Here is a 115,314-nt window from a genome sequence, read left to right on the forward strand (position 1 = left end):
TCTTATTTAAAATCATAAATTTACCTTCAAAGAGGACAAATTGTACAATTTTCAGGTATTTGAAAGCACTTATAGGTCAATTTTGCTGTAAATAGCATACCTAACCTTGGTTTAGAAGCTCTCAAGCAGGGTATAAATTTCTAGCAGTACTGGCATCATTAAATTTAATTAATGCCAAATTATAATCTAAAATCCTGCTAAAAATGTTTATTTGACTTATTCGCATTCAAAAATATATAGCGATACATTCTGAGGATATCATATAAAGCGCAATATTTGGTCACAATGGTGAAGCTAATTGAGTACAAATTTAGGACCGCAACATGTCTAAGTGTCATAATGTGTATATTTGGTTGCTAAGGACAGTAAACAATAAAATTAACATAAATTGCATTCCTAGCAGATTTTTTACCTTCAGAACTAAAACAAGAACATAAAAGACTAAAGATTTGTGGTAAATTTTATCTTAAAAAGTGCATTTCTGTGCTTTCTGATGTGCCATAAGGTAGCACTCCACAGTTAGAAAATAAAATTAAAAATGAGCCACAAAATGTTTTATCATCTCCTATTCCTGGATTTCTAATACATTAACCTAACTGTTTGTGTTGTACATGTGCATATGTATGTAATCAGTATATTTCATAGATTTGATTTTCAAAAGTTGAAAGAGTGAAAATTAATTCCTATTATGTGTATCCATGGCAACATTCTGCATTTATTTACCATAAAATATTGTAAAAAGGGGGGTGGACATGTCACATATCCCCCCAAAATTTTGATCAAACTAGAATTTCAATGCCTTTGAGTGATACCTTTTTAGAAACTGTTTTCATAAATCTTCCTAATGATCAAATAAAAAATGGGTGTCTTTCGCCTCATTTTTTCGTAAATTCCAATCACAAAGTTCGTGCGATAAAAAGTTGGAAAAAAACATTGCAATAAATGCCGGACCAATGTATGGTAGGGACATGCAAATACGGACTGTCATACAGAAAACAGCCTATATTACATACATTACATAATCATGATGTTCATATAAACCCAATACAAAGGCTATTTTAATACTCAGCTATCCAAAAATGAATTTTATTGCACACTAGCTCTCATATTTGAAAAATCCACAGGGGCCAAAATGCGAAACTACACACCTAACTGTGGAGTGCTACCTTAAGGTGAAATTTTTCCCCTCCTGCCTCAATTTTTATTATATTTTCTGTGTTCTACTAGCTGTTACGATGAAAATGGTACCTTAGTTTTTAAAATTGGTTCAGTAATAAAGATTTTATGAAGGTTAGCAGTTGATGTTGAAACGCGACAAAAAGTGATTTAAAAATAAATGCTGGATCATAGTGAAAAACTTCAAGTCTGTCTCATTTTTGGGGTAAATTTCTAAAACTTTTTCCATTATCTTATTTAAAATCATAAATTTACCTTCAAAGAGGACAAATTGTACAATTTTCAGGTATTTGAAAGCACTTATAGGTCAATTTTGCTGTAAATAGCATACCTAACCTTGGTTTAGAAGCTCTCAAGCAGGGTATAAATTTCTAGCAGTACTGGCATCATTAAATTTAATTAATGCCAAATTATAATCTAAAATCCTGCTAAAAATGTTTATTTGACTTATTCGCATTCAAAAATATATAGCGATACATTCTGAGGATATCATATAAAGCGCAATATTTGGTCACAATGGTGAAGCTAATTGAGTACAAATTTAGGACCGCAACATGTCTAAGTGTCATAATGTGTATATTTGGTTGCTAAGGACAGTAAACAATAAAATTAACATAAATTGCATTCCTAGCAGATTTTTTACCTTCAGAACTAAAACAAGAACATAAAAGACTAAAGATTTGTGGTAAATTTTATCTTAAAAAGTGCATTTCTGTGCTTTCTGATGTGCCATAAGGTAGCACTCCACAGTTAGAAAATAAAATTAAAAATGAGCCACAAAATGTTTTATCATCTCCTATTCCTGGATTTCTAATACATTAACCTAACTGTTTGTGTTGTACATGTGCATATGTATGTAATCAGTATATTTCATAGATTTGATTTTCAAAAGTTGAAAGAGTGAAAATTAATTCCTATTATGTGTATCCATGGCAACATTCTGCATTTATTTACCATAAAATATTGTAAAAAGGGGGGTGGACATGTCACATATCCCCCCAAAATTTTGATCAAACTAGAATTTCAATGCCTTTGAGTGATACCTTTTTAGAAACTGTTTTCATAAATCTTCCTAATGATCAAATAAAAAATGGGTGTCTTTCGCCTCATTTTTTCGTAAATTCCAATCACAAAGTTCGTGCGATAAAAAGTTGGAAAAAAACATTGCAATAAATGCCGGACCAATGTATGGTAGGGACATGCAAATACGGACTGTCATACAGAAAACAGCCTATATTACATACATTACATAATCATGATGTTCATATAAACCCAATACAAAGGCTATTTTAATACTCAGCTATCCAAAAATGAATTTTATTGCACACTAGCTCTCATATTTGAAAAATCCACAGGGGCCAAAATGCGAAACTACACACCTAACTGTGGAGTGCTACCTTAAGGTGAAATTTTTCCCCTCCTGCCTCAATTTTTATTATATTTTCTGTGTTCTACTAGCTGTTACGATGAAAATGGTACCTTAGTTTTTAAAATTGGTTCAGTAATAAAGATTTTATGAAGGTTAGCAGTTGATGTTGAAACGCGACAAAAAGTGATTTAAAAATAAATGCTGGATCATAGTGAAAAACTTCAAGTCTGTCTCATTTTTGGGGTAAATTTCTAAAACTTTTTCCATTATCTTATTTAAAATCATAAATTTACCTTCAAAGAGGACAAATTGTACAATTTTCAGGTATTTGAAAGCACTTATAGGTCAATTTTGCTGTAAATAGCATACCTAACCTTGGTTTAGAAGCTCTCAAGCAGGGTATAAATTTCTAGCAGTACTGGCATCATTAAATTTAATTAATGCCAAATTATAATCTAAAATCCTGCTAAAAATGTTTATTTGACTTATTCGCATTCAAAAATATATAGCGATACATTCTGAGGATATCATATAAAGCGCAATATTTGGTCACAATGGTGAAGCTAATTGAGTACAAATTTAGGACCGCAACATGTCTAAGTGTCATAATGTGTATATTTGGTTGCTAAGGACAGTAAACAATAAAATTAACATAAATTGCATTCCTAGCAGATTTTTTACCTTCAGAACTAAAACAAGAACATAAAAGACTAAAGATTTGTGGTAAATTTTATCTTAAAAAGTGCATTTCTGTGCTTTCTGATGTGCCATAAGGTAGCACTCCACAGTTAGAAAATAAAATTAAAAATGAGCCACAAAATGTTTTATCATCTCCTATTCCTGGATTTCTAATACATTAACCTAACTGTTTGTGTTGTACATGTGCATATGTATGTAATCAGTATATTTCATAGATTTGATTTTCAAAAGTTGAAAGAGTGAAAATTAATTCCTATTATGTGTATCCATGGCAACATTCTGCATTTATTTACCATAAAATATTGTAAAAAGGGGGGTGGACATGTCACATATCCCCCCAAAATTTTGATCAAACTAGAATTTCAATGCCTTTGAGTGATACCTTTTTAGAAACTGTTTTCATAAATCTTCCTAATGATCAAATAAAAAATGGGTGTCTTTCGCCTCATTTTTTCGTAAATTCCAATCACAAAGTTCGTGCGATAAAAAGTTGGAAAAAAACATTGCAATAAATGCCGGACCAATGTATGGTAGGGACATGCAAATACGGACTGTCATACAGAAAACAGCCTATATTACATACATTACATAATCATGATGTTCATATAAACCCAATACAAAGGCTATTTTAATACTCAGCTATCCAAAAATGAATTTTATTGCACACTAGCTCTCATATTTGAAAAATCCACAGGGGCCAAAATGCGAAACTACACACCTAACTGTGGAGTGCTACCTTAAGGTGAAATTTTTCCCCTCCTGCCTCAATTTTTATTATATTTTCTGTGTTCTACTAGCTGTTACGATGAAAATGGTACCTTAGTTTTTAAAATTGGTTCAGTAATAAAGATTTTATGAAGGTTAGCAGTTGATGTTGAAACGCGACAAAAAGTGATTTAAAAATAAATGCTGGATCATAGTGAAAAACTTCAAGTCTGTCTCATTTTTGGGGTAAATTTCTAAAACTTTTTCCATTATCTTATTTAAAATCATAAATTTACCTTCAAAGAGGACAAATTGTACAATTTTCAGGTATTTGAAAGCACTTATAGGTCAATTTTGCTGTAAATAGCATACCTAACCTTGGTTTAGAAGCTCTCAAGCAGGGTATAAATTTCTAGCAGTACTGGCATCATTAAATTTAATTAATGCCAAATTATAATCTAAAATCCTGCTAAAAATGTTTATTTGACTTATTCGCATTCAAAAATATATAGCGATACATTCTGAGGATATCATATAAAGCGCAATATTTGGTCACAATGGTGAAGCTAATTGAGTACAAATTTAGGACCGCAACATGTCTAAGTGTCATAATGTGTATATTTGGTTGCTAAGGACAGTAAACAATAAAATTAACATAAATTGCATTCCTAGCAGATTTTTTACCTTCAGAACTAAAACAAGAACATAAAAGACTAAAGATTTGTGGTAAATTTTATCTTAAAAAGTGCATTTCTGTGCTTTCTGATGTGCCATAAGGTAGCACTCCACAGTTAGAAAATAAAATTAAAAATGAGCCACAAAATGTTTTATCATCTCCTATTCCTGGATTTCTAATACATTAACCTAACTGTTTGTGTTGTACATGTGCATATGTATGTAATCAGTATATTTCATAGATTTGATTTTCAAAAGTTGAAAGAGTGAAAATTAATTCCTATTATGTGTATCCATGGCAACATTCTGCATTTATTTACCATAAAATATTGTAAAAAGGGGGGTGGACATGTCACATATCCCCCCAAAATTTTGATCAAACTAGAATTTCAATGCCTTTGAGTGATACCTTTTTAGAAACTGTTTTCATAAATCTTCCTAATGATCAAATAAAAAATGGGTGTCTTTCGCCTCATTTTTTCGTAAATTCCAATCACAAAGTTCGTGCGATAAAAAGTTGGAAAAAAACATTGCAATAAATGCCGGACCAATGTATGGTAGGGACATGCAAATACGGACTGTCATACAGAAAACAGCCTATATTACATACATTACATAATCATGATGTTCATATAAACCCAATACAAAGGCTATTTTAATACTCAGCTATCCAAAAATGAATTTTATTGCACACTAGCTCTCATATTTGAAAAATCCACAGGGGCCAAAATGCGAAACTACACACCTAACTGTGGAGTGCTACCTTAAGGTGAAATTTTTCCCCTCCTGCCTCAATTTTTATTATATTTTCGGTGTTCTACTAGCTGTTACGATGAAAATGGTACCTTAGTTTTTAAAATTGGTTCAGTAATAAAGATTTTATGAAGGTTAGCAGTTGATGTTGAAACGCGACAAAAAGTGATTTAAAAATAAATGCTGGATCATAGTGAAAAACTTCAAGTCTGTCTCATTTTTGGGGTAAATTTCTAAAACTTTTTCCATTATCTTATTTAAAATCATAAATTTACCTTCAAAGAGGACAAATTGTACAATTTTCAGGTATTTGAAAGCACTTATAGGTCAATTTTGCTGTAAATAGCATACCTAACCTTGGTTTAGAAGCTCTCAAGCAGGGTATAAATTTCTAGCAGTACTGGCATCATTAAATTTAATTAATGCCAAATTATAATCTAAAATCCTGCTAAAAATGTTTATTTGACTTATTCGCATTCAAAAATATATAGCGATACATTCTGAGGATATCATATAAAGCGCAATATTTGGTCACAATGGTGAAGCTAATTGAGTACAAATTTAGGACCGCAACATGTCTAAGTGTCATAATGTGTATATTTGGTTGCTAAGGACAGTAAACAATAAAATTAACATAAATTGCATTCCTAGCAGATTTTTTACCTTCAGAACTAAAACAAGAACATAAAAGACTAAAGATTTGTGGTAAATTTTATCTTAAAAAGTGCATTTCTGTGCTTTCTGATGTGCCATAAGGTAGCACTCCACAGTTAGAAAATAAAATTAAAAATGAGCCACAAAATGTTTTATCATCTCCTATTCCTGGATTTCTAATACATTAACCTAACTGTTTGTGTTGTACATGTGCATATGTATGTAATCAGTATATTTCATAGATTTGATTTTCAAAAGTTGAAAGAGTGAAAATTAATTCCTATTATGTGTATCCATGGCAACATTCTGCATTTATTTACCATAAAATATTGTAAAAAGGGGGGTGGACATGTCACATATCCCCCCAAAATTTTGATCAAACTAGAATTTCAATGCCTTTGAGTGATACCTTTTTAGAAACTGTTTTCATAAATCTTCCTAATGATCAAATAAAAAATGGGTGTCTTTCGCCTCATTTTTTCGTAAATTCCAATCACAAAGTTCGTGCGATAAAAAGTTGGAAAAAAACATTGCAATAAATGCCGGACCAATGTATGGTAGGGACATGCAAATACGGACTGTCATACAGAAAACAGCCTATATTACATACATTACATAATCATGATGTTCATATAAACCCAATACAAAGGCTATTTTAATACTCAGCTATCCAAAAATGAATTTTATTGCACACTAGCTCTCATATTTGAAAAATCCACAGGGGCCAAAATGCGAAACTACACACCTAACTGTGGAGTGCTACCTTAAGGTGAAATTTTTCCCCTCCTGCCTCAATTTTTATTATATTTTCTGTGTTCTACTAGCTGTTACGATGAAAATGGTACCTTAGTTTTTAAAATTGGTTCAGTAATAAAGATTTTATGAAGGTTAGCAGTTGATGTTGAAACGCGACAAAAAGTGATTTAAAAATAAATGCTGGATCATAGTGAAAAACTTCAAGTCTGTCTCATTTTTGGGGTAAATTTCTAAAACTTTTTCCATTATCTTATTTAAAATCATAAATTTACCTTCAAAGAGGACAAATTGTACAATTTTCAGGTATTTGAAAGCACTTATAGGTCAATTTTGCTGTAAATAGCATACCTAACCTTGGTTTAGAAGCTCTCAAGCAGGGTATAAATTTCTAGCAGTACTGGCATCATTAAATTTAATTAATGCCAAATTATAATCTAAAATCCTGCTAAAAATGTTTATTTGACTTATTCGCATTCAAAAATATATAGCGATACATTCTGAGGATATCATATAAAGCGCAATATTTGGTCACAATGGTGAAGCTAATTGAGTACAAATTTAGGACCGCAACATGTCTAAGTGTCATAATGTGTATATTTGGTTGCTAAGGACAGTAAACAATAAAATTAACATAAATTGCATTCCTAGCAGATTTTTTACCTTCAGAACTAAAACAAGAACATAAAAGACTAAAGATTTGTGGTAAATTTTATCTTAAAAAGTGCATTTCTGTGCTTTCTGATGTGCCATAAGGTAGCACTCCACAGTTAGAAAATAAAATTAAAAATGAGCCACAAAATGTTTTATCATCTCCTATTCCTGGATTTCTAATACATTAACCTAACTGTTTGTGTTGTACATGTGCATATGTATGTAATCAGTATATTTCATAGATTTGATTTTCAAAAGTTGAAAGAGTGAAAATTAATTCCTATTATGTGTATCCATGGCAACATTCTGCATTTATTTACCATAAAATATTGTAAAAAGGGGGGTGGACATGTCACATATCCCCCCAAAATTTTGATCAAACTAGAATTTCAATGCCTTTGAGTGATACCTTTTTAGAAACTGTTTTCATAAATCTTCCTAATGATCAAATAAAAAATGGGTGTCTTTCGCCTCATTTTTTCGTAAATTCCAATCACAAAGTTCGTGCGATAAAAAGTTGGAAAAAAACATTGCAATAAATGCCGGACCAATGTATGGTAGGGACATGCAAATACGGACTGTCATACAGAAAACAGCCTATATTACATACATTACATAATCATGATGTTCATATAAACCCAATACAAAGGCTATTTTAATACTCAGCTATCCAAAAATGAATTTTATTGCACACTAGCTCTCATATTTGAAAAATCCACAGGGGCCAAAATGCGAAACTACACACCTAACTGTGGAGTGCTACCTTAAGGTGAAATTTTTCCCCTCCTGCCTCAATTTTTATTATATTTTCTGTGTTCTACTAGCTGTTACGATGAAAATGGTACCTTAGTTTTTAAAATTGGTTCAGTAATAAAGATTTTATGAAGGTTAGCAGTTGATGTTGAAACGCGACAAAAAGTGATTTAAAAATAAATGCTGGATCATAGTGAAAAACTTCAAGTCTGTCTCATTTTTGGGGTAAATTTCTAAAACTTTTTCCATTATCTTATTTAAAATCATAAATTTACCTTCAAAGAGGACAAATTGTACAATTTTCAGGTATTTGAAAGCACTTATAGGTCAATTTTGCTGTAAATAGCATACCTAACCTTGGTTTAGAAGCTCTCAAGCAGGGTATAAATTTCTAGCAGTACTGGCATCATTAAATTTAATTAATGCCAAATTATAATCTAAAATCCTGCTAAAAATGTTTATTTGACTTATTCGCATTCAAAAATATATAGCGATACATTCTGAGGATATCATATAAAGCGCAATATTTGGTCACAATGGTGAAGCTAATTGAGTACAAATTTAGGACCGCAACATGTCTAAGTGTCATAATGTGTATATTTGGTTGCTAAGGACAGTAAACAATAAAATTAACATAAATTGCATTCCTAGCAGATTTTTTACCTTCAGAACTAAAACAAGAACATAAAAGACTAAAGATTTGTGGTAAATTTTATCTTAAAAAGTGCATTTCTGTGCTTTCTGATGTGCCATAAGGTAGCACTCCACAGTTAGAAAATAAAATTAAAAATGAGCCACAAAATGTTTTATCATCTCCTATTCCTGGATTTCTAATACATTAACCTAACTGTTTGTGTTGTACATGTGCATATGTATGTAATCAGTATATTTCATAGATTTGATTTTCAAAAGTTGAAAGAGTGAAAATTAATTCCTATTATGTGTATCCATGGCAACATTCTGCATTTATTTACCATAAAATATTGTAAAAAGGGGGGTGGACATGTCACATATCCCCCCAAAATTTTGATCAAACTAGAATTTCAATGCCTTTGAGTGATACCTTTTTAGAAACTGTTTTCATAAATCTTCCTAATGATCAAATAAAAAATGGGTGTCTTTCGCCTCATTTTTTCGTAAATTCCAATCACAAAGTTCGTGCGATAAAAAGTTGGAAAAAAACATTGCAATAAATGCCGGACCAATGTATGGTAGGGACATGCAAATACGGACTGTCATACAGAAAACAGCCTATATTACATACATTACATAATCATGATGTTCATATAAACCCAATACAAAGGCTATTTTAATACTCAGCTATCCAAAAATGAATTTTATTGCACACTAGCTCTCATATTTGAAAAATCCACAGGGGCCAAAATGCGAAACTACACACCTAACTGTGGAGTGCTACCTTAAGGTGAAATTTTTCCCCTCCTGCCTCAATTTTTATTATATTTTCTGTGTTCTACTAGCTGTTACGATGAAAATGGTACCTTAGTTTTTAAAATTGGTTCAGTAATAAAGATTTTATGAAGGTTAGCAGTTGATGTTGAAACGCGACAAAAAGTGATTTAAAAATAAATGCTGGATCATAGTGAAAAACTTCAAGTCTGTCTCATTTTTGGGGTAAATTTCTAAAACTTTTTCCATTATCTTATTTAAAATCATAAATTTACCTTCAAAGAGGACAAATTGTACAATTTTCAGGTATTTGAAAGCACTTATAGGTCAATTTTGCTGTAAATAGCATACCTAACCTTGGTTTAGAAGCTCTCAAGCAGGGTATAAATTTCTAGCAGTACTGGCATCATTAAATTTAATTAATGCCAAATTATAATCTAAAATCCTGCTAAAAATGTTTATTTGACTTATTCGCATTCAAAAATATATAGCGATACATTCTGAGGATATCATATAAAGCGCAATATTTGGTCACAATGGTGAAGCTAATTGAGTACAAATTTAGGACCGCAACATGTCTAAGTGTCATAATGTGTATATTTGGTTGCTAAGGACAGTAAACAATAAAATTAACATAAATTGCATTCCTAGCAGATTTTTTACCTTCAGAACTAAAACAAGAACATAAAAGACTAAAGATTTGTGGTAAATTTTATCTTAAAAAGTGCATTTCTGTGCTTTCTGATGTGCCATAAGGTAGCACTCCACAGTTAGAAAATAAAATTAAAAATGAGCCACAAAATGTTTTATCATCTCCTATTCCTGGATTTCTAATACATTAACCTAACTGTTTGTGTTGTACATGTGCATATGTATGTAATCAGTATATTTCATAGATTTGATTTTCAAAAGTTGAAAGAGTGAAAATTAATTCCTATTATGTGTATCCATGGCAACATTCTGCATTTATTTACCATAAAATATTGTAAAAAGGGGGGTGGACATGTCACATATCCCCCCAAAATTTTGATCAAACTAGAATTTCAATGCCTTTGAGTGATACCTTTTTAGAAACTGTTTTCATAAATCTTCCTAATGATCAAATAAAAAATGGGTGTCTTTCGCCTCATTTTTTCGTAAATTCCAATCACAAAGTTCGTGCGATAAAAAGTTGGAAAAAAACATTGCAATAAATGCCGGACCAATGTATGGTAGGGACATGCAAATACGGACTGTCATACAGAAAACAGCCTATATTACATACATTACATAATCATGATGTTCATATAAACCCAATACAAAGGCTATTTTAATACTCAGCTATCCAAAAATGAATTTTATTGCACACTAGCTCTCATATTTGAAAAATCCACAGGGGCCAAAATGCGAAACTACACACCTAACTGTGGAGTGCTACCTTAAGGTGAAATTTTTCCCCTCCTGCCTCAATTTTTATTATATTTTCTGTGTTCTACTAGCTGTTACGATGAAAATGGTACCTTAGTTTTTAAAATTGGTTCAGTAATAAAGATTTTATGAAGGTTAGCAGTTGATGTTGAAACGCGACAAAAAGTGATTTAAAAATAAATGCTGGATCATAGTGAAAAACTTCAAGTCTGTCTCATTTTTGGGGTAAATTTCTAAAACTTTTTCCATTATCTTATTTAAAATCATAAATTTACCTTCAAAGAGGACAAATTGTACAATTTTCAGGTATTTGAAAGCACTTATAGGTCAATTTTGCTGTAAATAGCATACCTAACCTTGGTTTAGAAGCTCTCAAGCAGGGTATAAATTTCTAGCAGTACTGGCATCATTAAATTTAATTAATGCCAAATTATAATCTAAAATCCTGCTAAAAATGTTTATTTGACTTATTCGCATTCAAAAATATATAGCGATACATTCTGAGGATATCATATAAAGCGCAATATTTGGTCACAATGGTGAAGCTAATTGAGTACAAATTTAGGACCGCAACATGTCTAAGTGTCATAATGTGTATATTTGGTTGCTAAGGACAGTAAACAATAAAATTAACATAAATTGCATTCCTAGCAGATTTTTTACCTTCAGAACTAAAACAAGAACATAAAAGACTAAAGATTTGTGGTAAATTTTATCTTAAAAAGTGCATTTCTGTGCTTTCTGATGTGCCATAAGGTAGCACTCCACAGTTAGAAAATAAAATTAAAAATGAGCCACAAAATGTTTTATCATCTCCTATTCCTGGATTTCTAATACATTAACCTAACTGTTTGTGTTGTACATGTGCATATGTATGTAATCAGTATATTTCATAGATTTGATTTTCAAAAGTTGAAAGAGTGAAAATTAATTCCTATTATGTGTATCCATGGCAACATTCTGCATTTATTTACCATAAAATATTGTAAAAAGGGGGGTGGACATGTCACATATCCCCCCAAAATTTTGATCAAACTAGAATTTCAATGCCTTTGAGTGATACCTTTTTAGAAACTGTTTTCATAAATCTTCCTAATGATCAAATAAAAAATGGGTGTCTTTCGCCTCATTTTTTCGTAAATTCCAATCACAAAGTTCGTGCGATAAAAAGTTGGAAAAAAACATTGCAATAAATGCCGGACCAATGTATGGTAGGGACATGCAAATACGGACTGTCATACAGAAAACAGCCTATATTACATACATTACATAATCATGATGTTCATATAAACCCAATACAAAGGCTATTTTAATACTCAGCTATCCAAAAATGAATTTTATTGCACACTAGCTCTCATATTTGAAAAATCCACAGGGGCCAAAATGCGAAACTACACACCTAACTGTGGAGTGCTACCTTAGCAACACGACGGGTTCCACATGTGGAGCGGGATCTGATTGCCCGTAGGACAAGATATAATTCCAGATATTGATATTGATTCACTAATAGCGTCTTTGCATCGGAAATAAACACATTTATTCTAAACAAGTTGTTATCATGATAAGTGTTACGTTCTTCGCATATATTTTATTATGGTATCATACTAAATCCTTAACGGGAGGGATTGTGTTTGATTTTCATATGATGAAGACATAATCTGTGAATCAGTTTACTTGAGGTCTGGAGCTGGCATGTTAGTAACTGCTAGTATTTTTTGTTGATTAATGTATCATTGCCATTTTACTTAGTTTCTTCTGTTACCTATTCTGACATCGAACTCGAACTTATTTTAAACAGAGTTTTTCTGTGGGTATTGCTGTGTGTTTGTTTATTCTACATTTGCTAGAGGTATTAGGTCAGGGTTAAGATCTAACAAAACCTGTTCAACTCCGCTGAAGTTTTTGCCTGTCTCAAGACAAGAGCTTCTGTCCTTTGTAAGTCTTATATGTTTTTTTTAATTTTAGTTCATTTTTATGTTTTGGAGTTGACTGTGACGTCCATTTTCACTGAACCTGCACACGTTAACACATGTTAAGGGGCCAGCTGAAGCGTCCGGGTGCGGGATTTTCTGGCTGTGAGGAAGACCCATTGGTGGCCTTTGGCTATTTTCTGCTCTTTGCTCGGGTTGTTGTCCCTTTGACACATTCCACATTCCATTCCCAATTTTATTTATAGAAATACAATCAGAAAAAAATATATATTGGAATTTCTTTTTATCAATATTTGGAATATATAGATGTACAGAACATAAGCATTCATTTAATTAATAGGCAGCAGTACTTTCTTTACATATGTTCAAATTTCATAAATTCATTTTATATATACACACAATTACAAAATATGTCAGAATTGCATGGACCCAAAACTTAAAATCCAACCATATGCGTCTATAATAGACATGCACATCACCTACCCATATAATTTTGAGTTGATCAACTTTATGCAGTAAGACAATGACGGTAATTTTGGAATCAGACAACAATAACAAGCTTATCTAAGTTCTACAATTTTCTTATTTACCTATTGTTCCACTACAATACCCTTAGCTATGATTTGTATTTAACTTTTTGTTTGTATCGTACTATTATAATAGTCAAAAATGGATTTTAAATTCATCACGTATAATAATGTGGATTGTGAAAGATTTGTTTATCAGATACAAAAAAAATTATATTCACATAAATAATGGACTCTGAGGAAAATTCAAAATGGAAAGTCCCTAATCAAATGGTGAAATAAAAAGCTCAAACACATCAAACTAATGGACAACAACTGTCATATTCATGACTTGGTACTGACTTTTCTTATGTAGTTCATATGTATGCATGTCTTAAACAGATCATATGTTTGCGTTTCTTAAACAAATCATATGTATGCGTTTCTTAAACAGATCATATGTATGCGTTTCTTAAACAGATCATATGTATGCTTTTCTTTAACAGATCATATGTATGTGTGTCTTTAACATATCATATGTTTGCGTGTCTTTAACATATCATATGTATGCGTGTCTTTAACATATCATATGTATGCGTGTCTTTAACATATCATATGTATGCGTGTATTATGCATTTAACTATCTAAATAATTGAACATAGATTTACACCTTTTCAAAATCAGTATTCAGTATGAATAGTATGTACTCTACCGATGTTCAAATCTTATAACTTTATATAAAATGGTCGTTTAAACTTTTGATGGAATAATTTGTAACCACATGAATTGCAAACCAAACAAAAACAGAGTAAGCATCTCCTTCAACATTTTCAATGCACCAAGCAAACGACCTTCAAATATCTGTCAAAATGTAATTGTGATATGCTTATGTGATAGGACACAAAAGGTAATTTATAGGGCACACCACTCGAACAAGCTTCTTACGTTTTTTTTAGAAGACTGATTTTACTTTTCAGTTCGTCTTATATTAATTCACTGCAAGAAAACAAATAATTGTTGAAACATAATTATGAATTGTATATGACTTTTTTCCTATTTTGTTTGATAACTATTATTATTATCATCGAAACTGTGTTTTAAGTCCTTATCATTTAATCATGGTGGATAATGAAAGGTTTGTTTATTAAGGAAGTAAACAGACCTTAGTTATTTTGTATAATTCATTTCACAATTTAAATAATTTTGACATTTAAACAGGGTACAGAGGTTTGTTTTGTAATTGAAAACGGATTTTGATGAAGAAAACATGATATATAAAATTACTACAAAGTAGATGAGAAGTTAATCTATGAAAGCAATAGATGGCATGTTCTAGACAAGACGAAAATCTAAAAAAAGTACTATACCAGACCATGCAGACAAAAGGTAAGCATTATGTGAAATAATTCTATTAATTCAATTATAATATTAAATAAAAAAAAAAACCAAAAAAAAAAAACCCAGTAAAATTTAATAAAAAACAGTAACCCAACAATTAGTCCTCGAAACAGATAGATCATGACTCATTTATCACTTCCGCTTTCATTATGCTTCTATTTTTTTCTCTAACTGCTGCAGTTTTTAAGATATAAGTCACAAAGTGCTTTTGTCCCCTATGTTCTATTTTCAGCCATGACGGCCATGTCTGTTGATGGATAAAAACTTCGGATACATATAAACTTCATAACCTAAGGAACATTCAGTTGTTAAAGTTTGGAAGTAGTTTCAGAGAAGAAGATTTTTGAAAAAGTAAATAAACTCATCACAGATACCAGGACGCACAAAAAAAAATGTAAAAAAAAACCCAAACGTTTCAAGTGTAATTCCTAAATGAGTCAATTGACTATTTTGATCATTTGACTTATTTGTAGATCTTACTTAGCTCATTTTTTTTTTTGCTAATTACACTAAGTATTTAAGATAATAGAACCAAAAACTGTAAATTTCATAATTTCATGTTTTTGCCAGTAACCCTACATTGGGTGGTTAGACTGAAATTCCTAAATGAGTCAATTGACTATTTTCATCATTTGACTTATTTGTAGATCCTACTTAGCTGATTTTTTTTTTTTTTTTTGCTAATTACACTAAGTATTTAAGATAATAGAACAAAAAACTGTAAATTTCATAATTTCATGTTTTTGCCAGTAACCCTACATTGGGTGGTTAGACTGAAAGTCTGAAAGTTTAATAGCAGATATATCTTGACTTATTTATCAATTTAATTACATCACTATTGCTCTTACTGCTATAGTTTTTGAGATAAACGTAAAAGGCTGCATTTGACCCATATGTTCTATTTTAAGTCATGACGGCCATCTTTATTAATGGATCAAAATTTCGGATATTTTTTATAAACCAGTTATCCTAAGCGACATTCAATTAAAGTTTAGAAGTATAAGGCCCAGTAGTTTCATAGGAAAAGATTTTTAAATATAAACAAACATGATGTTTAAAATGTTCTTTTTAGGACATATACTCCTAAAATGGTCAATTGACAATTTTGATCATATGAACTTTTTTGTAGATCTTAATTGCTGAACATTTTTGCTTTTTTTCAATATTCCCAAAACTGCAAGATTTCCTTGAAATTATCAATTCAGTGGCAGCAACCCAATAATGAATTGTTCGGTTCGTCTGACTTTAGGGCTCATAGAAATTGACCTATTAACATATTTACCACTTGTCAGATTTGCTTTAAATGTTTCAGTTTTTGAGACATAAGCTAAAAACTGCATTTGACCCTTATGTTCCATTTTTTGCCATGGCGACCATGTTTGTTGATGGATCACAACTTCGGATACAACATGAAAACTAGATACCTTCGGGCCCTGTGAGCTAACCAGTAAAAGTCCGAAATGGCCTATATCTGTACTCGACTGTACTGATTTTACGCGACCAGTCTGAATTGGTCTGAATTTTAATCGATATTTCTCGACCAAATCTTAACCAGACTCAATTGTACTGATTTGTACTTAGCCTTATCTCTGCCACTGAAAACTGTCTGAACTGTTTCTCGACAAGTCTGAAAAACAGTCTTAAATCATTTTCGACAATATTCGACAAGTTCTCTACCTCTTATCCATGTTTGAACCATTCGCGACCAAACATCTAAACCAAACTCAATCACAGTTAAAATATGGTACAGATATATTTATAGATTTTGTGCATTCTGACATGATTATCAAATTTATCAAATCGAGATAGTCAAATTATCTCATTTAAAAGTTTTAGTCTTGGTATAAACAAACTGATTATATTTTACCAGAAAAACACACCTGTACTGAGGTAATTAAATCTTATTAAGGTGCTTCCTGTATGACATGTCTTTGTTTGTGACAAAACTTAATAAATCGACTAAATTTTTACTGCAACATTGGAACACAATTCCTTTTTAAATCTTAAATATCAGTTTGACGACTATTTTGAGGCTTTGTTCCTATGACATGGTCCAGTGACTTTTAATTAAGTAGCAATTTTCAATGTTACGTTTTCGGCCTAAGTTAGATTAATAAGAACTACTTGTGATAGATCAATGATAGTTTGTATAAAGTTGCATTACTATCAGTACATATAAGTTTGGCGACCATTTTGAGGCTTTGCTCTTATGACATGGTCCAGTGACATTTAATTAATTAGCAATTTTCAATGTTACGTTTTCAGCCTAAGTTAGATTAATAAGAACTACTTGTGATAGATCAATGATAGTTTGAATAAAGTTGCATTACTATCAGTACATATCAGTTTGAAGACTATTTTGAGGTCTTGTCCCCTAGGTCATGGTCTGGTGACTTTGATTTAATTAGCAATTTTGCAGGTTAAGTTTTCTGCTTACGTTAGATTGCATGGATCTTTTTACAATAGACAACGATCATTTCTATGAGGTTAAATCACTGTTTGTATATCTCAGTTTGTCGATCAGTTTCAGGCCTTGCCCACCTGATCATAGTCTGAATTAATTAGCAATGTTGCTGTCTATCAGATTCTCTTTTTCAGTATTTTATGCTGAAGACTATAGATGAATATGGTCTTGATTATTATAGTATGTTCATTGTGAAATATTGGTTTCAATGCTACATTAAATTCATTCTGGATTTCAAATTGCTGTTCAAATTTCTAGTCAAGGGAAAGCAGTTGCTAACAATTGTTGCTTAATTGATGAAACAAAGTACATAGATACAGTAATAGGTCTAACTTGGTAAAGTATGGTTCTGAAATAGGTCTAGGTTGGTCAAGTATGGTTCCGACTAGGTTAAGTATGGTTCAGATTAGGTCGAATATGGTCCAGACTTGGTCCAGTTTGGTTCAGACAAGTATAGGCAATTTCAGTTTTGTACTGGTTTCTAGTGACAGAAAAGAAAACATGCCAATTAAAGACAACATCTCGTCTTTCTTTCAAAGTTCAAATGACTATCATGGTGCTTCTCTGGACTTGAATATAAAATTTATGAAGAACGAAATAAGCAACCAATTGTAATTTACACCCCACGTAAATCCACGTGTGTCTTAGCCTATTTGTGAACATTATGTTAATTTCGTTGTGTTCAAATTGAAATTGAAAAAGAAACTACAGAACCGTTATTCCTATTCTAATACATCGAAAAATGGATAGAATCAAAATAAAATAAATTTCCGCGAAACATTATCAGAAATAGGAGACCTGAATGTATAATTTGAAAAAATCAATTGTTAGATAATTGCATTTCATGAATGATATAGACTTGTTTCTAGAATACATGGAGTCATTTTCCTGATCAAATTCAGCCATGACAATTTCCCTTTACGTTCAAAAACATGTAGATAAATCTGATATATATCCTACAGTCATTCAGAAATGTTATTCCTTATACATATTTTTCACTTTCGTTTTTCCCTTTTACATTGTTTCCCTTTAATCGTTTTTTTGTTGTTGTTTACTTCAACATGTGCAATACTACAAACGAAAGAAGAGATGTCACGTCAGCACAAAAAAGACCACTACTGAGGTATTGATACATTCGAGAACGAGCAGAGGCTTCCACTAAAACTTTATTATAAACAATGTCATAATATCTGTTCCTGTTGGAACAAATATAATATACCATTAATTCCTATAGGAACATATACTGTAATACTTATTCCAGCGGAAATAATATTCCAGAATACATTTTTTTCCATTTGGATCTTATATTATGAAAACATCTCTATTTCATGAAACAACCAGGGTTTAAAATCACTACACAAATAGCGCGTCTCGTCTCATAAAGACTTATCAATAAGAATAGATTAAAAGCATAAACAGTTTGAATGTAGCAAATAAAATAATTCATCTTTTAAAGCGTAAAGATTATTTATGATTATTATGAGTTTACCAATGTTAGTTTGGATTTGTAAGCTGTAATAAATATGTCTCCTTCAGTATGACAGAAGCCACATAGTGATATATTCAACAGATCTGATTTTCGTATTAATTTCATTTCTAAAATGTCAACAATTTTCTTTATAATATCATTCGACATAGCAATTTGAATCTGATTAACTTGTGTTATGTCCGTTGGCTACACCTCCATAGCTAAAGCATTAACACATTGACCGTCCAGAATGTATTTTGAAACTTCACATATGCCGGAGTCTAATATGACATCGTAATCAGCACTTATTATTGCACTTGAGTGGCAACTGTTTCCAGTATTTATTTCGTGCTAAATTTTGATGTTGCTACTACGTATACGGAAATTAAAATTTTCTTTTAGAGAACTAGCAGACTTCAAACTAACCATACTGTGTTTAACCATTTCATTAATTGCCTTATTTCCTTTATCAATTTTAATAACTAGGCTGGTGGTTGGTTTGGATTGTTTTAGCCTGTTGTTGCCTTTTCGGCTGAGATCAAGTTTTAACATTTGCGAAAGTACATCATGACTTCGAATGATCCACACAATAAACCTCTACTATCTTCTCTTGATGTTCTTCGCAACTCAAGACTCCAGATATTTGCATATCGAACTTCCCGACTGAATTTCATTGATCGACATACGTTTCTGCTTTGCTGAGATTTTGGAAGATTTTCGACAATTTTCAAACTGCTCACAAAATGCCTTTTCACAAATAGCACACCAAGACATGGCCGTTTTTGTTTCATTGTTTATCTGATTGCTCGCTTGTCCAACATTAACATCACAAAATGGTTCGTCAGTAATGTGGAAGCCCATGTTTCTGATTTTTCTGCTGTTTTAATGTATGAAACTAATTTTCATACATTTTTATGACATTTTTCACACTGCTCACAAAATGGCCCTTCACAAATAGTACACTAAGACATAGCCGTTTTTGTTTCATTGTTTATCTGACACGAGTTGCAAACATTTTCTGACCTCTAGATTACTCACTTATCCAACATCGACATCGAAAAATGATTCATAGATAATTTGGAAGCCCAAGGTTCTGGTTTTTCTGCTGTTTTACTGTATGCAACAAATTTATCAACAAATGGATTTGAATCCGTCGGATTTCGTTTCTTTTTCCGTAGATGATACAATATAGATTTTTTTACACGAGTTTCAGAAAGACATGGCAAGTATTTTGGAACTTTAATCGTACAAGTCAATTAATTATCAAACTGATAAATGTCGTTTAGAGGTGTTGTCATTTTTAAAAATGAACTTGATCCTTCCTGGTTACCTGTTTTTCTTATCATTGATATTTGATTTAAACAAAGCGAGAAATCGCTTATACTGTTTCCGGCGGTGGCGTCGTCTACAATGTTTTCTTATGTGATTAGGTCTAGTTTATGGTGAACCACTCGTGTTAGGAAAATGATATCGGAGTGTCAGCATTGCCCAAAGAAAGATCTCCCTACGGTCTGTCTTTCATTTGATCAATCCTGACACCCCTCGTTGTGTTCTACGACCAAAAAAAACCTGAAAATGTGCATTATCTATAACAGAAACTTATGTTTGGTCACTCATGAAGGTTCTGTGCATTATGCATTTAAGTTTTGCGTTCATAGAAATACTGTAGTAAAATCACAAAAATACTGAACTCCGAGGGAATTCAAAAGTCAAATGTCAATATCAAAAGCTAAAACGAATTGAACGAATGAATAACGACTGTCATATTTTTGACTTGGTACAGGAATTTTCCTATGTAGAACAGATTCGTGCGATTTAAAAGTCGAATAATCCAACGATTGCCTGTTTGCCACGAAGCACAACTGATAAATGAGAAAGTCGCTATGAGCCAGAACAATGTTACAACTTTAGGAAGTATAGAAAACTATCAAAATTGAATTGTAGCGAATTAAACACTTAAATAACACCTTGAAAGGACAAGAAACAAAATTTAAATAAATCTTATATAACCTTAGACTTTAACAAAGAGGCCCGGCCAACCTATTCTTAATTTATTTCGCCTAATGCTTAAAACAAACCCATCTGCAATCTTTTCAAAATGTCACACCATTGCAAGATACACATGTACGTGTGCTTTGATATTCCAACAAAATTACGTATATATATAATATGTTACCAAATTCTATATTCCTGCAATGAATTTTCTATAGATCATAACAAAGTTTATGTTAAAAAAAAATAGACGCAAAAGTTCTTTTGACTTTTTAAAACTAATCAATTCATACTAGTTTGGAATGTCTTTCAACAAGTGGAAAGGGAGAAATAAAGTACGAACTACAAGAGGATTGAAGACACTTTACAGCTTAGATCATCTATTCCTAGAGTAGAAATATTTAGTTTTTCGAAAGATTAAGGCACTTTAATGTTAGAAAGGTTTCAATAATTTTTCGATTTTTAACCAGCAAGTGAAAAGTAAAATCACAAAAATACTGAACTCCGAGGAAAATTCAAAACAGAAAGTCCCTAATCATATGGCAAAAACAAAGGATAAAACACATCAAACGAATAGACAACAACTGTCATATTCCTGACTTGGTACAGGCATTTTCAAATGTAGAAAATGGTGTATTGAACCTGATTTTATAGCGCGAAACCTCTCACTTTTATGACAGTCGCATCAAATTCCGTTATTTTTACAACGATGCGTGAACAAAACAAACATAATCCTAAATATGATTAGGGGAGAGCAGTTCTAACTATTTTTCGTCTTTGAAATCCAAAAATTGTAATTCCAAAGTGAAATAAAACAAACTAAAGTGGGAAAACAACACATGCTAATTTCTAAAACTATTTGTATGATCGTTTACTTATGACGCTTTCAGTATAGCATTAAGAAAATGAAATAGACAGGACTTCAGTTAATAAAAAAAACCATTGAATATATATTAAGGCAAATATTGTCTAAAAAGTAACTATAATAGGTTGATTAGGGTACATATTACTATTTTCCTATCTGATCATTATCAATCTTGCGTCAACTGATTTCACACAGTACCACTTTTCCCGAAGAACTACATGTCACGACCAATTTATTACTATTAGGAGCAAAACGTATCGTCCATGGTCTTCTAATTCCAAAAGTGTCAATCGGAATTGTCCGTATTAAATTTCCGTCATCCGTTATTTGATGAATGTTCTTAGAACTCCATCCAGCAATATAGATATTTCCCTCAAAGTCTATTCCGATTCCCCGTGGGGAGGACAATTGTTCACTTGTATACGTAAATTTGGTTCTGTTCCCTACTACACATGACACAGAATTATCCCCATCTCCATATATACAATCTTTCATATCCGATGTTGAAACATAAAACGAATTACCACGTGTTGATTTTTGTTTAATTATCTCCCCTTTTGAACTTACCCATGTCAGTGTGGATCCATCGGATATAATGAATAAGTTTCCGTCGGCATAGCATAATCCATATACGGGTAAATCTGAAAAATCCAATTTTCGTATTAACTTCATTTCTGAAATGTCTACAAACAAATTTGTGTTACTCCTATACGTAGAAATAGCGACTTAGTTCTATAAACGTGTGTTATATCTAGTGGATACTTTTCTACAGCTAAAGCGTGCAGTAATTTACCATTGAGGCTGTATTTTTCAACATTTCTTTTGTAATAGCTTGTTATTATTAGGTTATCAGCAATGAATATTGCACTCATCAAACCACTTTCTGTAGCATTAATTCTATGCAAAATTTTAATATCACCGCTTCGAAAATTTAACCTTTCTCTATTTCCCCCAATAGATAGTGTACATGGAAACTTGTTTTCTATTATATCTACGGAACCCAACGACTGTACGATGCTTTTAAATTTCTCAATCAGGTCAGACGGGACAAACTTAATAGTCATTTCCTTCATTTTTTTTTATAGTTTCATCCATTTCCTTCTCAAGTATTGTCATTTTTGAACCAATCCTGTTGACTTCCATTAAACACTGTTGGTCTGATCCTTGTTCTATGGAAACATTGAGAACTGACTTCCAGTTAGCCGATACACTTTTATAACTCGAAAAAGTGTTAATTTCATCGGTAAATTTCATAACCACATGTATCTTTGAAGAGGCCAGATCGAACTTTATTTTCTCTTCTAGTTTGTTTAAATGATCTATAACTACCATTTTTAGTGTGGACACTTCTTGAATAATGTTTTCAGAGGTGTTTTCAAATATATTCATACTATCTTTCCGTTTCGCAATAATTTCATCAAGTTCCTTATTCCTTTCGTCAAGATTTTTAATCAAAGTAGTTGTAAGATTAAATTGTTTTATACCTTTGGCAGGATTTTCGATGGAGGTCACGTTTTCAAATTTGCGATGTGAAAGTTGTGCACATAGGGTGCAGCATGGTTGTGAATGATCCACGCAGTAAACCTCATTATTCTTTGAAGAATACTCTTCGCATTTCAACACTTCCGAAATTTTCAAATTGGAATTTCCTGACTGAATTTCCTGGATTGAAATAACTTTGTGTTTTGCTGTAAATTTGAAAGATTTGTGACATTTATCACACTGTTCACAAAATGCCTCTTCACAAATAGTACACCAAGAAATTGCCGTTATTGCCTCATTGTTTATTTGACATGAGTTACACAATTGTGCAGACATTTGAATTGCTCGCTTATCCAGCATCGACTTCACAATATGGTTCGTCGGTAGATTACATGCCATTGTTTCTTGTTTTCCTTGTGTTTTGTCGCTTGAAACACCTGTACAACATACCGGACATTTTAATCCCTCAGGCTGCTTTTCCGTTTGCGAAGATGATGCAATGTAAGATTTAATACACGATTCGCAGAAAGTATGGAGACATGGCAAATACTTCGGAAGTTTGTAAGTTTTAAGATAAATAGTACACGTTAATACATCGTTAAAATGATTCGTGTCCTTTGTGTGTGACGTCGCCATTTTAAATCTTAAATTTTAATCTTCCTGTTCACCTATTTATTAGTTACAGATGTACACAAGTTAATACAATGTTTCATTACAAAACATGGTAACATTATATTACACAACAAATAATACGTATTGTAAAAGCACTTTTTTAAATTTTTCATTGAATCGGGGTCTTGTTAAGGGGTATTGGCTGACATTATATATAGCAGATTTACTACAAACAAAATGTCGGCAATTTAAAGAAGATTTCAAAATTTGATGAACAGTTTGGCTGAACACGATTTAGCAAAATATAGTAGATACCTAAAAAAAAAAAGCGATGTCATATTCCATAATTCAAGCTTTCGGGATAGTATCAAAAAGCTAAAAATCTTTGATTTGTTTTTTTGTTTTTTTTTTTTTTTGTTAATTAAGGTCTTTCATCTACGCGAGGAAAGACCTTATTGTTTTTCGAATGTTTTTATTTTTCTTTTTTTTTTCCTTCCAGCATTTTTTTGGCACGCCCTAATACCGCCTCTATTGGAGTTATCAATACCAAGTTTGAACCATCGATAGACCTCATCATGAACTTTTGTAGGATCTCATCATCCCCTTAAGAATTTATCTCCCTTTTATTGATTTTTTTCAACATGCCCCCCCCCCTAAGTATTTTTAAAAATATCATGACCTTATTTGAACAATAGGTAGATATCATCATGATGTATTACCATATGAGGCTGCATAGGATTTCATCATCCCCTTTGAGAGTTATATCCCCTTGAAGCAATAGACCACTTTCGAGTTCATCCGTCACCGGAAAAAACTCGTCAATTAGGCGCGCCTTTGTGATGTCATTTTACCAGATAGAGGGGGTCGCCTGTATATATTCCTGCACTATCAATGTTCATCAAGCGTCTAAGTGATCGTCATTGTGCAGGATAAACTAGAAATAATTTTTGTTCTGTAGGTACTTAATCTCAATTCCCTAATGACAGCAGTGCTGATTGTCAATTATGAGAATTTAGTTTGCCGAATAAATCGTGCAATATAGTATTATAATTTTCCAACCACTCGCTCAACATTGGAATGGAAGTGACGATGCCCCTAACATGCCTAAACGCACGAATGATGTTCACTAAAACCAGAGTTTTTGACGGAAATGCATCGAACTCGAAATTTGTCTATTTATTTTAATTGCATTTTTCTTAACAAGTATTAGAGATAGAATCAAATTGAAAACGGCAACATGTACAGGAACAGATGGCAATGTTAATCAACATAAACAAATGTTTTGTTATCAACCCTTATAGGGAGTTATTTCTCTTGAAAGATTATACATAATTTTAAAAAAATTCTAATTCGGGGACCGGAAGTCGTAGAGACTTGGGATCTTCACCAATAATCTTTTAGTTCATGTGACCTTTAATATGCACCCAAGGTCAAAGGTCACAGAGTGCAAAATGAAATTACTTAGCAATTTCAAGCTTACATATTAGGAAAATGATAAGATTTTGCTGCATGCATACAGGGTATAAAATGTTCCTCTCGACGAGCTCAACATTTTATATTGTAAGCCCAAAAATGTCCGACCGTCTGTTCAAAAGTTACAACGGGATGATTCTTAAAAGTATAGTATTTTGTGTATATCTTTTTAAAGGTAACAGATATCAACCTACTATAAACTGCAGTAATTCAAGACCTTCAATTTGAGATGAATTTCACCTTGACCTTCACAGTATAATATGACCTTGACCTTGTAATTTTTAAAAGGTCAAGTGGTCCTGAGTTAAATGGTAGTAGTCCTATGTCTCTACGACTTCCGGTTCTCAAGTTTTGTATTGCATCACATATTTGATGATTCATTGTGACCTTAATGGACTTTGTAATTGTCCCAAATCTTTTTTTACACTGTTGTCCTTTGACTGAAGATCATTTATCATTTAACAGATTTGAGATATATGTTCTCCTTTTAGAGAAACACATGTGTGAACAAAATTATCAGTGGTAAAAACTTAAATTAAATAGGACGCATCGATGAAACAATCGGTTTGTGGGATTTTGAACTAAAACGATTGTTTATATTACTGTAATCAGAAATAAATATTGTTTGACATAGGTAACTTTGTAGGAAGTAAGAACCTCTTATCAAAATTATCAAAATGCAAATATCAGTCATTACACCTTCATGCCTGTAGATTGTGTCTAAAATATTTGTTTGGTTTGACTCGGACAACTTCAATTCATTTCGGTGTGTGTGTTTTTATTTGTTTTTTATTTGTCTGTTTTGTTTTTTCTTTATGATGGGGTTTTGTGACGAACATATGCAGACACAAAACTTATCTAAAGTAATTAGGATCAGAACGGGTTTACCGAAAAGAGGGAAATGGACCAAATTTAAAGAAAATCTAATAGGACAAAACTTGTTTTTCCTTTTCAAAAATGGAGTGTTAAAATAAAAAGAATAAAATTTAAGTCGCGGTCTAGCAGTGAGAAAATGCAGGCATCAGCAGACGTCCCGGCAACCAACGGGCGAGAATAATAGACACAAATTCTAGAATACAGATATGAATATCCTAATCAAGACCCTCATCAAAGTTTTTATTAAAATATAAAACAAATGATTCCCTTCGTCATGTGTGCAAGATGTTATGCACTTCTATTTTCATTTTTTGTGATATGTTATATTATTTTACTATTCCAAAAATGACTTGAAATCAATTTGATTTATACGTTTTGTCCTATTTTGTCCAGCTACTAACAAACACTGGAATTTCAAGTGCATTAGATCAATTTTAAGGGAGACAACGATTTATACTTTTCAGCCACTTCTAAGCCACCAAGAGTTATCTCCATTGAAATGTGGTTTGAAATCGATACACAAGTTTCTTTAAAGATTTTTCGACGTAATACTAGCATTCAAAGCACAACACAAAAACGTTTCTGTTAAGAGAAAATGTAATTCTTTCACAGGAAATTAGTTTCAAGATTGTGGAATGAGCAGTTTGTCCAAACTTCAGTTGTTAGTTAGAAATTTCGTAAGAAAATCATTAATTTTGTAAAAAAAAAACAAAATTCGACTTTAAAACTAAATTTTCTGCATATGTAAAAATGATTTTCGTATGTATTTCTTTTAGAAAGACTTCTTGGTGTCATGGTAAGACACGTCGAAATTTACGATTGATTGATTGATTGATTGTTGGTTGCTTTACGCCGCATTAGCACAAAAAGGCTATATCGCGGCGAGTCGAAATTTACGAAACAGCCGTTTAATCGTATATTACAAAGCTGTAATGTTACTATTTGTCGTAATATTACAAGTTTGAGGAATATTACGAATAACAATAATCGCCTGGACTGAGATAATGCAGTTTGAAATTTTGCGAGCGGAGGCATGTATTTCTGAATCAACAACAGGTTACCACTTAAATTGTTTTGGAAATTGAAGAGTTTAACATAGTTATATGTTTGACCAAATACCAAAACCATTCCATGGATTAAAACACCAAAAAATCTATTTGAAATTTCCATGTTTTGCATTGACTTTGTAAGTTGCATAAGTTCTTTTTATATAATTGGTATTGCGTCATTTTTTGCACTTTGCAAAGTGGGTCATTTGATATATCAAATTAAAGGTCTTAATGAGCTGTCAAAAATGAGAAAATTTTAAACCCCCCTTTCATCCCAGTTGGCAGGGTAGGGTCATTTAGTACAAAAATTCAAACTTCTCAGATGAACAGGTTGTTGCATATCAAATGAAAGTCCACAAAGCATACATTTCAAATGTCAAGTTGACGTCCCCAAAAAATGGACTAGGTTGGGTCATTGAGTGCAGAAAATAAATTGTATTTTAAGGTTAGGTTGTTGTATATCAAATGAAAGTTCATGATGTGTGCATTAAAAATATCAAATTCCTGACCTCCAAAAAATTAATTGGATGGGGTTATTAAGTGCAAAATCAAACTTTCTAGAACATGGCGTTGTCGCATATCAAATGAAAGATCATCGAGTCTACATTACATATATCATATTTCCGATCTTAAAAATTTAGGTAGATGGGGTCATAAGTGTAAAAAGTGAAAAGTTTCAGAATGTATGCTTGTCGTATATCACATGAAAGGTCGCAAAGAGTACGTGACAAAAACATCTCGTTTACAGGAAAGACCTTTCAATTGCTTTAGAAACAATTGAGATACTAGTTATCACTGCCTTTAGATTTAAAGAACTCGTTCGTTGTTCATTTGAAATCATCAAATCTTGCAATTATTGAAATGAATTGTTGGAATAAAATCAAGGCTTTGTAAGGATCATGAATTTCAAATAAAAATTAAAACATGGTCAGAAAAAAAAACCCACCAGCATGAATATGCTATTTTGAAGTTGCCATCATCCTGAATTACATATAGTATGTCTTTCGTTTCTGTATGTATGGTATTTCAAAATAATTTAAAGATAAGTTTTAGTTAGACTCAAAGCAAACTACGGAGTTATCTCCCCTTAAATGCATTTCAACAAAATTGCATCTTCTGTCACCAGAACAGGAAACTGAATAGAAAGTTATTCTCGTGCATTACTTCTTAATATGACCTTAAATCAATGTAAACATATCATCAGTGACTTTTTTTGTATTATTTGTCATGTTTATACCACTGTCTGAATCTTAGACAGACTTGTACTTAAAAAGTTCTATTAAAAATATTGAGCATGTTTAATAAAAAACGAAACACATCAACATGTGGTACAGTTACACAAGCAAAACAGTATATCTGGTTTTTCATATAATTTCATCTAATACGACAAATGTTCCAAGCAAGGAAAGAGACGGAACAATTTTCAAAGCATTACGTTTTCTTCTTTTTTTTCAGACATAAGTTCAACGGTTGTAAGTTATATTTCAATATAATGTTCAAACCAGCATGCATTATAGTGTGTCCTGAAAATTGTGATGATAATGATGGAAGGGAATAAACCTGTTAATGCACATATGGTCCGGAACAAGTGCCTTCTTGTGATCTTCATCATATTGAAGTTAAGAAGTATTATGTAGATGTAGATATGTATATGTACGATATGCACGATAAATAAGGTACATATATATACTCTAAGCGATAACCACAAAACCAAGGATAATGTTACCCAACACAGAATATTCACAATAACTATTCCAAAGTACTTAACTTGCTGCTCAATCTGTTCTCCGGTCGATTTACGATCACTATGTCTCGATCAGGTTAGATGTCAGAGAAGTTTAATAACAGAAAAACAGGATTCGTTACCATTCTTATGACTTGATAACGAAAAGGTTCTACATAGATCACTGTTAATGGTTTGACTGTCATAGACATAGTAGACATGGCAATTAATCTTATTGCTTACCATCACCCAAGCGATAATATTTTGAAAGTTAAAAGTCTTTCCGAAACCCGCAAAATTTGCTTTAAATGACACTAAAGTATCTATGATTGCATATGTTTTAATCATTATATTTTGCAAAAAAGTCTTAAACTGAAAATTAAAAATGATGGAAACCTATTGACCAATTAAAACGATGTACAGATAATTCACCATTGTTGTTTTTTTTAAATATTCAACATAATATATTTTTATTTATTAAAACAAAATAAAATAATTGAAACGTTGGTCATCAAAACAAAAATAAAAATAGAACTTTGAAAAAAGTCATCAAAAATTTTAAATGGCTGGAAAATGGTGTCTTAATTCTGAAAGCAACGTCTTTAGACATTAGAGTTTGTGATGTAGTCGTGGGTTGATAATAACTAGTATAATTTCCGTTCTTTGTAGAATAAGGGGGTGTGGTATGATATTCCATGAGACAACAAGGTAACAGATCCCAAATGAAGCATCTCCCTTAAATCATATTGATAATACTCATGTGATACATCGCCCCTCTCTTACATAACAGATAAAGTGGCTTTTAAAATGATTTCAAATTTTATTTGGATATTTAATAGTTTAAACCTGAAATATACATGTTTGGTTGGTAATTTGATTCGGTTGGTCAATTCATAATAGCTAAGAACCAAGTAGCATATCGGTTGGGTTTTTTTTCAGTTACTTCCGAAATATATCCATTGCTTGGCAGATCAGTGCACAATGTCAATTTTAAAGTCTTTGTCCCAATTCAGTCCAATACAAGACCTCTAGGTCTCCTGTCAAAAACATAGGTCAAAAACATAGGTGCTTGTGTTGTAGTCGGTTTGTTCTATCTTTTCGTGTATCCTCTAAAATGCTTATTCTGTGTGCCAAGCTATTAGAAAAATGAGAACGTCGCTTCTCGGAATTGATTTCGGGGGTGACTGATAACTCAAATAAAGGTCAGTGGATACAAAAATTGAATTCAATCTAGGAAGCCTATAAAAAGACAAAAAACTAACTCTACGATCCGGACAAAAAAAGAAGTCCTCTTGTATTCAATTTCATTCTGATATGACACATTAAGTAGTAGCATTCAACGGTAAATATTGTTATGATTGATACATCAATATAATAATATTTTACATAATATATACTTGAATGTGCCAAACAATAAGGTTTAGTTTATTTGTACATAAAAATCTGTGTAAGCCATGAAAAAAACCAATATATTCTTTTCATAATGTCAACCAAACCCATTTCCATTTTCAATTTTAAGTAACGCAAGCAAATCAAGCCATAGAATATGCATCTTTCACAGAATGACTAAAAACCGTCTTAACCAGCCTGTTTTGCAAGTCAAGAATAGCCAATAACGAATGTTCGGTTCAGCTAACAAAGAAGCAAACTTGAATTTGAAGCATGAAGTACGCATGAAATCGAACAGCTGTAAAAAGTAAAATCACAAAAGTACTGAACTCCGAGGAAAATTCAAAACGGAAAGTCCCTAATAAAATGGCAAAATCAAAAGCTAAAACACGTCAAACGAATGGATAACAACTGTCATATTCCTGACTTGGTACAGGCATTTTGTTATGTAGAAAAGGGTTGATTAATCCTTAATTATTATAGTTATCCGTAACGCCCCTCCGTATTTTGATAAGATTCATACTTACATATTGTATTTTACACTTACAATTTAGGGCTTCGTAAATATAAATTTTCATTATTCTGCAATTGCATTAGACAACTAATTATAAAATTGAAGTTCTTTAAACTGATACTTAGAGGTTAATATATGACACCGTGTGAATATTTTGTTAGAGAAAAAAATATATGTTGTAAGACCGAGAAGTGTGAAGTTTAAGTATGTAATGTGAAGTGATAAACGTTGATAAAGTATTGGCTAACTGCTTTATTTTAATATTCAGTTGGGACACGACGGGTTCCACATTTGGTGCAGGATCTGCTTACCCTTCCGGAGCACTAGAGATCACCCCCAGTTTGTGGTGGGGTTCTTGATGCTTAGTCTTTAGTTTTCTATGTTGTGTCTTGTGTACTATTATTTGTCTGCTTGTCTTTTACGTTTTTAGCCATGGCGTTGTCAGTTTATTTTCGATATATGAGTTTTATGCCAACTAATTCACAATAGAGATGACCTTCAAAATAATACCAAAGCCGTGTGACCAAATAACGATCTAAAGAGAACAACCAAAATAATTCAAGGTTATTTTTGATTACATATTTTATAAATGAACTCAAACCTGTTTTATTGTTAACTTTTTATACATTGATACTTGGATGGAGAGTTGTCTCCTTGTCACCCATACCACATCTTCTCATTTATATTTGCAAATTTAAACTCTAAAATATGTAGCTAATGCAAAGCTGTTTTAAAATTTACTCACTTATAAATTTAGATGTCCCTGTTTTATTTAGACACCGAGAAATTATTTAAACGAAACAAATTGAAAACTGAATCAATGGGTTAGTCCCTAATATACACAATTTAAGAACCAAAATAACAGCTCCAGAAATGAAGGGATTTTTTTTCAATTTCTGAGTTCAATGGACTGAAACGTAAATTCGATCTGTCAGTCATTCATCATTAATCACTCATGTAACACCAAACAATCAATTACTGCAGGCATAACAGTAAAAAGTAAAGATAACGACGACAAAAACATTTCATAAGTATACCGGGTCATTTAATTGCGAGGGCATAAGAACTTAAAGGCCAGGGCTGACCTAGATAGAAATCCGGTTGGAGAGCAATTAAGCCAATAAGGAAATGGGAGGGGCCTAACTATCTTATCAATTATTTATAGAAGTCAGCATGGTAAAAGAAAACAAACACATGTGGAATTTACCTTTGTGTAGAAATTTATAATCCAGACTAAAACTAATAACTAACAAATAACAAGATTATGATGATCAAAAATATTTGCATGATAATAGTTAACACTTGTAAATTCAATGCATTAGTGTAATTATTCTGTTTTTAATAGAAACTAGAAATGTAGCGGTTCCAAATGTTTATCCTGTAATTATATGTTAGTTTTTTGTAAATTTTCTTTCCTTTCTGTGAAGCTGGTGCATTGGGATTCCTTGATTTCCACACTGATGTAAAGCCTCTGTCCACATTCTCATTCCAATGGCATACTGCCAAATTTGATCTCAATTTATATTGATCATCACCAAAGCAAATTCTTTTGTCTTGAAATATGTTCACAACATTATTGAAACTTTCAACATAAAATGTGTCTTTAGCAAGAATGTAATCCTGAGGATATTTATAAATAGTTGAACTTTTTATAGCAATCTCTAACATTTTTCTGGCTTTTAAATTTGTAAGTACAGTCCTAGATGGTTCATAGTTTGAATCAAATCTGCACCTTGATGAATGATGACAATTTTCATGGTTATCACAATAATGGTTAACAATGTTATCCAAACTTTCCTTCAGTTTTAAAGAATTTTGCTCACAATTACGGACAGCCCAGTTAATGTGTGTTGCTATGGGTTCAACTTTATCTCCTAGCTGTACACTCCAACTTATACCCTCTGAACGTTTGGTACCTTTGGAAATCTTGGTGACAGCTTTTTTTACAGCCTTGACAGCATGCCATAAGTCATTCTGATTGACAGTAAATTGAGTGTCCCTCACAAATTTATTAACAGCCAAATTTCTATCATGTGCATGAATTTTTATGGACACATTTTTATTCTCCAAATTTTCATAAATTATTTGTGTTCCAAGTCTTTCATGTCGTTGGGCAACTTTATCCTGTGACTTTGTAATATGTTCACAGTCCATCACTTTGTGAGTTTTTTCTCCTAATGCTACAACTGTAGTATCTTTCGCATTTTTCCTCCAACCGTGCCTAGCATCTGTCATGATGTTGATGCCATCTAGGTCGTCATATGAAGAAATTTCATCATTTATGGCATTGTCAACTGATTGAACACTTTCATTTTCAGCATGTTCTTTATATTTTCTAAAGAATTTTGATCTTCTCTCTTTAGTGATGCAGCCAATTCCTGCCCCATTAACAAATCTAGTGTAATGTACTGGCAAAAGTCCACTGCTATAAAATGCATGACAAATCCGGTGATTGACCAAGAACTCATTATTTGGAAGGTAAGATGATGACGACCATAAATAGGAATGTGATTTCTCCTTGGTACACATGAGTCTAACAGATGCTACATGTCCTTTCATAGTTCTTTTCAATACTTTTAGCTTTCCATTACAAATACTGGTATGTGCCTCAAAGAGTTCTCCATATGTGTCCAAAGATTTTTCTGCAGTAACAAACAGTCCTTGGTCTACATCCTGGCTTCTTGTTTGGGAATAGGTGGATGGAAAAGGATGAAGTTCTTTCAAATTGTCACTTCCAAGTTGTTGTTTAATCCAAAAGTCTAAAAGTTCCTCTATAATTAAACTATTGTTAACTGGCTTATTCAAAGTTGAAGTCAAATAACCCTTTACTTTTTGAAGTTTTTCCAAAATTCTACTTTTGACAGTTTCGTCACCAGGAATTTCTATTCTAAAATTGGGTGGACGTTTTCGTGAAGAATCTTGTTTTTCAGTAGCCATGACTAACCACGAAAGAAACTGAAGGAATGAGCAGAAATTGGATATGAAATAATCAGGGGATTATGTTTCATGATATTCAGTTTCAACTTAGAAAAATGTGTCTCAAGGGTTCATGATAACTGATTTTTATATAAATAAAAGTGATCTATGCAAATTTCTTTGATCATTACATGGCTTTTTCAATAAATTATTATTATTTTTTTTTTTTAATTTCTGTGATTTGTTGTAAAAAAAATAGTATTTCATTTCTTGCTAAATGAATAACTACATGTAATCCCCTAATTGCCTCTGGAATTGACATGCAATCCCCTAATTGCCTCTGGACTTGTTTACATCTATTGAACAAATTTATGAGGTCACCTGCAGAGTCAGCAACTTTCTGTACACATAACCTGGTGATAAAATCCAGACCAGATTATCTTTGTAGTCAGTATAAATATTTTGTTTGTGTGCTTTCTAAATAATCCTAAAAATGAGTGATAAGAAAGTTACTATGGAATTAAGTGATCTTCAATTAGAAACTATAAAACATTTGTTTGGGCATAATGATTGGGAAATTAAAATTCTTGATGACTCTGCTGTTGCTATTGAAAATGGCGGGAATGCACAAAATCTACAGATGACCACAGAACAGAGTACTCAAACAGACAATAATGATGAGGATGAAGATGATGAAGACAATGACCAGCCTGGATTTGTTATACAGCAAGACCCGTCCAAAGAAGAATGCAGATATTGCTTTTGTAGGCCATGCATAACTGATGATCAAAACAGACAAATGTGGTGGCATGGTCAGTCAGAAGTAGCCCATCAAAGAAACTCAAGTTTGAGAAAGGAACACTACAAAAGATTTTGGACTATGCTTCTCCATCGTGGTGCCTGGAATGATGATAGATATGTGCTTATGAAAGCAGATGCCATGACCAGGGACCACAGAAGCCAAAGATTTGACTGGCACAAGAGAGACATTATGCCAAAATGTGTTGTGACACTTGTGCGTTGTTGGTTTCCTAATCCTGGTGGGTTTCCATATATGGGACACATGTGGGAATAGTTTTTTTTGTATTCTCCTGCAGGATTTTTTATTAATTATATCGAAATCCTTTGTTCTGTATATAACACAGTTTTGGAGGGAAAATGATTGTGACTGGATAAAATTCAATATTATGACTGTAATTACATTTTTGGGCAAATTAGCTGCATATTTATTTGGTTCTTTGGATTATGAAAGAAATATAAAATGGAAATGAGGATTAAATAGGAATGGAATGAATTTATCACAACAGGTAAGGTGTTTGTTGATATTTTGCATGGAAGCATGGCTGCATGCATGGCAACATCTACTTCCTGTGTAAACAAAAACAATGTATATATCCGCCCAGCTATCAATCAAAGTATATTTCAAATGAAAAGTACCTCTGCTTCATGATTTGTTTTAGGAATATAACAAAATAGAATTAGTTAATAATTTTTATTTTTTTTGCAACAGATAATATAGTTCAGTTCTAGGTTCTGTGACAATTTTTTTTCTAAAAATCACTCTTTGAACAAGGTTATTCTAAAAAATATGTCCCTGATATGAATGTGGCAAAGAAATTTGAATTTACCACTATTTCGTTCATTGGCTGCTATTTATACTCTTTCCCTGGCCTTTAAATACGCCATTTATAACAATTAAATCTAGCACAAAAGTTTCTAATATCAATTTTATTAAATTTATTTCAAATTATTAAGGTTTTTTTTTTCTTTTTCATATATTTTCGTAGTCTATGAATATACCATACAATTTACAATTTTATACTGCTTGTAAATGAGGCTTGTATAGGGTATATTGGGATACGGGATATTTGCCATTTTAATTTTAGGGATATGGGATATTTGTCCTTAAAGTAAATGGGATATGGGATATTGATGCATTTATAAGGATATTGAATTTTTAACATGAAAAGAAATAAGTGGAATTTAAAAGTTAAGTACAGAAATATTTACATCTCACTTGATAAAATTGCCCAAAAAAGTTTAATATTAAAGGTCATTTTAGTGCTTTGTTGATATGGTTGTTTTATTTAAAAGTGACTTTTAAGTCATCCTAACCCAAGCAAAAAGTATTGATCTATTTTCTATATTTATATGCTCATATGTACTGATAATATTAAAAGTATTTGTTTTGCTTTCCATACTTCGTTCCTTATTGTTAATTTTCCTTTTTTGGATGGTGATGTTCCTTTGGCACTATTTTATGGTGTTTGTATATCACAACTCCTCCGCTATGCCCTAGTATGTTGTAACATTTTGGATTTTAATGAACGAAATCTATGTATTCCTGGTAAATTATTAAGTCAGGGATTTCGTTACCACAAATCACTTAAAATATTTACTAAATTCTAGATTTGGTTTTGAAGTTTGGTTCTACCTGTAGAAAACTTATTTCAAACGGGATAGCACATCCTCATTTTTACGAAGATGTTGTTTACCGTGCCATTGGATGCTGGATGTGTAATGATTGATAATTTAGTCTCAGGTGCATTACTTTTTATTAGTTGTAATTGGCTTTGAACTAGCTGTCAGTAACTGCGAGTACTCTCAGATCTGTACTTAGTGTCTTTTTGTTGATGGGATGTACAAGTACTCGGTCACGTCCACTCTCTGTTTTTGTTAGATGTATTTCTATTTGTATCCATCTGATGAGTTAAGCCTTTTCAACTGATTTGTATAGTTGGTTCTTATGTTGTACTGTTACACCACTGTCCCAGGTTAAGGGGAGGGTTGGGATCCCGCTAACATGTTTAACCTCGCCACATTCTGTATGTATGTGCCTGTCCAAAGTCAGAAGTCTTTAATTCAGTGGTTGTCGTTTGTTGCTGTGTTACATATTTGTTTTTTGTTCATTTTTTTATACATAAATTAGGCCGTTAGTTTTCTCGTTTGAATTGTTCTACATTTGTCATTTCAGAACCTTTTATAGCTAACTATGCGGTATGAGCTTTACTTATTGTTGAAGGTCGTACGGTGACCTATAGTTGTTAATTTCTGTGTCACATGGTCTCTTGTGAAGAGCTGTCTCATTGGCAATCATACCACATCTTTTTTTATAGTATATGCTCATATGCATTGATAATTTTCTTGAAATAATCATAGATTTTTGTTAGATGTACAAAATGTATCCATCTGATGAGTTTAGCCTTATTATTGTCAATGTTTTTATTTGTTTTGATGCTTTATATGATTACAGGATATTTTCTAGTGTTTTACCTCTTATTTTTTACGTGGCGAGGATCTTCAGAGGTCTCCACGTTTCACAGATTGCTCTGATGTGCAACGGCTGTTTTGCCAGACAAGCTGGGGCCGAGGGACGCCAGAGCACGTCCCATATCAAAAAGTAGATATTTCGCCGTATAAACTATGTTAATAACGAATAATTACTAAATAATCAATGTAAATTAATGTATGTTCTTTCTATTACTGGTGTTGTGAGGAAGGAAATTAAAAAAAAAGTAACAAAAATATTGGGATCTATGTAATTCATAAAGTTCAAGATCACAGAGTCAAATGTTGTGTTATTTCTTTGCAAAACAAGGGCTGTGCAAATTTTGCCTGCTGTTAAAATATTGCAACAGTTAAGTGTAATGTAGGTACAGCTTTCTTGTGTTTATTTTGAGTTATTGAACTTGCATGCTAAATATCCACTTTTTGATATGGACGTGCTCTGACGTCCCACAGTCTCAGCTTGTCTGGCAAAACAGCCGTGGATGTCAGAGCAATCTCGGACAAGAGACAGGGTTGAATCCTTCTGTTCTTTCCAACATATGTTAACGTGTAGGATGAAGTTTCTTATCAATGAAAGAAGAATGCTATCAAAATGTAATTTTACAGTCATATGCATCACGGTTTGAACAATTAAAAAAAAAGGCTGAAATTAGACCCCTTACACTAAATTTGTCGTTTAAGATCACATAAAAAGATATTGTTATACAAGGCTCTAAGATGGAACACTTCATCTTTTGGACACATATATTCTTATTTAACACAGGAAGTATGCACTGTAAATTTCCTTTAACACCATGAACACAGTTTGTTTTCCCAGTCAAAATTGTTGACGTTGTGATGATGAGGAAAAAAATGGGCTTGGGAATGAATTCATAATGATTTTTTGGGATATTTCAAAATAGTTTTAGGGATATGGGATATTTGTAAAAATTATTTATTGGGATATTAGGGGTAAACTTTATAGGGATACGGGATATTGGGATAAAAACTTAATGGGATATGGGATATTGATACCCCCCCTAAACAAGCCTCGTAAATTAGCAAACGTATGCAAAATTTCGTATACTGATTTAAATTTGTTCACAATAAATCAATTTCGAATAATGAGTCTTAATATTTATTTGGTGTCTTGCGGGTAGTCAGCACTTCTGTGTTGACTTGAGTTATCATTGATATGTTCATAATGATAAATTAACTGTTTACAAAACTTTGAATTTTGAAATACTAAATCTTTTCTACCTCAGGAATAGATTACCTTAGATGTATTTGGCGAAACTTTTATGAATTTTTGGTCCTCAATGCTCTTCAACTTCGTACTTTGTATTGCCTTTTTAACAAATTTTAGATTCGAGCGTCACTGATGAGTCTTTTGTAGACGAAACGCGCGTCTGGTTTAAATATAAAGTTTCAATCCTGGTATCTATGATGAGTTTATTTACTCCATCTTGGATTTTGAAGTAGCAGATAAAAGTTGGTCTAGACTTGAATGAAATGTGCAAATTTTGAGAGTAGTATGTAATTAATGTGTAAGACTTTTATTGTAAATATAGAAAATTATGTGTTTTATCATATTTACGGTTGTAATTCCTAAACAAAAACCATATTTGTGATTGATTCATTTTTATTTTATTTTGCCAAATAAGGGGAGATAACTCAGATAAAGTAATTTTATAATAGAAAGTGTTGCGAATTTACCTATTTTAATATGGAGCAAGAAAACAATTTCGTTGACCTCATTTTTTCTTTTTCTTATCTGAAAGTATGTTATAAGAGCTACCGGGGTATCTTCTCACATTTTATCTCAAAATTATATGGTGAAGTTTTCTTTTTATCACACAAAATTGGATTTTCCATGGATAATCTATACAAAACTTACAATTTTGCACAACCTGTAGCGTGAAAAAAGTCCTGTGACCCATACTTTTTATTATATTTTTGAAAAAAGCATGATAAAAACTTCAATTTGACAAATTATTAAAACATTCTATGAATTTAATTAAGACGTCCCAGCCACCTTAATTAACGAATTCTGAAAGTGTCTTAACTGAAGTTCAATTAAAGGAAATGACATCATAAAAGGATGCAAAACATAGGTGACAAACCATCTTGTATATTTTGTGTACAAGTTATCATTTTGTACAAATTATAATTTGTACAAAAATATTGTACAAATTATAATTTGTATTTTGACTTTGTACAAATTATAATTTGTACAAAACGTGCCTGTACAAATTACAATTTGTACAAAATTTGACCAAAATTCACTTACAACTTGTACAACAGTTTTAAATATGAATTTTGGTGAAAAATGCATTTCTTCACACGATAGAATTGTAATTAACTGACCACACACTAAACTTAATTAACAAAATACACCGTTTTATCACAACTACAAAAGGCAGATTGATCTTCGAAATTTTTGAGAGAAAAAAAGTAAACAAATAGGATTTTTATACAAATTTTTAATACATAAACTACTTTTTCTTTAAAAAAAAAGAAGAGATCATTCAGTACTGCTTTATTAGTTCTTATCGTTATTTTGAGGATTTTTGTTTTATTTAGAAAGTTTGCAAAAACGATTATAGTTGTAAAATTTGATATTTTGTATCGTGAAAAAGTGTATAGCATTTTGATGATCGTGAAAAGGATCTCAAAAGATATGTTGCCACTTATTCGTTATTTCATAAAGTCCATGAAAACAATCAAATCTTTCTTTAAACAAGTTATAGGTTATATTTGTAATTGGTACATCAAGAGATTGGATTTATATGACTTATTCAGCTTCACTTTTGTTTGTGAAAAGATTGATGGTTCAATGCCATTGGGTCTGATGATTTTATAATACTACACCAACTATAAAATAAAAATCTGTCTGTCTGTTCTGCATACGTTTAATGTTGTTTTTTAAAGCTTAGATTGTCTCAACTGATTTGCGTTAAGTTTGATATTTATAAAACAAAGATCCTTGTTGAAAAAAAAAAACATTGATAAAAAAACGGCAGAAAAACAACTGACATATTCCTGACTTTAGCATAGTCATATTCCTTAAACAAATGGGGTGTTTAATCTCGCTTTCCTTCTTGGATATTTATTTGTCTAAAAGTCCAACTGAAGCAGTGAAATACACATGTTTATTCACAGCAACGGTTCTTGAGCTTCAACGTTCGCTATGTGAAGCAGTTAAAATGCCAGTAAAACAGGTCGTCATCGATTTGAGAGTCAAAAGATGGCTTGTAATACCTGATTTCATAAATCACTAGATCAACTGCTCAAACGAATGATAAAGAACTAATGTTTGATTTTGTAACTTAGGTGTACTCAGTGAGTGTGTGGTCATTTAATAGCATTTCAATAATGAGTATCGATGCTTTTTTCACCAAAATCCATATGATAAATAATTGTACAAGTTATAAGTGAATTTTTGTCCATTTTTGTACAAATTGTAATTTGTACAAGCACTTTTTGTACAAATTACAATTTGTACAAAGTCAAAATACAAATTATAATTTGTACAATATTTTTGTACAAATTATAATTTGTACAAAATGATAACAAATTTACATTTTTCATTTTACTAGAAGTTCTCCAAATATTAGTATCAACATGAAATCAAATGAAATAAAATTTAACGTGAAAACAACTCAGATGGATACCAGTTGAAATTAAACAAAAGAAATGAAATTCTTTGTTAGAGAAGGTACAAAAAAGCCAAGTTGGTATATTTGATTGTTTACAAGACAAATTTTCACAAAACAGTCGATTGTGGTAGGTGCAAATTCGTGTATGTCATTTTTTGTGCGTAATAAAATTTAGAATAAAAATGGGGAATATGTCAAAGAGACAACAACCCGACCAAAGAGCAGATAACAGACGAAGGCCCCAATGGGTCTTCAACGCAGCGAGACATCCTGCAACCAGAGATAGGCCTCAGCTGGCCCATAAATAAAAATGTGTACTAGTTCTGTGAAAATGGACGTCATAATCAACTCCAAAAATGACTAAGTTTAAAAGATGCCCGAGTCCGATGCCAAAATATGTAACAAAACAAAACTAATCAAAATGGCAAGGATACATTAATTAACAATAAACTACTTAGCAGATGCTGACATGCCAGCTCCAGACCTCAATTAAAGTTATTGAAAGATTATGTGTTCATCCTTTGAAAATCTAGTACAATCCCTCCCGTTTGGGGTTTAGTATCATACCATCCTAACATATATGAGAAGAACATAACCCGTATCATGCCAACAACTGGTTTCAGAATAAATGTGTTTATTTCCGATACAAAAACCCTATGAGTGAATCAATATTAATACCAAAATATGTCATGCTTAATGACTTGACAACAGTATCGAAACTATATTCCTTCTAAAAAAAATTTGTTTAAAGGTTTGGTTACCTTTTGAGGTGAATGTCACCAGTTTTGTGTTTTGTAAAGAATATACTGCCTTAAAAGATTGGTGTGAAATACCTGAACGTATTATTTGTCTGCATGTTGATTTATATTTACGATTGATGTCATTGTACATGTACAGATAATAAAATTTATTAAATGTTTTCGATTAGTTTGTGATATCGAAATCCCTGGTGTAATAATGTTTCGGTAATACAGAGACTTCTTTCGTTAAAATCAAATACGTTGTTACATACACTAGCAAATCGAACAAGTTGAGATATATAAACACCATAAGATGGTGACAAGGGAACGTCAACATCTTAAAATGGATAATTAACAATAGGAAATGAAAAATCATCTCTTTTATCATAAAATTTGGTTTTAAGCTTACCGTTAAAGATATAGATATCAAGAACCAGGAAAGGGCAGTGTTTATTGTTAGTATTAGCTTTATTTAAAGTCAGTTCGGCAGGATTAATCTCTTTAGTGTACATACTGAAGTCGTCAATATTGAGAGCAAATATATCATAAGCATAAATACCGCCTAGAAAATCCAAAGAATAATAATAGACTTATCTTTTGAAAGCATCAATTTGCATCCCTGTCCCTAATGACTGTTTTATAGAGAAAAATCCCCAAAATAGGCAATCATTTCTTCGAAAAGAGAAAGTTGAGGACACCTTTAAAGGTTCAGGTGTGTTTGAGTAGACCATTCTGTCTTGAAAACGTACAAAAAATCTCGCTTCAGATTATATCATTTATATAAACTTATGTTGTAGGTTGATACAATAACACTGAAACTTTACAAAAATAAATTTAAGATGCAATATCTGTGTCAAATGAAAAGCTTTCTAATGAGTCATAACAACAGAGTAGGTGTACTTTTGAATTGTTGAATTTTCGAAAATTCTCCCTGACAACCGATCAAACTATAGTTTTAAGTTGACCAAATGCATTAAAGTATGCTAAATGGTGGTCAATAGCTAGTAGATACATTTGTCTTTTAAAATACAACTAGCATATAATTGTAATGATACTATGTGGATAAATTTATCGGTTTTCAAGAGCTTAAATTTACTGCGCGTCATCACTACCATTGCTTCCATTTTTACGATTATAAAAACTAGGAGGAGATAATTTGACGAAGTATAATCCTTACTGAACATACTTCAACTTTTTATTCATACGTTTGAAAAAAGGCACTTCGGAGGAATTTAGTTCCTTACAACATTTCAACTTGAATAAAATCAAGGAGAGAGTCAAATATTTTCCATAGGAAGTAACAATGTTTATAGTTATAGAAGTGTTATATTGAATTTGCCTCAATTTCGCACAGTACAACTTTTCCGGACTCTGCACATGTAACGACAAATTTATTGCTGTCGGTAGGAGAAAAACGAATTGTCCAGGGATTCTGAATTCCAAATATTTTAACCGGAATTATTCGTATTAATTTTCCATCAGTAGTAATTTGGTGAATGTTCTTAGAAATATATCCAGCAATGTATATATTTCCCTCAAAGTCTATTCCGATTCCTCGTGGGGAGGACAACTGCTTATTTGTATACGTAAACTTGGTAGTTTTCCCCACTTCACATGTTACAGAATTCCTTCTATCTCCATATATATGATCTTTCATATTCAATATCGAAACATAAAAAGATTCGCCACTTGTTGACTTCTGTTTCACTTTCTTCCCTGATGAGTTTATCCATGTCAGTGTGGATCCATCAGATACAATAAATGAATTCCTTTCGATACAGCATAATCCATAAACGCGTATACTTACTAAATCAAAATCCAATGTTCGTAATAACTTCATTTTTGTAATGTCAACAAACAAAATTTTGTTATTACCATAAATTGAAATAGCGACTTGAGTCTGGTCAACGTGTGCTATATCCTTTGGGGACTTTACCACAGTCAAACTGTCTACAAAGTGTCCATCGAGACTGAATTTTGCAACGTTACTTTTGTGAAAGCTTGTTATAACCAAGTAACCAGCAATGATTAATGCACTCGTGTCATCTGTCTCAGCAGCAATAATTGTATGCAAAATTTTAATGTCGCCACTGCGAAAATTTACCTTTTTTCTATAACCCCCGATAGACAGTGTACCTGGAAACTCGTCTTGTACTATATTTACACAACCGAACGATTCTGCGCTCGTTTTAAACTTCTCAATTAGTTCAGAAGGAACAAAATCAATAGTCATGTTCTTCATCTTTTTCATATCTTCTTTCATTTCTTTTTCCAGTATAGTCATTTTTGGACCAATCTTGTTAACTTCCATTAAACACTGTTGGTCAGATCCATGTTCTATGGACCCTTCAAGGACTGACTTCCAATTAATCAATGTACTTTTATAACTCGAAAATGTATTAACGACATCACTTAAGTTCATGACGACGTTCTTCTTTGATGAGACCATGTCGGCCTTAAATTTCTCTTCCAACACACCTAAATGATTTATTACTGCCGTTTTAAGTGTTGATACTTCTTTAATCATGTTTTCAGTGGCAGTTTCAACTTTAGCCAAATTTCCTTTTTGATTTTCAACTATTTCACTAATTTTTGTATTCCTTTCGTCAAGACTTTTAATCAAACTTGTGGTAAGTTCGGACTGTTTTATACCTGTAGCGGCTTTTACAATGGAGATAACATTTTCACATTTGCGATGAGAAAGTGTTGCACATAACGTACAACATGGCTTCGAATGATCCACACAATAAACCTCAACAATCTTATCGGCATGTTCTTCGCAAATCAAGACTTCAGATATTTTTAAATCGGAATTTCCTATCTGAATTTCTTTGATTGAAACGAGTTTATGTTTAGCCAAAAATTTGAAAGATCTGTGACATTCATCGCATTGTTCACAAAATGCCTCTTCGCAAATGGTACACCAAGAAATAGCATTTTTTATCTTGTTGTTAATCTTGCACGAGTTGCACATCATTTCTGACCTTTGAATTGCTCGCTTATCCATCATCGTTATCACAAAATGGTTCATCGGTAACGAGGAAGCCCATGCTTCTGGTTTATCTGGTCTTTTGTCGTACGATACAAATGTTCGACAAACCGGACAGTTGAATCCCTCGGACTGATTTTCCTTTTCCGTAGATGATACAATGTAAGTTTTAATACACGATTCACAGAAAGTGTGTAGACATGGCAAATACTTCGGAACTTTGAAAGTTTCCAGACAAATTGTACACGTTAATAGATCGTCAAAATTGTCCATATCCTTTGTGGGTGTCGCCATTTTAAAAATGATAGACTTTATCCTTCCTGTTTACGTGTTTTCACATATCAATTGATATCTGATTTAAATAGACGTTCGAATCCAAAAAAGTTAAAAGGGTCAAATACAGTACGAAGTTGAAGAGCACTGATGACCAAAATTCCTAAAAGTTTTGCCAAATACAGCTACGGTAATCTACTCCTGCGGTAGAGAATCTAGCTAACTAAAGGTAATCTATTTCTGAGGTAGAAAAGCCTTCCAATTTAGTGCATGATTTAAAACGTTACCCGTAATGACATTTAAAATTCATTAGAGAAGTTAGAGATACTCTGATAATCAATCATCTACCAATTGAAAAAAAGACTTTCAAAAGAAAATCAACCATAACGGTTACGTCAAACAAACAAAAAAGTACTTGATTTAAATGCATACTTTCATATAGGTAAAATTTACCCTATACTACATGTAAATTCAGATTTCAAAATTTTATGAATTAATGAATTGAAGTATCTAAATAATCTAAACAAAATGTGTTCTCACTTATATCTAACACATGCACTTTTAGGATCAATGAAACGTGCAAGATCAGTCTTTACAAGAAACAACACAAAACTTAGGAATAAAAAAGAATTAAACTTTGAAAAGCACTAACTATTTAATGTATATCAAGTCAAAATGTAAATATGTGATAGCAAAACGTTTTATTTCTAAACTGTACTTAAATCTTATAAAATTCAAATCTTATACTATTGTCTTTTTATTTGTCTCGTTATAATATTGCTGAACACTATATGAGAACCTTTATTCCACTTCGTTATAAATAGGCATTACTTTTCATTTACAGTGAATGATTTAGTTGGGATAGGGAAAAACATAGACTAGTCAAATCGTGAATTTCTTTATCTTATGTTCGTAATATATACGAATAAAAAAGGGAATCGAGTTATACCCCGATGAGCAAGTAAACAATTTGAAATAGCACAAATACCAAACAAATCTAGAGAGCAACATGTGCATGCAGTTTTCAGCTTGTGCTTGTTTAGAGTTAAGTGCAGTAAAAAGTAACCACCTGAGTGTACATATTGTTGTATACATGCATGATATTTTTTTCAAAAGCTTGAACTTTCACTCAGTCTGTATAACATTTTATCCATTGCCATTAGAAAATTTCCTATATATACGTTGGATAAAATATTGCTTTATGAAAGTTCCTCTGTGTTCCAAATGGAACTTTTATTATATAACAAAAGTTCCAATAGGAACAAGCATTATATAATATTTTATCCAGAGAGTAGGTTATCTTTTTAGGCAATGGATAAAATATCACGAAAATTGCCAAAAAAAAGTTTTGTTATGTAAATAAATTCTTTTGAACAAATATCAGGTCACAAACAAATATAAAGTCACAGTGTCAATAAAAAAACAAAAACAAATAATATATGACCTGCATGTACTTGTCGCTTAATTAGAACACGGCCATATACCAAATGGTCATTATTAATCATCCATGTAATTTGCTTTACGGGATGTTTCACGTCAAAATTTTAATGGAGGTGATTTCTTGGCATGCTTGAAATAGTAATCTAGAGATCTTTAAATTTATATGCAAGCCAGTCTGTGTTATATATTATTCTTTCTATCAAGTAAAAATTATTACAACAATCAGTGAGATTTGTTATTATGAACAATTAATGCTCCAAAACAAGCCAATAACTTTATCTCTCCATGTATTTTCGTGAATTTCGAGAAGTTATGCCATATAAATATCCGAATAAGCTTATTAAACGTTTATAACCGTAATATTAATATTTTTTGATATCATCGGAGTAGACAGAACGCATCCTGGGCGAACCTACTCTATAGGCGAACGAACTCAGAGCGAACTTCTTCTTTAGATCTTTACACCCTTTATATGTCCAGTAAATTGACACTACTGTAATGAAAAAAAATCTTTTAAAATGGAAAAAATTCAAGAATGAGCTCTAAGATTCATTTATGAAGATTATGATATTCATTACGAAAAACTGCTAGAAAAATCTAAATTACCATTTATAAAAATAAGAAGAATAAAAACAATTGCAATAGAAACATTTAAGATCACAGAAAACAGCAGTTCGAACTACTAGTAGGTATGGCTTAAGATCGTTTCGCTATTATGCTGCACAAGTCTGGAATGAGCTACCGAACCATTGTCGAATGGAAACATCTTTTGACCAATTTAAAAAATTGGTACAAACATTGGATCCAAGTAACAGCTCATGCCAGTGCAGTGCATGCATATAGTGTGTATGCCTGTTTTATTTTACTTTTATATTTTGTGTAACTATATGATTTGTGCAATCTTATTATTAACTTGTGCTATGTTTTAAGTGTACTATATGCTTTTAACCTAGTATATATGTCATTTATGGTATCATAATTACATTAGATGTATGTTTCATTATAATACTTTATTCTGATTGGCTAACTGCACATCACATGTTATTCCTTAAGCAATTGCATTACTCAATAAAACTTTTCATTCGTGATAACACGTGGTCCCACAATAAAGTGCACAGTTGAAGTTAAATAAAAAAATCTAAAATTCGTGTTTTCATGATCATAGCTAAAAATGTAATTATAAGTATTGAATGCTTCTTTTTGTAACTTTATAGGGTTGTAAAAGCGTTGACCGTGCGTACATTTTTAGAATGAAGCGCTTAGCTTTTACACCCCAATAAAGTTACAAAAATAAGCATTCAATTCTTAATTAATATGCATTATATGTTTAAAATTGTGTTGTTTTTCATGACTTTTGTATGTGTGTATTGTATTTTGTTATTAAGTCGATTTGAGAATAGCTCACTAGAGCTTGTGTTATGTAGTTTATTGAATATCGACTCTAAGTAAAACTTTGAATCTTATATGGTAACCATACTTTCGTATGTCGAACAGTTCCACCACCTAAGGGGACACACATTGACCAAAAATAAACGAAAAATAAGTTTTTATGCATACTTAACATGGGAAGTTTACAGTTTTTACATGCGAAGTTTAGCCGATTTTTTTTTTTGTGTTTTTTTTTTACTTCGAGCAGTTTAGATTATTTTGGTCTACTGTTACTTAATATATCAGTAGACCAAATGAACGGACAGGGGCGAACATGTAATCAGGAAGAACCATATAGATATCGGAGGTGCACCAGTTCGGTGCGGTGGAAATACTATCCAGAATAAGAACAACCATACTCGTTTCTTTCCCTCTCACAAAACATACCTTTTCAAAAATGAGAAGTTCTCAACTCCGTAAAGTCTTTTTAAGATTTCATAGAAATAATTCGACCTGTAATGATAAACAAATATGGGAAATTATGAAGAATTCTTTGGATGGATACAGAGATGTTTGGTTTATGCCTCTTCGCCTGAAGGATTTCATGTCGGGGACGAATTTTTCACATGCATCTTTGGATGTTGATCAGTATTTCCGAGATCAACAAACAGTAACAAACAATAACACATATCCAGGAAGTGTGAAACCATATCTAATTCCGTTCAAATCATTGTTTCATAGCGGATTTGATGCTTTACAAAAGAAAATTGATAAAAATCCCATTGATTCATCCTTGCTCTCATATGCAACTGAAACACTTGTTTCTGGTTTTTTATATAGAAAAGGTTGGTATCACCTTGTACTTTCATTCAACCTGTCCAAACCCTCTTATGCAGCAGTACAGCCAGGCATAATTCAATCCATGAACCCCTTTTTAGTGCTTAAAAGGACTGAATTACAGCATATAGAATAGAATAGAATAGAATATGTATATGCTAGTCCAAATAATAATGATGTCTTGAAAGGCTATTATAATATTTTGTGCTTTGACGCCTAACATCATCGCTGTAAGGAATCAAAGCACAAAATATAATAGCCTTTTAATACGTCATAATTATTTGAACTAATGTATGTGCTTGTTCTTTAAACAATACACCTTATCGCTATTTAGTCCATTCCGGGAAAAACAGTCACTTATTTGGAAATTAGTATGGCGTTCATTATCACTTGACTAGTATATATTTGTTTAGGGTCCAGCTAAAGGATGCCTCCGGGTGCGGGAATTTCTCGCTACATTGAAGACCTGTTGGTGACCCTCTGCTGTTGTTTTTTATTTGGTCGGGTTGTTGTCTCTTTGACACATTCCCCATTTCCATTCTCAATTTTATTTATACAACTTCCTGTTTTGGGTCACCGGCCGAAAAATGGAGGTCATCAGCAGTGAACTGAGGGAGAAAAAACTTTACAAAGTGATCATCAAGAAACTTTGATATAGTATGATCCACTTTTTTCGAAATTAGAATTAAAGTAAAAAAATATTTTGTTTGAAGTATTTACGGTAGTTTAAACAGGTCTCATTAAAAAGTATCATGCATGGTGCATTGTTTAAACAGGGTCCCAGATAGCTTCAACTGGACAGTCAGAGCTCAGACATAAATAAGTCTGAATCTGCTTTTGACTCATAGAGGTCTAAATTTGTAAGTTTTAGGATTTGTCTCCCTTTAATGCAAGACAAAATACGACTTTAATAAGTCAAATATTGTAAAGCAAGAAATAATTGACAAGAATCAAAAAGTTGCAAATAACGACTTCTACAAGTCGATAAGTGATCAAAATTGGTAAACTTCAAGACCCACGCATATTTATAAGGAGGTCATGCATCTAAATCAAATAATGACAACATTGAAAGACAATGCTTTGTCTTCTAAAGAAAAATATGAACGAGAGTCTAAAAAATCGGAGATAATGTTAATTAACCTTACAATGCAACCACCTGGAACAACACTTAATGAGGTAAAACATCTGTGTTTAGTCAGGATGTTCAATTAGACAATTAAATATAGATAGCTCAAGTCCTTGTGAACTCTCAGACAGGTTTTTGCTGTCATAGGTGGTGTAGTTTGGCCACCAAGTGAAATTAAGTTTTTTCATCAACATAAATAGACCTAAACAAGTCTGTCATTTTCTGACTTAGATAAGTCTAAAATTGAAAACATATTTTTATGATAAATACATGTTTTGACTTCTATAAGTCGAAAACAAAAATGGACTTGTTTATGTCTGAGCTCTGACTGCTGGATGAAAAAGTTGTGTAATTTTAGAACTTATCTGGAATGGAATAAATAGCGATTAAGTGTATGAATATACATGTACAAATAGACCACTTTCGAGTTTTGTCCGTCACCAGAAAAAACTAGTCAATTATGCACACCTTTATGACGTCATTTACTAGATAGGGGGGATCGCCTGCATCCCTGCACTATTAATCATTAATAATGTTCATCAAGCATCTTAGTGAACATCATTGTGCTGGATAAACTTTAGAAAATGTTTGTTCTGTAGGTACTTAATCACAATTCCCTAATGACAGCAGTGCTGATTGGCAATTATGAGAATTCAATTTGCCTAAAAATTTATACAATATAACATCATAGTTTTCCAACCACTGACTCGCTGGAATGGAAGTGACAACGCCCCTAAACGCACGAATGATGTTCACTTAAACAAATTTTTGACGGAAATGCATAGAACCCAAGAGTTGTCTATTGGCTTGTTATTCAAGACATGTTATTTAACTAGTGATTCACAATCATGACAATGCTAATTGATAATGGTTTGAATTTTAATTGCTATCTTTTCTGAAATTTTCTTTTTTTATGAACATGATGAATGAAAAAATTATTTTCAATATATTTATGGCAATATACATATTTCCTACCATATGCATGATATGACAAAAAAATGTGCTATCCACAATGCATCATTCTAACATTGAATAAACAAATAGTTGTCTTGTATTCTGCCTAGCTCTACTGTCAAGCAGTACCCATCAGTACCTTCTTTGACCAAATAACACTATTATTATCGGAATTACTCTTGTATAAATGACTAAATAACACTTTTAAATAAAATTTTAAAAATAGCACATATTGGTGACTTTTAAATAATAGAATATTATAAAGGTACTTTTATAATTTAAAAATGATACATACATGTAGAAAGCACGTAAGTTCATAAAGATCATTATAAATAAAGCGTGTACATGTACATCCAACATGGCGACCAAGGAAAAATATGTGGTCGCCATGTTGGATGTATACACTATATTTTCCTCCAAATCACATTAATTAAACTATTAGATTTCATAGGCAGATCCAGGGGGGGGGGGGGGGGCTGAGGGGCCCCAGCCCCCCTTTTGTGGGAAAAATTTGGTTGATTATATAGGGAATCATTGAAGCATGACTGGAGCGGGTCCCCCCCTTAGGAAAAGTTCTGGATCCGCCACTGGATTTTATTAGTTCTTCAAAATTACAGTTAGAAATACATGTAAAAATAAATTTATATCTTTTTCTGAAATTTTCTTTTTTTATGAATATGATCATGATGATGAATGAAAAAATTATTTTCAATATTTATGGCAATTTACATATTTCCTACCATATGCATGATATGACAAGAAATGGTGCATAATCCACAATGCATCATTCTAACATTGAATAAACAAATATTTGTCTTGTATTCTGCCTAGCTCTACTGTCAAGCAGTACCCAGCAGTACCTCCTTTGACCAGATAACGCTATTATTATCGGAATTACTCTTGTATAAATGACTAAATAACACTTTTAAATAAAATTTTAAAAATAGCACATATTGGTGACTTTTAAATAATAGAATATTATAAAGGTACTTTTATAATTTAAAAATGATACATACATGTAGAAAGCACGTAAGTTCATAAAGATCATTATAAATAAAGCGTGTACATCCAACATGGCGACCAAGGAAAAATATGTGGTCGCCATGTTGGATGTATACACTATATTTTCCTCCAAATCACATTAATTAAACTATTAGATTTCATAGGCAGATCCAGGGGGGGGGGGGGGGGGGCTGAGGGGCCCCAGCCCCCCTTTCGTGGGAAAAATTTGGTTGATTATATAGGGAATCATTGAAGCATGACTGGAGCGGGTCCCCCCCTTAGGAAAAGTTCTGGATCCGCCACTGGATTTTATTAGTTCTTCAAAATTACAGTTAGAAATACATGTAAAAATAAATTTATATCTTTTTCTGAAATTTTCTTTTTTTATGAATATGATCATGATGATGAATGAAAAAATTATTTTCAATATTTATGGCAATTTACATATTTCCTACCATATGCATGATATGACAAGAAATGGTGCATAATCCACAATGCATCATTCTAACATTGAATAAACAAATATTTGTTTTGTATTCTGCCTAGCTCTACTGTCAAGCAGTACCCAGCAGTACCTCCTTTGACCAGATAACGCTATTATTATCGGAATTACTCTTGTATAAATGACTGAATAACACTTAAATGTTTTGAAATAAATAATCATCATCATCATTATAAAATTGATTTGGTTTACATATCATATATTTATAACAACACAAACATACTGAATCAAAATACATAACATTAAAATAAAGATCAAGAAGATAAAGGATTTAAGAAGCTGCATATCATGCATAATTAAAAATGCTTAAAACAGTCATGACAATATTACAATTCTATTTGTATTGTAAGTTGAAATTATAAGTTTCATAAACATTATGCGAGTTATAACTGCTGTATGTTTATCATTTTTAGCTCACCTGGCCCGAAGGGCCAAGTGAGCTTTTCCCATCACTTTGCGTCCGGCGTCGTCCATAGTCCGGCGTCTTTAACTTTTACAAAAATCTTCTCCTCTGAAACTAATGGGCCAAATTAATCCAAACTTAACCACAATCATCATTTGGGTATCTTGTTAAAAAAATTTGTCCGGTGACCCGTCCATCTAACCAAGATGGCCCCCACGGCTAAAAATAGAACATAGGGGTAAAATGCAGTTTTTGGCTTATAACTCAAAAACCAAAGCAATTAGAGCAAATCTGACATGGGGGTTTATCAGGTCAATATCTGTCTGCCCTGAAATTTTTAGATGAATCGGACAACCCTTTGTTGTGTTGCTGCCCCTGAATTGGTAATTTTAAGGAACAATGAGGAAATTTTACTGTTTGTGGCTATTATCTTGAATATTATTATAGATAAAGATAAAATGTAAACAGCAATAATGTTCAGAAAAGTAAGATTTACAAATAAGTCAACATGACTGAAATGGTCAATTGACCCCCTAAGAAGTTATTGTCCTTTATAGTCAATTTTCAATAATTTTCATAAAATTTGTAAATTTTTACTAACATTTTCCACTGAAACTACTGGGCCAAGTTCATTATAGATAGAGATAATTGTAAGCAGCAAGAATGTTCAGTGAGTAAGATGTACAAACACATCACTATCACCAAAACACAATTTTGTCATGAATCCATCTGCTTCCTTTGTTTAATATTCACATAGACCAAGGTGAGCGACACAGGCTCTTTAGAGCCTCTAGTTTTTAAAAGATGGACTTCAGATGGGATTTACAAGTAAAAAGATAGTCTATGATGCCTGTTTTCCTTGAGTGCTGGGCCATTTACCTATATTTCAACATGTTAAAAGCTATTAATGACAGACAAAAAACAAACACCCAATTGACCAATGTAGTTGAGAAAATTTCAAAAAAAGAAGAAAAGGAGAACGTTTTTAACTATCATGACTATCGTTTGGGAATAATACTTACCTCAAAAATAATATACTTTACCAGTAAAAAAATAAAAACACTGCAGAATGTCATCATGATCATAAATTCTTTACATTGTCTAATAATTTAGTTTTTGAAGTAACGCTTCTTCTGATTGGCTGACGTTGTTATGTTAATCAGCTCATAGACATAATTTTGACATGTGACCCATCAATGTTTTTTCATTGTTTTCTCCAGCTTAAAATGGAATTTAGTTTTTTCTGTCTATTCTAAATAACATAAAAAAGAGTACACACTTAAAATAACATGCTATGCAGGTTCTTCAGGTTACAACACATTCTTGATGTAATGTCTTCATAGACAGAAAAAATATTACAGTCAGAATAAACTAAAACTTGTAATGTATGTAGAAAATAACCAAATTATTTCTATTTCAGATTATCATGAAAGCTGTCTTCAAGCTGTTTTACGATTACAGAATGAAGGTCATATTAGTGTTATTATGGCGAATCACTTGTTCTCAAGATTGACAGCAAACTTTGGAAGAAATCATTTTGTGACGAATAAAAAACCTAGCAAATTGGATCTTGTAACATGTCCTTGTTCCAGGAACTGTGGAGAGGAAATCATTTACGATAATATTGGAATAGGTAATTTGTTTATTTTCTTAAAGTACCGGTAGTGACTGGTAAAAAATAATGTTTATCCAATTCTTGAACCAATGCATGTATATATCATAAACTTAGTCATCTGTGCAGGATTTTATCATCTTTTACGAATGCATATCTTACAATCGTCAAAAAAATATTTTTCTCGGTCTGTTACGATGTGAAAATATGGCAGCTAATTAATTGTTGTGTTTTGGAGCCGTAGTTTACTGATTGTCACCTTATGTGAACAATCAACAAAGAAGCATTATCGATTTTGAGCAAGTGTATAATTTTGGGTCCTCAATGCTCTTCAACTTTGTATTTATTTGGCTTTTTGAACTATTTTGATCTGAGCGTCACTGATGAGTCTTATGTAGATGAAACACGCGTCTGGCGTATAAAATTATAATCCTGGTACTTTTGATAACTATAACATGTACAATAAAGTAAAAGTTTATTTCAATGACAGATCCATGTGTTTTGCGATTTTGATTTTTACAAGAAAGGTCATGCTAAGTTCACTGCATACAGAAAATATTTCGGCAAATTGTTTACTGAAAGCAAACAATTAAAAAAAAAATATCTCCTAAATTTGAACAAATTATTAAATGTGTTGAGAAACTAGAATATGTACATAAGTTTTATAATAAAAACAAGCCATTAAGTTATAAAAAACATTTTTTTAATTTGAAGGTTCATATGACTTTAAACATGTTAAGGGGGCTCACGGGTATAAATCAATTTTTGTTTTTAATATAGGATTTAGCTATATATTTTGATAAATGAACTTTATCATATACCTAATAGAAATTGAAATTAAAAAATGGGGTCACCAATTGTTTAAGATCATAATCTGTCTCCGAAAGAAGCACACATTTTTGTTAATGTCCTTTTTTTCTGTTGAACTAATAGGAGAAAGAGAGGTAATAACGAAATAAAAAAATAACCTAATCACAGTAATCGCTTAAATTTTACAATTATTTAGTTTATGTACAGCTTATTTGAAAACAGTAATAAAATATATAGGTCACCGATGTGTTAAAAAAAAATTAATGCCAAAAAATTGCATTTTTGCACCAAAGGGAGATAATTTGGAGCTTTTTCAATGATATACACATTTTAAAAGTCATCTGGGGCCAAACCAAATCTACTTTTGGGGTTGATTTTTGTACCTTATCATAAAGTAATAACAAATAGTGTAATTAATAAATTTGTAATGAAAAAACAAATGTTCAATTTTTTGCTGAAATTTTTGAACTATATTTCTATTTGGAAGTGTGTGGGGATCTGGAGCCCCCTTATAGAGTCACATATTGAAATGTGCCCCACGTGATGTTATTTTGCCATTAGGGCCTCCCCCTTTTTAAAAAAATCCTAGGTCTGCACCTACTTATGTTACTGCCTTGGAATTTAGCCTCCTGTCAAATAGAATTTAACAGTTAATAAAAATAAGATGAGGTATATTTTCCAATGGGAAAACCTCTCCACTGGAGACTAAATGGCCTAGAAGTTAGACCCAATTACATTGTAATATCAATGTTACATATTAGTTCAAAGTCTGAGTCCTGCCATTTTTCAAAAACTAAATACCTCAAAAGGGACTTCTGATCTTTCAATAATGTTAGCTTATTTTCTTTTTTAACTAATGCTCTTCTGATTCAACTTATCAATTTTAAATTCAATTTTGTTTTAAATTTCACCAGACAAGATCCTTAAGGAAGAATAATTTATTTTACTTTCAGGAAGTGAGTCTCTATGGTATGGATGTCCAGATATAATGATGCTTCCCTATGGAGGAGTCTGTGGTATTGTAGTACCAGAAGATGCAAGTAGCGAGAACAATGAATTTATGGTGGAGGGCTCCAATCTTGAATCAAATCTTAAAACATTTATAGGGAACAGAGATACATCATCTCTTCGTGGAGAAAATACTGTACAAAGGATAATATCTATGGCAATAACATTTTCTATGTATCAAAAAGTATCAAAACCAACATTAAAACTTGAACAGACTCAGTCAGCATCGATGGTTCCAATTATTGCTGCCAATGCAAGGCAATTTGATATTTATTTGTACGATTCTAAGAACGATATTCTTTTGTGTAATAAAGGACCACCTATTCCATTATGGGAAGATGACACAATAAGAAAAAATCCGGCAAAATTAAACCTTTCATCTGTACTTCAACTTTGGATGACTATTAATTATTTATCGATGCAACCACAGCTTAGAAAAGAGGACACTGAGATTTTGTCTGGAAGTTGTGGCTTCCTCTCAAAAATGACAACGGACAAATTGGAGGACATTGAAGCAACTTTGCGAATGACAAAATGGTTTTATCCACCAGTTAAAAAAGAATTTGAGGTGCATTTCCAAACTCTTACACCCTGAAATATAAATGTATTATGTATGCATCATCATTAAAAGTCGAACAAAACATCAATATCATTAATTGCAATTTTACATCAATGCTCTATGTAGATACAGTTTCAACACAGAATGATACTTTTTTTTTCAAATCAAGTGCACTTTATCCAATTTGAATAAAAAGTAACAAAACTGTGAAGTTGTTGATCATCCAGTCTGGACCAGTCGTTACATTCTTATGACAAATAGCATTAACTGTTCATTGCATATTTGTGCATATACCGGTATATGCATATTAATGTTGCTTGCAAGGGGTGATAGTCTTCAATTTAAATCTAGCTGTAAAGCTTGGTGTGATCTCCGATGAAATTAAATAAATAAATATATAATTAATTTTATTGAAATTGATTAAAAAGATGTACAAATACTTTCTGTCCAGTTAATAAGGTGCTTTAACTTTGCAATGCTTTTTGTTTTGTTGACAAATTTGGAGATTTTTCTCTTTTAAGTGTAATCACAAATACTTATTTTATTGCAAATAGTAAGTACATATTATTCATTTTTGGTAAAGGAAAAACAAATAAAAACAAAAAAACATACATACAGTGTATAGCTCCAGTGGCCAAGTAGTTAGCTTTCGTCATCAGTTGTTGGATGTCGCCCATTATCCAGCCTTTCTTTGATTTTTTAGCTCACCTGGCCAAATGATCATCAGATTAAGATCTATCTGTTCTGAAATTTTGAGATGAATCAGAAAAGCCGTTGTTGGGTTGCTGCCCCTGAAATAGTAATTTTAAGGAAATTTTGCAGTTTTTGCATGGTTATTATCTTGAATATTATTATAGAGATAAACTGTATTAAACAGCAATAATGTTCAGCAAAGTAAGATCTACAAATAAGTCAATATGACCAAAATGGTCAATTGACCCCTTAAGGAGTATTGCCCTTTAAAGTCAAATTTAACAATTTTCGTTAATTTTGGTAATCTATTACAAAAGTCTTCTCACGAAACAAATTTAACTAAACTTGGCCACAATCAGCACTAGGGTATCTAGTTTAAAAAATGTTTCCGATGACCCTGTCTGTCAACCAACATGGCAGACATGGTTAAAAATAGAACTTAGGGAAAAAATGAAGTTTTTGACTTATATTTCTGAAACTAAAGCAAAACGATTGCATTATTTCATGCATCAATTGTAAATAAAAATATCAGGTGAGCGACACAGGCTCCTTGGAGCCTCTAGTTATATTTAATTTGATTTTGAGATCCAATAAACAGAATGAAATCAAACTAAGAGTATAGGTTCCCTACAAGGAACTTACCAAGTATATTGTTACTTGGGTAACTAACATAAACATGATAAAGACATGTCTGGTTTTTTTTTCTGCCAACCAACCCACATTGCTGTCATGGCTAAAAACAGGACATATGAGTAAAATGCATTAAATGTCTTATATCTTTTAAATCATAATAGATAGAGAAAATCTGATATGGGGTAAAAATAATCAAAATGGTATGACCTACTTGCTGTCACACCAGTAGTAATTGCCCTTAAATTACGAATTTTGATTAATTTTAATGTATTTGCCCATTATCTGGAAAACTATTGTATAGAATTTTAAACTATACACAACAAAAGTTATCAGCAATACATGATGTTTACAGAATCTAATACATTTTGTAATACCGAAACCATTAATTGACTCCTTATATGAGTTATTGTCCTGTACTAATTACTATTGACTATTTTGAGAAAATTTGTATATTATCTAAAAGAAAAGTGAAGAATGTGAATAATATATTAATAGCAAAAATGATAAGCAATACAAGATCAACCAAATTCCAATCTGATCGAAGCAATTTAATGACACCTTATAGAAGTTATTGTGCATACTAGTACATTAGGATTGTTGTCTCACCTATTACAAAAGTCACAGAATGCAAGGCAGGGATGCTGATCTTTGTATCATTTGGATGGTTCATTGGTCAATGTTCAGTTATTCTAGTTGTGTCTTTTTCTAAGATACTATAGTCAATATGGCAACAATATTTAATAAATGGAAGGATTTTAAAATGAACATGTCCGTCTGGTCATTGTTACGTTTTCATGGTTGAGTTAGTTTCTCAGATATAATTTATTATAAGCAGAAGGTAAACTACTACTTTTTAATTTCATGATTGTATTGTGTTCATGTTCATCTGTCAGGGTCCATCTGTCCATGACCTCATGGTTCATTTGTTAACGTACAATTTTCAAGGTTCATTGGTTAACGTATAACTTTCATGGTTCATTGATTAACGAATAATTTTCTGCGGTTAGGTCTGTTCAATGGATACTATTGGCAAGGGATTAACTTTATGCAGATATGGTCTTAAGAATGTTTTACCAAGTGTAGTTACTTTGGTTCTGGTGAATAGTTAAATATGGCTTCAAAGGACCAAAAATAGCATGAATAGCGTCTTCTAATTCAGTTTCCCATGGCTCTTCTTCGCAAGAACCAATTAAACGATTGGATACAGGGATGTTCCGGTGAACTTTTTTAACAAGACTGAGTGCTGTTCCAAAGGTCATAATTTCAGGTTTAAAGTCTACATTGAAACACAAGAAATTACGTTTTGATTTCAGTTTACTAGTATTTAAGAATAGATGAAAACAGACGTAAACAGCCAATGCAGAAATGTTCCGCTATTCTCTAGCATGTAGCGTACCCATCCTGATCCTAATAATGTTATGCAGTTAATAAATTATTATTTTACTACGGAAAATCCCTAAAGTCATTTGAATTATTATATTTAACAAAATAGGCTGAAAACAAATGCATTATGTAAGAGATCCTGTGAAAATTCTAGTTAGTGAGATGGGAGGAGTTTCAGATACAAAATGTCTGTCTCCTTTTATAATAGTATATATTTTTCGAAATCTATGTCGGGGGAAATCCAAAAGTCATTCGGGATAAACCTGCATACTGACATGTAAACATGCGCAATTATATTATGTAACATGAACGTTCATTGAAATCCTGTTTGAGGTTGAAACAAGGTGAGCTGTTGCTAAAAACGTAACAAAAACAAATCAAGATATGTAATTAATCATATTATAATAACATGTAATATCCATCAATCACTCCCTTATAACAAAGATGATGTTTTGCTTTGCTACCGCATAATTTAACAAATGTGGTGGTCCTCTGCATCCTTTGGTATTTACCTGTTTGTAGAACGTAGAATGTATATGAACATGTACAATGATTTGATCATCCTATATGTAATACACATTGTTTTGGTGAGGAAAGTCCTTTCTTTTCAATATATGTGTATGGACAAATTACTTTGGATATGATTCGTTTACTAAGTTTTATAGATTTATGATATTCATATACGCTCATCAGAAAACAATTTACCCAAATGACACAAAAATCACAACAAAAGATACCTAGACGTTAACATTAGAGAAAATGTAAAGCCCTCACGAATCGAATCAATTGAATAAATAAAATAAACACTATAGTCTTTAAGAATAGCATACAATGATATAAGCTTAAGATTTTATAAGGTGGAATAACCTCGATGTTTCATACTTTGTACTAGTATATAGATGCCTTATGTTATGAAGTTTCCGTCTGTCAAATGTTCATCGTCTTTGACCTCTTTTTCATGGTTCAGTGACTACTTGAAAAAAATTAAGAGTTTTTGTAATATTAATTTCTTTCTTATTATTGGTACTAGTAATATGATAACTATATTTGGTATGTGCGTACCTTCTAAGGTCATCATGCTTGTCAGACAGTTTTCATCCGACCTCGACCTCATTTCATGGATCAGTAAACAATATTAAGTTTTCGTGGTCAAGTCCATAACCCAGATACTTTAAGCAATATGTCTACTATATTTGGTGTATGGAATAATTGTAAGGTGTACATGTCCAACTGGCAGTTGTCATCTGAACTGACTTTATTTTCATGTTTCAGTGGTTAAAGTTAGTTATTGTGTTTTGGTCTTTTTTTATACTTAATTCGATAGGTCAACTATATTTGGCGTATGAAAATATTTTACGATGCACCTGTCAATATGCCAGGTTTTATTTGACCTTGACTTCATTTTCACGGTTAATTGCTCAGTGTTTTATATTTTAGTCAGTTTTTCTAAAACTAAAACTATAAGCAATAGGTCAACTATATTTGGTGTAAAGAATGATTGTAGGTGTATATGTCTGTCTGGAAGGTATCATCTGACCTTGACCTCATTTTCATGGTTCATTGGTCAATGTTAAGTTTTCATGGTAATGTTTGTTTCTTAGCTACTAAAAGCAATATGTCAGCTATATTTAATGCATAGATTGATTGTAAGGTGTACATGTCTGTTTGGCATGGTTCACCAGACCTTGACCTCATTTTCATGGTTCATTGGTCAATGTTGATTTTTTCTGATTAAGTTTGTTTCTAAGAAATTAAAAGCATAGATCAACTATATTTGGTGTATTGAATGATTGTAAGGTGTACATGTATTTAGGGTTTGGTTTATCTGTTGCCACGATGCCACAGAAGCAGGGGTTTGAAACCCGCTAAGGGAAGAACAAAAACTAGCTAATGCTAATTTGCAGATATTAAATATGAATTTCAGATGATGTAAATAAAATATGTATAACTTCGATGTAAATAAACGTGTGGAATTTTACCGTGTCTAAAAAAGACAGTCAATATTATTATTATTCGATGCGAAAATTCTTTGTGGTCAAATATATTACATGTATAGAGTGTTCCAGTCAATGACCTGAGATATCAATTGTCATCAATTTTCGTCTTTAAAAACAATGCTTACGTCATTATTTCGAATACAAAATTAACATAAATAATGTCACTAATGGAAGGCTAGGTTTAGTATTTTTTTTCTGAGAGGTATATATATACAAGGAAATTATCACTTTTAGTAATAGTCTTAATTATTACATCGAATAAGGAGTATTTACCTATAAATGTAAGTTTGATGATATAACTCATGAATAACATTTGCATATTTATATGTAATGTAAATAACTATATACATAAAGCATACTTATAATTCTATAATCAAATTAACATTATTTTTCTACGTTTCGCTTATTTAATAATTGTTACCAAAACTTGTAATTTATGATTCACATTATTCTATTTAATTGTTTTTCTTCTATTTAATAATCGGCAGTTTGATATCAATAAAGACATATTTAGTAAAAAATATAAAATCATATTTTTTTTAAATGTAGCAACACTATATTTAAACGAGGCAATGCAAAAGCAAACGAGTCTAGTTTTTCTTCTCGTCATGTTTTTATTTTTATTTTTCAGAACTTACCATGCGCTGCAGAAGTATTTTAGTTATTCTGATACTGGTTTCTATTAGCGATGCGTGGCTTTTCCGTCGTAATAAAAGTGTATGTATAAATTAAGATGTAAAAGGGGGAAAGAATGCACTGTATGCAATGATCACTTTAATACTATAGACAGCACCACAATCAAAGTGTGCGAAAGGCATCTGATGTGTCTTTTGGCATTCTTGACGAATTGATCATGGCAAATAATTTTTGATGATATATATTTTCGTTTTGGCAGGTGACAGCTAGTTACTCTGTATACTACATTATCATGCAGACAATCTAGTCAAACAAACAATTTCTTATATCTAGGTAAATCTGGATGTAACGATATCTGGAGAATATATTGTTATTTTTTTTTCTGTACAAAACATATACTTAAATAAGACATCATCGTAAAACATTATTCCCGTTTTTAACAACAAATACAATTATCTTATTTTTAGAAATCTAGTGGATCAGGAGGATCAAATGTTAAAAGGGTAAGTAAATGTTAATAATGCTACACAATATATTTATAGAATGATGGAAGCCAAATTCTATTTATGTTTGAGGTTACAACATGTACAAATTACAAAATGTAACATCATGCAAGGCCTGTTGTCGCTAAGACTATTTAACGTTAAAGCGTATGATAGTTATCATCGGTCGTTGTTTCAATTATTTTCGAAACTCAAAAGACGAATTTAGTTTGTTAACATTTTATTATGAAAAGATTATTTGTTATGCATGTTATGTGCATCTTAAGCCGCAATTTATAAGATAATCGGCAAAGAAAACATTACCTCAAGATTTCAACTATTGCTCTCAATTAAAATTCTCAAGGGGTATAAAAATGGCTACAGGTAGTTTACATACTTGAGTTGTTTATTGCAAAACTGATATGCAAATATACACATTTGAAATAGTAGATTACGTCTATTAATAAACTTTTCACTGCACAAATTTCGATTTAAAACTTTTTTATTGTGAGATATCTGTTTGCAGGGGGAATATATACCGAGTAATCCGTGATTCAGTACTAGCTTTATTTAAAAGATTTTCAGTCAAGTAACTGTAGTGTACTTCATTGCTAAAACCTCCGTCAGGTTGACTTTGGATAGGTCGTTCTGTTTAGGCACTTTAGATTCAAGACTTTCGAACGATGTTTTTTTGTAATTCTAACTTTTGGGTTTCAACAGTGCCTGTTTAGAACTAATTCAGAGACATTATCGCGCGCACGAAAATCGGTATATTACTGCTCTGCGCAATTACATATGAATTTTAAAGTTCAAAGGACATATACATGCGAATTAAAGTTAAACAGAAACAAAACATCTGGAAACCCAGTTTTTAGTTCCACGATATCGTATTGTTTGTCAATTTTTTTTGTCATGGCGGCAAGTGTTTTTCAATATAAATTCCATATAAGAGTTTTCATTATTTTTCATTCAAATTGAATTTTTATTTACAGCTCCACCATGATATGAACAAGAAAGGTCTTACAAAACTGTACAATAGCAAAGTCACGAAAGTTGAAAGTTATTCAAGGTATGTTATATATTAAGGCAAATAAAAGGATATTATACCTTTTGTAGTAACTGTCACTATACCAAACAACGGAATGAAACTAGTAAAATAGTTTAAAAAACAACCCTTTCTGAACTCTATACAACTAAAATGCTTATATTGCGGGTTTGGTTGTTTTTTACTGTACGGTATTTCTGATAAGTGCCTATGTCATTATCGAAACCCTTTGGCCTGTGCTGCTAGATGACATTGAATCTATCTTCAGCGCATATGAAAATAAGGTTTGATTGCCAATGAGACAATTATCCATCGACCTTGACTACCCATGAGGGTCTTGCACAGTCGGAAAGGTCAAACCAAGTGGATATTAGCAATTACAGGCAACAGTACGACCTTAAATAATGGGGAAAAGCCTGAATTATCTATTTGGGTTTTTTTTTTTGCAATGCAGGCGACATTATGCTTTCTATCGAGCAACCATTTTTCAGCAGCAGACCAAAATTACAACAGGTTGTCTTTGTCGACAGTGCTTGCAATAACCGTTCTTATTTATGTGTTGTTTTATTTTTGCTCCTGATAAATATGCTAAGATAACAATAACATTGATCATAAAAACAACGTTTTGATAGTTCACAGCAACCATTTTCCTTGTAGCTCCACGGAAAATAATACAACGAGTCAGAGTTTTGAAACAAAACAAAATAAATGGGTGAGACAAAGGACAAATTTAGAAATGTTTTTCTATCTATGAACGCCATGTTTTGAGCATTACTAATTGGTTGAACTAAGACTTTGTAATCCCATTTGCTGAAAGTTGAATCGTTACAGAGACAACACTGACAACTGATTCTTTGTTCAATAAAAACTCCATTTATTGACTATTTGTTAACTTAGTTATATGACTTATATATATTTTCAGTAAAACTTATGTAATCATTTTTTCCAGACCATTGAGCGGATTTTTTGGGAAAATTGGAATAAAACATACTGGAGTTGTAGCTACTACTAAAAATGGTGGCAAGTTTCTGGTCCACAAAGGCCCTGGTTATGGGAAGTCTTCAAGTACAGTCGTCGTCAATGCCAAACATATGTCAAACAAGTAAGAATTTGTATTCTTTATTTATCATATGTCATTTGCTTATTTTCAATAAATGTGATTTATTACCACCATTGTTGTTTTGATTATCGATATTATTTTAATTAGTTCATGTCGCTTTTTGTTTATTGTTTCAATTCCGAATGCTACCCATCTCCGTATCTGTATACGTAACATGGATGGTGCCTTCAGTGGAACAGAACCTGCTTACACTTTCAGGGCCCCCGAGTTCACTTCCGGTATTTATAGGTCACGTATTGCTATTTTTTGGTTTTATATGCGTAATATTAAGTAATGTTGTTTGTCTATTCGTCATTTCTCCTTGTGGTCATGTTGGTTGTTTATTAGATTTTATTTTACTTATTGATTAATCACTGTACCTTGGTATCTCCTTTCTATTTCACCCGACTTCTCTTTATAATTCAAATAGATTCCTAAAAAACAAACTTATTAGATTTTGGTGAAATATTTTATTTGCTGATTTTTATTGATGTTGCTGCTTAATGGCTTTAATTCATATCTCATGATCATATGTGTACTTACTTTTTGTGGACAATAAACACAAACCAAAATAACTCGCGGCAGATATATAGAAGACTGTTGTATACAATGAGTCTAAATGATCTACGAAACAACATATCTTTTAACATGTTTAAAATTTTAGAATACCACACATTGGTGTGGTTTACAGATATTTGTTATTCCGCTAACCACACATTTAAAAGATTAATACACAATCATATTACACGCTCAATCCCCTGCATAATAGTACACTCTTTCATTGATTATGAATGAAATGCTATGTTGTTGTTTCAGATTTAATACCAACTATTTTGATTTTTCGTAATCCGAAAAAGATCCATCGGCGGATGTACCAATTTTACTGCAACACATTCAATAACAATGCTTTGTATTTCAGATGGACAAAAACAGGAGAAAAAACAGCATCTGGTGGAAAAACAATTTCTGATGTCATGAAGGATGGCTTTGTCAACAAAAAGTATGGATTTCTTCCAAACCAAAAAATATGTTGGGGTGCTTCTAAGAATATAATGAAAAATGCGGATCGACAAAAGCGAAGTTGTTAGAATATCACTTGAACATATTGAATTGTTTCTTTTTTGTATGCATGATATATTTTATATTTAAATCTTTTTAAACATGTAAAATATAACTATTTAGATAAGTACTCTAAAATCTTTTTGCTAAGACGTGTTTTATACAAAGATGTAGAGGTAACGTAAGTATATTTGTATAATCTTGGTATCTATGATGAGTTCATTTAGGTAAATCTAATGCTCATATACTGTTTGCCAAAAGACATGTTTAGAAATACCAAGTCAAGTCAAATATTTAAAATATATGAAAAAAAAACATGGTGATATAAGCTACAGAAAATATGCAAGATCTAATATTTTTATTCTATCATAACAATGTCGATATTTAAACGATTTTTATTTTTTTAATTACTTAGGAAAACATCCTCATCTAATGAAGCTTTTTTCTTTATAACCCTTTTCTTATTGACTAGAATGAATTATGCGAACAACCGTGACAGACAAAGAATATGATCTTAATGATCTTAAACATTTAACTTTTACATTAAAGGAAGATGTATGAAATGTTAGTATTTACGTCAAACCCTTGGTCCGTAATGGGACGGTTTTTTTTGTTTGAAGTGCATTGTCGTTATTCTTTACTGTGTACAAATTGTACACGTAATGCATGCTGTTATTGTAATGAATGTTATGCTATGTTTTGTTTATGCTATTATTCTTGTCTTATTATATATTGTGTCGCATAATTTACAAAATAGAGTGCCAAAGTAGAATAAAATATTTATATCTGATCTGGTGTTATCTTATCTATTCTAATCATTTTCATCTTATTCTAAGTCATCGCTAAAATCACCAAAGACCTAGTAGCTATCCCCATTTCGATACAATATACTGAAAATGGACAGGCCACGGATTCGTAAACTACTTTTTGATTTATTGTGAAATTTAATCCCTTACTATAGCAAGGTGAATATAATGAATGTTGCTATTCTGACACAGAGTTGACGTCATAATTATGACCTGCACTTCATTGTCTTACATAAATGGTTTATCATAATGACGATGTTGGGTTGACGTTTACCAGGAATTTTAAACAAGATACTCTTATGTCAGAACTTTCAAAGTTTCGACCAGCATACAATATTGTCCAAATAAAATAATTATATATTAACGGTACCAATGTTTCTGCACAAGATGCGAAGATCGACAATCAATATCACTGTTTTAGAAGCATTCACTTCTGGTTTGCTCAGATATTGTTGTCAATGTAATGGAATTACATAAGAAGATGCAAGTCAGGAATATGACCGTTGTTTGCCATTCGTTTAATGTGTTTGAGCTTTTATTTTGTTTTTTGATACGCGCTCTACGTTTTGAATCACTTGGAGTTAGGTACTTTTAAAATTTTGTTTCGTTGCTTTTCTTATATATATGAACATCAGAAAGTGCAAGCACGATAGAAGTAAAACAAACAGTTTAATTTCTGACATATGCAGCTTGGTCCGATAAAAACCGTCTACACTTATTGAAAAAATAATATTCTCACAATTCAAGATTGTTTGTTGTCCCAAGCCGTCTCATGGTGCATCTGAATAATTATCTTTACATGATTTACAACACAATATTTTCATTGAAGAATGTTTTGTATTGCGAACAATAAGGAAAACTATTTTTTAAATACCACACAAAACACATGCACATCAATAAAAAGCATTTAGATACAATTTTCTATAAATGTCAAAATAACAATGAAATTCTTACATTTGATTAGGATGCTGACACATTCTTCGTGTCTTTTATAAGTAGCAGTTAATCTGCTTCCGTGTCTAGGTAGCTAACGTCGTAAATTGTCACCAGCAGTGTATTTTATTGAAATTTTCGCTAATTTTGTCACTTCATTGTTTACACTCCAAAAGACAAGATTGCTTGTAATTTGTCATCAGATTTTGTTTGCAGTCACGTCTAGTAAAATAGTGTTCGTTTGGATCCTGAACGTCATACAAGTTAGTGCAAGAAATCAGTCCTCTTTTATGTTTTTCGTCATTTTGTAAAGCAATTATCGAGCTTGTCAGTCAATGTCTTTTTAACTGAGATAACAGTTCGTTAAAAAAATTGTGAGCTGTGAGATCATAAGTGCGCGTAATGGTTCTGATCATGATCCCATTTGACAATGCCCCATTATTTATTTATGTTACTCTCCGTTCAAAGGAGTTGTTTTTACGGTGATTGTAAGATTGAAAGTTAAAAATATGATAACTTCGAGCTTTTATTAGCATCCGGCCTTTCGGCTCAATAATTGATTTTTTCCATTGAATATCATCAGCTCGTCACAATTCATTTCTATCAATTTGTTATTCCATGCTCTTTGTAATTTACTCTACGATATGTTGTTTATTTCATTCTTGAATGACGTACAGTGACCTATACAGTTGTTCATATCCTTGTTCTTTATCCAATGAAAAATTTCATATAAATACCAAAGTATGCCGTTACTGAATGTGTATGCTTCAAAGTTATTAACATTAAGTATGCAATGTAAAGAATTAAGTGTTTGAAAATGTTTTTAAGATGAGCAATATCCCATTACTTAATAAGCCTCTCAACTAACAACTTTTACCAAGTACCTTGTATTGAAGTTGCGGATCATGTGAATAGAAACCAATTTTGGTAGTCAAAGACATCCTGGTTTAATACATACTAAAACAGAGCAAGGCTATCTTAAGATAACATCAGACCTTATAACGATCAGATGTATATGCACAAAACGCGCTTATTGTTATAGATTTATTGTTAATGAGCTGTTCCTTTTTTTTGTTATGACTTTCAAAATAGAAATTTAACAACGGTAAGATAACATTAAAAAGATAATTATAATAAATAGTTTTCAATCGTTCGACAGAAAATTCTCCGTGGTGGTCCGTTTTCGAAAAGCAAGTAGTTGTTATGTTTGATGTAAAAGATAGGATATTGAAAATAAATTTATGTCACAGAACATAAAAAAAAAACACTTCCTTAAAGACCAGGGCTAGGGTATACAATGGAGACGATCTAAGAAATATGGATATATTTGAGGCAGAGTTTAGGTCTATGGAGGCTGAATATTACTCTTGATAAATAAACTCATCATAGATACCAGGATTAAATTTTGTAGTTCAGGTGTAATACCACCAAATCATGGTACGTCACATCCGGTTGTATACGAAAGTAGGTCGAAAAAAATATTCCCTTGAATTTGACAGTTGTAGGTAATTAATCCTACATTTTATTGCAGTAAAACCATTTCTGTGTCATAAACATATGTCTTGGGTATTTCAAAACACCATTATTTTTTATTTGGGATTTTGGGATTTCTATAGAAAATGTTGTAACCTTGAGGTTACATGGTGACTAAACCTTGTACACAGATAAAATAAGGGGAGAGATTTGATTGGTTAACTTCCAATGATGGTTATTTTATTATATGCAATGAAATGTTATGTGAATTTTCTTCTATAGAACTGGACAGGATAAAACTTTACTCATGCCAAGTATTTCTTTATTTGAAACAAGGATAAATTCTGTACATTGTTTTGAAAGTGCAAATTTAACAAAGACTAATAGGCGAAAATCAATGGTGGTATTACACCTTCAGGTTTAAAGTTTGTATTTACGCCAGACGTGCGTTTTGTCTACAAATGATTTCATCAGTGACGCTTGAATCCCAAAAAAAATTAAAAAGGCTCCAAAAAGTATGAAGTTGAAGAGCATTGGGGACCAAAATTCTTAAAAGTTTGCCTAAAACAGCTCAGGTAATTTATTCCTTCGGTAAAATAGTCTTAGTTAGTATTTTAGAAATTCAAAAGTTTTGTAAAAAGTTAATTTATAAATATGAACATATCAATGATAATTCATGTCAGCATAAAAGTGCTGACTACTGGGCTGGTGATACCCTTGGGGAATTACATTTGTAAAACTTCACTAGCAGTGGCATCGACCCAGTGGTTGTAAATAGACTTATCATAGATATCACGATTAAACTTTGATAAGATTGGTTCCGCACATTTCGTTGCTATCATTGTGTCAATAAACTTATTATAGATATTAGAATTGAAATTATTATTTCAGACGCGCGTTTTATCCACTAAAGAACCATCAATGACGCACGAATCATAAAAATTAAAAATGTCAAATAAAGTACGAATTTGAAGAGCACTGAGGATCTCTGCTGTATGTCCTCGGGGGAATTGCTAGCCCCGTTTTTTTGTCATAGCACGATTACAGAGATACTTGTTGTTAGGAATGTAGTTATATATTATGAATTAAGGAAATGAATATTGCTCGTGTATAAGTCTGAATCCTGTCTCTTAGTTTTTCATAATCTATTTCATTTTCTAATTGTTTAAACTTTTTTCAACGATTTTATTTCGATTAATATTTCCAAATATCGTTGACTCAAGAATTACTCCAGAGACATTAATTATTGAAACGTGTAAAATCTGGTACAGCAAATTTTGTACCGTTTATGTCATTTTGATCGCTGTTGCTTTACAAAAAAGCAGTCTTTCAACTGGGAACACATTATCACTGGTTTTATTGTTTTTTTTAACATAGATCAAGAGGTAGTCATTTCTAGTTTGAATTGTTTATATTTTGTTAGGTCGGGGATTTTTATAGCCTGCTATGCGCTATATATATTGTAATGTCGTGGATTATTATAGCCTGCCATGCGGTATATATTTTGTAATGTCGTAGATTATTATAGCCTGCTGTGCGTATATATTTTGTAATGTCATGGAGTATTATAGCCTGCTATGCGGTATATAGCATATACTCGTGGCTAAAGGATCTACTACTGGCATCTACGTCATTTGGTCTGTGGTCGAAAATTGCTTCTAGGCAATCATACCACATCTTTATGTCGTTTGTATAATTCGGATGTACTGCATATATGTAACCATTTTTATAAATAACGACAAAAGTAGTGTACCGCTATTCACAAGACATTCATCAATTGAGAGTAAACGTATCCGTGTTACAAACCAAAAATGGGAGGAAGAGGATAACAACGGAAGACCAGAAACACTGAAGTTCAACAAACACAAATTCCAATGTAACATACATAGGAACGAACTATTTAAAAACAACTGTCACATTCCTGGCTTGGTACATTACAGTTTTAGAAAACAAAAACCAATGGTGGTTTCGTGGCTAGCTAAACCTCCCGCTTATATAAAAATGTAAAAAAAAATACCGTTGAAATGACAAAAAGTATGTCACTGAAACTTGAATACTTTGAATAGTTAGGATTATAATTTAATACGCCAGACGCGCAGTTGTCTACATTAGACTCATCGGTGACGCTCATATCAAAATATTTATAAAGCCAAACAAGTACAAAGTTGAAGAGCATTGAGGATCTTTGAAACTATCTTATGCATATGGTGTATTTATCTTAGTTAACTTGTTTGAAGTAAACATCTATGGAAACTTCAATTCACTACAATGATCAGCGCATGAATTTTTCTACTTTTTTTTGGTGGCGCAATCTATATCGAAATGAAAATTAAACATTTTCCAATCAAATAACTACGAATTATAAGTTCGCTCATTTTTTGTACCTTGCTCTGTAATTTTTATCTAAATAACTTTTTGAGAAATGGACATCAGGAAACTACTGATAACTAAACTTTATAAAAATTACAATTCGTTCTTTAATTAACATACTTAGGGATAAGAAGAGCAGGTGAATATGGTTAATTAAAAACATATATTATTTCTCATAAATGAATTGCACAAACAACAAGTTGTAAGCACTTAATGAGTTCATTGGTGTTGAAATAATGTCCGTTTTGCTAAACTTCCTCATTGTAAACGCCGAATCCCTCCCAAAGATGAACAATTTTCCATAAATGGTTTCTTCAATTATATTGACACGTGTATTTGAAGTGTTTCCCCCTGATGTATATATACATGATATATAAAGATAAGTTTTTCGAAGACGCCTCAACAACCGAAACATTATAATTATATGAGTTGAAGGTAAGTGCATGCATTTTTTTATTTATTTCCATATATACAAATGTATATGTATAGTTTTAATTTTATGTATTCAGTTGTGGTTGCTTTATTTTTTTTGTAATTATTTTTTCACAGCATATTAAGCTTGACGACTGTTTTTGCAGCATTACAAATTTGGTAAGAGTATTTTACAATTTTCTATAACTGTTTTTGGAAGAAGACAGTTACAAAGCTACCAAAAGAATAGTGGAGTATGAACCGAACGATAACGCTGCACGGAGTGTATAGGGACATAATACCAATAATGTTTTATTTGGCTCAAGACAAGTTAAGGAGGTGGGGATGAATATCAACCTAAGGATAAACAAAAGATGGTTGCGAAGTTATTTTTAAAGTTTTTGTATCCTTTCGTGATTGAGGTAACAGCTATAACATCTCATTCTCAAAATGTCTGATTTTTATACACCATATTTTTTATTAAATATTAATTATAATACACAACAACTCTGTTTAGATTATTTAGTTTTGTTTTTCAGAACAAAGCAAATCAATCAAAGTTATAAGTTATGCGGTGCACGCTCCAATTAGTTTTGCTTGTAATGGTTTGTAAATAGTTATCAAAAGTACCAGGATTATAATTTTATACGCCAGACGCGCGTTTCGTCTACATAAGACTCATCAGTGACGCTCAGATCAAAATAGTTAAAAAGCCAAACAAATACAAAGTTGAAGAGCATTGAGGACCCAAAATTCCAAAAAGTTGTGCCAAATACGGCTAAGGTAATCTACTCCTGGGGTAAGAAAATCCTTAGTTTTTCAAAAAATTCAAAGTTTTGTAAACAGTAAATTTATAAAAATGACCATCTAATTGATATTGTACACTGATGCCTGTTTTAGAAGCGACATACGTATGATTATGTAAAGTACGATACAATACTAGTATGACACTTTTTAAAAACTACAATATGTTTGTCATGTGTAAGGTTTCCTGAAGAAAACACACTTTCTATTTTTACAACTGTTTTATAAACGGTTGCATTGTTCAATCAACTTTTTTATGCTCACGTGTACAGCTGCCGGAGACCTCTTTGTCAAACTTGTTTGCATATTAAGATACGCAGTTATTTTACTATTGCTTATTCTGGGAACAACGTTTTTGTGTAGCCGAAATATGAAAATTTGTTAGAAATTATTATAAATTAAGGAATGTATCTCCCTCATGCAAAGCTCTGATTCCTTTCATGGATTTGGCTATACTTTTTAGGACCTTTTAGATTATAGCTCTTCATCTTTTATATAAGCTTTGGATTTCAAATATTTTGGCCACGAGCATCACTGAAGAGACATGTATTGTCAAAATGCGCATCTGGTGCAGGAAAATTGGTACCGTTAATTTTATGAAACTTCTGTTGAAAATGTCAATAAGTAAAGAAAGCTTCAGATTGATTAAACATTTTACATTCATTATCACTGAATGATATAAGAACTAAAGACACTAGTAGCCGTAGGTTTATTAAGATAGCAGAAAAAATTATGGGTTAAAAAATGTCAAAAAAAGTTTCACTTTCTCTTTTATTATGAACTTACCGATGCAGAAAATACATTACATTCAATCTTATAAATCCGAGGCCACGTTACCAACCTACCATTTACAACAACAGAATTCAAACAGCAAATAGCAATTAAGTTTGAATAAGTTACGTTAATAAAGGACTGATAGTGCATCCTTCCCGAAAATAACTTTAATTATTTATATTGTACAAATGTGGTGTGGAACACAAAATCATAATAAAACGATTTAACTCGAACTAGAGATCCTGATACTACAAAATTATTTTTGGCCGGTTCGTTTCTGGCATCCAATGTATACCCAATGCATACGGAGCAACACGTTTACGTTCGTTTCTAAAAAAACCGGAATATACCGGAATACATCGTTTTACTTTGACCGACGATTCATTTCCAAGATGGCGGCAGAGTTATACTTGTGATTACATTTGACGAAGAAAACCAATATTTTTGGGATACGGGATTTTAATATTCTTATAAAAAACTCACAAATGTCATATATATATATATACCAAAGACCTACAAATTTAAAACTTCCAATCATTTTCACAGAATCAGTACTGCGATTGTATATAACGAAATAAAATCCACACAAAAATAGCTAGCCGGCTACCTGAGATCAATTTGAATGGGAATATCGTTGAAATCTACAATAAATATGAAAAGGTTGGGAATGCATGTACCTTCAATGTAACACACAACCCCTCTTTAACATATACATATAGAAAAAATGCAATAAAGTACCTCGAGGAACTATATTTCGCTTTAAAACACGTCAAAACCACAAAACACACAAGTGGTGACACAATAGCGTTGCAATCGACCACTACGTATCAGTTTCTATATTTTGAACCGGTGTAGGTCGACCAAGTGGTCGGTGTACACCTAATAGGTAAAATAACAAACCACATTTTTGTCTCCACAAGACTCGAACTTCCAGAATCTCTGTGATACAAAGCAGGGCTGAGCTTAAACAGTACTTCTTCAGCGTGACCCCCTTTCGGCTGCCTAAGTAGTTACTACTGAAGATAGTCAATTCTTTCGAATATGAATACGGAGTTTAAAATATCAATGTTTCAAGTCGAGTGTCAATGAGTTTTCTCCAAAAAAAAAATCAAGTCTTGCAATTTTTATAAAAAAAACTACAATTGCTTGGTATTTGTAAGGTTTTCTGAAGAAGAAAACACTTTCTTCAATTTGACTACTGTATTAAAAACGATAGCATGGGCAATTTCACCTTTTCAGGCTTACGTGTTCAGCTGCCTTTGACCTCTTTTTCAAACGTTTTTCCCTATAAAGATACGCAATTGTTGTATCATTGCTTAATCTGGCCAAAAAAGTTTTCGTGTAGCAGAAATATGAAACTTAGGTTAAAAATGTCAATCAGTTAAGAAGGCTACAGCATTTTTAATCATTATCACTGCATTATAAAAGACCTCAAAACTCTGTGGCCTTAGGTTTATGAAGAAAATGTGTACCGGAAGGGTAGGCAGATTCTGTTCCATATGAGACTTACGTCGCGTTGTTCATGGTTGGCTAAGAAAAGTTGAGCAGTGAAATTTTGTGATTCCACAATCGAGATAAAAGGATGTGATTGTGGCTACGATAATTGGAACATATTATTCACATATGATACCATTTTATTTCAGGGGTCATCAAGCTCAGGGTCCGGATCGGTAGGTAATACAATATAATCAGTTTTGACAATTAAAAATGAAAAGAGTGAAAAGGGGGAATGAATATCGAAATTATGTTAAAAAGACTCTTCATCGCAAGAGTAAGCCTGAAGTAGGCATTCCACACGATCTCTAAGCATTCTAGCGATAAAATCCTTTAAAAATCAGGTTGAATCAATCGTTTTCTCAATTTTTCCAATTTTTTTGGGGGAGATTTTCTTTAATGAATGGTTAGGGTTAACTTAAATAACATTTTGCAAGTAAAAAGTCTAAGTTGAAGTTATAATGGAGAGAAAACCGTTATCACCCACAAAAAGAAGTGATGCTAAAAATAAATTAAACAAATTTGTCAACATTACAACCGGAAAAATCATATGTAGCATAGTTTATGTTTTGTAATATGTTTTTAGGCGATACAAGTATAAATATTAAACATGCTTGCATCTGCATTTTCGGTTTTGATATGAATAGTTTTTATTTAACATTGTAGTATACCTAGGCCTATGACGAGGAAATAGATGGTTTAAGGAGACTTTACAACAGTCTTTGATTATTTTGTTTTTATCATTAAAACAGAAATTTATTAACTTCATAAAAAAAATACAGACTGTACAATTTCTTTTCAGAAAATGACGCATTACTGAGACAGCACAGAAAGCTAAATCTTGTTCAATTTAAACTGAAAATATTAAGTTTTGATAAGTAACCTTAGTTCTACCGCTCTTAACTATTGCAGTTTAAAAATGAATTAGTTTTTTCAATTTTCAGAGCACTTGAAGGATTCTTTGGGAAAATTTGATTATACCACACTGGAGTTAAAGCTACGACTAACAACGGTGGTAGATATCTGGTACACAAAAGACCTTATCATGGGAAAGTGTCTAGTACAGTTGTTGTTGATGCTAAGAATATGTCAAACAGGTAAAGAATCCTTAATTTTACAATCTCTCATTATTTATTGATCTGGGAAGGTTATTTAAAGAAACTATATTTTACTACCATATTGTCTTATTATTATCTGATATGTAAACTTGATTTATTTGGTGCACTCATGTTGCTGAATTTCTATCTCGTTGTTGTTTATCTTTTAGTTGACTGAAACGTATTGTTGCCAAACATGCTTATTTTAGTTGCAGTACTTAAATCTGGACACTTATCTCTAAAACCATTATCATCTATATTTCTTGAGGTAATACTTAAAGAACATTATAAATTAATAAAAAGAAGAAGATCTGAGGTAAACTGCTCAACACTAATTTACCAAATGTGTTCAAAAGACATTTGACATTCATTAATAAGGTTTCTTGTATGTTGTCCATATGTTTTGTATGAAGTTGGATTTGATTCGGAAAGGGGAGCATGAACCCCTAGATTCCACATCATATAAAAAACGTTTATATAAGATATGGGCTCGGTATGTTTATTAAACCACTTATTTTAAATTTTAAATCATTCGAGTTCAGTATTGTTATGACTTTTTTTCAGATGGTCAAAAGCCGGAGAAAAGCATACAAGCGGAAAAACAATCTCTGATATCATGAAGGATGGTCATGTCGATCGCAAATATGGATTTTTATTAAACAGGAAAGTGTGCTGGCAGTCTTCTAAAAACATAATGGACAAGGCGGGACGCAGAAAAATGCGAGCCTGTCGTAAAACAGTACATAGTTATCAAAGGTACCAGGATTATAATTTAGTAAAACATTCTAACGCATAAATTTTAATAAATTGATTACATCTGTTGATTTAAAATGCCATTGAATGTTTTAGATTGTTTGTAAATAGTCTATGGAAACATGCACAGAAACAAATTTAAATAATGTAAAACTTGGTTTCATATCATCAAGATATTGTAGGTCTTCCAGCGATATACGTATTTAGTATTATATAACCTCCTATACATTTCTAGGAATATTATTGGTTAAAAGCGTCCGCGTGGAGACCGTACATATTACATATTAGGTTAGTAGGGGAACGGGGCTTATTTCAATACACGGTTAGCATGCTCTTCAACTTTGTACTTGTTTGGCTTTATAAATATTTCGATATGAGCGTCACTGATGATTCTTATGTAGACAAAACGCGCGTCTGGCGTACTAAATTATAATCCTGGTACCTTTGATAACTATTAGTAGTGGTGTTACGTCCCTTTATAAATATCCAATATTAGGTCAATGAAAGAAAAATATAAACTTTTTTGTATGAGCCCGAGAAACTGGGGAAGGGCGAAGTTCTACTGAGCCCGTCCACAGTTGTGCACCGAGTACAAAAAAGTTCACATTTTTATGACATTGACCTAATATTGTTTTTATACTGCAACTTTTAAATATAATACATTGATAGGTTATTAAATCATAACACAATTGTCAAATTTATTTTCATCCCTTAATGAACCCCTGATTGTGGAGAAAGTGTTGCGTGATGAAATTGACATTATACAAAATATAGCTATGTTACTATATTTAGGAAATAAACACAACTAGTTGCAGTACAAAAACAAAAAATCTTAAAGGTTTCAACAGATAAGAGATTGATATTGAAGATTAAAATAAATTCATATAACACATTTTGTAGACGAAACGCGCGTCTGGCGTATATACTAAATTTAGTCCTGGTATCTATGATGAGTTTATATTCAAGCTATATATAAAAAGTTGCTATTGTTGGTATCTGTTTTTGTATGACCAAGGAAGAAGTTTCTTAATACAGTATTGAAGACTTTCTCATTTTGAAATGTCACTAGTAAAAATATCACACGTTAAACTAGTCATTAAAATAATTTCGTTACATAGTGTGCTAGTGATGTTATACGGTATATATGGGATCAGTAAATTCCATATGGGAATTCGAGCTACGTTATGGAATTTACTGACCCCATGTATACCTTATTAGGTCACTATCACACTATGTAACTAATACTAGTAGTCTTTGTCAACATTTTAATCAACCTACGCGACATGAGCCGCTTTGAGATTAAAGTATATATGCATCTTCGATTCACAATGTAACAGCAGAATATTGGGCATACAGTTTAATGAACCGGAACTTATCTGTATATATTTGATCGTTCCTAGAGTTAACGTTAATGGAGATAGACCCATCTCCTCCTGGCTTTATTTCAAATTACATGCATTCCTTTATTTCGCTGTGTAACAATCAGAATATCTTCCTTTTTTTCTGACTAATTCTATGATGATTTGGAGGATACATCAATGAGACACCAAACCAAAAGAAGCAAAATATCCAAAATAATGCATCACGAGGACACTTAAGGACTTTACCAACAGACTAGTGTCAAAACAATAGATCTGAATCACCCCGAATTTAATAAAAATGATATCATTTTGACACCTATTCGTGTTTATTGTGTGTACATATGTTCGAGAAAATAAATAGTAAACCATAACTGTGCCAGTAGTCAGCCCGTCTGTCTAAGCCACGTGTAGTTGGTTGGTGCGAGACCACAATTGTCGTCCCTTATTTAGTCTCTAGTGTTGACAGTGGGTTACTTGCTAAAAAAATTTATACCCCTTCCAAATTTAGTTCTCCATGTTTTATGCCTCAAATTGCAAGTAGGGGATGAAATTACACTGTAAAAAAATGTGGGTTCAGAATTTTAAAGGAAAGTATGTGATTTGATTCAGCTGAAAAAGGTTAAAAATTAGCACTTCGGAAGCTATCAAAAGATTTCAAGACCCCCTTAACATAAAATTGTCCATATTTTGAGTTAGAGCCGATGCAGTTTTCTATAATTTTGATATAAGTTGTCCCAAAAGTAGTACAACACACTGTAAAAAATTTAATGAGAAAGCGCAGGTGGGATTTTTTTAATTTTCATTTATGTTCTAAAGGTAATGCACTACGAATTCATTGTGGTCTCGGACCGGTTGTAGTTTGTCTTTTTAGGGTCTATAAGAGTCGCATTATAAGTCGAATGTTGTCGGCAATTTATTTATTGGTCTTTTCATTAAGGAATGACTGTTATATTTTTTTAGTTGAATGTTAAAAATCTAAAACAATTGATAATATAATCAATTTGGTGCAATTTATAAATTTTTAAAGACCCAAACAACAACTATACATAGTCTTACGTAAAAAGTTAAATCATAAGATACTGAACTCTCAGATAAATTCAAAACAAAAGTCCCTAATCAAATGTCAAAATCAAAAGCTCAAAGACATCAAACGATAGTCGCATCAAATTCCATTATATTGACAACGATGTGTGAAAAAAACACCAGACATAATAGTCAAAAATGTCACAAATAGGGTTACATCCGTCAACTTTGTGTTATAATCCTAATCACTATAAAAACAAACAAATATGTAACAAAGAAGCACAACATGACATATAGACAAATCACATCGGCAAAAATAAAAGACAAGAATGAAAAAATTTATAATAGCACAATAACACAATAACGGGATGTAAAAGTACAGAGCCATGTCATATGTATCAAAGAGACACATCATGGCTTATAGACACAGCACATTAGCAAAACAGAAATACAAGAATACAAAAACAAATAAAACTAGTACAATGACAGGATGTATACGTACAGTGTCACGTCATTCGTTAAAAAATGCATATTGGCAAAGCATATTAAAATAAATAAGACAATAATACAACAGGAATCCATTGTGATTTGGTTGACCGTTATTGAACTATATCTATGTCGTAGCCACTTATAACAATAAAGAATAAGAATACGAGTTATCAATGTTGAAAAGTTATAGTTTTAATACACACCAAGGCATACATTTCTGATAGGAAGTTTCGGTTTTAAATCCCTTTCAACTTTTTTAACAATCTAAAAAAAACAAGAGCATTCTATGAAAATAAAAGACTGTTATCTTGCAGTACTGATTTATTTTATGTTAATTTCAGTTTTTAACAGTATCTTTCAATCATGTTCCACATTCCGTTTGCTGCTGTTTGACAGTTTGGACCTGTCAACCTGTAATCAGAATGTATTCTTGCTGCCCTGAGGAAGTCATTCACTATCTTTTTACAAGCGCCAACACCTCTTGATTTAGTTCGAGTCCACGTTCTGTTAAAACATAAATAATGAATTAACAAAAGTACAAAGAGATTTTCTAAGATTCTTATTAATTTTGAAACGCAAAACACTCTAACAAAATAAATACTGGTAAATCTATTGAAGAGTTAGCCTCATTATAATTCTAAAATTTATAAATAGTGACGATGACTTATGTATATTGTTAGGTTTAAATGTGTTTTATGAATTTATTTCAATCTTAATCATCAATTTCTTGGTCTGTTGAAACCTTTAAGATGTTTTCTCAGTACCGTTTTGTTCTTAAAAGGGGACGTAACACCACTACTAATCGTGTATGAAATAAGCCCCGCCTCCCTTCTAACCTAATATGGAATATAAAGGGACGTAACACCCTTACTAACCGTGTATGAAATAATCCCCGCCTCCCTACTTACCTAATACGAAATATACACGGTCTCCACGAGGACGCTTTTAACCAATCATATTCTTAGAAAATGTATAGGAGGTAAGATGAAATGTGATTCCCGTCTCAGGGTGCAGAATTCCTTGCTGTGTTGAAGACCCATAAGTGGTCTTGGGCTGATTTCTACTCCTTGGTCGGGTTGTTGTCTCTTTGACACATTCCCCGTTTCCATTCTCACTTTTATTCTCTTCTAATTATACTGAGTGGATGGGATGCTTTCTCATTGACGTTCATACAATTTTTTAATTAATGTGTATTTTTTAATTACTTTTTGTATGGAAAATTATAGTCAGTTGACAATTGAGTTCAGCACTATTTTTATCTGCAACATTTCATTTAACTATGAGACAGCATGCAAAAAAAAACATAAATCTCCTACTAAAAAAAATAGGTATCCGGTTTATACACAATGTCTATAATAAATAGTTTTTAAAGGAATCAGATTTAAAATTTGATTTAATAGCACTCGCCTGCTGTCCATATTTTGTGCGTCTGTGATAACGGTGTCCCATTTATCGCCATAGTTACTTCCTTTATGTATTAGCCAACGATTTCTTCCAACAACATATCGATCGATGGTGACTACTACACCTGCATGATGGAGATAATAATCCCAGTCTCTCTTCCCAAACCACCTGCTAGATCTAGACGAAGACCGTCGGCGCCAAAACCACCCTCCACTAGAAGAGCCAGATGACGGTTTAGACGAACCCGAAGAACTGGAACCAAGTGGTCTACAGTAAACACAAACATAAGCTATAATTACTCTGAATTAACATGAATATTTGAACTCAGATTAAGTGATTGTTTGATTAATTAGATATACGAAGATGTGGTATAGTGCCAATGATACAACTCTCCATCCTATATATCTTTATTCCCATAAAGCCAATGCATCACATCGGTACAGATATAACAAATATTTACAATATGTACAAAACAAGTGAGAGAGGTTACATTAGTCACATCAAAGTAACAATTTGTAAAGGTAAATCATTATAGGTCAACACGGACCCTTGACTCACACCGAACAGCGATTAATGTGTGGTTAATGTTGAATAAATCATATATCATATACAGGTGTCACATGTTGAGTTGGATGTGCGTACCTTTCCGGAGCACCTGATATCACTCAAGTGTTTGGTGGATTTTGTGTTGCTCTGTCTTTAAGTTGTCTCTTTTTCTATGTTGTGTTTCGTGAACTGTTGTTTTGGGGTTTTTTTTGGATGCTTTTTTAAGCCATGGCGTTATCAGTTTATTTTCGACTAATACGTTTGAATGTCCCTTTTGTATCTTTCGTCACTCTTTTGTGATGAAGGCTTATAGATATCACTAAACGTGTGGTTCAAAAAGTCAAACAACAGTCGTTCATTTTAGTTATACTTGGGTTTAATGCGAAATAACTTTAACAAATATAATGTGTAATACTTGGACTGTGTGTTATAAAAAGCAACATAGCACATACTGAAATATGAACAAAGCTCTTTCGAAACAGAAACAATTCAAGTTGATAAGTCTGTAACAAAATTAAATTTTGATTTTGTATGAGGTTGCTCAAATATAAATGATTCAGTAAAACAATACTGTTGTCTTTATCATATCTTAATTCTAAAATAAAAAACAAATGAATATAAAAAAACATACCTGGTAAAGTATTCAGCACTTAGTACGTTTGAATTGTACAACCGAGTTAAGCACGCTTGAGTAGAACAATCTGCACTTTCTACAATAGAATGAAGACAATTGACAAACAGCAGGAGAAACAATTCTTTCCAACCCATTGTTACGGCCCAAAATGATCGGTTAATATGCAATGGATTATTTGTTATTAGGAACTGGGTGTGTTTGATAACGTATAATATTGTAAAAAGTTTCCAAGAATATATATCGTTTTAGCCAACTACGTTTCAAAGTTTTCAATGTCATTTTTATGAAAAATTCAATACTCACAATATGGTACAAACATTCGAAGACATCTAAAATTACACAAAATGTCAATAAACGTGTCACTAAATTCATAATATAGAAAACATTGATGAAAAAAATTAAAGTCGTTTGTAAGGAAGTTTATAGTTTGAATTTATTTAAGAACACCAAACTTTACATATTAAAACTTTATACCAAAACTAAGAACTAGTCACCGATATAAAAAAAAAATAAAAAAAAATATCAATTAGGTAAGTCAAAAAAGCTTTTGATAATTCAAGGACCCCCATTCAAACACTCGTGTATATATGCAATAATACAAAATGTACTTCATTCAGTATTACCGTCATATAATTACTATCTAATATGTCCGATCTTTCTTTCTAAGTGTCTTTTTTATCTTAACTTTTCCGTATACTAATAGTATGTATCGAAAATTACTTTCAGCTAGATTTTCAAAGACAAATTTTGATTTTCTTTTGGAGTCTGTTTTTTTTTTATTTCAACTTTTTCCGTATAATACGTATCAAAGTTTGATGCTCTTAGATATTCAAGGAAAACTTTTGAAGAATGACTTTAAGTAATAGCGTGACGGCTTACATTACCGACATTGTACACGGTCAGCTGACAAGAAAAATGGGGTAAATGATAAAACATTGTTGATCGGTATAAATAAAGAAATAGTTTGACAAATAATTGACGTAGAAATGTTAAAAAACATTTTACACAGGTATTGATGGATCATAGGTCCTAACCGTTAAACAGGTTATTTACAAAAAAATGTGTATTGTATATCCGGTTACTGTTTAAGATATTGAACAAAGACGTGGAAATTGGCACTCGAAACTAACATTTCACAGAAAATAACTTTTCCTTGTAATATTTGTAAAACAGGGATTGAAAATGGATGTAAGTATTTGTAATTCAGTAATTATTTTACGGTCAGCCACTGTATTAATGTTACATATATAACAAATTGTATATATGAAAAGGCAAAAAGGCATCGATGATACACCCGTTTTTTTTAATTATGCCTCGGTCACACCGTACATTTTTAATTCGAATTGATTCGATTTAGCTTAATCGCATTTTCCAATTCGCATAAATGCCTGACCGGTTCATACGTACATTTAATTCGAATTGAATTCGATCGAATGCGAATCGAATTCGCTAATCGCGTTCACACACTCTTCTTTTTTTTAATTCGAATTAATTCAAATTGGCTAATTCGCATTATCCAATTTGCATTAGAAATACGTTTTTATAATACAAATTAAAATTTATCGTCGTCCGGATAGTAAAGTGAATTTGACGCGAATTGCAATTCGTATTAGAATTAACGTTTCGAATACGAATTAAACTAATTCAGCACTATGTGCTATTGCGTGGCGGTCAGTTTTTATTGGTAGAGTAAGCTGGAGTACCCGGAGACAACCACTACTTCGGTAGGAAAAATAACAATCCTAGTAAGTTAAAATTGGAGTCACTATCACGTGCGGAATCGAACTCCCAACATCAGTGTTGACAGGCTAGTTCAACTTATTAGATCATTCGGACACAGAGACTCCACCTAACATTCTAAAGGGACTCCCATTCAGACCCTCATTTAATCTATGATACAAAATGTAATTTATTCAGTCTTCACATATAATTACTCTATTTATTTCTTTCATTTGTTTGACTTTAAAAATAACGTAACACAACTGACTTTATACCAGGCTTTTGGTCGCTAGTATTCTGGGCTTTATCGTGATCCGTGTTGGTCTCTAGAATTGGTCGCTAGTTTTCTGGTCCTTATCTTTATCATTATCAATATTGGTCTCTAGAGTTGGATGCTAACAGTTGTCTTCGCTAGACAGTGGCAGATTCAGAGTGTGGGCTGTAGACATCGCATGTCTCCTATGATTGATTTTTTTTTCTCGCATAAAGTCGTATAAAAAATTGTCGACTCGCTAGGCCTGGTTGTGTTCCTTCATTTTTTATGGAAATACACCCCCTCCTTTTAAATAGTCTTGGGTGTGTTGTTGCTATGTATATATACCTGATGAGATGGTCACTACATTAATTAACTTCGCACCACTAGTTGTTGCTGCATATAATAAGAAAATGAAATTCACTAAATGCTTCAAAGTCAAGAGTCAATTAAGGCACGCCTTTCTCTCATCATCCATTGATTCTAATCCTATGGTGTTGGTATGTACATTTATGCAACACGTCTAGTCATAATGGGGACCTTAAATCCGATGCCTCGTTTTAAGAGAGTGACACACTCTTTGTACGTTAAGATTCCTTGTAACTCTTCGAGGAGTCCGTAGGTGGCCTGTTACAAGGCAAAATTTCTATCCCTATCCAATATACCCTCATTTTCCATTGGCAGTCCAAATTTCGCAGACCATCATCCCGGATGGCCTCTATTATCACAAGACCTACCGTTTGCATTTATTGTTAATATGCTTGTTCTCGTCCAGAACATGCATGAAATATTTGCCACTGAACATAAAGCAACCAATAATCAATCAATAAATGTTGATAAGTTTAACTCTTCTAATATCTGTACTGGTATCAATAACATAAAATTACTTCACAATTTACCTCAGTAGAATATACAGAAAGGTTGCCGATGATTGTCTTATGAATCAATATAAAAATCGGCACTTCTTGTGATGTCATAATTAATTCATAAGCCGTACATAACGTTTGACACCAAAAAAATCACGAATACTTTTGGCCAGGTACTGAAGTTTCATTCGGAATGTGAACGCACCAATTCGATGATGTCGGAATTAAGATAAATTTAACATTATTTTAAAACCCGAGCATAGTACAATGTAGTACATGTATGCAGCTTGTCCAGTTCTTAAATAAAAAAAATTTAGTCAACACTTCTGACGCTCAGTCTAATTATACCAGTAGGTCATGTACTAATAAGTATAAACCTATACATACAAGTCGAAATTTTTTAAATAACTTTTTTGTGTTAACAAATACTTCCCTTTAATTTGAATAGTTCAACGATAAATGTGTTTTACATATTTAATAGCCAAGGTAGATGTAAAACGAGGAAGAAATATACACTAACCTACTTCGGTTATCGATTTCATTGAAATTGTATATGTTCTGGTGATAAATCAACACTGCGTAAGTTACCTTTAGTTCTTCACAAACGATAGTAAATAATACTTAATTTTAGTTATTGTTTTCCATATTTTCTTTAAATTGAAATAAATTCATGTTAAAACTGGCAAAAAGTATTTAAAATGATTTTATCATCTTTATCTTCCTAAAATACTAAGTAAGAGGCGATATTTTTGTGAAGGTATGGGGATGAATTTTGAACGGTTTGACAATTCATTTTCGTCTATTGTTACTCATACTACATAGCATTATATATAGCTAATTCTTATTTTCTCTTTTGTATACAATTTGCAGAATATTCATTTTTATATGCTGTCTTTCGATACGAAATTTAGCATACGAATATTGTTATAACGGGGTATTTAATTAGGCAACAAGACAATACCATACCAACGATCAATAAAAACATTTAACGAACTCGACATCATTCAAGTATAAACAAAAAAGGAAGATGCAACTCAGGATTGCCAATGAGACAACTCTCTACAAGAGACCAAATGATGTATTCTTGTTATATGTAACAACTATAGTTCAACCAACGGCCTTCCACCATGAACAAAACCCATACCGCATAGCAAGCTTTAAAAAGCCATACAATGAAAAATGTAGTCTTCGTTTACAGAATCCTGCCAAATAAGCTTGCGTCAGTCATCCTCACACTTGCTGTTTAATCGGAGAACTCAGAAAAATTATGTCTTTAGGTGTCTCAGAAATTTCCGCCATACAATTACAATAATTAGAGTAAAACACATTTTGAAATTTGATTGTCCAAAAGACTTTTTAAGTCGTCACTTGTATTAACTTACAAGTGTATTAACTTTTTCAATGATAATGGACTTAATTGGCTTTCTACTTTTTTTTATTATTTTTTTTTTGGGGGGGGGGGGGGGAGGTTGGCTTAAATTATTCTGTTTTCCTTCCTTTTCCTTTCTTTCTCTTTTTCATAATTGTTTGAAATTTTTGTTGTTTAATTGGTTAGTTGATTGTTTTCTTTGAGAAAAGTCAGTTTGCATCTTTCACATGCAGTTCCTGAAACGTATGCATGTCATCTTCGGAGCATATCAGTTAGCTTAATTGCACAGTAATTAACTTATAACTTATTTTCAGCCTATGCCATTTGTCAAACGCAAGTCGGATCCAGTCCGAATAAGCCAGGTGGAGCTTCACAAAGATAACAATATCCGAGATGAACTCGAATGCATATCTAACCACACCCTCTGTGGAATAATACAACAACTCAGTAACCTTAACCATCATGCCTCGGACATGTTTGACGACCTTTTCACAGAGACTTTACATGTCGTCAATAGATCAAACAAACTTAAAGACAAACTCAACGAAATGAAAGAAAAATATAAGAAGTGGAATAAGAAAAAGATTGGAGGTAAGAAAAATTGATACAGGATTGCATATTGCTTCTATGACAGTCCTGTTCCATTTCAAATATACTGTTTATATATATATATATATATATAAATAGATATGAGAAGATGTAGTATGAGTGCCAATATAACAACTCTCGATCCAAGTCACAATTTGTAAAAGTAAACCATGATAGGTCAAAGTACGGTATTCATGAAGCCTTGGCTCACACCGAACAGCAGGCCCCAAAAATGACTAGTGTAAAACCAATTAAACGGGAAAAACCAACGGTCTAATCTATATATGGGAAACGAGGAACACTTAAAATGAACCACATCAACAAACGACAGAAATAGAGGCGTATCGTTTAGTGCATCGGACTACTAACACCACAAAGGTTCCTGTTTCCATTTACGAGTACAGTCTTGATCTTGAGAAGCGTTGATAGTCCGTCGGAAGGGGACGATAAATGGCTGACCCTTTTTGAGAGAGAGCCATGTCTTTTGCACGTAAAAGAGACACCATTGTAGATTTCGAAAAAGAGCAGGCTAATGTCGCTACGAGGTAGCGCTCGCACCTGCAAATAGGAATTAATATACATGTAACTTGTTTCCCAATTCATTAAAATAAATATGTTTAAAATAAGCAAACAACAACTACTTAAAATCAGATTCCTGGCTTAGGACAGGTGCAAACAAATGCAGCATGGTTAAACGTTTATGTATACATCTTATTTATCATTTGCTTGATTAATCTTTTATCAATCATGACCTGTTTTTACATGAAATATAGTTAGACAAATATATTGGAAATAGATCCATAGTGTATAAGGTTTATTTAACTTACTCCGGTATCACGTACCCTGTGTTATCTATTGATTAGTTTTGTCGTTAGTTTTTAATTTAACATTTTCCGTCCTTGTTTTGTTTTTTAATATGTACATTCCATTAAAGATCTCAATTTTAAACTTCGAAACATTATAAAAAGATATTTCACACTTAGCGATGTTCTCCTTTTTCTTTTATTAAATATTTTTAAAGATATTTCACACTTAGTGTTGTACTACTTTTTTATATTTTATCTTGACAACAGGTTCTTTGAATGACAATGAAAATGAAAATGCGCTTTCGCAGCATTTTGATCAGCAAATCTTTAGTGTGCAAAGTAGACCCAATGCCATAGTGTCCATGTACAAGGCAGCCAACCTCCCTCCGGCCATTTCAAAGACTGACCAATTCAGGTATATTAAAATTAAAGCAATATGCTTCAGCTATAATGTTCATAAGAGGGATCGCGAACTTCCCCTGCGGCCATTTATTAAAGAAGGCACAATTCAACATAGACAGAAGATAGAGTAATGAAAGAAGATCGTGATGGGGTTTACAAAATCGAAAACAAATGACACAAACAAAAAGATTAACGAAAAACGGGGTATAAAATATAAAGAATAGAACATAATGGTATGGGGCTGAAATGAAGAAAAACAAAAAATGGCCTAAAATCAGGAATATTTACCTGACGGAACCACCACCAAGACTCTCAGACAATGTCTCTTTTTTACAGAACAAATCATTGAATAAATAAACAAAAGTGACTTTTTCATTACCTTAGCTTTATTTGGCAAAACCTTTTGGTCCTCAATGCTCTTCAGCTTCGTACTTTGTTTGGCCTTTTTAATTCTTTTGGATTCGAGCGTCACTGATGAGTCTTTTGAAGACGAAAGTTAACGCGCGTCTGGAGAATATAAAAAATTTAGTCCTGGTATCTATGATGAGTTTATTTCATACACCAAACAATCCTTCACGAGTTGGTATCTTCCACTTTTTAAATGGACTTTTTTTTTGTTTCTACAAAAATGGCTTCTGAATGACATGCATTGCTTTACATTCATTTTTTCTTAATATGAACTGTAGAGAAGATGGGAAAAGTGGATTAAAACTGTATACCAACCCAGACTTTTTCTTTGTCCATTGGTCTTCACAAATGGAGAAAAAAGAAACAGATTATAGCCACCGAAAGATAAAGGTATAAATTTTGTTTTAATAATTAGGCAGCATTCATTTCGCGCCAATTGTTATTTTTGAGATTTCATTTTCATCAAATATTATTTTTGAAAGAATAAATTGGACCTATGTACATGTATACGGAATTCCTTTGCTGAACACAAGTCAAACCAAACAATTACAGATTTATTTTTGGGACCCTTAGAAGTAAAACTCATGTAAGAAATGGGACTATTGTTGCAAAACTATGTAGATGGTTTTATTTTTTTTTTTATTTATAATAGATAATACCAAAATCTAAAATAAAATTTTAAAGAACATTTGCATTACTTAAATTTTAAAGTTAAAGTAAAACAAACAAACAAACACACAAACAAACAAACGAAAAAAAACTGTTGGTAATGCATACGCATTTTAACGAAAAAAGTGGACATCAAGTCAGTAAGAAAATTTTAAGCAAACATGAAAAATAAAGCCATCCAAAAAGAATGGGTTATGATTAATATAATACTAGTTTGCATGCATACCGATCTTGGTTGTCATAAAAAATTATTAAAAATGTTGAAATTTTATTATAGAGAGCAGAAAGAAAAAATCGTCGACAGGATAAAAAAGAAGGTCCGAGACAAGTTAGGAGAATACAAGATAAAATGAGAGACAAAGCAAAAGGTGCAGAATTTAGCACACAGTTTGTTCAACAGAGTCACGGGAAACGTAAGAAGGAGAAAAAGAAAAAGATGGAAGGCATTTCTAGTAAACAATGGGAAAAACAGCATCCTAACCAGAAACTTGAAAATGTTCAGGAAAAGGACGAAATGGAAGAATCAGCGAAAATACATGATAGGGTAATTTTTTTATAGATTTATTTGCATACACAATTACACATTATTTTTATTGAGTCAAGACAGTTGTTGAAGCTTAATTCCTTTTAACTGGTGAATTTTGAAAACATAAGATTGAGCGAGCAACACGAATTCGACAAAACCGAAGGTGAATTTATGTTCTCTATCGGTTGCACCCGTTCTGTGGTTCTTGGCAAGAACAAATATGATTGATAAAGTCGTCTTCGGTTACATCATAAAGATAAAACGCTAAACGGCTATGACAACATGATTTAAAGTTTATATTGTTGATACCAGATTTTGGAACGGTAATTTACTAAAACCTAAAATCTCAGACAAAATATAACTTTAATTTGTGGTATAAAATTCTGTAATTATAGGATGAAAATGGAAAGGTTGACCCAGATTCTAGTATACAAGCAGAGTTGCCCAAAGAAAATGATGCACCGCCACCTGTACCTATGCGTAAACACAGCGTCATTTCCAATCACACTAATTCGGCATTACCACCACCGCCTGACGATCGATACAGTGATTTACCGCCGCCACCTCCTGATCCGACTGTTGTTATGACGAATGGACCTATACAAAGTGTTGCATTTCCACCTGCTCCTCACGAATTTTATAACTCAGTAATTGACGAGCGTGAATCGTTTTACCCGTTGCCTCCACCACCCGATGAGTCGGATAGTAATGAAGGAAGGGACAGCATAATTGAACCTCCTCCTCCACTAGAAATAAATCCACAACTGCTACGAGCCTCTCAGAAGCTCAGAGCCAATAGAATAAGTACATTTGTCTTTCCATCAGCCGTGGAAAATGCCAACAATATTAACAGCAGAAAAAATATCCCACCTCCTCCTGTTATTCAAAACACTGACAAAGCTTCCGTTCCAAATGCACCGCCACCACCGCCACCTCCGCCACCTCCGGGAATAGCTCTTCCACCAAATACGTCGACGACAACGTCTACATCTATTAGTGTTGAAACTTCGTCTGCAACAGGGATGTTTTCGGAAAACTCATTACTTGCAAGTTAGTAGTTTACACATATTTAGTAAAGATTTAATCTTTTTAATTGGCGGGAAAATAGCAATAGCGAATAATGACAAGCATACATTTTGTAAATCGTTGGAAACGAATTTTGTCTGCTTTTAAATGTAAACGTTTTTGTTATAGTTCGTTTCTGTGTGTGTTACAATTTAACGTTGCGTCGTTTGTTTTCTCTTATTTTTGAGTGTAAATTGACATTGCGATCAAACGTGTCACGGTACTTGTCTATCCCAAATTCATGTATTTGGTTTTGATGTTATATTTGTTATTCTTGTGGGATTTTGTCTGATGCTTGGTCCGTTTCTGTGTGTTTTAGTTACATTGTAGTGTTGTGTCGTTGTTCCGTCCTCTTATATTTATGCGTTTCCCTCAGTTTTAGTTTGTTACCCCAATTTTGTTTTTTGGCCATGGATTTATGAGTTTGAACAGCGGTATACTACTGTTGCCTTTATTTTTGAAAAAGAGTGGTGAAATATACCAAAGAGACATTCAAACTTATAAGTCGAAAGTAAACTGACAACGTCGTGGCTAAATAAAAAAGAAATTTCCAATAACAGTACACAAAACACAACATATAAAAGAAGAAAAGACTAAGTAACACGCACCCTACCAAAAGAAAAGGAGACATGCCAGGTGCTCCGGAAGAGATGGCAAAAATGAGGGTCTAGATGTGGGTTACAGAATAGGTAATATAGAGCAAAAAGTACTGAATAAAATGTAAAAAAAATAAGAATAGAGAAAAATTGCCCAAATATATTACGCACCTGCCCTTGGTGGCTCCTGTATTTTAATAACTACATATTAATCTTATTTATGTGCTTCAGCCACAAGGAGGACTATAATATAGTAATTCTTTTTTAAGTATTAGTTTATGCTTGTGTTGTAAAATGTTTAAATTTTTCAGATTTCTGTGAAGAGGCTTGAGTGTCCTTTAAGCACCTGCCCTTGGTTGACTCCTGCATATGAACAACAATACTATTTGCTCATATGCATCAGCACGAGGGAGGACTTAACTCAAAGTTTTTTTTCTATAATGGATGTGATGTTGCTTCTAGTGTATGGTCAATAATCACTAAAAAATTATCTCTCTCTCTCTCTCTCTCTCTTTCTCTCTCTCTCTCTTCTCTCTCTCTCTCTCTCTCTCTCTCTCTCTCTCTCTCTCTCTCTTCTCTCTCATCTCTCTCTCTCTCTCTCTCTCTCTCTCTCTCTCTCTCTCTCTCTCTCTCTCTCTCTCTCTCCTCTCTCTCTCTCTCTCTCTCATCGAGTTTAGAGAGTATTGGCTTGCTGGAAATATAAACAAAAGAGAAGAATAATCTAAATAATGATGAATGGGGGAAAGATGGTAAAAAGATGTTAAAGACAAAGAAATGGAAGCTCCCCTAAACACCCTCATATATTGAAAACTACATGTATTTTTGACTATATCATATCATTCAGCTATATATCAATATATTAATTAATCAGTTTATAAAATATAAAATGCATTTCACAATTTCAGTGAAAAAGAATTTGAAACAGTCAAAAGACAGAAAAACACCAATACAGTCAGTCAAATCTAATTCGAATCATATGGATGTTACCACCATAATGAACAGAGCTTTAGAGAATCGCCGAAAGTTTACAGAAGACAGTTCAAGTGATGGCGATGACTCCCGATTTTTCCGACAGCGATTGTGAATGGGATGAATAATTTTAATTGAAGCTAGTAGTGTATAGTGACGTAATTGCTGCAATAAAGTTTGAAACATATATATAGTGGATATAGTCATTTTGAAAAAGGGAAGATTGAAGATTAAAACGCATTTGCAAGAAGTCCAAAGATTAGTGTATTCGACCCAACAATGTTAGATCTGTAAATTTGCTTTCGCAAATTTTTAGTTCTTCCCTCGCCGGGATTCGAACCCATGCTACTGTGATATCGTGACACCAAATCGCCTGCACTGCAGCCGTCCCGCTAGACCACACGACCACCTGGGCTCTCAAAAAAAGAGCTTTCGCTGGCCGTGTGTTACCTTTCCACGTCAGTTTTAATCTAGCGGCGTACTGCAGTACATGATATATAAGGCATGAAGATGTTATTGTTACAGATCAGCTAAATTATCTATAGTAAAGGATCCTCCAAATAAATATATATATATTATATAAATATGTCGTGGAAATAAAAAAATAATGTTTGATATATATAGTACGGCGGCTTTGTGAAAAATTGTGCACATCCTGCTACAAGCATGAAATTTGGCATAGACCTTCCTCAACTATTTCTTTTTCATTTCAGATAGGGAGGCATTTGAAAAAATGTCTCACTTCCGGTAAAATCCAAAATGGCGGACATCATACTTAAATTTATCCAATATCGAAGGCTAGTATGTGAAAAAGGTGTTATTAACATGCTATTATCATAATATTTGGTACAAACCTTTGTTTTGTACTACTTCTGGATATATGATATAGATACGATGTCTTCATAAACCCTACTTCCGGTAAAATCCAACATGGCGGATATAGTTCTAGAATAAGCTTATTTTTAGAGAGGGTAATTGAAATTTGTTTTAAAGTATTGCTACTATCATTATATTGTGCAGGAACCTTTCTTTGGTGCTTCTCATGGATACAATGTATAAGACATATGTCTGTAAACCCTTACTTCCGGTGATATCCAATATGGCGGACATAGAAATATTGATAATTTTTCATTTTAGTATTCAACTGTTTCTGAAATGTAAATAAAATGGTTTTTCTAGCTGGTTATTTAACTTTTGGCTTTAAGTCATCGTCATAACCACTAATTCTATTCTGCTTTATATGTTTAAATACAAAATTAACACTTCCGGTAAAAAAAAACCAATATGGAGATATATCCCTTTCCAAACCCATTGTATAAAAAAAATAATCAACGTGTGGTTGCCGGTGATCTCAGACGATAGTTGGCTGAGTTAAAGGGTCATAACCTTTCTCAGCTCCCTGAAATGATCAATATGTTCTAACAAAACTTGTGTGAATGAAATTGACAACTTCGTGGAAAATGGAAGGCACTCGAAGGGGATTTTGGTTAGAAAAAAGGATTTTTTTTCTTTTAATCATTAGAGAAACAGATTATTACATTGTAACACGTGGATTATCGGATTTATCCAATCTCGGTAATTTAACTATCTCGATTGGATAAATCTGATAATCCACTTGTATCAAATGTAATAATCTATATGTATGTTTCGACATCTTTTTACGATCTTAATTGGTTATATTTCTAAATTCTTCCTTGACCCTTGAAAAAGCTAAATGGTTGTTCCGGTAATGACAATACATCAAGGGTATTGTGCATATTCATTAAATTTTAATCAAAGGTCAAAATGGTTAAAGTGTTCATTTCCGATATAGCTTAATTAATTTATAAAAATAAATGTATGTCAATAGTCAGTGTATTTTACACGGAGAGTTGATAAAGTGCATACAGAGTATAATTATTATAAGAAGAATTATATTAATTTATTCAGAATTGATAAGAAATTATAATATCAATTTGTCAGAGTTGATGTAGATATGGAATATATATGATTATTGCTTATACAATGTATCATCATAAAATATTATACAACCGCAAAAACATATCGCACAGTAAAACACATGTGTAAAATAGCTATACATTATATTCTTACTCGATGGAAACACTTACAGAAATAATCAGGAAACTACAAACACATTCTATCTGTACGTGCTTCCATAAGACATACAGTACGAACATAACTACTCAAATAATCTATCTTTAGGTTATTTCCCCACAAAACGCACCCCCTCCCCCCCCCCCCCCCCCCAAAAAAAAATAAAAATAAATGTAGTGCGAAATTGCTTTGAAGTCACGTAATTTTTCAAATTTTGGGGGCCACGGGACGTCCTAGGAATCCAAATCAAAACAGCCTCAAATAACTACGTGTATGATATTGCTGTTTTTATTTCCTCAGGAAACAATACAAAGTTATAAACTCATAGAAATCAATCCATATTTGTCTATATTCTTGTTCCTTCTGAAACAACATGCTCTAACTAACCGGGACACTACAAGCATTATATATCTATAGAATATTTTCATGCATAGAAGCTTCTTATTCCATGTACCTACAATAGAGTATTTCGACAGGGAGCAAGACAAAATAAAATACATCAGGCAGCTAAACCTTTGCGATGTTTATAGATAACTTCCTAGTTCGTAGCACATATTTCTGAGCCTACGAACCTAAAAAAAATGGTTTCCTAAGGGAATGTGGTATATACCATGCAGCGTGTTGTTGTCCCTGTTATCTTAGGAAATAATTGATAGATATCTCAGTTTCCGCTGTTTTTTGTCGAAATATTGCGTAGGTTCGTTTTGTTTGTTTTACATCCGCTAGATATAATAGATATCTGCTTTTGCATTTTTTCCATAAGGAAATAATGTTCACAAACCACCTGTGAACTGGAGATTGTATTTGTTCCTTTGGAGTATACGTAATTGATTTCTTAGGAAATGCTTTCTCCGTTCTAAAAAGGTTTTTTTCCGTTTTTCTGAATACCCGTCTTGTTACCTTGTTACTTAAGGATTTCTACATCGTCCTCTGAATATTGTAATTCTTAAGTTCCAATCTCCTGAATTGGTTTTATATTTTCTACTTATTCATCACATTAAAAACATTTAAACATAAATGAACAACAATTAATAACAAACATGTTTTATTTCTTAGTCCCATTTAAAGGAAAATCAAGAGCGTATGAGCGTTGCGGAAAGCGGGACTGTTTTGACACCCAACCCCACCCCACAACCCCACAACCCAACCCTACAAATGAGAGAGAACACTGACTCACTGCTAGACTTTAAGATGTTATTTTGTTTTTGTATGTCACTTTTAAAAGTTCACCCTCTCACAATGTTCAGTCTTCTCCTGCACAACTGCAAAATGTGATCATCCTCCCTTCGTAAAATAGGGACGAAAGATACCAGAGGGACAGTCAAACTCATAAATCGAAAATAAACTGACAACGCCATGGCTAGAAAGGAAAAGGACAAACAGACAAACAATAGTACACATGACACAACATAGAAAACTAAAGAATAAACAACACGAACCCCACCAAAAACTAGGGGTGATCTCAGGTGCTCCGGAAGGGTAATCAGATCCTGCTCCACATGTTTCACCCGTCGTGTTACAAACAAACAAATCCGTATCATTTGTGAAACGGTTATTCCATAACGGTCAACCAACTCGTGATGGCGTCCGTAAAATTTACGAAGAGATGATTTCGACTTCATCCTTTGGAACTCTTGATTTAATAGCTTCCTTGTGAGCAACAACCCTCTATCAAGAAAATCATGATAGGAAATGCAAGCACGGAAATATCGTATCAATTGGGAGATATATACACCGTATGCAGGTGCTGCTGGAATGTTGCTACTTAGAAATGGAAAGTTCACAATTGGAAAGCTGAAATCATCTCTTTTGTCGTAAAGTTTTGTTTTCAATCGACCCTCATTGTCAATTTCCAGATGTAAGTCAAGATATGAGGCCGACTTAACTGTATCTGTTGTATCCTTTATCTCTAGTTCAATGGGATAGATGCGTTCGACATAGTCACCAAATTTTGAATTATTTAGTGAAAAATAATCATCTATATAGCGGAATGTAGAGTTAAAGGATATTGCTAACTTCTTATCTTTCTTCCTAAGAAGTTCCTGTATGAAGTCAGCCTCATAATAATAAAGAAACAAGTCGGCAAGAAGAGGGACACAATTCGTTCCCATTGGAATGCCGATAGTCTGTTGAAAAACACGTCCACCGAACGTAACAAATATGTTGTCAATCAAGAAATCAAGCATCTTGATAATGTCAGTTTCAGAGAATTTTTTGTTTGAATCAGAGTGATCCTTGAAAAAGTAGGATTTATCCCTTCCTAAGACAAGATACACAAGAAAACAAAGTCTTTCAATTTGTCTTTTAGTTTTGAATGTGGAATACTTGTATAAAGTGTAGAAAAGTTAAATGTTTTAATACTATTACAAGATGAAAGAGAGTTAGATTGTATGTACTCTAAAAGATCTTTGGAATTTTTAAGTATCCACATCTGATTCACGCCACCTCTAGAATAGGCAGTTTCACAATAACTTTGAAGCCCGTCTTTGATTGCTGATAAAATAGATGTTAATAATTTAGAAAGAGGTTTCGTGGAGCACTTGGAAGACCCAGCAATATATTTTGTACCTATATTTGGGAAAGTCATTGTTCTCTGTTATCTTTGATTTATTTTGTTCAATGCGGCAACATACACATGCATGTACACATTAAGATTTAATTCAATAAACATAAAAATTAAAAACGTATAATATGAAAACACAAATAACAGTTTATTTAAAGTCCATAGTTCTGGATATTGTGCAAATTAGAGATTTAGAATTTGTAAATTTTGACAAACTATGTAAAAATTCAATCTTGTTTTGAAAGTTTAAAAGAAATTATCTCGTAATTGTTTGCTTAGAGTGATAACGAATAAGGTATTCATCTTTCACTATAAAATGTTTTGAGATTCCCCGAGATATGTTTTTATCGATAATTTTTAATGTATCAAATAAAGGCAACAGTAATATACCTTTGTTCAAAAGTCCTAAATCCATTGAGAGAAAACAAATCTTCGCAAGACAACAGTTAGAATAAATTCGTATCAAGGTGCATATTAAATAAAATAAAGTTTGTTTAATCAAATTAATGCGTTCATATTGATCTGGTTGAATACATGTAAATATATAGGATACCATTGTGGTTCGATTGTTGATATTCCCCTATTAGACACCAGCAGGAAAAACATTCCCGGAAAAAATATTGCTGTATTTGGATTTGATTTTGATTGCATTTCTTTTTCTCATCTTCACAAAACATTTAAATAAAGGGTAACATTTTTGTAAAACAATATACCATTGTAAATGTCATGCAATAGTATTCTTCACAAAACATTAAAATAAAGGGTAACATTTTTGTAAAACAATATAACATTGAAAATGTTATGCAATAGTTTTTGTCAGAGATACTCATGAGGCCGTAGCCACATGTTTCCAATGCTCCTATTTTTTTATCTGGACGTCATAGATGATTCTTATGTTGACGGAACGCGCGTCTGGTGTAGCAAGTTATAAGCCTGAAACTATGTCCATAATGTCTTGCTTTTGTGCTGATATATGTTCATACATTTTGTATACGAAAAAAAAAGGTTATTCCCAACGATGTCACATACTTTAGATTGTCGCACTACATTGATGATATAAGTTTTGTATTTGGTGGCTGATCTTAATGCATCTCACATGTTTTTTAGTTATTTTTTGAAATATCGGGATAAACAATGTGCTATTAATTCGGATTAAAAGGGATACACATAGCTACGATAAAATGGTTGTTACATTGAAAGTGGTCTAAATTTTGATTGTTTTAAGTACAAAATCGGCTGATCTTGATATAATGCTCAAATTGAACTACATGACCGTACAAGCCAGTTTTATAAATGGTAAAGATATCCTCCGCAAGTATGGCACCCCTTTTGGAAAAAGACCATCCTGAAAACTTTGGTTAGTAGAATTAAACCATCTGTATGGAACGCCGAAGCTGCCTTATGTGTACTTGTTTTTAGATACGCTTATACTTTTCAATATATGCACATAGTTTTTCTATATATGCACATACTTTTTCTATATATGCACATAGTTTACTTTATATGCACATAGTTTACTTTATATGCACATAGTTTTTCTATATATGCACATAGTTTTTCTATATATGCACATAGTTTTACTATATATGCACATACTTTTTCTCTATACGCACATACTTGTTCTCTATATGCACATAGTTTACTTTATATGCACATAGTTTTTCTCTATATGCACATAGTTTTTCTATATATGCGCATAGTTTACTATGTATACACATCGTTCTCCGTGTGTATACTTTTCCCTTATTTTCTTGATAGTTCTTCAAGGATATACTTGTATTCAATATACTTTACTATTTCCTGATTGAAGGAATCCTGGGTACCGTAATGGTAAATAAAATGGCAGAGCCACTGATGCTGACTGTTTTAAGGAAAGTGGGATTGCAAGAAGTTTACGAAAGTTTTGAACGGGAAGCTATAACTCCTGATATAATAAGTCTGCTTTCAAAACAAAATTTGCAGTTTTTAGGTATTCCAAACGCAACCGACATGATGAGAATGTGTAAAATATGGAAAATCCAAACCACAGAAAATAGGAGGATACTCTGGAGCACCAAAATTTGATATTGATAAATTAACATTAGACAGTTTGTTAGATTGTGGATTCCAAATATCCGATATTGCAAAACTTTTATTAGTATCAGAGCGCACAATATATCGCCGAATGGCTCAGTTTGGATTGTCAAAACAAGGCTTTTCAGAAATAGACGATGGTGATCTGGAAAGAGTAGTTTCGGAAACCATTAAAGATTTCCCAATGTGTGGCGAGCAAATGCTTCGACAACTGTTAAGAACGAAGGGTTTAAAAATACAACGATGGCGACTAAGGGACTGCATTCATGAAATAGATTCGTTTGGAGTTCGAGCAAGGAAAGCTGGTCGTCTCCATCGGAGAACTTATAACGTAATGGCCCCTAACCATTTGTGGCACATAGACACCAACCATAAACTAATTCGATGGAGGTTTGTAATAATTGGTGGCATTGACGGGTTTAGTAGGATGATTATGTTTCTTTCGTGTAATGACAATAACACTTCTAAAACTGTTTTGGAAAGCTTCCTCACCGGTGTTGATAATTATGGCATACCATTAAAAGTAAGATCCGACAAGGGACGGGAAAATGTTTCTGTAGCAGATTTTATGCTGACGAAACGAGGTGAAAGCGGCATGATCACAGGTCCCAGTACACATAATCAACGGATCGAAAGACTCTGGAGGGACATTTTTGAAGGCGTCTTGTGCTATTTTTATAATCTTTTCTACTACATGGAGGATCATGATATCCTTGACCCCTTAAAGGATCTACATTTGGCAGCGCTGCACTATAATTTCAAGGATGAAATTAACAGAAGACTGAATGTGTGGTCTACAGCATGGGGTTGTCACAGAATAAGGACCGTTAAGGCTACTCCCCTGCAGCTTTGGGGCTCAGGGCAAGTTCAGAACCCAGTTGGCATGCAAATGAATGAGACGGAATTACCAGAATTAGGAGTTGGAGAACAGAACAATGAAGCTACCAGAGATGGAGAAAGGCCAATATTTCAACCCTTAAATCTTATAAATGAACAATGTAGGGAGATCCTAAATAATGAATTGAATCGAACAGGCGAGAACTTTGGTATTGATGACTATTTAAAGTCTTTGGAGATCATTTCGGCAAATAATTAACATTAACAAAATCATTAAAATTACATGTGATTTAAAGTAAAACATTGTTGTTGTTGTTGTTTTAGCATGATTAAAGACATAATATTGTTTTTGGTACTAGGAAGATTTTGTATTGATTCTGCACCTTTATCAACAGTTAAGATAACTTAGTACCTAAACTTTTCTCTATTATTCACCAGCAACCACAAAATATAGGCAATCTAGCATTACATAGCTCGTCTCAAACCAGGTTCTGATTTCAGAACATATTGACATGTAGTAGTTATAAAAGTAAAACTAGAGGTATTTTATGCAATGCTCACACAGGGCTACCCCACGTACCCATCAACATAAATAGTAAATTATTCCGTATAAGGTACCCCCAGTTACAAGAGTTTGTGACCTTGACATACTTTATGAGCCTGTCCCAATCCAGGATCCAGTGTTCAGTGGCTGTCTTTTTTTATTTGTTGTTTTGTTTTCATGGGGTCATTTTGTCGCTGTGTCTTCCAGGTTGTTTATGTCTAGTTGCTTGCACTTTTTGTAAGGAGCCTGCTTGAACTCACTTGGTAGTGTAGGTGATGCCATTGTTGAAGACCACTACAGTGACCTTTGGCTGTTGTTTTGTGCATGTCCTTGTGCTGTTCTGTGTTGGGATGATATATCATGTGTTTTTTTTTATCCCCTATCAGTTCTTTTATATATAATGATGGACTAGTGTTGCAAAGTGTTCAAAAGCTGTTGTATTTGCAAAGATGCGGCATAAAAATGACATGAAATTTCATTCAAAAAGATTGCATTTTATGAACAAGTAGATGTAAATTGTAATGCATAAAGCATTTACACTTTGAGCTTAGCATAATAATACATGTACGGGTTAAGTCTTCTGTGAACTTAATAAATATGGAAATAAGACATATTTGGCACTTGCAATGTTTTATGAGGTCAAAGTCAAGTAGTATACAGTGGATTCCTTTTAATCACATAACCAATTTGTTATAGAACAAGAGGCTCAAGTGGTGAGCCTGTAACCTCACCTGGTATGCTTGGTATAGGACCTCCCATGGATGGTTCATACCAAGTTTCAGTTCATTTGGCTCTACTGCTACAGAGGAGAAGAAGTTTTAAATTTCAACCAATCAAAACATGTAAATCCTCATGGCAGCTATTTTATTTTTAACGGACCTGGATGATTTATGCAAATTTTGTAAAGGACCTCCCATGGATGCTTCATACCAAGTTTCAGTTCAATTGACCCAGGGGTTTCAGAGAAGATCAGAATGTAAAAGTTTACGGACGGACGGACGACGGACGCCAAGTGATGACAAAAGCTCACATGGCCTATGTGCATATAAAGTAAACTATGTGCATATATAGAAAAACTATGTGCATATAAAGTAAACTATGTGCATATATAGAAAAACTATGTGCATATAAAGTAAACTATGTGCATATAAAGTAAACTATGTGCATATAGAGTAAAACTATGTGCATATATAGAAAAACTATGTGCATATAAAGTAAACTATGTGCATATAGAGAAAAAGTATGTGCATATATAGAAAAAGTATGTGCATATATAGAAAAACTATGTGCATATATTGAAAAGTATAAGCGTATCTAAAAACAAGTACACATAAGGCAGCTACGGCGTTCCATACATCTGATTTTGTCTATTCATTGTCCAGTTAAGATTATGTTTATGTGGCATGATTAATCAGATAGTTCAAAGCGAGATCTTTTATGTCAAGATGATCATATCGGAAGATTAAAAATGCTAAATATAAAGTATTTAGGAACTGAAACATACACGGGTAAGAAGATTGAATAGCTTAAATTAAAGATGAGTGATAAATCTCTTTAATTTTGTATAGCAAATAAATTTTCATAAAACTAAGAAATATTTTAATACTAAATAATGTTTGGCAGGAGTATTAATTCTAATTGTTAATTATCACAATTGCGCCGAAGTTGGAGCACGGTGATCATCATGTCATGTCAAGATCAATTTATACCTAATATTTTACAGTGTAACGGAAACATATAATCATTGAAATTTATTAATATTGAAGTGATAGAGAAATCTTTTAACACATTCAATTCAAGCAAGTTCTTTCAAACTAAAAGGAAAACATGAATATATTACCCTACAGCTGTATTTGGCACAACTATGAGGAATTTGTTGTACCTCAATACTCTTCCACTTCGCACTTTATTTGGCCTTTATAACATTTTCATTCAAGCGTCACTTTTGAGTCTTTATTAGATGAAACGCGCGTATGGCGTAAATATAAAATTTCAATCCTGGTATCTATGATGAGTTTATTTATAGACGGATTACAAACGAGGAACAAGGTCTTCATACCTGTCTGGAGCACATGAGATCACCTTTATGTTATGGAAGATTTACTTTATCCAGTCTTCATACCACATCTTCTTATATCTATTTTGTTTTATATACTGTGTTTTACATATATACTGATAATTGTCTGTTGATCGTATTTTGTTTGTTGTCATGGTGTTGTCAGTTTGTCATCGACATATGAGTTTGAATATCACTTTGATATCTCCTGCCTCTCTTTGTTACTGTATACATGTGGTTTTTTTTTTTTTTTAATGAGTCCGTTGATTTTCTCGTTTAAATTGTTTTACATTATGTTACGTCGGGGTCTTTTATAGTGTGGTGACCTGTATTGTTGTTACCACGTACATCATTTGGTCTGTGTTGGATATTTGTCTCGTTTACACTTCTTTCACGGGTGTCATTCGGTTTATCGAGAGAAATGATCGTGAAAGAATATCTAACGGCGGTCAAGTATTGAGAGACGATCGTGAAAGTTCTGGTAACGGATCGTGAAAGACATTTAATCGAGAAGACATATGAAAGGTCAGTAAATATTCTAATTTAATTAATTACACAGACACATTTACGACAAAATATAACTGTCTGTCAAAATGGTTCAACATTATGATCAGTATGTCAGAATATCCAGTTTCAAAAGTACACAGTTATTACAAAACGACAAAAGGCAGATTGCTTCTCGACATTTCAATGACATAAAAAATGTAAACAAACACGATTTTTTCACAAATTCGACTAGATAAACTACTTTTATCAGAATAAGGGCATTGTATTTGAATTAATTAAACGGTTCTCATAGTTATTTTGTATAAATATAATCTGAAACTTGGTAAATAAAGAACTATTTATACAAACTTGATTTTTTGGATCGTGAAAGATCACGTACCGCATTTTTGAAGATCGTGAAAAGGATCGTGAAAGATCTGATGCTTCGAAGACGTTCAAATTATTCTTCAATTATATGACCATTGATATTTGATATTGGTATTGTGAAAGGCTAGATAGGTCAACATCCTCAATAGGTTTAAGCATTTCAAAGTATTAATATTTTCAGAATATGAAAAGAAAAAGAAATAACAACTACGGCAATAAGAAAAGACAATGGGTGACAAAACGCCGAAAAAAACAATCCAGTGAAGTTGAGCCAATGGAAGAGGTTGAAGATGCAGATAATGTTACAGAAGCAACACACGAATATTGTGAAGATGAATTGGAAATTAATGAGATAGTTAAGTTATTACCAATTGTTATAAAAGAAATAGCAAGGTTTGGATACCTACAGTATCTTTTAATGTTGTTCAATCTAATAGCAAATAAGAAATTCGACTTTTCAAATATTTGCTTTTTATTGTTTTGTGACATTTTAAGGTTTTGGAGTACACCCACAACAATATTAATGCGGTATCCGTTTAAAATAACCAAGCAGTTCTGGTTCATTGGTAAAATTCTATTTCATGGACGCTTTCAAAGGTTTATGACTGGATATAAAAACACTGATTTCTGATTACTAGTATTAAATCTGGTCACGCATTTTCTTTCACGATCGAAATAAAGCAAGTTCAACAAATATACTATCATAAGTAAAGCAATCAAGACATTACAGCATTTGCGCTTTGGTATTCTATAGAATGTACTATATAGTTAAATCAATCCTTATATGCGTTGTTTATAAAGAACTTAAAAAGTTCTGTTGCACAAAATGTTGGTTATCGTTCAATCCCAAATTACATGAAATGTGCTGTTTTTGCTATGATTTTTTGTTTGATGGATAACATTTTGGTTTAAACGTTGCATATCCATATGATTGGCTAACTAGAGTCGGCCTGCCTGAAGTGCACTAGACCGATTCACAGAGCTGAATCTTGCTCACTTATTAAGACACTTTATTAGTTGTTGTTTTTTTAACTTTCGAGGTAAAGTGTTTAATAGAAAAAAGATAATAGCTTTAATGTTCATCCTTATCAAAATAGTTACAGGCTTCAACCACTTGCAGATTTATCAAATGGTAAAAGAAATACTGATTTCTGATTACTATATTAAATCTGGTCACGCATTTTCTTTCACGATCGAAATAATACGTTGCCTGATCTTTCACGATCAAGTTTGATGGAAATTCAACAAATTCAAGGTTTTCATAAACAAATTAACGCTTTTAATGGAAGAATATACTTTAATTTTACTGTACTATCAGATACACCAAAGATTAAATTTCAAATATATCATGATATTCTGAAATATGACCATTATAGGTACAAAAAGTGTGTTATTTGTAATTAATTTTATAGACACGCATTGCGCCTTTTGTGTTTTTTCAAAAAGTACTTCATATTTTCTTTATCTTCTTTCACAGTTATGTTGAGGAAGTTAAACCATTTTGACAGACATATTTTTTTGTTCGGATTTGTTCCGCGTTTTGAAAATTAAGCGATTTTTTCAAAGATTCTGAACTAGAATGTACCTTAACTGTCTTTCACGATCCGTTACCAGAACTTTCACGATCGTCTCTCAATACTTGACCGCCGTTAGATATTCTTTCACGATCATTTCTCTCGATAAACCGAATGACACCCGTGTCTTTTATACTAATCAATTTGTGAACTACATGTATTTCTATGTTAATAAAGTAAACAATTAGAAAACTTCCCATTTTTAATCTGAACACTGTATTACAAGAGCATTTTAACACCTTGTGTAAATTTCTTATTTTAACTTAATAATTTGAGCGCGTCTGTACCTTTCTCTCTCTCTCTCTCTCTCAACTCAATTGTTACTGATATGTAAATACCAGTCCATTATCTTTCAATATTTGTTTTACACATATGATTTGGTTTGTTCTTCTAGTACGCTTCGATGATATCGCATAGGAAACCTCATCACATAAATAGGATTTAAGGCTTGCAATATGTGACGACCAGAGTCTGGTCAAGGAATCCTGAATATAAACATTAAGAATGTTATTTATTTTCACACGAAATTCATCACGTGCATTCATTTTTGCTCCGTCTGGTAACCCCAAATTAATAACTGCAGAATTTGAATCATTGGAAGGAAATTGAGCCCTACTACACACATTTCTTTTCTTTTCGTTGCTAAACTTATAATCTATACACATCAGAGTATTCCGGCCAACACGATTGTTTAATCGTAGAGTAACTGACATTGAGATTTTAAAGCTACCGGACATTTTAACTTCGAACTTCAGATCTTGTGTATTGTAAGATAAACTATCACATTTTGCATCCACAAATGGAATATATGAAGAATTAACCAACGAGTTTAGTTTTATTTGATCCAGCTTGAAAACGCAAAGTTCGGAATGAGTTTCTGATGTGTTTTCTCTTGGCCTGTTCATAACATAACATACACTAAATGAGATGCAGACGCAAAGAATCACAATAAATATGAAAGTTCCTACTTTCTTCATTATAGCCAGTTTTTTTCCGATATACTGAAACAACTAGACTGTTATCGTTAGATATTCGGTTTGAAGAGGAAGACAGCATTTTCTGTTTTAATAGTTTTTACTCTGGTTTTATCTATGTCTTTGTTCTTGAGTTTCAATTGTAGATCCGAGCAACACAGTTGGACGTTTTATAAAAAAAAAATGATGTCTGATCACAAAAATTTAAGATTGAGAGAAAGGTCATAGAGTTTTCAAAATATCATTTTTTTGGCAAATCACTTTTACCGGGAATTACCAATTACTTTAATTTTGCATATATGGGTCAATTGCGAACAAAAGAAAAATATATAAGTTGTATAATTATCATATTTATATATATCTGTCGTTGAAATCGATCAAAAAAATCCGGGAGTCAATTAAAAGAGGGACGAAAGATAACAGAGGGACAGTCAAACTCATAAATCGAAAATAAACTGACAATGCCATGGCTAAAAATGAAAAAGACAAACAATAGTACACATGACACAACATAGAAAACTAAAGAATAAACAACACGAACAGTTCCTTGTATCAAGGTTATGGTGTTCATGTATATATGACAGCATGCAATATATTGTTGTACAAGTATAATTAAATCAAAAAACAATGAATATGAAAAATGAACAACCTACATGAGAAATAATGTGAGAGAAATAGAGAAACGAGAGAGAGGAGCTGGTGGGAAATGCAACACACTGTCATTATGCGGGGAAATGTGTTTAACTGATCTTCACGAAAACCACGACCGATTGCAAGCCATTGACCTGTCTTATTATCAGCATGTTTTTACAATTTGTAAAATCTTATAATACTTTTACAATTATTTAACAATTTTATTCTGAAAATGTGATGGCGGTCAATGACTAAATCGATCCTCCGGTGCTGTTTTAAGCTCCCGGAATACCACAGTTGTTATCAAACAATTCGTTTCTATGTTTGTTGACGTTTTATTTTTGTTGCATCTTAGTGTGTGTTGTTTCGTTGTTTTCCTCTTATTATTGATGTGTTTCCCTCAGTTTTAGTTCTTAACACGAATTTGTTTTCTCTCAATTGATTTATAACTTTTGAACAGCCGTATTGTACTTTATTGATTTACAGAAAACAAACTTGAAGCTTATAACAGTACTGCCAGACGATCAATATAGTGATCAATCGCCATCACCTCATGATCCGCCTGTTGCCATGAACCATGGTGGATATAGTTTTTTGTAAATAGCAGATGAATATTTTCTTTAATACGCAATCGTTTTGTTGCACCCATAAATATTCAACGTGCCCTAGTAATACCAAACGAGGAATAGACTGAAAAGTCGATGCTGTTAGAGCATTTGAATTTGAAGTTTTGATATATATCAATGTATAATCTATGAAAGTGGACTGTGTATATCAGCATCTTTAAGTGTATCATCTTTCATGATTCATAATTTCATGATTTTATAGTTTTGAACAATGCAAGGGAACGTGGATATATATGGTTATACCTACATGGGGAAAAATGGTGTTTATATTCCATATTTTATTAATTCTTGTACAAAGCACCTATCGAATATGGTCTGGATGGGGTTTACAGAATAGAGAGGTCTGCATGGAGATTACAGAATAGAGAGGTCTGCATGGGGTTTACAGAGTAAAGAGGTCTGCATGGGGTTAACAGAATAGAGAGGTCTGCATGGGGTTTACAGAATAGAGAGGTCTTCATGGGGTTTACAGAGTAGAGAGGTCTGCATGCGGTTTACAGAATAGAGAGGTCTGCATGGGATTAACAGAATAGAGAGGTCTGCATGGGGTTTACAGAATAGAGAGGTCTGCATGGGGTTTACAGAATAGAGAGGTCTGCATGGGGTTTACAGAATAGAGAGGTCTGCATGGTGTTTACAGAATAGAGAGGTCTGCATGGGGTTTACAGAATAGAGAGGTCTGCATGGGGTTTACAGAATAGAGAGGTCTGCATGGTGTTTACAGAATAGAGAGGTCTGCATGGGGTTTACAGAATAGAGAGGTCTGGGTGGGGTTTACAGAATAGAGAGGTCTGGATGGGGTTTACAGAATAGAGATGTCTGGATGGGGTTTACAGAATAGAGAGGTCTGCATGGGGTTTACAGAATAGAGAGGTCTGGATGAGGTTTACAGAATAGAGAGGTCTGGATGAGGTTTACAGAATAGAGAGGTCTGGATGGGGTTTACAGAATACTGCATGGGGTTTACAGAATAGAGAGGTCTGGATGGGGTTTACAGAATAGAGAGGTCTGCATGGGGTTTACAGAATAGAGAGGTCTGGATGGGGTTTACAGAATAGAGAGGTCTGCATGGGGTTTACAGAATAGAGAGGTCTGGATCGGGTTTACCGAAAAGAGAATAATGTGCAGAATAAAGAGAGATCAAAATACAGAATCGAGAAAATTCAACCCCAGAAATAAAGAATAAAGAAAACATTGGGGAATAAAAAAACAGATAAGAAAAGTACCAATTTTCTACAATATGGATTAGTTTTTGCATCATCAGCCTCTCATATTTTTATTTGTATTTTGAGTATACATGTATTATAATATGCCATTATACCGATATAAGTTTAATTTCAAGAATGTACCTATAAACTCACGAAAAATTCAAATGGCTTATTAATTGTGATATATTTTTGATTGCATGTACAATTACATTTAAATCAAACTTCGTCATGTTTCAAGTACTGGTATCCATTTCCCGTGTCAAATAGAAGTTTATAATATCTGCAGTGTGTATTAGGGTCTAGATAGGCGGTTCTTTAATTTCAATCTTTTAATTTTTCGCTTTTGATTATTTATTTTGCCCGACATATGATTCTCTTTTCATTGTTTATTTTGCTAATTAATTTTAATCTTTATTCAAAACCTGTTTGCCAATGATTCAGTATTCTGTATACCCTATCCTGATTCTCTTATATGATACATATTTGGTTTTTTTCGTCGAGAACGCTGAATTACATTATGTCCCTTTAGAATTATCCGCCTCTTTTTGATAACAAATTCACCTTAGGTTTCAAGTTTAAATTGATAACGTCAAGGAACTACATACATGGATATTCAATGTGAAAATACGTATACAAAGAATATACAAACAACTACTTTTATTATCTCCAAATACAATAATGCTGGAAATAATTCCTATTTATTAGAATTTCATGTCTTTTCAAATTGCGATAACCTGTAAAATATCCATATTTTTTCTGGAAGTTTTTAAAAAAAAATGATCTCCTAATTATTTACCTAGAGTGATAACGAATAAGGAAAAGTTGGTATTAATCTTCAACTATAAAATATTTTCTGTTTCCGTTAGATATTTTTATATCGTCGAGTTTCAATGTTACGGTCACTGATACGAAATTTTATGAGTAACGGTCTTTCGAATATTCCGAGAGAATGAAATTTTGTCGTCAAATTCAACATTCGATTACGCAACTTTCAGATACTTTGTTTGTAGCAAATATCAGCAGTGAAAACATTTGAGAGTGGACTCTTGGTAAGGTGCAAGTATATGTATTATTGACAAACAAAATTATTAAATCAGGACGAGATTGTGTGAATTAGAAATACAGAAGGGTATACACACCCATTATGAACCCCTTTAAAATTTAGATTGTCTCAACTTACATACGATACAAGATACCGGTAGTTGCCAGGAGCCGTCTTAAACTTGCATAAACGTGATAGTTTGTATTCCTTGTTGATAGTCCAACTGTGACTTTGAGAAGAACAATAACAATACAAGTGATAATCCTTTAGGGAGCTACCATTTGATTTTTATGGGGGGGGGGGGGGGGGGGGGGGCTAGGATGAAATTTGAAAAAAATAGGCAGGACAGGAGTTTTGAGTAAAAAAAAAGGCAGGATGAGACAATTGCCAAAAAAAAAAGTCAGGACGACAATTTAGGTAAAAAAAAGTCAGGATAAACTAAAAAAAAAAACCAGGACCAAACAGAGTGAAAAATATAAAGGCAGAACAAAGATTACAGCTAAAAAAAAATGCAGGACAACATTTTTCATCCTAGCCCCCCCATAAAAATCAAATGGTAGCTCCCTTACTTTCTGTGTTTGTTGCTGCGTATGTGTTGATCTCGTGTCACGGATGTATCCCTTAATACTTATATTAAACGGCTCCTTTGAGTCACTTGATGTATTGCTTCGTGTTCTCTAATTATAGAATGAAGAAGTCTTTGGATTCACCAGAACTATAAAAAAAAAATCATCTGTTATATAAGAGGTTAAAATCATAGCTAAAATCAAAATGAAATAACACAAATACGAAACTCCAAGAAAAAAATCAAAACGGAGTCCTATATCAACTTTGCGAGATCGAAAAATAAAACACACAAAACTTATGAAATACAACTATTATATTCATGACTTGGTACAGGATTTTCCTTATGTAGTAAACTGTGAATTAAACCTGTTAGAATAGCTAGCTTCCTTGTCTCCTCCGGAGCACCTGAGATCATCCCTAGTTTTGGTGGGGTTCGTGTTGCTTATTCAATAGTTTTCTATGTTGTGTCATGTGTTCTATCGTTTGTCTGTTTGCCTTCTTTCATTTTTAGCCAGGCGTTGTCAGTTTATTTTCGTCCCTATTTTGTATAAATGTCACTTCAGGGCCGTAACTAGGGTTCGAATTCAGGGGAGGCAGGGGTTAGGGGGCGCCGATTGAACCCCCTTTGATTTTTTTCTCTCAGTCATTGGCTAAAAATTACCCGTTTCCCTTCGATTTCCTTACTTCAAGAAACATCAGTATTGCTTGAACCTGGAAGCAACTTTTATGCAAAAACAAGCTGAGATTGCTGTTCGGGGTGAGCCAAGGCTAGCTCCGTCTTGAAGGCTGTACTTTGACCTATAATTGTTAACATTAAATACATTGTGACCGTGGATTTTTTTCTCAAATGATCTGGCTAAAATTACCCGATTTCCTTCGATTTCCTCACTTTAAGAAAGATCAGTTTTGCTGGATCCTTGGAGCAATCTTCATGCAAACAACTATTATCTGTATTTTCTGTATTTAAAGACATTTTTTTTAGAAACTGGTAAGTTCAAAAAACCAGGAACATATTAACTTAGATATACTGTTCCCAGAAAAAAACATATGACGCAAGAATATAAAACGCAAGATATTTTTTTATCGAGGATCTTGATTTTCAATATTGTTGAAAGCTGAACAGACATGTATATAACTACAACCAGGGACTTTCTATACTAGTCTAGTATAAACTTAGTATAGAAAGTCCCTGCTACAACGAATGGGGTGTTTACCTACTAAGGCATTGACCATAATGTTCTCGTACGATCGGGAAACTTAAAAAAAACGACCCAACAGCTGATTCAGCTGTTATCGAATTTCCGATATCTTAAAAGATTCACAATACAAAAGGAACTTCCTCTGCTTAAATAATTGAGCCCCCAAACAAATGTGAATAGTTAAGTTTTTATTCAAAATTATCGAAAGCAAAGTTTCATATGTGTTCTCATACGAATACTGACCCCGTCAATACTAAATAACAGACGGACGGCCACACAAAAAAAAATAATACAAATACTGAAACGGTTTACTTTCGATCAAAAATCCGAAAAATGACAGACATATCACATATCATGAAAACATTGTTAAAACTTTTAACTTGTGTTGTTTATAATATAAATTCAAGTTCTTCGTGTACATATTGTCAATATTTTATTTTTCTACTTCAAAAAAAAATTTTGGTGTAGAAAATTCAGGGGAGGCAGTTGCCTCCCCTGCCTCATAGGTAGTTACGGCCCTGTCACTTGGAATTCCATTAAATTGACATATAAAAATACGTATTAAAAATATATTCAAATCGAACTCCAGCACGATTAAATTGATTTTAAAAAATAATCAAATTAAATAACATATACAAGCCAGATTTAGATATAACCCTTACCGCAGAAGATTGTAAAAAGGGTAAGCTACCCCTTTCGGAAAAATGTCATCCTGCAAAAATAAAAAATCTAGTCCAGTTAAGAATATGAACATTAATTTAACTAGGAGAATGTATGCATTTATCTATTATAATTAACCAGATAAGGTCAATTGAAATCCCTTTGGTCAAGATAATCATATGATCGGTATTGAGTATTAGATTTTAAATCATTGATAACATACATGTGTACGAAGATCAATACAACTTGGGTGATAAATTGAACAGGTATGACATTATTGTAGAGCAAAATTATTTTATTGAGCTAACTTTCAATATCAAAAACTATTTTAATTTGTATAACATGTATTTTGTAATTTGGGTTGCTAATAAGAACACTTACGAAACAATTTTACAAGAAGTTCTGCCAAATGTAAACTCTTTAGCAATTATCTCCTGGAAAGAACCAAGAAAGACACATTCCCTTTAAATCCTTAGTACAGCTGAATACAACAAAAAATAAAACCACTGTTCGCCTAAAATTGATTAACTGTTTTCTTTTCTTTACTGAATACTTTCGATTCAAAAACAACAAATACATTTAAATCGAAAAGTATAATACTTGATATCTGATGCTTACCATTTTTTTAAGTTATGTTTTATATTTATAGTGAAGTATTCAAGCGATTTGCCTTTCTGATCGACTGTAATTTTGCATGTTGTGGCAGGTTGTTGTTCGTGTTAAAATCATATTCTTTATGAATAGAAACTGTTCAGTTGTATGAGTTTCAAAATTCTACAATTCGTTCGACTAAGATATTTTCAATTTTTATCAAAACATTCAAAAGTCAGTGTAAAATGAGTCTCAGTATATTAATCTAAAAGCTTGTTTGTGCATCCATACATGATACTGCATAAATGTAGTTCACCTGTTAGATGAATAAATAAGTAAAAATACTTACAAATATTAAACTGCATATATACTCACTTCGTTTGATTTTATCACCTGACTGTTTACATACCGAAACATTATGTAAATTCACTTATTCTTACAGATACTTCCCGATTTAAAAAGGGTTTATTGATTCGAGAAAGTTTTTTAAAAAACGTAATTGTAAAAGCTATAAATTACAGTCAGGTACATGTATATTTTACAAATATACTAGGAAGTGTGTGAAAACATTACCTGTACCACGTCTTCCTTATTATATACTACGTCTTATTGTTCATGCATTGATGTTAAATCACTCTGCGTAAGTTACATTTATAATATTTTATTAGTATACTGCCGCTCTGCATATTGTGTTGTGTTCGTGAGTGCAGTGTCTTTCCGTTCGTCCGTCTGTCCTATGTACTTGCATCGTACTTTAAATCATTTTCTCCATTTCAAAGAATTAACATAAGCATGATATATTGCAAGTACAAAATTAAAAGTACTGCGAGCAATTACCAGATTGATTCCGCGGCACCTTGCAAAGGTCATGCTTAGAAGGGAAATCCAACTTCAGGTAACAGACGAGTGTAAAAAAAACTATTGCGATCAAAACATGCAAAAAAAAATACAACCACATATATATATGCATTACATGGTGAAGAATATTAGGCATTTTCATAAATTCTGATTGATTAAGGGCATAGTTACAGGAAAGGTAATGACGTTGCTAACGTAAATTGTTATTTTCGCGACGTCAAACCATGACTTATCGGGAAAAGATTCAGTTTTCGACTGATTTTTATCATTCAAACTTATTTAACTTGAAAACGAGTTCATGGGCCCCTTTTTTTTAAATGTTATTTGGTTTGATTACGTGAAAGATTATATGTGCCAATTTTTAAGAAAACGTAAATAGAGCACTTTTTTTAAATTTGATAAATATACAGCAAAAAATTATGTTTTTTTTCTACATTCATGAACATTTCATAAATATGAGTTATTCCTGAATAAAAAATGTATACATTTTTAGGATACTTATAAAACACAGAATTAATAACAAATAGCAATTTGTTTTTTATCGTTTGAAACAAAAAAGTTATGTATTTGTTTCGAAAGGGAAAATACGGCCACAAATCCGAATTTTGAGCAAATATACAAAATTTCGACCTCATTTTACTCAAAAAGTAGCACATGGAGGTATATTTTTTTATTACATATTTGTTTAAAACAGGTAAAACATAGTCTAATTAGAAATTTTAATCAAAATGTAAATACGGGATCAAAACTGTATTGTATGCCCTTAATGTCTGTGTCTGTGGTGACGTTTTGGATTCCAATATACGTAATGTATTTATTATTGGTAAATTATTGAGTCGAGAATTTCTTTCCAATAATTTCTTCACTCATTATTTTCAGATTTGAATTTTCCTCGGAGTTCGTTAATTTTGTTATTTTTACCATTTACACATATCTACATTCACATTCTACAACATGTCGATACTTATAAGTTGGCATTTCACAAGGCAAAAAAATAAAGCAATTGCAAAGTCCATGCATCGAAAAGTAACAAACGAACAGATGGACAGACAGACGGACACATCCTCCTTAAATCATTATATATAGACTACTTTAGAAAGCGGTTTATAACAAAAGTATAAACTTCGGTTCCCTTTCCCACTTTCAATGTGCATTAAAATGAAGCAATAATTAAAAAATATGGATTATCGAATTTTATTTCACTGCAGACATTTTGTCTATAAGTAATATGTCTGACTGTTTTATATATGAAAGACTTTCCTAATTACAAACTTCCTTTTTCTAACGTTTAAGTGGTCACTCTATATACTAACACGTGTTAGAATACGGTTTCAGTTTTCAATTAAGTGTATCAGATGTAAGTAAATCTATATGAATCATACTCTGGTTTTGCAAACCATAAGTTTAAATATCTCTCGGTCAAATTTAATCTCTATAAAGGTATATGTAGGATAAGACGGAAGAGTAATGTAAGTACTATACGTATTGTAAGAATCTATAAGGAGAATTAAAATATTTTTTTAAAAGATACTATGTTTGATTTTACATATTAAAACAGTGGAAGATCAATTTGTATGTGTTTTTTTTTCTATAATGATGGCACCCAGCTATAAATAGTATATGCTTAATTAAATATAGTAATAGAGCAACATGAATATCAAACTCGCTTTGCGACATGTACGAGCTATTTAAACCGAATGTAAAGAGGTTTCGAAAATAAGCGAAAGTATATCAATCACGTGCAAACGATTCAATTCTTAGATTATATGGTATAGCTCGGTGGGCGAAAGAAACCCAAATTCTTCCACACTAATGCAGTAGCGCTTTTGTAATTTTCATAATTATATACAATGACAAAAAGTTAGTCAAACCTTAGCAAAGATTTAAACTATAAGCATAAGGGTGATACACTAATTATGTCAACTGAATGATTTCCTCACATTATATCATAGAATTTTCATTAAAAAACAAATATCAAATCCATTTAGATATTAAGTGAATAATCATTGTTTCAGACAATGCCTTTTATACAACGAAAGACCGTCCCTGTCCGCCTTAGCCAAGTTCAGCTTACCAAAGATGTTGCCATAGGGGATGAACACAATTGTATAGCTAACCATACCCTCTGTGGAATAATACAACAGCTTAGTAGCTTGAGTCACAATGCCTCGAACATGTTTGAAGACCTGCTTACAGAAACAATGAATGTCATCACCAGATCAAACAGACTTAAAAACAAAGTCAGCGAAATGAAAGAAAAATGTAAATTGCTTGTAAAGGAAAAGACTACAGGTATGTAACTATACTACTGCTACGTTGTTGTTTACATAATCGAATACTTGTACAGTTATCCAAAGAATATAAAAGGACACCATCAAACCAAAATCACCAAATCAAATTGGTTATCAAAATAAATTATTCACTTCTTTGAAAGCAAAGACAAAGTGTTGTTCTTTGAAAGTACATGAATCATTTGTTTGATGTTAGGCAAAAGG

At 32.4% G+C, this 115,314-nt stretch overlaps 6 protein-coding genes and 1 long non-coding RNA gene across 8 annotated transcripts; 3 read left to right on the top strand and 4 right to left on the bottom strand.

Annotated features, from left to right (window-relative positions):
* Window positions 1-21,727: 21,727 nt before the first annotated feature.
* On the bottom strand, window positions 21,728-23,601 carry LOC139492882 (uncharacterized). Its single transcript, XM_071281033.1, has 2 exons — window positions 22,709-23,601; window positions 21,728-22,354 (listed from the first exon to the last, which is right to left on the bottom strand). The coding sequence occupies exons 1-2, from the start codon at window positions 23,508-23,510 to the stop codon at window positions 21,807-21,809; spliced, it is 1,350 nt and encodes a 449-aa protein (XP_071137134.1). The 5' UTR covers window positions 23,511-23,601; the 3' UTR covers window positions 21,728-21,806.
* An 18,950-nt stretch (window positions 23,602-42,551) lies between these two features.
* LOC139491651 (uncharacterized) lies at window positions 42,552-44,695 on the bottom strand. Its single transcript, XM_071279440.1, has one exon. It carries the CDS (start codon window positions 44,610-44,612, stop codon window positions 42,654-42,656), a length of 1,959 nt encoding a protein of 652 aa, XP_071135541.1. The 5' UTR covers window positions 44,613-44,695; the 3' UTR covers window positions 42,552-42,653.
* Window positions 44,696-47,789: 3,094 nt separating this feature from the next.
* LOC139491655 (uncharacterized) lies at window positions 47,790-56,617 on the top strand. Its single transcript, XM_071279446.1, has 3 exons — window positions 47,790-48,244; window positions 53,644-53,856; window positions 55,599-56,617. Exons 1-3 carry the CDS (start codon window positions 47,857-47,859, stop codon window positions 56,246-56,248), a joined length of 1,251 nt encoding a protein of 416 aa, XP_071135547.1. The 5' UTR covers window positions 47,790-47,856; the 3' UTR covers window positions 56,249-56,617.
* A 4,363-nt stretch (window positions 56,618-60,980) lies between these two features.
* Window positions 60,981-66,029, top strand: LOC139491660 (uncharacterized). The gene is made up of 6 exons (XM_071279451.1): window positions 60,981-61,199; window positions 61,550-61,635; window positions 62,022-62,057; window positions 63,029-63,105; window positions 64,031-64,183; window positions 65,100-66,029. The coding sequence occupies exons 2-6, from the start codon at window positions 61,558-61,560 to the stop codon at window positions 65,266-65,268; spliced, it is 513 nt and encodes a 170-aa protein (XP_071135552.1). The 5' UTR covers window positions 60,981-61,199; window positions 61,550-61,557; the 3' UTR covers window positions 65,269-66,029.
* A 13,301-nt stretch (window positions 66,030-79,330) lies between these two features.
* Window positions 79,331-82,577, bottom strand: LOC139491658 (uncharacterized). The gene is made up of 3 exons (XM_071279450.1): window positions 81,609-82,577; window positions 80,435-80,698; window positions 79,331-79,531 (listed from the first exon to the last, which is right to left on the bottom strand). Exons 1-3 carry the CDS (start codon window positions 81,743-81,745, stop codon window positions 79,372-79,374), a joined length of 561 nt encoding a protein of 186 aa, XP_071135551.1. The 5' UTR covers window positions 81,746-82,577; the 3' UTR covers window positions 79,331-79,371.
* Window positions 82,578-82,670: 93 nt separating this feature from the next.
* LOC139491654 (actin-binding protein WASF2-like) lies at window positions 82,671-93,025 on the top strand. Of its 2 annotated transcripts, none has more exons than XM_071279444.1 (7): window positions 82,671-82,799; window positions 86,133-86,409; window positions 87,480-87,627; window positions 88,301-88,412; window positions 88,969-89,235; window positions 89,613-90,267; window positions 91,784-93,025. In XM_071279444.1, exons 1-7 carry the CDS (start codon window positions 82,794-82,796, stop codon window positions 91,960-91,962), a joined length of 1,644 nt encoding a protein of 547 aa, XP_071135545.1. In that variant the 5' UTR covers window positions 82,671-82,793; the 3' UTR covers window positions 91,963-93,025. The 2 variants fall into 2 exon arrangements, with proteins under 2 accessions (XP_071135545.1, XP_071135546.1); XM_071279445.1 differs by lacking the exon at window positions 82,671-82,799 and adding an exon at window positions 84,890-85,028.
* Window positions 93,026-109,533: 16,508 nt separating this feature from the next.
* Window positions 109,534-112,407, bottom strand: LOC139491661 (uncharacterized). Its single transcript, XR_011656604.1, has 3 exons — window positions 112,311-112,407; window positions 111,752-111,804; window positions 109,534-109,659 (listed from the first exon to the last, which is right to left on the bottom strand). It is a non-coding gene; the product is annotated as an uncharacterized lncRNA (long non-coding RNA).
* Between the last annotated feature and the right edge of the window lie 2,907 nt (window positions 112,408-115,314).

This window comes from Mytilus edulis, chromosome 10, assembly GCF_963676685.1.
Source record: "Mytilus edulis chromosome 10, xbMytEdul2.2, whole genome shotgun sequence".
Lineage (NCBI taxonomy): Eukaryota > Metazoa > Mollusca > Bivalvia > Mytilida > Mytilidae > Mytilus > Mytilus edulis.

What these genes read in the sequence shown, in the direction of transcription:
- LOC139492882 (XM_071281033.1), bottom strand. Translation starts at nt 23,510, where the DNA reads ATGGCATGTAATCTACCGACGAACCATATTGTGAAGTCGATGCTGGAT. An exon ending in GGAAATGGATGAAACTATAA is followed by an intron (nt 22,355 to 22,708) that starts AAAAAAATGAAG and finishes TATAGAACTAAG; the next exon opens with TCGCTATTTCTACGTATAGG.
- LOC139491651 (XM_071279440.1), bottom strand. Translation starts at nt 44,612, where the DNA reads ATGGCGACACCCACAAAGGATATGGACAATTTTGACGATCTATTAACG.
- LOC139491654 (XM_071279444.1), top strand. An exon ending in GAATAAGAAAAAGATTGGAG is followed by an intron (nt 86,410 to 87,479) that starts GTAAGAAAAATT and finishes TCTTGACAACAG; the next exon opens with GTTCTTTGAATGACAATGAA. An exon ending in GGAAAACTCATTACTTGCAA is followed by an intron (nt 90,268 to 91,783) that starts GTTAGTAGTTTA and finishes TCACAATTTCAG; the next exon opens with TGAAAAAGAATTTGAAACAG.
- LOC139491658 (XM_071279450.1), bottom strand. Translation starts at nt 81,745, where the DNA reads ATGGGTTGGAAAGAATTGTTTCTCCTGCTGTTTGTCAATTGTCTTCAT. An exon ending in AGTGCTGAATACTTTACCAG is followed by an intron (nt 80,699 to 81,608) that starts GTATGTTTTTTT and finishes TGTTTACTGTAG; the next exon opens with ACCACTTGGTTCCAGTTCTT. An exon ending in GCACAAAATATGGACAGCAG is followed by an intron (nt 79,532 to 80,434) that starts GCGAGTGCTATT and finishes ATGTTTTAACAG; the next exon opens with AACGTGGACTCGAACTAAAT.
- LOC139491660 (XM_071279451.1), top strand. Translation starts at nt 61,558, where the DNA reads ATGCGCTGCAGAAGTATTTTAGTTATTCTGATACTGGTTTCTATTAGC. An exon ending in TTTTCCGTCGTAATAAAAGT is followed by an intron (nt 61,636 to 62,021) that starts GTATGTATAAAT and finishes TCTTATTTTTAG; the next exon opens with AAATCTAGTGGATCAGGAGG. An exon ending in AAAGTTGAAAGTTATTCAAG is followed by an intron (nt 63,106 to 64,030) that starts GTATGTTATATA and finishes CATTTTTTCCAG; the next exon opens with ACCATTGAGCGGATTTTTTG.
- LOC139491655 (XM_071279446.1), top strand. Translation starts at nt 47,857, where the DNA reads ATGAGAAGTTCTCAACTCCGTAAAGTCTTTTTAAGATTTCATAGAAAT. An exon ending in TGGTTTTTTATATAGAAAAG is followed by an intron (nt 48,245 to 53,643) that starts GTTGGTATCACC and finishes TTTCTATTTCAG; the next exon opens with ATTATCATGAAAGCTGTCTT. An exon ending in TTACGATAATATTGGAATAG is followed by an intron (nt 53,857 to 55,598) that starts GTAATTTGTTTA and finishes TTTTACTTTCAG; the next exon opens with GAAGTGAGTCTCTATGGTAT.